The sequence below is a fragment of the Lygodium microphyllum genome, chromosome 15, assembly GCF_053477565.2.
Source record: "Lygodium microphyllum isolate KBCC chromosome 15, Lygodium_microphyllum_v1.1.10, whole genome shotgun sequence".
NCBI lineage: Eukaryota > Viridiplantae > Streptophyta > Polypodiopsida > Schizaeales > Lygodiaceae > Lygodium > Lygodium microphyllum.
In genome coordinates this window covers 44,446,023-44,590,201 of record NC_141149.1, presented here as the reverse complement: position 1 = coordinate 44,590,201, position 144,179 = coordinate 44,446,023, and the positions used below count along the sequence as shown (strand labels likewise).

The 144,179-nt window shown below is 41.4% G+C and overlaps 2 protein-coding genes across 4 annotated transcripts; both read left to right on the top strand.

The window, feature by feature from the left end:
* The first annotated feature begins 52,619 nt into the window (after positions 1-52,619).
* LOC148024471 (putative E3 ubiquitin ligase SUD1) lies at positions 52,620-142,147 on the top strand. 3 transcript variants are annotated; one of them, XM_087694106.1, is made up of 10 exons: positions 52,620-53,080; positions 114,007-114,705; positions 114,797-115,552; positions 116,122-116,333; positions 116,416-116,763; positions 116,907-117,067; positions 117,136-117,299; positions 117,565-117,711; positions 139,319-139,391; positions 141,350-141,522. In XM_087694106.1, the coding sequence occupies exons 1-10, from the start codon at positions 52,811-52,813 to the stop codon at positions 141,382-141,384; spliced, it is 2,865 nt and encodes a 954-aa protein (XP_087550232.1). In that variant the 5' UTR covers positions 52,620-52,810; the 3' UTR covers positions 141,385-141,522. The 3 variants fall into 3 exon arrangements, with proteins under 3 accessions (XP_087550232.1, XP_087550229.1, XP_087550231.1); XM_087694103.1 differs by lacking the exon at positions 139,319-139,391 and having other exon boundaries at positions 52,622-53,080; positions 141,350-142,147; XM_087694105.1 differs by lacking the exon at positions 139,319-139,391 and having other exon boundaries at positions 52,623-53,080; positions 116,910-117,067; positions 141,350-142,147.
* LOC148024472 (uncharacterized) lies at positions 129,328-130,326 on the top strand. The gene is made up of 3 exons (XM_087694102.1): positions 129,328-129,454; positions 129,573-129,770; positions 129,859-130,326. The coding sequence occupies exons 1-3, from the start codon at positions 129,347-129,349 to the stop codon at positions 130,324-130,326; spliced, it is 774 nt and encodes a 257-aa protein (XP_087550228.1). The 5' UTR covers positions 129,328-129,346.
* Positions 142,148-144,179: the final 2,032 nt, after the last annotated feature.

Below are 144,179 nucleotides of genomic sequence, written 5' to 3'. Positions count from 1 at the left end.
TGTTTTGATTCATGTGAGCATTGTCTTTATGGCAAGTAGACTAGGTCTACACATAAGAAGTCTGGTAGGCCATGTATGAGTGAGCCCTTGGCATTGGTACATTTGAATGTTTGTGGGCCCATGCCTTGTCAGTCTATGGGGTGGTACAAAGTATTTTGTTACTTTCATAGATGATTTTTCATGGAAAGTTTGGGCTTATCCCATTAAGTTGAAATCCGATGTCTTGGCTATGTTTCAGAGATGGCTTGCATTGGCTGAGAACCAGTCTGGGTATCGGCTAAAATGCCTAAGGACAGATAATGGGGGTGAGTATATCTCATGTGCTTTTGAGCAGTTATGTGATGAGAGGGGTATTAAGCGTCAATTGACCTCCCCCTACACCCCCCCCAGAATGGTTTGGCTGAGCGGATGAATAGAACCATCCAGGAGCATGTACGCATTATGCTTAGCCATGCAGGCCTACCACAGAGCTTTTGGGCTGAGGCAGTTAGTACAGATGTGCATATCATAAACAGATCACCTTCTAGTGGTTTGGATTTCCAGGTTGCCAAGGAGGTATGGATTGGAAAACCTCCCTCTTATGCGCATCTCCGTGTCTTTGGATGTGAGGCATTTTGCCATGTGCCCAGGCACAAGAGAAGTAAGCTGGATCCTAAGAGTGTCAAATGCATTTTCCTTGGTTATGGGGATGTAGGCGAGATGGGTTACCATCTCTGGGATCCGCAAGCACGGAAAGTCATCCACAATCATGGTGTAGTCTTCCATGAAGCCAAGATGCATCGGCAACTTGAGAGAGTTGTTGAGATCCGCAAGGTCATATTTCAGGAGGAGCCGAGAGCTCCCGCACAGCCGGTTGGACAGCCTACAACTGCAGCAGATGCTCATGGTCAGGGTCTTGGACAGGCAACTGGGTAGACAGCAAAGCCTGCCGTGAGACGATCTACTAGAGACAGATGTCCACTTCATAGATTTCAGCCCTCGATGCATTATGTCTTGGTTACAGATGCAGGAGAGCCTTTCACTTATGATGAGGCTATGCACAAGGGTGATAGTCATTCCTGGGAGAGGGCTATGCAGTCTAAGATAGACTCCTTGCATAAAAATGAGACTTGGGATTTGGTTTCCCTGCCTAAGGGCAAGAAGGCTTTGCCATGCAAGTGGGTGTACAAGCTGAAAAGTACCCCTGGATACCCCAAGCCGGCATAAAAGACTAGACTGGTAGCAAAGGGTTTTAAGCAAGAGCATGGTGTGGACTTTGATGACGTATTGTCTCCTGTGGTTAAGATGACCACCCTGCGCTTAGTCTTGGCTTTGGTTGCTTAGCTTGACTTGGATTTATGCCAGATGGATGTCAAGACGGCTTTCTTACATGGGGACTTGCATAATGAGATTTATATGGAGCAGCCTAAGGGCTTTGCAGAACCTGGCAGGGAGCACCTAGTGTGCAAATTGAAGAAAAGTCTTTATGGCTTGAAGCAGGCACCTAGGGAATGGTATCATAAGTTTGATGCCTTTATGCAGTCACAGGGCTATAGCAGGAGTGCTATGGATCCGTGTCCTTATACGAAGAAAGCCCGTGATGGTTCTTTATTGATTTTGGTACTTTATGTGGATGATATGCTGATAGCAGGGAAAGCTCATGATGAGCTAGATGCTCTTAAGGCTCAGCTCAAGAAGAGCTTTGAGATGAAAGATCTGGGACAAGCCTCTCACATACTTGGTATGCATATTAGACGCGACAGGCATCAAGGACTCCTCTACTTGTCACAGAGGGAGTACAGTCATAAAGTCCTTGAGCGCTTTCGCATGCAGGACGTAAAGCCTATTGGCTGTCCATTGCCTTCTTATATGAAGGTCTCATAGGCTGATTGTCCGCAAACAGATGAGCAGAGGGCCGAGATGGCCAAGATTCCCTATGCATCTGCAGTGGGCAGTCTCATGTATGCCATGATAGCCACTCGTCCAAATATTGCCTTTGCAGTTGGTGTTGTGGTACGCTATATGGCTACACCTGGCAAGAAGCATTGGGATGCCATGAAGGGTATCATGAGGTACCTGAAGGGCACTGCAGATATGTGCATATGCTATGGTAGCCAGGATATAGGAGTCATGGGGTACACTGACTCTGATTATGCAGGACATGCAAATAGTAGGAAGTCCACTTTCGGCTATGTATTCACCTATGCTGGAGGTGCTGTTTCTTGGATGTCCAGGGTGTAGAAATGCATAGCCCTTTCTACTACAGAGGCCAAGTATGTTGTAGCCACTAAGGCTTCCAAGGAGGCCTTTTGGTTAAGTCATTTGGTTGCTGACCTTGGTATTGATGCTACCCCTACACTGCATTCGGATTCTATGAGTGCTATTCAGTTAGCCAAGAATCCAGTCTTCCATGCGAAGACGAAACACATTGAGGTCAGGTATCACTTCATACGTGGGGTCGTTGAGGACAAGTCTGTTGATCTTGTCAAGATCTCGACTGACCAGAATCCTGCAGATCTGCTCACGAAAAGCCTCTCTACAGAGCACTTTGCCTTTCTCAGGAGGTTGATGGGCATGGGATGAGATGACGTCTTTCCTCATCCTATTGTACATGTGTACATATTGTGCTGTCTTTTTCTTTCTTTCTTTTTCTTTTCACTCCTCACTAGGGCAGATTCCCCTTTAAGTGGGAGGTTGTTGGGGGTAAAGGCGCCTCCACCTAGCCACCCGTGTATTACTACACTGACAGTCGCTGCCACTGCACACTGCAGGTGGCGGGCGCCCGTCACCATCACTTTATTCTTTATTCTTTTAGTGACAGTTTGAATAAAGGAAGGCCCGGTTACACATTGTGACTATTGGAGTTCCCATTTCTTGTCTCTCTCTTTCTTACTCTTACTCTCTCGCCATAGCTCTCGAGTGTAAGCTTCGATTCTTCTCACCTTTCACCCCAAACGTGAGCCTCCAACTAGGGTTGCTTTGGGGTTCAGGCCCCCAGATGCAAGCCTTTGGCCAGGGCTGCTTTGCAGGCCCTATCCCGACAAAAATTTGCCCTAAGGATCCTGATGCCCTAGAATCCCTACTGGTAAATTTACACGCGAATCCAATAACATTACCTTTGCATCATCTATCTACTACTGTAATGGAGTATCCAAGTTTGCTCCTACAATTGGGTCACCCTCGTCTCTCTCTTGGGAAGGTACTATGTAGTCGGGTCAAGGACCAAAAAGGCTTTCTTGCAACTGCTCGAACTCCTCATCTGAGATCTCATACTGTGGCACCACATCCTCAAACTACTCTTGGATGCTCACAATGGCAGAGTTGTCATCAACACTTGTGCCATCATATCGAGCCACCTCGTCAACATGTGCTGGGGCATCTTGTATATCAAAATCTATAAAATCATCAAGTGCATCACACACCATAATAGAGTATAGTTCTTCTTCTCTTAGCTCCAAAATTTCCAATACATCCTGCATGAATAGATATTCCACCCCCTCAATGGTGATAGCATGGAGGGAAGCGAGGGGTGGCTCATCGCTTGTCGGCGTCTCATCAAGGCAGGGAGGTGGATACACAATGGCTAAGATCTGTGTTGCCTCTACACTCAGATTGAGTGCGATCTTCTCAGGCTCCCTCTCGAAATACTCTAGCTATGGCCAAGAAGATGTGTCAATGTCTCCATCACTGTCCTCTTGCACCTCAATGCACAAAACATATATGGCAAATGCTACATCGCACTGTCGTGACATTGCACGTCCACCACTGCAAATCTAAGGGCGGAGTTTTTTGCTAAGAATTTGAAAACATTAGTCAATGTCATTAGGAATTTATTTTTCATTGAGTGTGTCTCTTGTAGGAACTTCAAAGCACACAAAGGAAGCATGACTAGTTTACTAGAATAGTCTAAATTCTCTAGTATCATGTTTAGATGACTTAATTCCCACTTTAGATGGATCCAAACATATTCTGTGACTTATTTTAAAGGAAATAAGTCGTCCAAGATGAAAGATGGAGAAAAATGATATGATTTACGAAAATCAATATTTTCGCCTATTTTTTATGGATTTTTGCAGTTATGCCCATGTAGGCTTGTCGACCAGATACGTTTCAATCGTTTTGAGTACCTGAAGAAAAACTATAAAAGGGAGGACAATGAGAGAAGGAGGGGCCATCATCAAATCAAGGGAGAGAGGGTAGAGGTTGATCTTGTATCCCTTGCCTTCTTCGAAGACCGTCATCGAATTTTGGAGAGAAGACCCCTCGCCTACATCGAAGTTTTCATCATCGCGAGTCGCTATGAAGATTGGGTTGAGTTCGAGCTTGATGCTCCTCACCTTCCTTGAAGATCTTTCCACGAATCATGACATTCTACCTTCTTCTCTTCTCTCTCAATTCGATATTTCGACTTTGTCTTTCCCAAAACTCTTGTGATCAAATCCGAAAGTGTTTTGTGTATCTTGCCTATAGCTTTACCTTCTTCTCTTCTCTCTCAATTCGAGATTTCAACTTTGTCTTTCCCAAAACTCTTGTGATCAAATCCGAAAGTCTTTTGTGTATCTTGCTTATAGCTTTATTCAAGAATTTGTTTTTCTCATGTAACTTGAATCTAAAATTTTTTGGATAATTATTTTATGTTGAATTCTCCCATCTCAAAGCGTCCCTGCGGTGAGCGACATTCACGAACACCCCCGCACAAAATCCTATGCAACAGTGCTCGATGAGATCCATCATGGCATGGTCTTGGGATGAGATTAACATTGCTCTGGCATGGAGATACTGCCCTACATGCACCAAGGCTCGATTTATCACCTTTGTATGGCTCGATCCAGCACGTAAACTATACAAGAAATCTATGGGGACCCACCTAAGAGCAGAGTTCAGAATAGAGAAAGTGAGAGGATTTGCCGCATCACAAAACAATGCCACTATACTAGAGCTAGGGTCTACGATGGAAAGCAAGCTCTCTAGACTCAAGGACACACAAAACCTAGGGTATATCTAGTTTTTTATGTGTGGGTAGTGTGTGGACCTAATCTGTGGCGAAGGTGGGAGTGGTAGCCATGGCACACAAAGAGAGAAGGAAGGAGAGCACGTGTAGGGAAGAAGAGAATCAAAGTGAAAATGACTTTGGAGTTATAGCTTTTATGTATCTAGGGTTTTAAATAAAGGTTCTTTTTAACCCTAAAGTTTCAAATTAAAACTCTTACCCTAGTTTCTTTATTTCAATACTTTAAAGTCACCATTAAAATTACTCATATAGACAAACATTTCGTTCTACATTATTATATCCTCAAATATACTTGGATCACTGAGTATATTCAAGTCCAACTAGAGAAAATATAGAAAACTTTTAAGAAAATAAATCTAAAAGACCTTCAAAATCCCTTTGGGTCCAATGGAATATTTAAATTTTAGGAAATGAGTAGAAGAGATGAACTACAATATATCATTTGCAAAGACAATATTGTATAGATTATAGAACTCCAGACTGCAATTTAATTATGATTTTAACAAGCACGGTTGACTAATTATAGTATGTATTATTGCACGCTTGGATCACAGTAAACTAAGATTATCAAAACTGAAAGTTTTCAAAAGTTTAAAAAAAGTTTTTATTCGTTCTTTATAAAGAAAATTTACAAGGATTCCACTATCTCAAGGATATGTGGAGAAGCACATTGTTTACATGTCATGGATTGCTCACTACGAATCCTGACTTTTCTATTATCTAACTTGAAATAGAATTTGTAGAGGGGCTCATTGGATATTAATTGGATTTCTTGTCTCAGAAAATAAATGGGCCAACGACTCTTTGTGTTGACCACAAAATGATTATGACCATTCCATAAGGTAACCACATCTATGAGAGCTATATGTGTCTCATCGCGAGTATCTTGATCCAAGTTGATCCATTGCCCTCGCAAAAGTTTCCATCTTCTATATCAAAAGTGAATGCATATAGTTTTTTTAGCTATGAAATACATGTAATAAAAACAAAAATAATGGTAAGTAAATGCCACTAACACAACAATTCATCTAAGCAAGACCCATGTCAATTAAATTAGGACATGCAAAGTAGTAAAAAAGATTTACTTGAATGTCAGATTAGATTGGTTGACCCTGCACTCAATCCTCTCATCAAAATGTGTTCTTTTGACTTACCAAGACTCACCCAATAGCTGACTCATCCATTCCTCCAATAGACACTTGTATTGATAAGTAATCTTTGTTTTCTTCAAAACGTCACATGAACCAAACAAATGTGCAAACAATGAGAATGGAATAAACAACTAAGATGCGCATCTTTGGAGCCTGTGGTGGGTTTCATAGCACTATTGATGTCAGATTTCATCCTGGACTTACATGATCTTGACAACTCAAAGATACCAATCAACCATTCACCACTAGATAGTGGCAGCAACAATGGGACATCCTACAATCTCTGGCTTTCTACTACATATGATCAATTATTAAAAAATATATTTTTAGTTGTAAGTTGACTTGCAAAGTTATTATCATAGGTCAAAGAATCTATGTCTTCATGCCAAACATGTATCTTGTCGCTCAAACATTCCACATTTTGCGAATCATGCAAAGATGATGGATATAGAGCTATCAATAAAACAATATTGAATTAGAACATTGCAAATATTTTTAAAAACAATTGTGATGCAAAAGAATAAATAATGATAAAGTTTAAAAACTTACTCTTTTGTTTAGCAATGTAGTTCTTGTCATGTACAGAGATTTATTTGTGTGTATAAACATGTTGGATCAACACTTCTATTGTTGTACTTGTTCCATTAAACACTTTTCTAAACTCTAAAATTCTACCTTTCCAATGTTTGCTGGGGTTTGCAACATCCTTTCGCTTGACCTTGAAGCTCCCTCGAGTACTTGGGTTGCATCAAAATCCAATCCAACTTATAATACTTAATCACAAATCCAATTATTGCCACTATCTTTCCTATTGAAGACCTCCATTGCAAGTATGTTATTGATGTTTTTCCTCTGTGAAGACATCTATAATAACCAAATAGAAAAGTTACCTATCAACATGTGTATAATTCGCAAATATTCTCTCCAAATGAAATGGAATTTAAATGGAGCAATTTTTTTTAAAAACATTGTACCTATAATTCTTTTCATAAAGAAGCCTAAAGATGTTGAACAAGAAGTTGACTTATAGCAAGACCATTGTTCCTTCATTGACAAATTCCTAGAGTACAAAAACAAAAGAAATATCGGGTCAAAGCATACATATAACTTACATAGGCTTTGTCCAAATGAGTTAAAACTTAACCATGGAGCAGCAGAAAAAAATGACAATATACATGTGGCTCTCTTTGCAAAGAAGCCCAAAGATGTTAAAGAAGTTGAGTTTTTAAAAAATCATTTGTTCTCCACCCTCGGAGACTCTTGGAGTAACAAAACAAAGGAAAGCTCAGTATGCATATAACTTGCATACATTTTGTCCAAACGAGATAATATTTAACTATGAAGCAGCGAAAAAACAAGATAATGTACCTGTAACTTTGTTTACAAATAAATCTAAGATATTGAAGAAGAAGTTGAGTGTTCAAAATATCATTGTTCTTGACCATAAGAGACTCCTAAAGTACCAAAACAAAAGAAATTACATATCAGAGAATGCACATAACTTCCATAAGTTTTGTCCAAACGAGGTAAAACTTTACCATAAAACATCCATGGAAGAGAATCATATACCTATAATGTTTTGTGAAGAAAATATTAGAGCTTTGGTAGAACAAGCTCTACTCTCATAAAACATGTGAAACTCACTCTATGTTTATATAGAGAAAATGAAATTTCACAGGGTTACAGATAGGGCAAGCAGTGTTGTAAATATCATCAGGAAAGAAGAAGTGGGGAAAGAGACATGATCAATTTGAGTTCCGCCTAAGAAAGAGAAGGAAACTGAAAAGGGGAGAAATGAAAAGTCAAACATTAAAAAAAATAAGAAAATGAAAATTCGAGTCATGAACTTCTAAGAAGTGACAACATCGTATTCTCCACATTTCCCCTTATTTTATTGTTGAGGGAAGATTTGGGCCAAGATATGGCTAGAAGATTCATGTTACAAGAATCTGGAATCCCAACTCTCTCATTGGTTAGGCCCATATTTATTTATTCACTCCTTAAGGGAAAAAAAACAGAGTCCATATTTCTCCTAGTGAAAGCACAAGAACAAAGCAAGAAGAGGCAATGTACCTACCACAAAGGCCCGAGGATGGATTCTTCGTCTCCTCTTCGTGACATCCCCTCTTTCTCCCTCATGCACTTCTCCCTCTTCTTCCTGTACGGTGGCGATGATGGCAAGAAACTCTCCTTCCCTCTCTTTCTCTCTTCCTCTCCCTCTCCCTCCCAAATCCACAATCTATCTTGCTATCTCTTTCACTCTCTCTCGAACTGTTTGCGGCAAAATGCCGCACTCGGGTTTTTGGCACTTTTTTTTCTCAGAGCGGCATTGTTATTTGCAACACAAATAGCGATGCCACTATTTTTCATTGAAAATGATTGTCACTATTTGCCCATTCCCTTGTAGTGTATTAATAATAAACACCATAAGCTTTGGGATCTCGGGGAGACTAATTGGGATAGAAGTAGATCATGCCATCTTGACCTTTATAGTCTCTACAAGAGGCTTCACTTATATAGTGGTTGTGTGCATGGTAGATTATAGATGCTAGATTTGAGCACTTCTTTAGAAGAATGCACGAGAGATGTGGTAGATGACTTACACACTTTTAACTATGTGTGCATTGCCACACACCTTGCCCACTTGCAAACCCTTACACTCTATTGGTATGATTATGAGTGTAAGGATAGGCACACATTCTTTCATGAGGGGTCTCTAAAGTTAATCCTCTCACACAATCCGAAAATGAGACAATAAGGAGTGTTGATAAAGTAGAAACTTTGACAATTTATGGCCAAAAAACACCAACATGCTCAATCCACAATCCAACTATGAAGTCTCTTATTACCACAAACACATTGAGATCACACAAAAATGTAGAGCATCTACAACCTTAAAAGAAATAAGCAAAAACCTTTGAGAAAACCTCACACAAAATCATCATACCTCATATTTTGGTTATGGTGATACATCGAGCTTTTTGTTTCAAGCTTGTAGAAGTTCAAAGAATACAAAAATTTCTCCAAAAGCTTGGGTTTGAGCCTCCTCTTCTCACCATAGTAAAGAAAACACTCGCAAGAGAAGGCCCCCCTTCTTAAATTCTTCTCCTTTTATAGTTAAATGTTTCCTACATACAAATATGACATGTGTAACAAACACTAAAGCTTTTTCTTTTTTGTTTAAGGCCTTTAAAGCCTGAGTGCTTTTCACCTTTTCATATTATTTTTTCTAAAAGGCCACCACCTTCTATTGCTAGATGCTTCCCACTAAACTATCATATGGTAACATAAAATGTAATAGTGTTTCTATTGCTTATTGCAACTTCATACATGCTTGGCTCAAGTTTCCTTTCTACTAGTTCATGAAGATTCAAACACACATGCTACAGATATCATGTATGCACACTGAAAAGATGGTGTCTTAGCCCAATAAACCTATACAACTCCCAGATGATCATGACAATCTATCACTATGTTTTCAGAATGCCCTCCACATCAGCAAGGAAGAAATCTACAAGCATAGTCCATTGCATCAACATCATCCATATTATCATCTTCTTCCCTTGCAACATCTCCATATTCATCCATCACTGTAGCTTAAGTGTCTAACAAACCTTCCACATAAATCATGGTAGCTATTCAACTTCTTCTCACCATTATAATAGTGGCCCCCTCCAGCACTTTGATAAACAACCACTTCAAACTATGTACAGCTACCTTAATCATGTTCTACTTGCTTGCTCCCCATACTATGTACAACTCTCACAATGATTTTCCCTTTGACCTTAGTAGTACCATTGCTTATAAGATACACCATATTAATTGATCATATATGAATACTTGTTTAAGGCTTTTCAATTCATGAGCTCTTTCCTCAATACTTCCATTGCACTTTCTTTTAAACTCCACCACCTTCTAACAAGCTAGTAGTGCCTCTTTGTTTCCTTCTCTAGCTTCTATGTAAGCTTCCACCTCAATTTATAACGAGATGATTGTGGACAATAAGCACAGGCTTCAGTGAAGCCACAAGTCTTCAACATCCATTTATTGAAAAATTTGTTGGCTCAGAAATGTAACATTGTATTTTCTTGCAAATAGCAAAAATTGTCAAGTAATAGAGAAGGATTTGGAATGTAAGGTTTCTCTTGCAAGTTCATAATATGATTGATAAATGGTTTATGAGGTCATCTAACACACATAAACAAACTCCACTTGTAATCCTTGATTTATCCACCAAAGTATCACCTTCATATATGTGTGTGATGCCTTCATATGTTGTCTAAAGTCATTGTATGGTGCACCATAATTGTTAAAATACTCATTTTTACATATCTCAACTCCATAGTTTTTGAAACTCCCCAATTGCTTGTTCAACCTCCCTGAAAGCATGTTGAACTTGCCTAGTTCTTGACATAATCTGCCTTTAAGAATATGGTCTCTTACAAAGCTTTCTTGGTTATCTTATATTCACCAACCTCGATTAGTGCACTCCTTCATGTCTTCAAAATGGATATGTTTTTTAAAGATGTACCTACTTTGATGCCATGCTATGTGTCCTATCTGAAAACATGCTTTGAAATTGAACTATGTGCTCAATCACACTTGATTGGAAAAGAAGTGCAAATCTGGAATCCATGCTATGCAATCATACAAACAATGTTATACAAAAAAATATGGATGCATTGAAAGAATTTGTGCCTAGCCTAGTCTATGAGTGCCCATGCAGTATGCAAGATGATGCAAACACAATTTCTTTACTATTCTTAACCTCACCTCTCAACTCTCAATAAAGAAGAAATTTTATACTTTTCTCCACCCACCCAAAATCTCAAAATCACTCAAGAAAATATGGTCCTCATGATGTTGACTAAGAAAACAACCCGTCTCACAATTGTAGGTATCCTTCACAACTCTCAAAACTCACCCAACCACCTCTCCCACTCATCCAATGGTTCTTATTTTGGTGATGAATATCCCAACTCTTATGCATGCAAAGAACTATGCATGCACAATGAAGGTGCTCTCTTAAGTGTACGTGCATCTGCTATTTACTATATGTAATTGCAGTGGGCATCATATTGTGCTAGTGCTCAGAAATGGTGCAAAGAGTGCATCAACCCAAGCTATGGTATCGAAGTAATTGATAAAATTAGGAGATGACCCTCGAGTGCAATGTATCCAACAAGTGCAGTATGAAGTGCTCGTAAACCCATACTTCTCGTGATATGCAAGAGTATCAGTGAGAAAATATACTTGTTTAAAGATATTCAGAAGCTACCATCAAATTCCTACTCCTATCTGTCCAAAAAAACATCAATCTAAACCAAGGCCATCAAGTTTTCAATCTCAATAAATCCAAAATAATGAAAAAAACAATTCCTAATCTAGACAAACACAAAAAATCCATCTACAAAACAATAAAATAAACACTCACACAAATGGCTAAGCTACAAAAAATCCTACATATCTAATGTTTCTCTAGGGGTTTTCACTTTATGCAAAAGCACTTGAAATATTTAGCCCTCCCCCTAGTTTACAAACATTTATGTGTAGCAGTTGCTTTCATAAAATGATGAAACATTTACAAGCCAATCAAAAATTGAGTCCAACGATCTATCCCTCAACTCCTCATCACACTCCAAAACTAAGAAAATCAATGTCTCATCTCTCTCAAGCAACTCCTCGATGAACACACAAATACCATTCATAAAATTCTCTTAAAAACCAACAAAGTTTCACATTCCAAAACTCTCAAAACTACCCATAATGTCAATGAAAAATATATCATCTACAATAATCCATATACCTCTCCCATCTACCCTAAGTGAAAGCATGACATTTCTAGGGTTTTTGAATAAGGTTTCAACCCTTTCTTTGTTGGCAAATTCAATTCCATTCACAAAGACATCCAAGAAATTAGAAAAATCATTAGAAAATGCTAGAAAAGGGTCTCCCATTACTACAAAACACCTAATCATAGTATTACTCATATCTAATTGAGTCATTTTCCGACTCTCAATGTTACAAGAACCAAACACATTAATACATGGAGTCATTTCAGGACATCCTTTCAAAATCCAAGTTCTTGTCATTGACACATAACTCCAACTCATCTATACCACAAATACAATGGTAAACCCTTTCAATGACATCCTCACACACAATCTCAGAAGGAATTTTCCAGAAGCTTCAACAGCATCACAAATATAAAGACTAGGCAACAAATTAGGGCCATAGACCTCATCCAAATACTCAAATTACTAGTCCTCTTCAACTTCCACCTCACAATTACCTTTCATCTCCTTTTCTCTAGTTTTAGATCTCTCTTTTCTCAATATTTCCATTCTTTTCATAGCCTTTCTCAAATTTCTTTTCATATTTTCATTAATGTCACTCTCAAGTTCCTCAAAACTTTAATTAGAATTTGAAGCCCTCTCCCTCAAGCGATGGCACCACATCAATGCACTCCTAAGTACCGAATTCATGCATAAACTTAAACTCAATAGATTGTAGACTCACCTTGCCAATATTACATTTCAGTATGCCCAACTCTAGTAGCAAATTCGGCTTGATGCCATCTACTTGGAAAAGCTTGTGACCGAGCTCATCTTTCACAAGGTCTCGCAATCTCTACTTTGGACGATCTATGGCGATAGCAACACCACCTCCAATAAACCTTACTACCTTCCTCATTTAGCCCTTAGCACCCCATCTCTGCACCAAGGCCAAATCCAGTAAGATGATGTACCCAACACCACAGAGGATAAAGGCAATGTCAATAAGTAATTCTCTGGGTCTGACTCTACTATGCATACCAGTGTTAAAGGCGATAGTAATATTGGCATTAAAGCTAGGGTCATCAACAATGCATTAATGAGCTGACGGGTGCAAGAGCAGTTATGATCATTGGCATGGCACATGCCAATTAGGGCCAAAAACATTTCAAAAAGGCACTTGTAAGAAAATGGTTAAGTGGATAATTAGAGGAAGTTTTGAAAGAAAAAACCCTCCAAATTTGGCTACCTAGATGTGATTAATGAGAGAATATATGATTCATTGAAGAGGTCGATCATTAAATATATTCATTCTTTAATGGGCGTTAAGGGTCACCTTTTCAGTCTTATTCTCTTAAAACTTGCAAAATTTTGTATTTTTGAATTTTTGCACCAAAAGACACTCGTTTGCTCCTTGACATTCATTTTTTGCACCTTTATTCTTTTTCCTTCTCTGCGACAATATTGCCCCATTAAGGGTTCTCCACCAAAATGTTTACCATTACCTCGTCTAGCAACACAAGCGCAGCCCCACCACGCAAGTATAAACTTACTATTCAACTAGATCTTGTTTTTTCATCTTAGAGAAGTATGCACCATCAAGCATTGTTGGAAGGACGAAGCTAATAGGTTACGATTACAAGAAAAAAAGCATGTAGACTTATGGGTGGATGGAAATATTTATCCACCGGACCCTTCTATAGGTAAACATCCTCATTTTTACAATATTCAAAACTTCATAAGGTACGTTGGAGATAGTTGTGATGTGATGCTTGGCTATTGTATGAGGTTATATTCTACATCTTATGCATTTAGAGAATAGATACACAAAATGAAGGAAGCATTAACATCGGCATAAAAAACTATTTCTAAGTTGGAGAACAAGAATGATGTTCTAGAAAATTCTAACAAGTCATTGCAAGAAAAATTACTACACTTGAAGGAAACTCCAATAGGATTTAGAGAGAGAAAAAGACCACTAAAAAATATAATGGGCTTGTGTAGTCGGGTGAAAAAAAGAAGATTAAATCTTGCAAAGAGATGTGTCTTTAATATTTTAGGCATTAATATTCGAGACAACAATGAGAGAATTAAGCTTATTAAAGAAACCATGACAAAGAAGGACATTTTTAGGATTCTAAAATCACCTGAAAATGTAGACTTGAGAGGCCAAACTCTAAAAGATTTAGTGAAAGATTCAAAATGAACAATTGAACCAAATGAAATAGTGGAGATGTGTGAAAGTATGGGTATCATACATAAAGGTTATCGTGCTCCCTCAAAATTTTGGTTTGCAAACCTTAGATGTCATATGATAAGTGCATTTGGTTTGCCTCAGCCTTTTTCAGCTTCAATGTTGAAATGGTTATTCTCTCATACATGTATTCTTGATATTATAAAGTCTCAAAGTGAAGGGAAAATGTTAATAGTCGATGGTGTTGGTAGTTTTAATGTTGAGTGGCATATGAGTGCTAACTTGAAAACTATCAAATGTATGCTTGGAGTAAGTAATGAGGCTAATGCAAAATATCTTTGTATTTATTGCATGGAGAGCTTGGGATCCAAAGAATGAAGCACTTTCCGCCTAGCAAGAAGAGTCTTGACTAGGAACTCCATATATTTGAGCAAGTTCAAAAATGTGGATGGCTTATAGGATCCTATTCTTTCAAACTCTTTAAGGAATGTTCATATTTTTACATTGCACACAGAGATTAGAATAATTGCTTAGGTTTCGTCTTGACTATGCATTTTGAATAAAACCAGTATCTTTGTCAAATGACTACATTGATAAATGTGAGCCGTTGCTCTCAAAAATGGGTTGTCATGGAGGTCAATTTCACCTGAGAAAGGATCCAATAGCCTCAAGGAAAATGAGAGATGTCTTAGCAGACGTCTCTATGGGGGGTGCAAAAGCTAGACAATTTCTAGGAAATCATACAGGTAAACAAATGAGTGCATTGTGGGAGTGCTAAAGAGAGTTGTGTGCAATCACAACAAATGTGGCTAGTACACCACGAGTGGCATTCCTACAAATGGAGGTTTGGAGACATATTGACATATTTTTAAAAGTACTTAGGGAACAAAAGATAACATCCAATTATTCGGAAGAGTACAAACGTTCAATTGTAAATCTTGTTCAAGCAATTAAGGAAGCTTGGTGAGAAAAGGATATTACTTTCTACTTGGTAAGATAGATATAAATTTGAGTCTTTGTATTTTCAAAGCAAGGCTTAATGATTCAAACTGATTTTTTCTTTTATGGGTTGTCACAACATATTCTTCTTATTCATGGGCCTTATTTTGTGGAAGAGCAAGGGCCCCTGGCAACTTACAGTGGCCAAGGTATGGAGAAATCTCACTACCAAGCACATACGTGTTTCTTTCAGAGCACTAGACATGGAAGAGGAGTAATTAAAACCAATGCCCTTGAGGATTTATTCAATTGGTTTTTTCTATGACAACTTTAAAGACTAAAGAACACAACAAATTACGATGGAACCTAGAATACCCATACTATTTTTAAAATATTGTATACATGGCTAGCCTTCAAGAGCCTTTACATCCTCATCCTCCTCATGCATTTCTTCTCTATAATGTAAAACCTATATTCTCTTGTATCTAGATATGGACTTGATATCTATTTTATTTGCTGCTAAAGCATAAGATGAGAATGTTAGGAAGTATCCAACCCTAGAGGCAAAGAAGCTAGAACCATAACCAGATATTCATATGGTTGTTGTCTTTTCTAGTAACATGACTTTGTGCGCATTGTACTACAAACCTGAGTACCCAAGGAGCCTTGTAAGTGCTTTGAAATAGACAATCAACCATGAGGCCTCCTCCAAGAAAGCGCGATGCAAAACCAATAGGACATTGGGATCAATCCTTGATATGTAATGCCGAATTGCAACATCCTTTAGGGAACTACCACCAATTCTTGATCGTTTGCCTCTTCCCAAGAAATTATCCTCATCTACAATCTCCAACTATAAAACTAAAAATCAAAATGAAAAAAATGAAAATATGTATGTGGCTTCACAAAAATAGAAGAAAGCATTACCGTTTAATTTTCATCACTCTCAAGTTTACTTGGATTCCATAAACTAATTGATGTATACTTGATATCCTTGAGTTTCTTAACATATTCTAATGCCTCCCTTCCAAAATTGGAGATTCCAACCTTCTCTTGAAATTGGTCAAACTCACTGTCAGCAGCCTGTAACTCTCTCTCAGCATCTCTTACCTTGCTTAAACATAGGAAAAATGAATCCGATGCATCTATAAACTTATCATCTAACACTTGAGTATCTAATTTTAGTAAGTCCTCCTTGGATTCATTGTCAACATCCACTATGCCTTCTGCATCCGCAGATGCCTCTGCAATAACTGCCAAGCAATAATCCTCCCTCAACTTGAAAAAGGATTTGTAGATCAGACAATAACATGTACTCTGTCTTTGATTGGGAAAGTTGGCAAGGATGAAACAATGAGGTTGGAAGGGGCATCAAATACTTCATCAACCTCTACATTGCTCCCTTTAATTACTATCTTTGCTTTGAATTGAGCAACGTCCAATTCTTTTGCAATTGATGCTTCCATCTGTGGGTCTACTTGCTCCTCAACATCCACATCATCTGCTAACTCTTTAAGAAGACAACAGCTAGATAATTTTGAGGTTTCCTTAAGCTTTTCATCAGATTTGATGGGGTACTTCACAAGAGCAAATACAATAAATGCAGTAGACTTAAGTATAAGCCTGCATTTTTTTGGGTGTAAAGAACATAACTCAAATGCATAGAATCTACCAAGAGAATGATAACCACATTTCTTGGTGAAGGAAGATTTCTCAGTGAGGCTGACCTCCCAATAGGAGTGTGAACATAATCCTTGGAATCCGATTGAACAATAGGATATGCCAACTCTGCAAAGACTTTCCTACAAAAGTCCTTTGAGTAGTTCACAACCTGATCAAGATCCCACTCTAGATTGAAAATCTCCCTAGCTGTTGCAAAGAAGGACAAGTCAATATTGTTTTCAATAAGGAAATCGAGAAATCTTTCTGAGGCTCTAACCTCCGTAATCTGAGTGAGGCCTAGGGTCCTCATAGAAGATTTTTCCTTTTTTGAAGCCTTCTTTGTAGTCATAACACATCACTGACACATGAGATGCAACTGAAACTTCTAAGGCAACTAATTCCTAAACAATGTGGATTTAAGCTTGTTTTTACCTTTCCCAATTGTGGAGGGTGACACGGGTGGGTTCTCACTTTACATTTTCAACTAGCATAAATACGAAGCCAAAGAAGTTCCTGCAAGAGGCCCAGAAACACTATTCATGTCGATCCTTACTTCAAGTTGATACAACACCGCTTCAAGATGATACAATGCAAAGGGATATTGACAGGACTTGGAATGTATTTTTATCACGCTATATTAGACAAACCTTGACATGGAGCAATTGTTGCATGTGAAAAGACAAATCACCATGCTATCATGCCATATCAGAAGCTACCGTACATGTTGAACACAAAGGAGCATGGGCAAGTCTGAGGATAGCACTATTGATGGAGAAGACTAGGTGGACAAGAAGAGGCAACGGGAGAAGACGGTGACGGCAAGAAGATTACGTAAACGGGAGGCGGAAACAACAACGGGAACGATGGGAGAAGACAAGAGAAGGATGGGAGGCAGACAGGAGGTCGGACAATGATGGTAGAAAATCGCAAAAAGAACTCAAAGTGAGACCTTGATTCATTATATAGTCTGTGTGGAATAGTCTCAAACCATTGGGAAACCCTAACTGGAGAACGAATAACAAAATGACAAGTGTCCAAAAGTGCCCATGTATGTATAAGGGCCTCCCATTTCTCACTAAGCACGTTTCACACTTTCCATCTTCCCTACTGTACATTCGACACTCTTGCCGTTTCTGTCCATCATTCATGTCGCACATGCAATACACTCACCATTTGTGGCATCTCTCCGACAAAGCTTATAAAGCGTGAGGTGTTCTCCCAAACTGCCTCGGAGGCCCTTTATCGCACCATAAAGAAATTGACCTTTTGACCTTCTGATAATATGATGCAAATACTAGCCCCGCATATTCCTCTAGCACAACCACTCATGCATATTGGATCCTTTTATATGTATAGAGACCACTAGATTAAGACTTAGTGGCTTGAAAGTGGCTAGATTGAAACCCATAATATTTGTGAGCTGAATTGGCATTCTTGGCTTGTGCATTGTAGTTGAGTGATATCACAACTGTGCCCTTCATTCTCCATCATAAGCCTTTTCCATATCTATGTGAATAGATCCATATTGGTACTTGTGAACATTTAAGAGAGAATATCAAGGATGGTGTCATCGATGTGCCTCCTGTGAATAAATCCATATCGATGCTTGTGAATATCTTGCCCAAGAAAAAACTTGATTCAATTAGCTAGGGTTTTAGCCATTACCTTGTAGGGTATGCTCAACATAATGAGAGGCCACCAATGGCATGGTCTCTATCATTCAACTACCTTGGGTATGAGTTGCCCCAAACTGATTGAGTGTATCACATAGGTCTTCATTGGAAAACTTAGTCATAGAGCCCAATACCCCAAACTAATTGAGCATATCACATAGGTCTTTGAGCAAACATCCCAAATAGCTAAGAAGAACTCCACCAGGGAAGACATCTGAAGGGGGAGCTCGACCTTTGTACATGGGCTTCATAGTGAGAAGCAAATCACCATGTGCATGGAGTAGATCACCATAGTGAAGAGCTCGACCTTTGTGCATGGACAAAGTAATAAAATATCACCATGTGGACATAATAGAGCAGCAAGTGCATAGTCATGACACCACTCAACAAGTGCACATACGGCGTGATTGATGCACAATGGACTTCTTCTCATTCCCTCTATCGCCTTGTATAATAATTTTTTATGTTATGATGTGATTGTGTTATTTCTGCATTAGGAGCAACATCTTATCGCATCGTATAAGCATTTTTTTGATACGGCACGATTGTGTTATTTCTGAATTAGAGAGCGTGATCTTATCGCACCATATTAGCATTTTTCTGATATAGCACGATAGTGTTAGTTAGACATTAGGAGCCTTATATCTGATCGTGCCATATTGTCAAATCTACCCTAGGTACTCCTGACCCTTAGCCTGCATAAATGATGGCTAGGACAAAGCAAATTGCAAGGAAGGTTTACCTAAAGAAACCTTCAGGGGAAGGTGAAGAGGAAATAGTCGAGGAGACACATGAAGATATTGTTTGCACTGCTACCCCTACTAGTGTTGGAGGTGAAGGTGAATCCTCAAAGAACTCCAAGTCACCTGGTGAGGTTCAACCTTCAAGTTCCCTTCTTAATCTGTTAGATTTCATGGATGCAGGAAGGAGAGCAACACGGAGTGAAGCAACATGCTTCCTCTCTCTTTCTTTTCATTATTCATTTAGCACACTCATAGTGCATATACAACCTAAGGTCATAAAGACCATTCACACTAGAAGTAGAACCGACTTATTTAATATACATAACTGATCTAGCCAGACTAGCTGTGTCGAACTCATGTCGGTCAAACACACATGTACGAGCTTGATATTTTAACACTCCCCCTCAAGCTCAAGACAACATATGTACTCCAAGCAGCTGTCTAAAACCACAAAACTTATCTTTACCCAAGGACTTGGTAAAGATATCCGCTACCTGTTCATCAGTCTTCACATGCATAAAATCAACTCATCCTATAAGAACCATCTCTCTGATGAAATGGCAGTGTACCTCTATGTGTTTCGTTCTGGCATGATAGACTGGATTCATAGCCAGGAGTACACTACTCAGATTATCACATAGTAACTTCACTGGAGCATCTACCTGTATGTCCAAATCAGCCATAAGCTTGAGCAGCCATGAAATCTCGCATGCTGCCAATGCAGCACCCCTGTACTCTGCCTCAATACTCGACAAAGCAACCGTAGGTTGCTTCTTGCTACTCCAGCTAATCATGCCGCTACCAAATCCAAATGCATATCCACTCGTAGATCTATGATCATATGAGCAACCTACCCAATCTGCATCCGTGTATCCAGTCAATATCAAGGGCTTATCTCTGACATAGAACAGCCCATACTCTACAGTGGACTTAACATATCTCATAATGCGTCTAACTGCATCCAAGTGCGGCTTTCTAGGCTTCTGCATAAACTGGCTTGAGCCCTACAGCATAGCTCAAGTCAGGCCTAGTGATGGTCAAGTAAATCAAGCTGCCAACCATCTGCCTGTACATAGTCACATCCTCTACTTCAGCCCCAATGTTCATGTCTAGCTTGACATTCTGATCAAGAGGTGTATCCAGCGGTTTGCATTTAGCAATGCCATACTTCTTCAGCATCTCTATGGCATAGTGCTTCTGCATCAGCCATAACCCATTGTCAGCTGGAATTACCTCAATGCCTAAGAAATACTTCAGTTCTCCCAGGTCTTTCATGTCAAATTCAAATTTCAACATCTTCATTACATGCTGTATGCCCAAGTCATCATCACCAATGATTATCAAATCATCAACATATATGACCAGCACTACTAAACCACTGTCAGTCTTCTTTGTAAATAGGCTATGATCAGCCCTGCCAACAGCAAAACCCAATCTCTGCAAGTAGTTACTGATCCTAGCATGCCAGGCTCTCGGAGCTTGTTTCAGCCAAGTGCAATGCCTTTTTCAGCCTCCTGCATACATAATACTGAAAATCAGGGTGAACATACCCTTCCGGCTAAACCATATAGACATCCTCTGCTAGGTCACCGTTAAGAAATGCATTCTTAACATCCATCTGCTGCAATTTCTAGCCTTTAGCAGCAGCCAAGGCAATCACAGTGTGTATAGTTGCCATCATGGCAACAGGACTGAATGTTTCCTCATAATCAAGTCCATACTATTGGGCATACCCCTTTGTGACCAGCCTGGCTTTGTATCTCTCCACACTGCCATCTGACTTGCATTTGATTTTGTAGACCCATTTGCAGCCAATGGTCTTTTTCCCTTCAGGCAGTGGTACTTAATCCCATGTTTTATTTTCAGCCAAGGCATTCATTTCTTCATCCATGGCTACACACCAATTCTCATCTTTCACTGCTTCACCATATGTACTTGGTTCTTTGACCTCCATCACTTTTGTCATGTACGCATAATGCTTTGCAGAGTAGCCACTGTATGTCAACCTGTCAACAGGGTATCTGACCCTCTGCGAGCGTCTAAGCTGTGGTGCACTACTCGATTCCCCTCTCTCATGAGGCAGAATATACCTGCTCTGCCTTGTGCCAGGCGTATAGACAATCGGAATACCAAGTTTGCTGTCTAAAGTATCACTAGACTCATAGCCAGAAGTCATTCTGCCAGGTGTCATCATCCCAGATGCATCCTCAATAACTTTCTCTTTTCCTTTGCTATCCAAGACGTCATGTCTCCCCCTCACTGACGTACGGGTGTTAGTGGACGGCGAGCTCCTCAATCTCCCTGTCCATGGGGATACTGTCTGACTACGAGGTCCTGTCATAGCAGTGCGCTGCTGTAAATCAATTGTAGAGGCATGAGTGGAGGGCATATCCGCTGGCACTGCAACTGGTGATACATACCAAGAACCCATCTCATCAAAGATAACATCCTTGCTTACCAAAGTCTCCCTAGTAGAGGGATCATAGCATCTGTATGCTTTCTTCTCCTGCGAATATCCAATGAAAACACACTTATGTGCTTTGGGATCCAACTTCTTCCTTTTCTCATCTGGAATATGCACATAAGTAAGACAGCCAAAGACTTTCATGTGACTTACATCTGGCTTATAGCCATACAACTTCTCAAACAGTGTCATCTCATGAATACCTGCAGTGGAAGTCCTGTTCAAAATGTATACGGCTGTCATAACAGCCTCTGCCCAATAGTAAAGTGGCATATGCTTTTCATTCATCATAGCCCTAGCAGCTTCCATCAGAATTCTATTCTTCCTTTCAGCTACTCCGTTTTGCTGCGGAGTGTAGCTACACGTGAGCTGCCTACGAATGCCATTTTCAGCCAAGAAATCATCAAATTCATTTTATACATACTCCCCACCACTATCATATCTCAAGCAAGAGATGTAGCATTCAAACTCCTTCTCAACCTGTGCTTTAAATTGCTAAAAAACAGCAAAGACCTCATCTTTTGTTTTCAATATGTAAAGCCAGGTATAGCGACTATAGTCGTCAATGAAGGATACATAATATCTAGAACCTCCCATAGATACATTACGAGCTGGCCCCCAAACATCAGAGTGCACTAAATGCAATGGACGTGTACTCTGTCGTACATGCCTGACAAATGGCAATCATGACTGCTTATCAAACTGGCAAGCCTCGCATACATGACCAATATCTAAATATTGGAACTTCGGTAAACCTGTAACCAGCTGTTTCTTTTGCATAATTTGCAGCCTTTGCTAATTGACATGCCCCACTCTCTTGTGCCATATTTCCAAATCCCTAACAGTGCCAGAACCATGGGCAAACATAGCCGAATTCAACTCTGGCAAAGAAGCATCAAGAGTAAACATTCTGCCATTCTTGTGACCACGAGCTATCAACTTGCAGCCATTGCCAAACTCTTCAATAAAGCAACCATGCTTATTGAATCTAACCTGCAAGTTTTGCTCCGTCATCTGACCAACAGATAACAAGTTCTTCGTAATTGAAGGGACATGCAATACATCATGCAAATTTTTCTTTCTGCCATTATGGACCACAAGAGGCACTTTGCCTTTATCCTCAATGCTATGCTGCGTGTCATCACCTGTGCATACATAGCCATGCTTTTGAGCCACCATATCCGTGAACCAATCACCGTGAGGGGTCATGTGATTCGACGCCCCCGAGTCAATGTACCGCACTGCATCATCAGATGATTTTTCAGCAACCTTATCTTTGACATACTGCATGGCAAACAGTCTATCACCAGAGTCATCTGCCTGACTGGACATAGCATAATGTCCATGCTGCTTGCCCTTCTGGTTTCCCTACTTCTTCCAGCAGTCCTTTGCAATATGCCCATACTTTCTGCAGTAGTGACAATCCTTATCTTTATTTGGATTGTCTGACTGATGCTGCTGCTGCCATGAGCCTCGAATGTTTCCACCACCTCTTGCATTTGATGATTGCTGATTGCTATTACTATAGGATGCATTCTGCTGGCCTCCTCTGCCAGATCCATAGCCTCTACCACGGCTACCATGACCACGCTGATTCGAGTAAAAAACTGCATCCTTATTCTTTGAGCTGCTTGACCCTGTAGCTAAGCCAAGCTTCACCTCTTCATGAATCAATAATGCAACCAGCTCATTAAAGTCAGGCATCTCAGCCCGCACAGATACTGAAGTGTCAAAAGACTTGTACTCCGGACCTAAGCCATTTAAGGTCACTGCAACCATATCCTCATCTTCAACCTGTCAGCCAACAAATGCCAGCTGATCTGCTATGGTCTTAACCTCTGTGACATAATCTTGTATGGATCTGTTCTTCCTCTCCATGTTATTGAATTTCTACTTCAGTTGTATCTTCCTTGCACTTGTAGTTGTGCCATAGTATTTGACCAATATATTCCATGCATCTGCTGGGGATTTACAGTTCATGATCTGCATCACCATAGCATTCGAGATACATAATGGCAACCAATGTAAAACCCTGCGAGCTCTTTCCGTCCAAGCTCGATGCGCTCGTCTTTGATCAGCTGTAGGATTCCTATCTGGAACTTCAGGTTCAGCCTCAACACCTGTCACTAAATCCCAATATCCTTTGCCTATCAAAAAGTTCTCCACGCGGAACTTCCATATTGCATAATTGTTGCTATCAATATTTTCTCCCACAATCTGGGTTACATTATCAGTTCTATCAGCATTTCCCATGTTGTAGACCTTGCCTGACTACCTACAAACCAAGATCTTCTTAACAGTTCAACTTCAGCCCAAAAATGTTTATGATAGTTTTCTGCAATTAATTGCAGTAAAAAACCAAGGTATTTCAGTCCACTGACAGTCCAAAACAACTCACACCACGTGGCTTAACCTGTGAGTAAAGCAGTCAATGCAAATACTATGTATTCACTTCGGTTCGAACTCCTGCAACCTCACTGCCAGGGTACATATATGCAGTCATAAAACTGTAATTCTGTGAGTGACCAGCAGTGATTTCAAGCCCAAAACTGAGTGATATACATGACATACATGTCCAAAACCTTCATAGACATCTGCTAGTACATGTAGCAATCTGAGCATAACCAATGGGGCACAAATCAGTGCATAGATAGCAGGTATAAGTATCGAGCGTTCTGCTTACAAATTGCAATTAGCAACTTCTCAGTAAACCAAAGTCAATCCAGCTCCAAAACAGCCTCAAATCATGTCAGACATTCACTTTGAAGTGTTAGGTTCAATACATGAGCATTCGGGTAACTATAGGCATCCTGTCTTCATGAATCCAATTCATAGATTGCATTTACTGCTTGCAACCACTGAGACAATGTCACTGCAGTAATCACCAGCCTTAGACTTCAACTTCCATGATCCTTTGATGCTCAACCCAATCCATAAACCTCCAGCATACATATCCTATGTCATACATATGATAAATCCCAGCCAAGTGTCAAGTAATGCTTCAATGAAAGCTAATGCTTGCTGCCCACTGTTTTGAGACAGGTTTCCAGCCTATTTACACTTCCAGATCTGAGTATTTTCTTCAAGGAATTTCAGCTCAAAGGCATGAGAACTGATACATATGTCTTCCAGAGTGCTCCTAGGCTCCAATGAGGTCCATAAAGCATGTCAGAGAGCTTCAAGGCTCTTCCAAAGTGTTGCATATGCTGTATACACTTTGTATACAGCAGTTCAACCTTCTGTCCCAGGTCTGTGTACTCTGATTTTAGCTCATAACAAAGCTCCAACACAAGCAATGGCTTCTTGTAACCTTGAACTACCTTCCAATGTATGCTCACAAGCATTTGATGACTTCTTATATAGTGCTCATGTCAATTTTGCTTCAGCAGGAGTCATGCCTTCATTAGGTGCAAACACACAAGTCTGTCAGGAGTATACAGCAGCACCATTTGATGATAATGATCATGATAGGGCCCACACTAATACTCAATCAAGCCTTGGAAGACTCCTCAGCAAGCTATAACTCCTCCTTCAAGCAATAGGAATCCAATGCTCAACAGTGCATACCTCTGTGTGACCATTGATGGAAATGACGGTCAGTCCTCTTCTTTTTCCAGCCCTTCAAGTCAGTCTTCAAGTCTTCTTCTTCAATGCGTTCCACTAGTGAGCCCATTCATGGCTCTGATACCATGTTAGATTTCATGGATGTAGGAAGGAGAGCAACACGGAGTGAAGCAACATGCTTCCTCTCTCTTTCTTCTCATTATTCATTTAGCACACTCATAGTGCATATACAACCTAAGGTCATAAAGACCATTCACACTAGAAGTAGAACCGACTTATTTAATATACCTAACTGATCTAGCCAGACTAGCTATGTCCAACTCATGTCGGTCAAACACACATAGCTTGATATTTTAACATTAATCTTACCTAAGAAACCCCTTTGAAGACAAAGAGAAAATCTAAATGGTTCTACATGCAAAGATGTTTTGGAGAGATCATGAAAGCTCAAAAGACCACTGGCCATCTCATTCCTAAGGCTCCTTTTTTCACAGTGGTTAAGGAGATATCTGGCATGTTGTCTTCAGTTGCTTCTGTGTGGAGGGCCTCAATAAGAAATGGTAGTTGTCTACCCTACTCTGCTTATAGGAGGCAGTGGAGAATTTTCTAATTGATTTTTCAAACAATGCATAAATTGCAACTGCTCATGCACATCGAATTACATTGATGAATAAGGACTTTAGTATGGTTAGTAGACTTAGGTATAGGGCTAACAAAGTTTTGAAGCCACTGCCAACTACTGATCAAAAGGCATTTAAAATCATCAATATTCCACCTAAGGTGTCTAGAAAATGGAAGGAGCCAAAGGAGCCATCGACGCCCAAGGTTGAGGATGTTACTCACTTGTATCCTACAAGGGTTGCAAGTGAGCAGGAGGGGCTGTCTTGGAGGAGAAGAGGAAAGAGATGATAGAGAATGAAGATGTGATCTGGCAAAGAAAGATCTAGTCTCTTGGCCCTGTGAACTATGAGAGGATGGGCAAAGTGTATGATCAAATGGTCGTAAATGTTTCTATTAATCCTGAAAAAGAAGAGTACATCAGCATATCTCCTGAAGATAAGGCCCTTTTCAAGAAAAAGGATTGTCAACTAATAGATTCAATAGTTTTATGTTGTTTGAGGTAAGGTATTCTGCTTCTCTTTGTTTATATTGAATTTTTTCAAGGGTCCTTACATTGCATTTGTTCTCTTATTCATTCTTTACTTTGTATACAGGTCATATATTGCTTCTCTTAGCAATGATATTGCTAAGAGTATATTTGTTGTTGATCCACTTCTCTCTATGGGTTTGTTATCAAAATCCAGTTCAAATATTACAAATTTTTTAAAGCACTTTGATAGTGTCACAAACCATCATATATTTTTTCCATATGTTGAAACGTACATCCCTTCAACGTTCTATCTCTTGGTGATTTGTCTTTAGGGTTTTTACTCACCAGTGTTTTGGTTCCCAAAGAGCACCAGAGTCTAATCTATATCAACATTCCTACAAGAGAGGGTATCTTTATGATTTCTCTTTTAGGAATTCACAGCCAATCAATGATGTATTATCAATGGACACTCTTTATTTTGTCTTTTATTGGTTAAAGTTTATACTATTTGCTAATAAGGTAATATTTACAATGCTACTAAACTTGTTACTACCCACTTGGACACCAACTTTGAATTGTTGATCCTCAAAGGCCTTTCAAGTTTCTCCTTCAAGAGGTCCCATTGCAAAACAACATATATAGTTGTGGGTAGAGAGTAATTTCAAATGCTTCGAGGACAATAGATGCAAAGTTATTGAATGTAGAAGGGGTGAATGTAAGTATCCTATGTCTTGTCCTTTTTATTTTGAAAGTCTCTTCTAATTCAAATAGCTTATAAACTTTGTTGCGGTGCAAAGTCTACCTTGAGTCAAACATGTGGTGGATATGGGAGAGGTGTATCAAACTAGTTTGGATAGGTCAATTACTCCAATGGACCCCAACTCCCCTCTCCCACCTAAAACTTCCAAGGAACAGGCAATAACAAAGGGCAAAGGCAAGAATAATACAACCACCAAAAAGAAGAAGCCCTTAAGGTTGAAAAGGAAGGGGTTCTAAAAAGAAGGGGATGCCTGAGCCTTCTCCATTGAAAATTTAATCCATGTCCTCTAAATCCCTAGGAGAAAAGAGTACCTGAGAAAATAAAGTTCTTTGAGCAACCAAAGAAAACACCTACTAAGAGGAAACTAGTGATGATGCATGAAAGAGATGAAGATGAAGCAACTATTCCAAAGAAGGAGAAAAGTCTTGAGAGTGGAGAAGTTGAAGATCAGAGAGAAGCTCAGCCTGAGAGTGGAGAAGTTGTAGACCAAGGAGAAGCCAAAGAATAGCCTAAGGGTGGAGAAGCTGAAGATCAAAGAGAAGCTAAAGAATAGCATGTTTTTCTATTTGTACATCAGTAAAATTTCCATTGTATATTTGTAGTACAATATTCTAACCCATGATGTAATGAAATCTTCTTTTGGTCTTACCCATGTAAGATGATTTTTTGTTCTTAGAATCACAAAGAATTGTAAAGTTCATGCCAAGCATTTCTTGTAAAATTTTCCTACAATTTTGTAACCCATGATATAATGAAATTATTTTGTTCCACAAAAGATGATTTGTTATTTATAGAATCACTACAAACTTTATGCCAAGAGTTCCTTTATAATACTTATCAGTATATATAATTCCATATTTCTGGCAGCAACATCTGTGAGCAAAAGAAAAAATCAAAATTATTTATATGTGCATATAATTCATGGTCCAAAAGTCACGACACTAGGAGGCAAACAGCTCATACAAGACAAAGAGCGCTCAGCTCTTTTTCCAATTATAGCACCATTTACCTTGAACTTATATATAGGAGTAACATTGTCTAGAAACTCCAAGGTGTCTCTTACATCCTTAAGACTCTACTTTGAAGTAACATTCACCTCCTTTACTTCTTGTGCAGTAACTTACATTGTAAGTTTCAATGTCTATCAATCTCTGAATCTAAAGGAACCTAGGCACCCACTCTAAGTTTGTATCTTCTGTAATCAAAACCTATGACAAGGGATTGTCAAGTTATATTATAGGATAAACCCAATGACTGAGGGTATATATTGCACCTCATAAAGTCACCTTTGTGGTTAGATTCCTTGGCTTTCCAAGACAGACCTAGAATTTTGTCCAAATCTTCCTTTGAAAAGTTTTTGTTTAGCCATGAATCCTTCGTCCTTTGTAAACATGTTATTTTGAAGCAAAGCTACAAAAACATGCAAGGGTAAAAACCACGATAAGCGTACTCTTCTTGAGTTCCTTCTAGGAGTCATAGCCTTTTGAATATCTTGAGCAATTTTAAGTTTAAAACCCTCCATTTTTGCTTCATCATTCCAAAGATGATCGTCTTTAGGGCAAGGGAAGAATTTCTTAAGGGTTCATGTTGTGGGTGCACAACTTGTGTCTCCTCAAAGCATGCTAGAGATTGCATCTAGTCCAATAGGCATGGTCTTCTAGCTTTTCATTTTCACTCTAACGGCCTCGTATCTATTGCCTAAGAATGCCAATTTGTTGGCCCAATCCTTTATAAGTCAAGCATTTTGCATCCAAGGAGAACTAGGCAATACTTTGCAATCTACACCTTTCATAACCATTAATTAAACTATGAAGTTTACCCCTATGATCTTATCAAACTAGTCATTCAACCTTCTTGGTGGTTGGACATTGTATCCATTGATCACCATGAGGTTAAAGTATATATTTTTGATCGGTGGTCTTGGTAACTGCAAATCTTCAAGGCATCCATACACACTTACTCTTGAGAAAACCACATATTGCACATAATACACAAAAATTATACTTTCATTAAAAAAATCACAGTTTGATCAGCATAAATAATGTTTGAAAATTCATTATGAATAACATGGAATGTTTGCTAAGGCTCTCTACAGGTTGCTACTCAAAACTTGTTGATGGAAAGATACCTACAACCAATAATCCACTATTTAGCATTTGCTTCAAACAAAACAATATATTCACATATATTTTGCAACTCAAACTTACAATGTGCTTGCTGAGAAAAACATTTCGGTGGAGCCAAGTACTTATCTCTAGCCATGTAAACATGTTGCACCAAAGTAAACCAGCCTTGAGGCATAGTTTTGAAAGCAATGATGCATCCCTTCCAGTGATATTTGATATACTCCCGTTTCGTTCTTTTCACCATTTGAGAGCCCCTGAAATATGGTAGCATTGTAACCCAATCATTTATTGTAAATGTTTTGGGCTCCCATTTTCCATTTGTGCTTTTTCTATAGATGGTGCAAGAGTTTATGGAATGAGAAGGATGCCTTATGGATGCCATGTAAAAGACAACGAGCATGCAGACACTGTGCAGAGAAAGAAACCTAAAGAGAGAGGTCAAGGATCTAAGGGCAAACCTCAAGGTGACAAATTAAAAATACTATGAACACCAAGAAGAACTTTGAAAATTCTTTTGATTTTCAAAATAGTCTAAATTAATTTAACTCTGTCATGTCTTTGTCAGATGTTTTGTCAACTTTTATTAGTTAATAGGGCCTTTGGGACTACCAAAACTTGTCAAGATTTGAAGAATTTGGGTAAATAGGAGGGAAGAACCACAAAATGGACTCTACTATCTCAAAAGTGGAGGCAAGAATACCATATTTTTGTCCACGTAGCAAAATCTCATTGGTCCTTTCCTTAATCCACTAATTAACATAATGCATTTTTTGAAGCATTTTGGCCCTAATGGGACAGAGAGAATATCCTAGGTGATAGTAAGCTATTTAATGGAGAGACCTACCCAAGCAAGAGGATAGAGAGATCAAGGATTTGAAGGCTTCACTGCCAAATTTTTCATGCGTCCCTTTGACCAATCCTTTGGTTGGTATCCTAAGTGCTACAATAATAGTCTAGTTGTCTCTTTTGCATGTTCTCAGTCACGACTTCTAGCAATAGTACTACCCTCATCTTTGTACCATTGGTTTTCTCTGAGTCTATGAGATTTTATTGCCCCTCTTGAATATTTTGTCACTATCATTTCAGCCTCTATTGAGACTATTATACTGGTTTCATAGAGTAATATACATTTGCCAATTTCATTGGTTGAGTATTTTGGTATTTGTTTCGTTGTTCTGACTATGTCGAGCTCTATACACATGATGCTAGCTACAGAGTAAGATGTCAATGTCCACCTATGTTGGCTTTGAGTAAAACCACACTCTACCTTGTAGCAGTGATGCTTGGACTTGATTACACTCACCACCTATAGACTATAAGTGTGCAGGTATTGTATACAAGTAAATGTAGGTGGCTAGGCATAGCGGCCTTTAACCCCCAACAATTATGATATGAGGAGTAAAATCCTATCATGTCTCACCTAAATTAGTAACAAGTAAATGCATATTATTAACCACATGATCAATTCAACAAGATTTTTAATGATTCCACATTACACAAAATAATTACTTGGATCTAGAAAATCAAAAATCTCATGGTGCATTACATAATGTATTAATCCTCATGCACACTTTCACAATATAGTTAATCACTTGAGAAGCCCTAACTATACAATGCATGAAGAGATGCACCTTAAGTCCCATATGAACAAGCCATACCTAATAGGTTTGTTTCCTTGATGTGGACTTGAGGCAAAATGAAGGAGGCTATCATGACTAGATAGATGGGGAGTCAAACATGGCCAAGGTAAGGGCTCAAAAAATAGTTGTCGCACGTCTACTTGAAGAAACACCCATTCAAAAGGGACATGTTGTAAAAAGCACATGCAACCACAGTTCTAGCTAGAATCTTCCTCCATTAATATTGATATGGCACAAGTGAAAGAGCTATTTGATGTAATTTACAATTGAGCACATTCATTTTGCTAATAAGAGGACTATAAAGACTAGTTAGCTATAGTTGAGGTTAAACCAAAAGTAGACAAACAAGCACCTCTCTTTCATATAGTTGGAATGGTAGCTATTCTGCCTTTTGTATCAACCCAACATATATAAATCTTTGCTAGTGCATGACTCGGTAAGTTACTCATGAATATATGTGTGCTCCCTATGTCCTATCCTAGAATGGCATTGCAAGGTGCATGAATAGGTCCATTCAAGAGAGGGTCTATAGTATGCTTACTCATGCTAGCTTACACTATATAATTTGGCCTAAGCTAGTTCCTACCATAGTTCACTTAATTAATATATCCCCATGTACTACTCTTGGTGGTAGAATTATAGAGGCATATGGTCTAGTAAACCTCCTTCATATGCACATTTGAGTGTCTTTGTATGTGAGTCATTCGACCATATTTCCAAAGACAATCACAACAAGTTAGATCCAAAGTTTGTCAAATGCATCTTTCTTGGATACAGTGATATAGGTGAGATAGGTTATCGTCTTTGGGATCCAAAGGCTAGGAAAGTTATATGTAGCCCTAATAATAAAATGCATAAGAAACTTGAGCACATGATTGAGGTGTGCGGGATGATCACTCAGAGAAGGAATCTTTGGTATTGTATAGCCATTCCCCATTATTATTGATGCTCTAATGGCCCAAGATCCTCCTATTATGCAAGATCGTGTTAATGATGGATAGAGAGAATAAGATGCATCGACTTCATATCCAGTTTTATGATGCTCTATTAGAGCTTCATGTTCTCCTAATCATTATAAGCCCTCTATACATTATGTCACGATGAGACTCTAATGAGACCCTTACTTATGCGAAGGCTATGTGTAGAGGTGATAGTTCTTCTTAGGAGAGGACTATGCAGTCCAAGTTTGACTTATTATAGAAGAACCATATTTGGAACTTTATTTCCTTGCCTAGTTGAAAACATGCATTGCCATGCAAGGGGATGTATAAGTTGAAGAGCATATAAGGCCCCTTTAGTTGCAAAGGATTTTAAATAAGAAAAGGGAGTTGACTTTGATGAGATTGTCTCTCCTGTGGTGGTCAAGACGACTACTTTTTCCTTGGTTTGGCCTTGGTTTTACAATTAAATCTAAACTTGTATCAGATGGATGTTAGGATGGATTTTCTACTACATGGAGAGTTACATGAGGACGTTTAGATGTAGTAGTCTAAGGGCTTTGTAAAAAAGGGTAGGGAACACTTAGTATGAAAGTTGATGAAGATTCTCTATGGACTTAAATAGGTGGATGCCTCCTAGTATTTTATGTAAGCAGAAGATTTTCCCATGCAAAGAAGAACTACTTAGTCATGAAAAGAGAGTGTCTTGGCATGATCTATTCCATCAAGATTTTTTAGCATTATTTTCTCAGATATGCTTTTATTTTTCATGTGGATTGTTCATCTTTAGCTTATTTGGTTAAGTAGTAGAATGTCACTTGGTCACTAGCCAGATGGATTCTGATGTTATAAGAGTTTGAATACAAGGTGATACATTGCACTGGAACCCAACATGTAAATATTTGCTTACTACCATGCCTTGATTCTAGAGAATCCCCAACTAGTGTCGAATATGAATTTTGAATGCCCACCTATTTGTAGTAGCAATGGATGTACCATAGCCTAAGCCACATATTCATCCTTCGACATGGTATAAAGAAATGATGATGTTCGTAGAGACCATAGTGTTTCTACCCCATCTCTAGAAGAATCAACAAAAATGAGTAGCTCCTCAAAGCTTGCATTTTGAGGCCATAATGGGCCAATTTTATTATTGCACCCTCTCTAGTGCTAAAAGAGTAGTCCTTCCAATGGAGCACCCTATAGTTTTGGAGAAAGATCACCAAGGGATTTTAGGAAACTACTTTGCTACTAAGGTGACAATGTGCAAAATCTGGTAAGCTGGCTTCTAGTGCCTCACCATGCATGGTGATCCGTGCTAGTGGATCCACTACTGTGACTCCTCCTAAAGGTTGGGTTATTCTGGCACCAGAGACCACTTGATGCTCCCTCCAATCCTATCTTTGGAGCTCTTCCAAAAATAGGGTCTGGACTTTATTTGTTCGATCTTACTATTGTCTACGAATACAAAAAACAAGTAGATCTTGATAGCAACTAATTATTACATGAAATTGATAGAAGCATGGGCACTACCAGCAGACAATACTGCCAAACCGTTTGCTAAATGCTTATTCAATGATATCTTCACCCAATATGGCATCCCTATTGAATTGTTTAATGAGAGAGGTACACATTTTGTTAATCAGATCATCAAAGAACTCACATAATGTTTCCCTATTGTACATTAAAATTCCTCCCCTTATTATCCACAAGCCAATGACTTTAGCAGAATCAACCAACAAGGTACTATGTAAAATTTTAACCAAGTTGGTAGATCATAACAAAAGATAGGATACCAAGCTTTTGATAGCACTATGGTCCTTTCATACTTTCTTCAAGGCTACTACCAGAGTACCAAGCTTTTGATAACACTATGGTCCTTTCATACTTTCTTCAAAAGATAGGATACCAAGCTTTTGATAACACTATGGTCCTTTCATACTTTCTTCAAGGCTACTACTAGAATGACTCCTTACAAATTAATATTTTCCCAAGCCATTGTACAACTAGACGAATATTGTATCCATAGTGCTTACATTTTATTAAAAGTCCAAGCTTGACAAAAGCATCAAGTGGATAGGATTACCAAGAAACCACTTTTCTAGAAGGACCAACTTATCCTAAGTTTCAAGATGAATTGGTAAGTTTTTGGGCAAGCTCAAATTCAAATAGAGTAGTCATTTTTTTTATCTTTCATAATTTTGAAACTAACATTTTCTATCTAACTAATTTATAAGGTAAGCTCCTACCATTTTGAAACTAACATTTTCTATCCAACTAATTTATAAGGTAAGCTGCTACCAAAACCTATCAATGGATTCTAGCGATGTCATTACTATACTTCAGGCTTCTAGTGCCCATTCCCCATTGAACCAAATTTCCTTACCACTCCTTTGTGATTGGATTTCAGATATTGTTCCCCATTGGTTGTCTGCTTGGACTTGGATCTAGAAGTTTCCAATCATGATGGTGTGGCATTCATTTATGAACTCCGCCCATTTATTGATTCCCTCGAAGGTGGCACGATATCTCAAAAAACCCCATTTTCGTCATGCTCTATTATGGCTTTTTTTTCTAATGTGATGTTCATGCATTTGCCATAGTCTCTCTTCACATTAACTCAATGGCCTTTTAAGAAAGATGACCCTTTTAGTACCCTTATTTATCATCTAACACTTATGCTCATCACCTTGTGTTCTGAATCTACTTTCACTTCTTTTGCACCCTCTATGTATTTCCCTTCTTGGTTCCTAATTTGATGGCTACTTTCCAACTTATATGTGAGGAAGTTTTCCCTCCTAGCCTTGCTGATGCATAGCCTTGGATTGACTCCCTACAACTTATGAACTTCATGAAGCTACCATGGAGCACTATCGTAGTTCACCCCAACATGCAATCCATCCTAGAGCAACTTCTCTAAGGCTCACTAAGGGTCATAAATATACCATGTTCACCAAATGAGTGTAGAAGAAGTTGTGTGTGCCCAACCATGGTGACCCTAACCCACAAATGCTCTCCATCTTGACTATTGAAGAAGTCGTTGGTCCCATTCTGAACAAGGAGTACAAGCAAAGTGTTAACCCTAGTGTAAGACAAAGAAAAAGAAAGCAAAGTACAAGACAAAGAAAAAGCAAGCAAAAGAAAATTCAATCAAATTCACAAATGCGGAGAAAAGTGGAAAAAGGCAGCTTGATAGAAGCATAAGAGGAGAAAAGGCCAAAAGTGCAATGGCAACCTTAAAAGTCAAGGCAAAGGCGAGGCAAAGTCAAAGACACATTTTAAAATGTAAAGGCACCCCCAAATTTTTGTAAAAAAATGCCAGGCTCCCTCGTGTGCAAGTTGTAAAGAGTAGACGGGCATAGGTGAAGGCATAATGTAAATAGAAGGGAATAGGAAAAGAGGACCTTGGCAAGATGGCCAATCATACAAAAAAGGGGATGGGTGCCCAAAGGGATAAGGGCATGTATAAAAGCCAAAAAGTGAATAGAGAAGCTCATTCTTGGTGTGTGGAAAAAGTGGCTCTCCTCCTCTTTTTCTTCTCTTCTCCTTTCTTGCTTGTACTCATGCTTGAGAGAGGGAGTGTGAGAGTGTAAGGAAGTGAGTGTGTGAGGATGAGGGACCATGGTGGAGAAGCTCTCCATATTCTCCTATCTTCTTGTTTTCTCTTATCTTCTCTTCTCTTGCGCACACGGCTATGGAGCATGGATGTTGAAGAAGGTGGAGAATTGAGGTTGCTTGAGATTGGGCATTGAGGTAAGCTCACTACACTCGTAGGCTTGAGAGCACATACGGCTATGTGAGAGGTAGCCATTGGCATTCAGCTTGAAATGCTTGAGCAATAAGTGGTCTGTAGGTCTTGGTAGTCAAGTGAAAGCTTCCACATTTTGGTTCCATTGCCACAACCTACTGATTCAAGACTTGAGTGCTTGTACGCTCCGAATCGAGCATTGGAGGGTTTTCCCCAATCGGTACTTGAGGTAGATAGGTAGGAAGAAACAGAGTTTGATCTTCATTGCAAGTAAGTGTTTTGGATTTTTGAAGTTTGGATAAGTTGGTTTAATTAGCATTAGCATTTTCTTGTGATTTGTAGGCATTTAGGTAGAAAAAATGGGGAAAAAGAAAGAAAACCACAATAGGGTTTTGTGTAATAGTACGCCTAAATTGAAGCAAAACGGTATTGAAATCCAGGAAAGGAGAGGAAAATTTATCCAAGGAGAGTTGGAGAGGGGGTCTAAAACCTTGAAAAAGGGGGAAGAGAGCTCATTTTTTGTTTCAGGGCTGAGAGAGAGAGAGAGAGAGAGAGAGAGAGAGAGAGAGAGAGAGCTAGAGCTCCAAGTCAAAGACAAGATCGAGCACACCGATTTGGATGTTTTTGACTATCCTACGTACACACAAACCTTCTTTAGCACTTAATCATTGATTTTGGAAGTCCTCACAACTTAGCATCAACTATAAATATCAAATGAATCAAAATTTGGCCTTGTAATTTGTCTTTGCTGCCAAAATTAGATACACATCACAGAGTCCAATTCACTGAATTGGACCACTCGGACTCAGATAGTTCGATTTGGCCCACTTGAACGCCTACAATTCCTCGTTCGATATTGGATATTGCTAGCCAGTTTGAGTTGGGCAGACTTGGAATCGAATAGCCAGACTTGGATGATTAGACTCAAACCCCACCTAATCGGGACAACCATCCGACTTGGACAATCAACTCGGACTCAGCCAATCTAATTTACTCAGTCAAAATCGGACCATCTGATTTTCTCACTCAGACTCGAACCATCTAATTTGCTCACTCTCACTGACCCAGAATCGGACATTCCGATTCTAGAAATTGGACATCTGATAATCAGACACACTAACTAGAACTCAAGAACTGCTCAATCTAGCACATCCCAAGCTAGGTAGAACTCCACCTGAAGCAACGCAACACCCGAGTAGGCATCCAAACACATCGCACAACTCATAGAGCCTTTGAAATTCAAAGATCGCAACTCGATTGCCTAGGAAGTGACTAGAACAATGCCTCTCAGACCGCCTATTCGAAACATCCTAAAGGACCCAAACAAACCTGTTAGAGTGACCATCACCTAAGGGAGAGGACTAGAAATTTGTGTTGCATCACATTATTTTTGTCACAGTCACCCATTGCATGAATAATCACTTGAAGTGCACTGAGAAAGCAAAAAGCCTGATTTCGCACTGCACATGAAAAGAAGCACCCCACAAACACTTGAGCGCACTTAAATTTGAGGATTGGCTAAACTAACAAGGAACTCACATTAGAGAATTTTAGTAGTAAAAAATGGGCCCTCTAAGAAAATACAACCTTGAACTTTCTCTTTAGAAAAATAGCACATTTTCTCATTTTTGGGCCAAAAAGTATCCCCATTTGTACCAAATGGTTGAGATATCGAATCAGCTTCTTCCCTCAGGTGAAAGCAACATCATTAAATTCCTCAAATTCAAAAATTTCAAAAAGTGAGAATTTCTTCTAAAGTCTTTCCCACTTTTGTAGCAATGGTGCAGAATCCACCACACGTAGGTGCAATGGCGAATACAAACTCACAGAATCCACCATACATAGGTGCAATGGTGAACACAAACATGCAGCAACCTCCTCTCAACACCAATGCCAAGTATCACCTCCACATAGACGTAGAGAATGTTTATGCCCCATTACAAAAAAGGAGGGGAGGATATTACATCTCAAAAACAGTGAAGATACAACTATGTGAGGGAGGAGCAAGGCATGTTGACCTTTGGTGTGATGGTTTCTTTTATCCCAAAGATCCTCACACTATTAGCACCCCACCCTTTTCAAATCTGACTACCCTTCTTAGGTTTGTCGGAGATGGCCAGAATGGCCTTCTTGGCTATTGCAAAGCTATCTCTACAACACATGTAGTGGAGAGTGCAATGATGCACACCAAGAGTTGAACCATCAATAACTCTAAGGCAAAATGCAACCTCCAAGAAGAAAATATCAAAGCCCAGCAACAAGAGATAGAAAGGCTCAACAAGCAGCTGCAAATTTTGAGACAGAAGCAAACATTGCTTGGCCCTTGACAAAGGAAATGAGAACTAAAGAACATAGAGGATTTGAAGGTGGGCTATGGAGGTATGAAGAAATGAATAAGGGCTATCAAGTTAGGAATCTCTTGTCTTACGACTCTATGCTTTTTTGTTATTATGTCTCCTTGCTTTACATTTTCCCTCTTGTTTAGGGATGTGCTACAACCAAACAAGGAAAATTGTAACCCCAATGTCAACCTTGCAAAGCAACTTAAGCCACTTGTTAGCTCAAAGATTCAGAAGAACTCATATAGGAGAAGAAGTTTAAGGTAGTGCAAAGGCAAGTTGTTGAGTGATTTGTGAGTCGAAACACATTTTCTGTGGAGGGTATATAAAACACCATGGATGAGAGTGGTATAAGTCGCAACGACTATGGTTTCTTACAAAAAGAGGTTACAAGTTCATTTAAATCACAAGGTATTAAGCCAAAGCTCCTACCCACAACTGTAGCAATATGGAGACTTTGGAAATATCTTAAAGCAGGAGGAGTATGTTGGAAAGCCATATCACATCAATGGAGAGTTTCAAGCAAAACAAGGTCTGGTTGTCTATGACAAGTACAACAATATCTTCATGGATTTGGAGATACTACAGGTCCAAATGGTTAAGTTTTACAACATCTCACATGTAGAGACAAATGGCATATTGAACTTTACATTAATGATGGATGAGTATCAAATTCTAAAAGACGTTAAGATGGAGAGGGTAGCCATTACATTGATGGACAAGGCAATGGCAAACATGCCAAGGGATGATCCCCGTTACTTCAGTGTACAGTCTGAAATGAATTTATGGTGGCTTGGGACATTTCTGGTTGTGTCAAAGAATTATGAAGCATTGGAATGGGTCTTTCAGAAGATCCACTACCAAATGTTATTAATGCTCAAATGAAAAGACAAAAGATACTACTAGTTCCATACAGGGGTAACTTTCAAGTTACTTGGCATCTTGCATCAAACTTGAAGACTTTAAAGTGCTTATATAATTGTAACAAAGGCCCATTCACCCTTCCTTGCATGTATTTCATGGAGGATGCAAAAACACTTTATCAAAAGTGGAGGAAGAAGGCACCTAATCATCATGAGTTTGACAAAGATTTCAAACCAATCTTTGATATACCTCTATCGAATGCACATATATGTACAATACATACACTTTGTTGGGTGATTCATAAGCTTGTCAACCTGTACATTGGATTTTCTTGGAAGATCAGGAACCACACAGAACAAAAGAAGGGGATTGCTGCTCTTGAGATGTTATTGGTAGACATGAAGCTTCATGGAGGAGAGGTACAAATCGTGTATGATCAAAAAAAGTCAAACAACGAAATAGACATACCAAGAAAAGCTTCTCTAGAGGTGTGAAGGCAAGATGATTCCTCTCGAGACCCATCAACAATAGGTGACAAAAGCTTACCAAATGTGGAAAGTAGTACAAAAGGACGCATGTAAGTAGAATTGAATTTGAGTAATGGAGAAGGCTGCACAACACAGTAAGGGATCATGAACCTCTTTCAAGACATGCAAAGGCAGAAGTGTGGCGTGCTATGGATATCATATTCCAGATGTTGGATAAGGAGTCATGGACAAATACAGACAAGAAGACGTTTTAGATTACTCTAGATCTATTCAAGAAAGAGTTCCTAAAAGCATGGGAAGACATCAAATTCACACACTACATGGTAAGACAAATCTTTGGTTTCATACATGTTTGTATAAAATTGTTTGTGTCTACTAAACATTGTTAACCATTTATTTGCAGCACATCATATACAATCATATGCCATATTTCATTGAAAAGTATGGAGATCCAAGTATTTGGAGCACACAAAGCATGGAAAAGTCCCTTTACATTGCATGCAATGCTTATTTCAGGCATACCCAACATGGTGGAGGTAGTAGAAAAGCCAATAGTCTTTGCGAGCTATTCCAATGAGAGGAATTAAAATCATCATGCATTGCACAAGTAGTACGAGATGCTAGGATAAAGAAACACGAGAAGATCGAAGCATTCAGAAATTCAAATGCACTTGAAGGACTTGCAAAATGGAGACAAGGTCGACAATATCACAATCGTCGTTGGGTTAGAATACAATAGAAGACCTCTCCAATTGATGATACACTGTAAACTTGATAACTATGATCACCCCAATGTATAATACATGCTTTTGAATAATAATACATTTGATGTTTTAGAGTCATTGTCTACTACTTTTGTTATCAATGAGCTGATTCTCTCCCCCTCCCACTCCGCCTCCCCCTCTGTTGACTCTCCTGGTGCCGTGGTGGAGGGGGTCATGTTTGGCACTCCCTCTGGTGTAGCCTCCATGTCATCCCATGCTACCTATTCCAGTTGTTCTCTCCGCTCCCTCTCGGCTGCCCTTCTTGTGCGTACAAACTCCTCCACCTCTACTTAGTCTATTTCAAATCGCCGCATAGCCTCTGCATGCCTTATAGTAACAACACGATTTAGTTCTTCTTGTTGTACAAGGCCCTTCAGTTGCTAGCACTTGTTAACTTCTCATAGCGCTACCTCCTCGGCCCATTGATTGTCAATGCTAGCCAGTATACTCTATTGAGTGACTAGGGTATACGGGTGACAGCCGAGTCACTATAACAGTGCAATGGAATGTCATGAAAACAAAGCAACTCGTGCACCTTACCTATCAATGCACATTGCATACATATAAATAAACATGATTAAGTCACTCTACTTACGTTAGGAATATCAAGAATTTGCCTGCATAAAAGTGAGGCATTCAAAGCGGTTCTCCATCCATAAGAGAACGCATCTGATTGGACGGGCACCACGACCTGCTATATTTACATCTCGTCTGCCAGCCCCCCTCCAACACTAGATGCTCGTACATCCTTTTTTTTGCACAACTACAAAGACACCTTGATGTTACAACAAATGTGTTGAACTTGCATAGAATGAAATAACTAAATATAATGTTGAGGTTACTCACTGTCTAACTCGACCATGGAATCCACTGGATCTCCCCGAATTTGCCAAAAATATTGTATTCGTCTCGAGTGAGTACAACAACAAGCTCTAATGCTCACTAAGTTAACACGGAAAAACAATTATTGCCAGCATGCTCACTTAAGGCTTCTTAAAGATATTCTTTAATAGTCACAACATACATTTGATTATAGGCCATACAGATGATTTTAGCGTCATCCAGCTCAATAGGCCTGAACCAATCAAGCTGCCAAATGAACACTTATGCATCTTCATGCAATGCAATGAAGAACAAAGGGTCAAGAACAAAAACTTGTCTTTGATATTCCTCTACTAGAGACGCCAAATTGAACCTATACATAATAACAATTGGGCAAGTAAGACTCAAGCACTTAATCAAATACTTATTAAATAGAAGACAATTGAATAGAATACTTACAACATTGCCGCATGCACTAGTGTTCCGTGTCATCCGGCTTTCAAAATGCCGCATGCACTACACGTCGTGTAGATCCATCGATAAAACCTCTCTAGCTGCCAGAATGGTAAAGCCACAATTTATAGAAGAAGAAGAAGTGGATATTAGCATATTCTCGTAATCCTAGAGGCCGGCCTCCACCTCCACTTGAGCATGCTAATGATTCACTCCTCATTAATATCTTGGCACTCTTCAGAGAGGCTAGCTCCTAAGTCTTATGGCTGTGGATCATGGGCTTCAACTCGGCCACGGACTAGGCTTGGAGCTCTGGCTGCTGCTAGGGCTCCAATTGTGGCTACGGCTGGGGCTCGGGCTCCGGCTTGGCCATGGGCTGGGACTGGGGCTCCTAAGGTTAGGGCTCCAGCTCTGACTCTCGGCCATGGGTTGGGGCTTCGGCTTGGCTGGGGCTCTTGGGGTTGGGACTCTTGGGGCTGGGACTGGGGCTCCTAGGGTTAGGGCTCCAGCTCCAACTCTCGGCCATGGGTGGGGGCTCCGGCTCGGCTGGGGCTCTTGGGACTGGGGCTACTCTTGCAAAACTTCCTCACCAAAATCTACGATTCATGCCCTCTCTGCGACCTTGAGAGGGTGGGAAACTTGATATGGTTCTGCATTATGGCACCTTGGATGGACAGGAGGGATCGCAAGGATGTTATGCATGCAAGGGTCACGAATGGGAAGCAACTGATCATATCTGTAGTGGAGCCTTGTGTTAGTGTCAAAGTCTCTTGCCATCACAGTAACCATGTGTGCATGTGCAATAAGTGTGTAGGAATCCTCCATGAATTCAATCAATAAATCTTCACAAATCCCTTGGAGGGAAAGGAGGGCAGAGATGGTCCACCACATCCCTATTCTATGACGTTCGCAGATCTCTCTGACAACTCTCTCGAAAGGGAGCCTCAAGTTTGCACGCTCCATGTGGCACAAAATGCACCTAAGCTCGGGATCAAGAACTCTATGCGCATTGTATCTTTGTCTCCTAGACTGAACCTATAATGTAGCATCACCTTGGTCTGATGCGAGGATTTGTTGTGGTTGGCCTTTTTGTCGTGGCATCTACAAACATATGACAAGTCCTTGGGCCTTGCATCAAACCAAGAAGGGAGGTCATCATGGGGAGAGGGGGGGTGCGATCAACAGATTGAGGAGCCTCTCTCGTAGCATGATGGCCTAGGAAGGGAGGTCATCATGGGGAGAGGGGGGCATGGTCAATGGATTGAGGGGCCTCTCTCGCACCACGATGGTCTAGGAGGGAAGGTCATCACGGGGCAAGGGGGGCATAGTCGATGGATTGAGGGGCATCTCTCACAGTGTGATGGCCCAAGAAGGGAGGTCATCACGAGGTGAGGGGGGCAAGGTCAATGGATTGAGGGGCCTCTCTCGTATTGTGATGCCCCACGAGGGGAGGTCATCATCACGGGCCAAGGGGGGTGCGGTCGACGGATTGAGGGGCCTCTCTCGCACCATGATGGCCCAAGAAGGGAGGTCATCGTGGGGCGAGGGGGGCGTGGTCGACGGATTGAGGGGCTTCTCTTGCACTGTGATGACCCAAGAAGGGAGGTCATCACGAGGCGAGGGGGGGTGAGGGGTTGACGGATTGAGGGGCCTCTCTCCCATTGTGATGGCTCAAGAAGAGAGGAAGAGATTCAAAGAGTAATCGAATCCTACTCCAAAAAGAAGACAACTAGGCTTGGAAGGTGAGAGGCTTAACATACCTTGGTGGATGAGAAGCTTTGTGTTCTGACAATGAGCAACTCAAAGATGCAGGGACGAAGTGGTAGGGGACCAAGCGAGCAAAAGAAACATGAAGAGGCAGGGGAACGAGGTGAGAAAAACGAACAGGAAGAGGCAAGGAACAGGCGACAATACAAAGAAGTAACTTACCTTGTGCCCAGGTTGAACCTCTATGACATTAGGATTCCTTGATTCTCTTTAGAAGGGGAAAGGGAAAGTTTGTTCATCATGACCACATCCTCAGCTTCAAATTGATTAGCAAATTTGGTGTCCATTTCTTGCGTTTTGTCTACAAACTCATCCTATTATGTGCTTGGTTCCGAGCCTATTATGTACATTCCATATAGGGTCTGATTCCTATTATGTGCTTGGTTCTGAGCCTACATGCATGTTTAGTATGTGTTGCTACTAAGAGTCTTGCCATGGACCTTCCTCATGGCACTTTGTAAAAATTTTTCCCCTTTTAATCAAATTCTATTTCTCTCAAAAAAAAAAAAAAGGAACGAGCTTCCACGGAGGCTGTGGCCCGTAACAAACTTGATGAGAGTCACTTCAAGTGGCATTAAATGTGAATAGTACAGACACACTTCCTAGCAAATCAGTCTCGTGAGTCGTGTTCCTCCGTCGTAGAGTTTTTTTTAAGGGTTGTAGAGCCCTTCTAGAGGCATTTTGACCTTCGAGAAAAGGCTAATATTTTTAAAATATTGTTATCGAAGGGCAAGTAAAAAAAATTGCCCTTCCTAGAGAAGGGCATGATTTTACAAACCTTGCTATAAAAGGGTAGCTATGGCATGTGTGCTTGGTCACTGTTGCAAGCACGGTTGATTGTGAGAGAGGTTTCTCCAAAACGAATCATATCAAGTCCAATGATCACAATAGATTGTCACTCGAGAGGTTTCTCCAAAACGAATCATATCGAGCCCATTGGCCCAAATTTCCTTTTTTTCTATTCTTCTTGAGTTTTTTTTCTTTGGTTCCTATTTTTTTGATTCTTTTACTAATCTTTGGTTCCTATTTTCTTGAGCCCCTTTTTTAGGAGGTGTGATCAAGTGATGGCTTGAAGTTTGCTATTCAACATCGTTCTTCTTGCGGATGATGAGATTGCCCAGGAGCTTCCAAAGTACAAGATTTTTGAATTTTCTTGCAGAGTAGGTGCTGCGCTTAGAGCACATGAGCTCTCTTATATTTTTATGGAATATTTTCCATTAGCGCAGGTGCTAGCACTCTATGCGTTTGAGGACTACGAACGTGGGTTCAAAAGTCCTGACCATGGCAAGTGTTGTTGTGTTGGATGGAGTGACTTATGTCCATCCAGGGCTTTGGTCATCAGATAGAGCAAGTGCAAAAAAGCTTAGAAGGGATTTGGAGAAGATCCCCTCGTGTGGCATAGTGTGCTTAGACAGTTGTCCCCTGCATTCAAAGAAATGTCGACTTATTTAGTACAAGTACGAGTTTTTGTGTTTTTTGCACCTTCAGCTTCGAGATGATGCAGAAGCACAAGCTCTGTCCACCTCTGAGGGTGCTCAGTTGGCAAAGGATGGGGATTATGATGAAGAGATACCCATCGACTTAGAGGAAGAGCAAGCCTTGGCAAGTAAGCGACCCTATGGTGCCGGATTCGATGTGGATGCCCCAAGGAAGGGTAAAGGAAAATGTCTGAATTACATCATCTTTGTATTCCTCAGAGGCAAGTGCTGTTAAACACATGAAAACAATAGCATTACCAATTGTAAAAGAAAGATGACACAAAGAACTAATTCTTAACAAAAGGGTTGTGTGTTATAAAAAACCCATCCCTTAAGAAGGGTTATGTATTACAAGGTACAGCTTGTTACATCATGTCAATTACACCATCTCTGCACTCGAAAATACACCAAAACAATAATGCAACTAATTGTAGAGAGGAAATTGACATGAATGATCCATAAATTATCAAAGGCTTTGTGTGTTACAAAAGATCCATTCTATAACAAAAGGTGTGTTACAAAAGATCCCTTAACAGAAGGGTTGTGTGTTACATGGTACATCTTGCAAGAGAAGCGCAAATTATAAGGTTGCGTGTTACAAGAGCGGCTTAGGTTGGTAGTAATAAGCTTTGGACTAAACTCTGCCTTGAAGGTCCTTGCACATCATCTGTGATTCCCTTCTTTTCAATACATGCTTTCTATTGTGTATGAAGTAAAAGTCTTCTAGTAGCATATTGGGTGCCTCATCGTTGATGTCTTTGCGAAGCTCGACCAAAGCACATTCCTCTCGTATGCTTATAATGGTCAATAGATATGAGGCCTCATTTACCACCTCAATGTCTATAACTTGGTTGGCTTGTAGGCTTGCAGCCTCCTGGTCCATTGTCACAAGCACTCCATCAATATAGTGCTCCCGACAATACTAGAACGATAGTACAAAAGTCTAGGTTGTGATCATGTACTTTGCCACAACTGTATCAAGGACAATGCGACAATGTACATGTTCCACCTGTTTCATGAACCATTGGCTCCACAGTATCTTTGCCAATAATTCGTTGTCCATTCACATGCAAACTAGCATTGTCTTGGTAACGTTAACATCAAACTCTCAGAACAGTTCCACAAAAATGTTGACAGGCATAGAATTAGATTCCAAGACGGAAACTTGGGCACATAAACACATTCTTGTGTGATGGAATGTCTTCAAAAACTTCAAATGAAATCATTGATTGCACTTTAGAGTAGGCATCTACATTTCTTCCTGTAGATAGAATAAAGGCATCTTCTATGTAGTATAATTTGGCAAGGAGAGTTGTATCACTCTTCATAACAAGTATTTTCATAAAAAACTTGATTTTGGTCATTCCCACAACTGAGAATGAGCTTCAAATTTTGAGTTTTCTCAGTAGAAGAATTATACTTCAATGTGTCCATAGACACAAGAAGATTAGTGTTTATCAACACTGAATGAGTATCAAAAAGATACTATCTTGTTCTTGAATCTCCAAGTTGAATCTTGATGTTGGAGCACTTACTTGCTAATTTGTTATGATTTCCTTGTTGATTTGAATGGGAAATTGAGTAGATCAGAGTGAATCGGAATTGTAGAGGGTTGGTTGAGCCCAAAGGAGTGAGAAATTGAAGAGTTTTATGAGCTCTAGTGAAAATGAGCTATGGCTTCCTTTAGGGTTTCAGTAGGTCAACTGGTTTCTTGATTGCAGCAACTACAATAGATTGTTTGGCCTCAAAATTTACTAGGAGGAAGCTCATGTGATGGGCTTTAAATGCTCTATAGGCAGAGGGTGAATCACAAATGGAGACGTAGATCTAGCCGTATGATAGCACGTGGGCACAACCAGGATAGTGACCACGAATTTTGCCAATGCTGAAGTTGTAGACCGCCAATGTCTGTGTTTGAAGTGCCAGAGGAAGTGCCTGAGCAGAGGAAGATATTTCCAAAAGGAATCACTAGAAGATATGGCCAGTAGAGAGGGATCTAGAAACTCCAAGGTGGGTAGGTGCAGTCTGGCTATGGCTGCCACAAGGTGGAAGATGAAGATGGAGTCATGAGTTGGAAAGATGATCAGAGATGAAGAGATATTAGAGAAGTAGTGTATGGAGCTATGCCATGCTCAGTTGAGTTTTTGATATCATGTCAAAAACATGGATCTAGAACATAGCAAGAGCTATGGAGGATGGAATATAAACACACAACTCATGGTGACATAGACTTAGATAGACTAATTGTTACTCAAGTGAATTAAGTTCCAAGAAGATGGAAGCTTGGACTTATAAATGCATTCTTGTGTAAGATGGACAATGGCACTGACAATGACTCAAATTAATAGACCGATTACTTGAAATGAGTGTCAATAAGTACATGCCTTTATAGCTTTTGGATAGTACCACTGTACCTCATTGTGCTTATGGGATTTTTTAATCTCTTCCTAGAGCATACATCATATGTCTATCTTCCATACAAAGCCACTTATGGGCAAGCCTCTTTTGGGCACACATCCAGCCTCTATGAGCATACATATCAAGTCATACATCATTTCCCTTTCTCAACGAAAACTCACCCAACCACCTCTCCCATTCATCTAGCGGTTCTTATTTTGGTGATGAATATCCCGACTCTCGTGTGTGTAAAGATTTGTGTGTGCACAATGAAGGTGCTCTCTCAAGTGCACATGCATCTAAGATTTACTGCATATAGTTGCAACAAGCATCATGTGGTGGTAGTGCTCAATGATGGTGCAAAGAGTGCATCAACCCAACCCATGGCATGGAAGTAATTGATAAAATCAAGAGATGGCCCCCAAGTACAGTGTATCTAACAAGTGCAACGTAAACTGCTCGCGAACCTATATTCCCATGATCTGCAAGAGTATTGGCAAGAAAATATACATGTTTCATGAAGTTTAGAAGCTACCATCAAAATCCTACTCCAATTTGTTTAAAAAAATGCCAATCTCGACCAAGGCCATTAAGTTTTCAAGCTCAACAAGTGCAAAATAATTACAAAAACAATTCTTGATCTAGAAAAACACAAAAAACTAGCTACGAAACAACAAAACAAACAATCACACAAACGACTAAGCTAGAAAAAATCCTACCTATCTAATGTTTCTCTAGGTTTTTTCAATTTATGTGAAAAGCACTTAACAACGCCTAAAGAGAGAGAACTTTGGGCACTCAAATACATTGCCAAGCAAAAACTCTCTTCAAATGCCTTATGAGAAAGAAGAAGCAATAGTATCCAACAAAAAATGAGGTAGAAACATATGAGATATTTCTAGGAGGGGATAATAAAAGAGCATGGAGAATGTTTCACGAGAGTAGCCCCCTATACAACTTACATCACTTGATGCTTGGCTCCCTTATGGGAGATAATTGTATGATGTACCAAGATAAACACCCATACTACCTCCACATGCTCGTGTGGCAACATAGTGGTCCTTCTTCACTAATAAGATGGTTTGGGAGGTGATCTATAGACTATAGAATGGATAGATATAGTATGAGGATGGTCTAGTTATAGAGTACTTCTCACATGCACGTAACACATTGGCATCCATATTGGCATATATGTTCAATAGAGAAATATTGAGGGGTTCCCTAAAATATAGTTAGACCACACTATAGTCCTACGCTTTATGAGAACTATAGGACTCTCATAATCGACCATAGATTGGCTAAGCTATACAAATTGATATTGAAGCATGATCTCAATGCATGGACTAAGATGTTGGGCATGGGAGCAAAGGGGAAAGTTGATTTTAGATGAGGGAGACACAAAATTGGACCATATCCTCACGCTCAGAGCAATCATTGAGGATCGTGTTGGGGGTAAAGGCACATGTGCCTACATTGCCCTATATTTACTTCACACATTGTGACCACACACATGTACCTGAAATGCCTAAGATTTGATAATAGGAGTGAATATATATCACATGCCTTTGATGAGTTTTGTGATGATCGAGGCATTAAGTTCTTATTGAATGCCCCTTATACCCTGTCCCAGAATGGTATATGCACATGCATGAATACAACCATTTAGGAGAGAGTCCATAGTATGCTCAATCATGGAGGCTTACTCCATACAATTTGGGCTAAGGCAATTACTATTGCAGTTCATTTGATTAATAGATCCCCATGCACTACTCTTGGTGGTAGAGCTACATAGGAGATATGGTATGGTACCTCCTTCATATGTACATTTGAGAGTCTTTGGATGTGAGGCATGCTACCATATTTCCAAAGACAAGCACAACAAGTTGGATTCGAAGTTTGTCACATGTATATTTCTTAGATATGGTGATGCATGTGAGATCGGCTATCATCTTTGGGATCCATAGGCTATGAAAATTATCTAGAGCCATGATGTTATATTCCATGAGGATGAATTGCATAAGAATCTTGACTATGTGATTGAGGTATGCATGGTAATCTTTCAAGAGGAATCTATTGTACTATATAATCAACCCCCATTAGATAGCCTAGAGTTGTTGTTGATGCTCCAATGACCCATGATTCGCATATTTCACAAGACCATATTAATGATGGATAGAGAGGATAGGATGCATTGGCTCCATAGCCACTCTTGTGATGCTCTACAAAAGCCTTGTGTCCCTTTGATGGTTATAAGCTCTCTATGTGTTATGTCATGGTGACAAACTATGATGAGTCCCTTACTTATGAGGAGGTGATGTGCATAGCTAATAGTACTTCTTGGGAGAGAACTATGTAGTCTGTGAGTTTGACTTATTATAGAAAGTGCAAGAGAAGAATCATGATTGTAACATTATGCCTAGTAAATCTAGTGTCAAGATTGAGGAAGAACCATACTTGGGACTTGGTTTCCTTGCCTAGTGAAAAACATGCATTGCCATGCAAATGGGATTATTAAATTAACTTACACAATGACAACAACAAAATGCATAATGCAACAATTCACATGCATGATGAATGCACAACACAACAACACACATGTCAATGAGGAATAGGAAGAGGATAGATTGGTGGACTCACCTTGACCTTGATGATTTCGAACAACAATGACGAACAACCATGAATGACAACGTCAAACTCAAAGTAGCCTTTATTGCCTTTTAGAGGCAAGATGACTGAACTTAGTGTGCTAGGTTAGTGTACAATGCACATGCACTATGTACAACTATGACTATGTGCAAGTGTAGTAGGATTTATATGTAATGTGATGTGTAGTTTTAAGTGCAATGTACTGTGGTGGACTATATACAAGTACAAGTACATGTGCGAGTGTGAGGGCAAGTGCAAAAGCACTCAAGCACACACGATTGCACACACGTTCATGGAAGTACACACAAGTGTGAGTGCACCTAAGTGTAAGTGTGTCTAAGTGCAAGTGCACCTAAGTCCACTCAAGTGCTCTTAAGCGCATGACAAGTATACGCAACTATGCTCAAGCATATACGATTGCATAATGATTGACTTAGTGTAGGCTTATGTGTATTAGGTTTAAGGTGTTTAGAGGTGATGGTACAAGTGCACATGTATTGAACATGTGCCTACCAATGCCAATGTGAGTATGTGCTAGTGTTAGTACAAGTGCATCTAAGTGCACTCAAGGGCACACAAGCGCAAGTTGAAGAGCACCCTTGGTCACCCTAAGATGCCATATAAGGCCCCTTTGGTTGCAAAGGATTTCAAATAGAAAAGAGACTTGACTTTGATAAGATCATTTCTCATGTGGTCAATATGACTACCCTTTGCTTGGTTTTGGCCTTCGTTTCAAAATTAGATCTGAACATGTATCAAACGGATGTTAGAACAACTTTGCTACATGGGAACCTGCATGAGGAATTTATATACATCAGTCTAAGGGCTTTATTAAAAAGGGTAGGAAATACCTAGTGTGCGAGGTGAGGAAGAGTCTCTATTGACTTAAGTAGGCACCTAGGGAATTGTATCATAAGTTTGATGCACTTATGCCTTCACAGTCTTACTCTCGCAACACTATGGATCAATGTCTCTACATGAAGAAGACCCATGATAGTAGTACTATTATTTTTATGCTCTATGTTTGTGATATGTCAATTGTTGGGAGTGCTCAATCATGATGAACTAGATGCTTTGAAGACTCGATCTAAGAGGAGCTTTGAGATAAAGGACATGGGACGTGCTTCTCATATACTTGGTATGTGTATTACATGCAATTACTATGACTCTTCTACTTGTCATGCAAAAGGAATACATCCACATGATACTTGATTGGTTCCATGTGCAAGGTGGTAAGCCCATTAGCATCCCTTTACCTTTCCACGTGAATGTTAGTTAGGAAGATTGTCCCTTGTCAAATGATGGGAGGGCCAATATGGCCATTATTTTATATGTATCCATAGTGGGTAGCTTGATGTATGCCATGATAATCACCACTAGACTTGACATAGCATTTGTAGTGGAAGTTGTGGCTCATTATATAGCAACACCTAGTTGCCGAAATTGGAATCATGTGAAGGGTATCATGAGATATCTTAAGGGCACTACAAAATTGTGCTTTTGCTATGGTAGCCAATATACTACAATTGTGGGCTATACTAGCTCAAATTATGCAAGACATGAACATAGTAGGAAGTCCATCTCTAGCTATGTCTTCACCTTTGTTAGAGGTGTTGTTTCTAGGATGTTTAGGGTTTAGGGTGTAGAAATGTAGTGTCCTATCTACTACTGAGGCATAATATATTGTAGCCAATGAGGCTTGCTTGTGTTTTTCTCACTCTCATTTATGCTCACCCTTTCATTTAGCCAGGGTATTAATGATGGTTAGTATGTACACTATGCCTATCTTCACAAGATAACTTCCACACTCTGCAACTTCCCCCATGTCTTGGGAGGTCCTTTCCATCTGCAGCTCTAACATATCCTGTTCTTGTAATATCTCCTTAGATGTATCAAAGAAGGACAAATGGGAGGAGGCTATTCAAGCATTAAAGTCCCCTAGTAGGATGATATCTCTCTCCCTAAAGAACTCCCAAAATATCCTCACCCAAAGCTACATATGTTGATTGCCCCATAGATAGGGAGCACTAGGACATCATCCCTTTCTAAATAGGATTGCCACTCCTTTTAAACCTTACCTATTGTGGTTTGTACATGTATCCTTCTTGTATGTTGACTCCCATCTATAGCATGCTACTTGCAAGAGTGTAGTATATGCCTCTAGTGTGTCTTTGAGTAGAATACTATACCTCTCCCCATAAATGTCTCCTCAAATGCTCTCATATCCAATTGGTAAGGCTACATTGCAGTTCCAAGCTGATGAGGTTGGTCCCATAGGCCCCGCACCATCATTTGGTATGTCTCTCTGTGATTATCACTCTTCCTCTATTGTAGAAGGCCAACTTGCCCTCCTCCCTAGCTATCTCAATTTTTAGCTTGCACTCCCTCATGTGGGCTAGTTGGGTTAGTGGAAGGCCATCTCCTAAAAATATATTGATATCTTTTAATGCTCGGCATTGGGTTAGGAAGTCTCTCCTAACCTCCATGGTGGGGAAGTGGAGGATGAGGGTGTTCTCTTTCAAGCTCTCCCCTTCTTTAACTAACATGGTCTCCTTACTCTCCAAGCAAATATATATAAGTCTTTCTTAATGTTCATGAAGGTGTATAACTCCTTGGTGTCTTCTTCCACTCTCTCATGTATTTTTAGCCTAGGACTCTTGAGATAGAGGGCGTATCTCATATTTTAAGTTGTTTGAAAGTGATTTTTGTATTTTTTAAGTGTCATGATCATGCTATGATTGCTATATAAGCTTGGCAACTTAGAACTTGGCTCCACCATGTTCGAGTTTGCTACTAGGCTTGCAACCCTCTCATGAATTAGTAGGTTTATATGCTTTGGGGTTTGCATTGGATTACAAACTATAAACCCTTTCCAACCATCAAGGAAAGCATTGTTCAAAAAGGTTTGCTTCCAACTTCACACATTCAAGACTTTTCATTGGCCAACACAGCATTTTAGGCTCTCAAAACTATAACTATTCCTTACATCTAGATTGGTCTTTATGTGCTCCCCACCACTCCGAGAGAACTGGTTGTGAACCTTGGGCCTTGTAGAGAGTCTAGACACATTCTTATATATCAGGTTGGTTTTTGCGTTTGAAAACTCTGAAATAAAAGATAGTATAGAGATATATATGCACTCGCTCTCCCTTAGAAGAATGCCATTATGAAGGCTTGAGTGCATGTCTCTTCATTAGCTGCAATTCATTTTACATTAATCATCCGTTCCTCGAGAATCGAGAATCGAGAACGCGGGACCGTAAAATCCAAGTAGGACCTGGGCTGCGTGATCAGGGAATCGGATCGCCTCGAGTAGGGCGGGGCTGCATATCTGATATGCAGGCGCCGCGCGTCGATTCGGCTGCGGCAGCGTCACTGGGAGACAGCAAACGGTGGCAGGAGCAGGAACAACAGAAAGATGATGGCGGAGAAGAAGAACAAGAGGAAGAAGAGGAGGAGGCGGAGGAGGAGGAAGATGTTTGCAGGATATGCCGTACCTCTGGAGATGACCTATACTACCCGTGTGCCTGCAGTGGAAGTATCAAATACGTGCATCAAGATTGTCTGCTTCAATGGTTGAGCCACAGTAACGCCAGGCAATGTGAGGTACTGCTCGTCAAGTCAGGCGAATTTCAAATTCATAAAAATAGATAAATCAATAAACAGTTGAGGAAGTATACTGTCTTCAGAAGAGCAAAGTGACCTATAAGGCCTAAAATGTCATATACATCATCTCCACACGAGAGAGAAATGAAGTGAAATGACATATTTCAACTTCATAAAAATAGACAAATCAATTAACAGTTGAGGAAGTATAATGTCTTTAGAAGGCCAAAGTGACCCATAAGGCCCAAAATATCATACACATCATCTCCACAAGAGAGAGAAATGAAATGAAAGGATATATTAATGTCTACAATAGGCCAAATTGACCTATGAGACCATGATTTATAACCATTTGTGTGATGATACAACTATTTGAAAAGAACAATGTATATAAATGAAAAGTAGAAGAAAACTAAAAGCTATAGGCTAATGATAAAAGGAGAAACCCTACTTGATACAATCTAGAGCGATAAGACTTGATGTACAAAAGTTAAGACTAGGAGTATCACGGAGGTACATAGGGCTTAGATCTAGCCTGAGCAATGATCTCGTGTATTCATATGTGAATGTGTTGCTGATATATGTGTTGGAGTCTAGGATGTTTGGATCGGACCAATTGGATGGCTTGATCAATCAATGGACCTTGTGTGGATGGAGATTGTAGTAGTGTGGTGCTAGGGTCTCCTTGATGATCCTCCCATTTGTAGACTGAGATTGGGATTGCTCTGAGGTCTTGTGGATCTCCCTTGTGAAGAAATCTGTAAGCTACCTTTGGATAGGTCCTCAGTGTCTTGGGGCTATACTTCCAAGGAGCGTCTCTCTAAGTAGTCATATATCAAGGAAAGCTATCAAACTGAAAATAAGATGCTTGGGGACTTGGGAGAAATTGGCTCAAGTAGGTGGTGGATCACTAAAGGCATGGTGTAGTTTGGATTCTTTTTCTTTGTGAAGCTCAACTAGGTAGAATCTGAGATAATGCTAGTTTAGTATTCTCATCATGGGCTCATTGTTGACGTTGGAAACACATAGCAAATGGGCCAAGACTCTATCACGAGCTAGTATTCCACACCACCAGCCCACACCAATGTGGTGTGCAAGTGAAGCTACTCAAGGTTTCAAGTCTAAGAGTGTGTTGCATGATAATGTGCACAAATGGGTGATGGGTTCCTTTTGTAGAATATAGTTCCCCAAGTGCGAAGGCTACGAACATGTTCGCATTACAGAACCACTCCTAGCCTTAAATGCTTGGAGCACATTCACACTAATCAGAGGCTCATCTTGTGGGGACTGTGGTCTATAAGCTTCCTTCAGAGTTTGATGGAGTAGCCAAATCTTTCCAGGTCTAGATCTTATCAATGTTTGCATATATGTTCTCGATGCTAATTGAGTATGAGACATCATTGCGTTTACAGGGGCGGTTTTCATCTCTACATGTTGCCTATGATGAGGCATTTGTAGCTTCAGAGAGGGGTGATAGGAAGAAGTTGTCGAAGGCCTAGTGTCATCATTGTGGTCGCATGTGGAGCCTAAGGAGGAGGGTTGGGAACATGGTAGGTAGAGGAGGGAGATATGTGGGTGGGAGTGACTCATGGAGTGAGTGACAACACATCATAGATGGAGGATGAAAATCCCTGAGTTTGAGAGGTTGATGGATGGGGTGGTGAATGTCCAAGGATAGTGAGGGGGATGCCCATCATAACCATCCTAGGATAGGGAGATGTCCTCACTTGCGGGTATGTGTAAGGTAGAGTGTTGAAAGGTGGAATTTTGCTAACAATGTACCAGGGTGTAGAGTGGTATTTACTTGTGGATAGCTAACATGTGGTGATGAAAAAGAAAAGGTTATAGGGGCTGAAATAGATGATCCAAATCCTAGTGTGTTGGATGTGAATATGGAGTGTAATCCTAAATTATTAAAAGTAGAAGAATGAAAATCTACGTGAAGATGAAGGGATGAAAGGAGTTTGAGAAAAATAACTACTAATATCGTGCTCAAATGAAACAGAAGTGTCGGATACATTAGTAGAAGTACGTTTGCTTTGAGAGTCTCCTTGATTTACATTTACATGTTGAAGCCCGTCATTATTTGGGTCCTATATACCAAAAGGAAACCTAGGGGAGATTTTGATTCAAATACCTCAAAAGGGTTAGATGAACTTGTCATTGGGCGTGGTTGTGATGAAGAAGATGGATCACCATTTATCCCAAATGTTGTATGTTCTCCTTGAACAGAGATGTGGCCAGTCTCATGCATAGTCATCTCTTGCTTGTGAGCCTCAGTTTGAGTTAGATAGGGACATTAGAAGCTTTAGCACTTAGTCTATAATGTGTTTTGACGGAGGAGGTAGCTCTGTTTAGAGCATGCATTTTTTTTTCATTTGGTTTTAGGTGTGTTCACATTGATCGAGTTATTTTCCAGCCTGTGCATTTTTTTTTTCAATGGATCTTGATTGCATTCACATTGGTTGGGATGAGGTGACCAGCTAATCTAGTAGGTGATAAAAATTTCTTAATTATTTTGTTTAGGTTGCCTAGCTTTTTTGTCCCCTGTTTGACTAGGTTTGCTAGTTTGCTGCCCCTCTTGCTATTTATAGCAAGGTGATTTGGTGGCACTAGGCAGCTATCATTCAAAGGGTTTTTGTTATAGATTTCAGCACACTTCGACTTTAGGGGCTTTCTTTCATCTATTGGTGTTGCCTCCTAGTATCAGCTTGATCTAGTGTCCTCACTAATGCCTTGGGTTGTGTGTAGAGATTGATCAGTTCTCTTTGTATTCAACATTCTTTAGAGTTTAATGCAAATTTTCTTTTGTCCTTCTCTTCTTTCATTGTGGTCTTTTTGTCACGAGAATGTGAGATTTTGATGCTTTGCTTAGCATTTGATCAGTATTGATCAAATGTGCAAATGTGAGGTGCAAGTTAGTTATTTCACAATGATGGGCCAAGGACCTTGAGAGATCAGTGGGTGTCAAAGGCAAAAGTTGTAATAAGTATCCTCGATAGGTATTGGGTGGTACCTAGTGATGGATTTTGGCCTAGAAGATTTTATTAGCCATTAATGTCAATGGTGACATCAGGAACTGGGCATTAATTAATTAATTAATGCTAGTTTAGGGGCTAATAAATACTCAAGAATACTTGGATGACAAATTGGCTTAGGTGTTTAATTGTTGGTTGGTATAGTTAATTTTTAAAGTAGGAAGAATTAATATTTAAATTGATTTTGAGAATTAATATTTGGAAAATTAATTTAATTGGACTGAAAATTGCTGGAAAATGCAATTATAAGGCTTCCACTTGGTAACTTGCCCATGCAAGTGAGGGAAAGGGTATTAAAGGCTGGTGGAGCCTTATTCTAGCATTGTGGAGGTTGGAAGAGGAAGAGAGAGAGCTGTTGCTGCAATTTTCTAGCCATTGGTGATCATGTTGAGCTTAAACACGCTTTACATTTGATTAGCATTTTTAAACAGCCCCAAAACATGCTTAATTAATGAAAAACACAAATTTGGTGCTTGGTTGGAGAGAGTTTTAGTGGTCCCCCAAAACTCTAATTGTTTGGGGCATCCTTCAATAATCTATATAGTATAAATAGATAGGCTGCCCACCATTAAGTGTCATCCTTTTGTGTAGGTTTCTCACTCTTGTGCAGATTTCAGCCATCAGCCACCTACCATTTGTTGTCTAACCATCATCGACTGCAGCCCATCACTACCTAGCCCTACGTGGCCTGTTTTCAGCCATCATCTTGTTGTTTGGATGTTTCCATTTGCTGTGTCATCATAGCACCTGGTCAACCTGTGTTTTGAGCATTTGGTGTCAGGTGATAGGTTGCAGCCATCTCTCCTACTAGGCGATTGCTGCAATACTTGCGTTTTTTGTTGTCCAGCAGGCCTTCTATATTAGCAAACATCTCTCTTGTTGTTGCCTGATAGTTCTCTGTCTCGGGTGATTAGTTTTCAGCCTTCCTTTGGTGGTACACTGCTGCATTTACTAGATTTCAGCCTCCAACTATTGTGTTTTGGTGATCAGCTTGTTGCCCTTCATTATTCAGCACTCTCTCATCTCTGATTGGTGGTTACTGCACTTAAGATCCGTGTTCGGTGGACGTCTCTCTCCGACACTGTATTGCTTTGATCTTGGGCATTTTCTACACTCTTACATTCATTTACAACATTCATTCACTTCTGAATTTCTTCTCTTTGTGCTTGTCTCTGTGTTTGAGTTTTGAGTTTTTGCGTTTTGCATTTAGGGTTTGAGTTTTACTTGTCTTTGTCTGAGTCTTTGTGTTTTAGTCTTGGTTGTACATGCTGTGTTTCCTCAATGCAAACCCTGCATATCTTCACATGGTATCATAGCCGGTGCTCTTTAAAGAGCATCGTACGATGATTGTGGAGGCTAGTCTTTGTGCAAGACTCACATTCAACTCGAATTTGACTTGTAATGTCTTAGGCACCTTTTTCTTCGGAGCTTATGACGCCCTATTAGGCTTCCCTATCATTGGAGGCTCTAAGAAGGCATTATGGTCTCAAGGAGGAGGTAGACACACTTCACCTTTACCATATTCTTCTTCTCTTTTTGGTCATCTTACAGATGAAGAGTTTGAGGAGTATTTGCACATCATGTATAGTTCAGTTTACACTCCTCCTACGAGTGCTACTGTTCCATTTGGACCGATTGGTGAGACTGGCCATCTCTCTGATCTTGGAGAGACCACGACATTCAACGCCTCACGATCCATCTCTTTATCTTAGCTAGGTCTTATGTCAGGTTTGTACAACCCTTTTGAGTTGTATGAGCCAAATCTCTCTTGTTTCTACTTTTGGTGTGCAGGAGCTGGATGGTTTTCAATATGTTAACTTTAATAGAGGAGGCTCTCAAAGCAGATACCCTTAATCAAGTATGTCTTTAACATCTGTTTCATTTGAGCAAGTAAGCCACACTTCTCAACTCCCTCCCATCCCATCACTATCTTCTACACATTTTGATCTACTCACATCTTCGTTTTAACATCTTGAATTGCATTTCACTTTCGCGCAAAGCATACTAGGGTTGTCAAAGTGAAGCAATGCAGAAGCGAATGACCGTGACACAGAGAGAGAGAGAGAGAGAGAGAGAGAGAGAGAGAGAGAGAGAGAGAGAGAGAGAGAGAGAGAGAGAGAGAGAGAGAGAGAGAGAGTGTGTGTGTGTGTGTGAAACACAAAAAATCTGTAGTGAAGGATACTGGATTATATACAGGTGCAGAGAAAATATCTGCTTATGTCTCCACCTCGAGGATCTCGATCTCCGTCAGCCCCGAAAGCAATGTCCGCAATTAGTAGACTGAAACCTGTCAGAGACAATGTGTAGATTGCCGAAAACTCAGCCTATTTATAGGTTGTAAATAAATCAATAAATGATCAGGTCGGTTGCATTAAATACAGCCAACTGCAATTGGACTATTCGATTGCTACCACGTGGCATTGCTGACGTGGCCGCGTCTAGGAAATGACTCTCAACACCCGCTCTCAGATCTTGGACAAGGCAGCAGACGGAGGTATGTGGAGTGTCGGTGAAGTAATGCCTGGGGAAGTGCCTTCATAAACAAATTTGCAAGATTGTCTTCGGTCTTACAATATTCCACATCGATGGTCTCATCCAGAAGCTTCTCCTTGATGAAGTGATACTGAATCTCTATGTGCTTTGTCAGGGGATGGAATACGGGATTTCGTGCCAAGGCAATGCAACTCTCATTGTCTCACCGCAAGATAGTAGGACGAGTCTAGGGTCAGCCAAGCTCCTCCAACAACCGTTGAAGCCACATAGTCTCACAGGTGGTAGAAGACGCAGTCCGATACTTTGCCTCAGTCGAAGATAGGGCTACCGTGGGCTGCTTCTTGCTACTAGCACCCAAGGTAAAACAATAACCTGTAGTAGACCACCTTTGATCCACATCACCAACCCAATTTGAATCACTCCAACCTGCAAGAACAAGATCAGAAGCACATGTACCTACTGGATAGGAAATCTTGAGGTTGGAGGTCCCCCTCAGAAACCGAAGTATCCTCTGAGTAGCCTACCAATGCACCTACTGAGGTGCACTCATGAACCCAGCCAAAAGACCTACAACAAAACATAGATCAACCTGTATGTTGAGGAGCCAAATGAATGATCCAATTAGTTGACAGTAGCGGGTAGCATTTGCCAAAGGAGAATTTGCATGTAAAGTGGCCTTCCAGTTCGGATCCATAGGAGTAGAAATGGACCGACAATCCTCCATCTCAAGAGTCACCAAGAGCTCCTGTACATATCTTTGCTAAGAGATGAAAATCCCCTTCTGAGATTGATAAATCTCGTGGCCTAAAAAGAAATGGAGAAGTCCTAAATCCGTCATCTCGAACTTCTGATGTAGGGTTGCCTTCGTCTCTTCGACCTTGTGGACATGATCACTTGTAACAATCAAGTCATCAACATACAAAACAAACAACACACGACCACCCTCGGAAGTGTGCACATAAAGCTGCGGATTGGCCTTGGAGCGCCGATATCCCAACTTGGCCTGGAGAAATGAATCAATCTTGTCGTCCCAAGCACATGGAGCCTGCTTTAGACCATATAAGGCCGCCTTCAACTTGTAAATCTTTCCATCTAAGGAACCAAAGCTAGAAGGCTGGTCTGCATAGATCTTCTACTTCAAATCACCATTCAAGAAGGCCAACTTCACATGCAATTGAAAGACAGGCCATCTCCTATGACCAGCCAAGGCAAGAACAGCATGAATAGTCGCCATGCGAGCAGTGGGGGCAAAAGTATCATGAAAATGAACACCTAGGCGCTGTGCAAAACCTTTAGCAATAAGGCGAGCCTTGTACTTGTCCAAAGAGCCATTACTATGATACTTGGTGTTGAAGACCCATTTGACACCAATCACCTTCTTATGAGAGGGATGAGGCACAAGGTAGTACCAAGTGCCATTCCACTCAATAGCTTCCAACTTGGCTTCCATCGCTTTGCGCCAATGATTAGATTGTAAAGCCTCCTTCATTGATGTAGGCTCTCTATCTTGCATAATATGTGACGTTAAAGGCTTTCTCCAACTTCAAGGATTGGTTGCTTTTTGAGGAGAACCGATCAGGGCAAAAGCTGAAGACCTTACAATCGGATAAGGGCAAAGAATTTGTTTCTAATGAGTTTGCTCTGTTTTGTGCAAATCGTGGCATACATCAAGAGTTTGCCAATACAAACACCCCTCAAGAGAATGGCATTTTGGAGGGGAAGAATCGCAGTGTGATCGAGACGGCCCATAATATGATGGAGCATCGTCACACACCTCAATGTCTATGGGTTGAGGCTATGGCTGCTTCAATTCACATCGTTAATCGTTCCCCTACTTCCGCTGTTGTAGGTATGACTCCTTTTGAGGCGTACTTTGGATCCAAGCCCGATGTTTCTTATTTCAGGGTTTTTGGGGGTGATGCTTATGTTCACTTCCAGAAGCCATAGCGTGACAAATTTGAAGCGACTTCTAGAAGACAAGTGTTTTTTACTTTATCTGTAGGATTTTACTACTGGATAGGTAAAACATCTGGGTTTCATTATCTAGAGACTTTGGGTTAAATTTATTTTTGGATTACTTTCTTTGGTGTAAATATGACTTTTTGTCCAATGCATTTTTTAGGGCTTTTGGGTACGCCCCGTTGCATTCCCGATTACTGTGATCATCTACAATGAGCATGAAATGCAAACTCCCTTGAGATTCTGTCCTCATCGGTCCACAGATCGGTGAAAACAAGCTCCAAGGGTGTTGAAGACCGCTCGAAGCCTTGTTGGGAACAACATCACAAGTCTGCTTCCCACGGATGCAGGCGGCACAAGGCTGCTGACTCACCACAATATCTGGCAAACCTCGAGCAAGCTGGTCCTTAGATGCCTTTTGAAGGTATTCATAATTGAGGTAACCAAACCGAGTATACTAAAGCTCGGATGGAGTTTGGGAGGTAAGAAGAAGAGAAGTCAAGGATGAAGAGACTACAAGTTGTAGACTCCATTCTCCTCATAACTTGAAAAAAGAATCGCTCTTGATCCTCGATCAAGAATCCAAAAAGAATCCACATTGAATTCGAACAAGAGGTCGAAGGCACAAATCTTGTGCACCGAGAGAAGATGATACCCCAATGTCGGCACATAAAGTACCTCAGATGCATGGGCATCACCATGTGTGAAGAAAACTGCTAGGGTTTGCACTGAGGACACACAGAGTGTACAACCACGACAAAAACCCAAAGAGACAGACACAGACACAGACACAGAGGGCAAAACTCAAACCCTTAACGCAAAACTCAAAAACTCAAACACGGAAACTCAAACACAAACAGAAGAAGGGAGAGAGAGAACACAACTATGAAGTGAATGAATGTTGTAAATGAATGTAATAGTGTACAGTGTGCTCAAGGGCAGAGCAATGTCGGAGTGTGACGTCCACCAGAGATGGATCACTCTAAACGCAAAGCTCAAAACTCAAACCCTAAATGCAAAACTCAAATCTCAAACACAAACAGAAGAAGGGAGAGACAGAACACAACTCTGAAGTGAATGAATGCTGTAAATGAATGTAAGAGTGTACAGTGTGCTCAAGGGTAGAGCAATGTCGGAGTGTGACGTCCACCGGAGACGGATCCCAAGTCTATGACCACCGGTCGGAGTGTGAAGGGAGAGGAAACTGCAAAATGTTGACACCAGGGGCTGCCAGAGACAGAGGTGACAGCTGCAGAGTGGGGAGATAACACCAAGCGGCTCTAGAAGGATGCAAACGTAGGCTGTAGGATGTCACCTGATGTTGGAGATGGCAGCTGGAAGCCAAACACAGCCTGGGAGATGGCGCCTGATAGTGGGCGACAGCTGGAAGAAGGCGCCAGGGCACTGCGATGCTGGAGGGAGAGGTGGCAGCAGTCGCGAGGGCTGGACAGCCATGTTGAGGTGGCTGATGGCTGAAATCTGCACGTGGAGTGAGAAACCTGCATAGACGGAATGAGACTAAATGGGAGCAGCCTGTGTGGTGCCCCAAAAATTAGGGTTTCCACTAAACTCTCTCGAACCGCTCCCTGTTTTAGGGTTTCCATTGAACTCTCTCGAACTGCTCCCCATTTTAGGGTTTCCATTGAACTCTCTCGAACCGCTCCCCATTTTAGGGTTTTTACTCTAAAAGAGCATTTTTTAGTGTGTTTTGGGGCTGTTTAAGAGGCTAATCAGCAAGTAATGCATGTTTTAGCTCAACACCACGCCCATCTAGAAGACCATGAGAAGGTCGTAAATGAGTAAACGTGCTGAAGGAGTCATGTGCGTAGAGGTACCACTGTCAACAATTTACCCCCGAGTAAATGGGGCCATCAACGTAGCATCAGAAGCTCGCAGGGTCGAATCCTCAACCACCTCCAAATGGAGGAAAGCAGCTGATAAGGGAGTAGCCACTATTTCGGAATCCCTTGATGATTTCTCCTTCTCCTTCTTCTCCTTGTCAGGACAATCCTTCTTCTAATGACCTGTTTTGCCACAAATGTGACAAGCAGACTCCTTGTCTTTGTCCTTCTTAGATTTGTCTTCCTTCTTCTTCTTTTGGTCCTTCCCCTTCTTTTGAGAGGATTGACCAACCAAAGCTTCAGATTTTGAAGCATTGGTTCCTTTCAGTTGCTCCTCTTGGTCCAAGACCATAGGAACCAACTCTTCCCACCGAAGAGTCTCAGACCGCCTTGAAGCAATCAAGGCGAAATAAAACCATTGAAGTGAGGCGGTAACTGTGAAAGAAGAGTTATCGCCATGTCTTCAAAAGTGATCACCTTCCTTGCGTTTTGAACCTGTATCTGAAGCTGCCTTAGCTTGTTGATATGCTCTCGCATGGATGATGACTTGTTGACACTCATAGTCCTCATTTACACTTCCAAAGAAACGCACTTCATGATGGTCATCCGATTATATATCTGATCCAACTCCAGCCATATCTCCCTAGCCATCGTCAAATGCTCTATGTGACAGATAACAACTGTAGTACATGAGAGAGATAAAAATGAGCGAATGCATGCATTAAGTTTATCCCAATGTGTCTGAGCTTTTTCCAACTCCACCTTCTCACACTGGAAGAGAATCTGGACTCGTCTCGCGAAGAAGGACGATTGATAGCCTCCGTGACAAGCTCCGCCGAATCATAGGACTCCAATATGGCAAGCATCATGACCCGCCAGATGTAGTAGTTCTCACCATCAAGCTTTTGATTTGAAGGAAGAGCTAGTAGGACGGGCACCTTCGGGTCCATGATCTCTTGAAACTCTGTCTCGGTCTCAGAAGACACCTTCACCTACAATGTTTGCACAAAAGACCAAAATCAGCCCCCTCTGATTGTGAAAATATAGCCGGCTAGGGCTGAGGGTCACTCGCCTTGTTCCTTCTTCATGCGCCGGAGGCGATGGAAAGGTAGAAAATCTGCACTTGAAGGCAAAAAACGCAGCCTTCTTCCTTCTCTAACAGCAAAGACAGCAGTAGCTTCAGCAAATCTTGTCTTTTCTTGCATGCCCATGCTCGCCTTAGCCTTGTTCTGATGCGCAGCCCACTTGCTTGCACTTGAATGTTGAAAACACAGCCTTGTGTCGTGCTGAAAACTCCTCTTCAGATAGGTCCACCCTAGGTTAGTCCTTCAATGCTCCGATACCATGTTAGAGTGAAGCAATGTGGAAGCGAATGACCGTGACAGAGTGTGAAGAGAGAGAGAGAGAGAGAGAGAGAGAGAGAGAGAGAGAGAGTGAAACGCAGAAAATTTGCAGTGAATAATGCTGTATAAGGATGTAGAATTATACATGGGTGTAGAGAAAATATACATGGGTGCAAAGAAAATATGTGCGTATGTCTCCACCTCGAGGATCTCGATCTCCGTCAGCCCCGAGAGCAATCTCCACAATCAGTAGACTGAAATTTGTCAGAGACAATGTGTAGATTGCTGAAAAATCAGACTATTTATAGGCTGTAAATAAATCAATAAATGATTAGGTCGGTTTAATGCAGCTGACTGTAGTCGGACTATCTGGCTGCTGCCACGTGGCATTGCTGATGTGGCCACGTCCAGGAAATGACTCTCAAAAAGGGGTTGGGGATCTTTCATCTCCGCTCCTAGCACATTCTCTTTTCCATCCCACCATCTATCAACCCTCCCCTCCAATTACTCCACCTCTTGGTGCATCATTCGGGGAAATGCCACCTTTAACACTGTACCTTCCACATACCCCCACTTTACCACATCCTTCCCATTTGGAATGGTTGTGACGGGCATCCCCCTCATTACCCCCACACACTCACAAACCCCCCACACGACCTTTTAGACGCAAGGATCTCTATTCTCTGCTTATGGATTGTCGTTCCACATTCCTTGGGTCACTCCTACATAGGGATTTCCATCCTTTGCTCCCCATGTCCCTATCCCTTCACCATGGGCTCCTTGGGTGGTTACCATGCCCCTCCCTAGTTCGCCCATTCCCACATTTGGATCCACTATGGACACTTCTTGTATACATGGTAGACACCCTGGGATTCCTTCCCAAGTGTACTCCGCTTCCCTACCCTATCCCTTGTATTCACTCTATTCCCATTATATACCTTCTTCATCTTCTAGTACTACCACTCTTTTTGCAACGGCCAAAAATGCCTTCACAGATAAGACTTGTTTTAATGGGTTGAATTTCATTGCTTGGTCAAACTTTATGCAACAAGTGCTTGAATCTCAGGGATTTTGGGACCTCGTTATTGGTACCGGACCCTTGGTTAGCTCACCTTGATCACATCCGTTCATGGAGAGCCTATAATGCCACAACCAATGTCACAAGACTGTGACAACTAGTACCTTTTTGTTGATTTCTTTATTACATACTTTATTTGGTTTTTCTTTTTGGAAGGATCCCTGTTGAAATCTAAACGCTTGAGTTGCATGGCCAGTATGTGAAATAGACAGGAATGTCTAGTGAGTCAAGACTGGACAGTTAAGGTCCAGTACAAGTCTGGAAGAGACTGATGGCACTGTAGATTGACAAGCTTGGAAGAGACTTGTGAAAGTGTATATGGACAAGTGTGTTGAAGAACTAGCCTGGAAGAGACTAGTTCAAAGTGAAGATGGATAAATCTTCAAGAGATTAGTCCATGTGGGGTCATCAGTGGAAATTCACTTTCAGTTGAGCTACATTACAGATTTGGATGTAGCCATAGTCTGCAAAGATGGTCAGAAGACTAGTGGGGATGCAATGGAAGCAACTCCTAAAATTTAGGTAGTTACTATTTTTGGACCCCAGAATCTGTTCGCGTCATTATCTTCGTTTTTGTACGAGGATTAATCCTCTGGTCTGTGCCGAGGTCAAATTTTGAACCGAGGATGGAGAATTTTAGACCAAAAGGTTTAAACAGGAAAATTGTTACATGTATGCCATGTGCCACAATTTGGGCATAAATTCCCCAAAGAGAGAGAGAGGGCAGCACAAAAACGAGTTTCAATGCATGGGGGGCTCATTTTTGTGAAAGGGAGATGGATTGCTGCAGATGGAGAGCCCTTGAGAGCTGGTCTACCTTGTCTATGATGCACAAGAGGTTGAGCTTGCTTCCTACTCTCTCTTTCTCTCCCTGACAGTACAGGTATGCAGAATCAAGGGCCTTTCTTCTGATTCAGGTACAGCTGTGTGGAATATGCTGTTTTTGCATGAGGCAAGAGCCTCCTTTCTCGAGGAACAGGAGCAGTTGTATGCTGTCCCAGCAGGGACAGGTGAGGGTGGTAATCTCACCAAGTAAGTGTCTGAAACAACACTGAATCAGTACTGTTTTTGGACTGTTCAGAGGGTATTTCAGAGCCCAATTGATGTCAGAATCAATGGGCACTTGGCCTAGATGATGCAGGACAGTGCAGGGAACAATATGAGCTGAAAACAGGTCTCAGAACAGGTCTGAACCAGTAATTACAGTGGGCAGAACAGTGCAGGGAACAGTATGTGTTGTAAACAGGTCTCAGAACAGGTCTGAACCAGTAATTACAGCAGACTGAAATGGTCAATTTTGCACTCCAACCAGAAGTTTCAGACTTGGGCAGAGTTTCCTCTCCTGGTCAACTTGATTTGGGTCAGTAATTGTACTGTTATGCTGTCAGATTTTACCCAGAATAGGTGAAAGACAGCCCATTGTACTTTCTCTCTTTAAAAATAAAGAAATACCGCAAGGGGCGCCTGACTTAGGGGCCAACAGGGTGTCTGTGTGGCAACAGGAGCATTCTAGCTTCCTGTATTTCTTCTTGATTCTGTGTCTTTAAGTTCAGGTAAAGTGGGCGATTGTTAATTGGGTGAAAGCATTTATATATTTTGGTTGTACACTACCGCCCTTCCTAGTGAACAGGCCGGTTACAACCAATGTTGAGTTAATGCAGGGGTTGCTTGGTGAATTCTACTCTTATAGTATCTTTCCCTCACATTTGAGTGTTGGAGCCATCTTACTGACCGTTATGTGGCACAAGATTGCGCTCAATGTATCAATCTCGATTTTGAGCTTCTAGAGTTTTCCATTAAGGAAGGGGATGATTTGATAGTCAAGTTGGTGGTTACTCGTTGAGTTTGCCACTACTGGCTCCCCGAAGTCAGTTTACATTCTTCTTAAACAAGTTGATTGACAAATAGTTCCATTTTATCGAGCATATTATCTCACTACCTACATTGCCAACCTTCTACGAGATTGAGTATCAATTCTTGCGTTATGTGATGTTGCATGATCAAGTCCACAAAAAGTCCTCCACAGATATCCATTCAGAGGGGCGAGGGTTGGTTCTCTCTTCTTTAGGAGGGAAAACCAATAGCAGCAAGAACTCACAAGATGCGAAGGCAAGCCAAAACAAGGGTGACACCACTTCGTCCAACGGAAACAAAGAAACATGATCTCGCTGGTAATATATTCCTAAGAAAAATAGGGTTTGCATGCATTGCGAGAGGTCGGGTCATGTGGATGAGGAGCATCGTACTCATGTCCAAGGTCTTCTCCTAGAAAACCACATCAAATTGCTGCGACACACCGGTTGGCCAGTCCTGTGGGGCTATGCCTCACGTTGCGCCATCTATTCCATTTGCCCTAGTGGCTATTGGATATGTGGCACATGGATAGCCTTAGCAGCCTATCTCGTCACTACTTTTGAAGGATTGGCTGATTGGTTTGCTAGTGGCTCACCTATTACACTTTACGCATCCATTCTAGGGCATCCACTGCACCTTCTAGGACCACTTCTGTGCCTCCCCATATGTGATGGTGGCCACACACTTAGCCTTTCTCTTTTTAGACTTTTTCTACACACTTACATACTCATTGCATCGCACTTAGCTTTGCTTTTATTTTCAGTTTTGTTTTTTGGAGCATCTCACTACTCACATCTATGCTTGCAGATTTTGATCTCTTTTGCAAGGTTTTGTATTTTAGTGTAGGGCTAACATTTAGTCCTTTTTGAGCTGGAGACAAGAGATGCACATTATTCCTTCCATGGTTTCATCTACTTGGAGTTTTGCACTTCTACCAGCTTGGAGGCTTCCCTTCTTGTTGCGGAATCATGCAACATCTCTCTTGATGTTATCTTAGCGGTGACTTCTATCCTTGCCCTTCCAGTAGAGATGATTCATTATTTTCATTTAAGATTGACATCATCAGGCTTCTCTTTCGTCTTCGACATCGATATCCATGCTGAGAGGGGGTTTCTACCTTTCTTGATATTCTATAGGTTTCTGTACTTTGTCTTCAACCTCAGCTTTCCTCCCCTTTGTTGTACCTTTCTCTATGCACTACATGATTTCATCATCTTTGTATTAGGGTGCTTGGGCAAGTGAACAATTTTCCCATGAGGAATATTGTCCAAGTGGCACCTGTTGCATGAGCATTCTTTAACATGTAGCATACTATGCATCCTATTGTGCAGAGCACCACTAGACAGATCCTAAGCAGTTTCCACTGGCGGATTACACCACCATCCTTCTTCCCATGATACTTCATTACCCTTTCCCTCGTCATCGACACGCTTGAGTGGTTGGGTAAGCTTGTATTGTTTTGTGATGTGTTAGGTGTACCATCCCAACTCTCGTCTTTTGGGTCACAGTTACTTAATTGGCTGCCATTCCTAAAAAAAACTTTCAATCACCACCACAAAAAAAAAAAAAAAACCTTCAATGTGGTTCCATTCTCCTTTGTAGGGCTTGGTAGGCCACTGGGTAGTTGATGAGCACCCTTTGTCTAATGCCTTGTTCTCTTTGGGGTGACTACTTGGAGTCCTTTGGTAAGATAATCATTGCCTCTATCGTCTTGGTAGGTCATTGTGCAGTTGATGTGCACTCTTTGTTCGATGCCCTGGCTGCTTTGGGATGGGACTCTTTCCATTACCACCCCTAAAATTAACTTTCCATCACCACCACAAGAAAAAAAAAAGTTCAATGTGGTTCCATTCTCCTTTGTAGGGCTTGGTAGGCCACTGGGCAGTCAACGAGGACCCTTTGTCTGATGTCCTGTTCTCTTTGGGGTGACTACTTGGCGTCCCTTGGTAAGATAATCATTGCGTCCATAGTCTTGGTAGGCCACTCTGCAGCTGATGTGCACTCTTTGTCTGATGCCTTGGCTGCTTTGGGGTGGGACTCTTTGGGGTAAATATTACCAGCCTTTCCTTTTCGGCTCAGTTTTGGGCTTGAGAGGGGGTGTTGGGCTAAAACACACTTTACATTTGATTAGAATTTTTAAACAGCCCCAAAACATGCTTGATTAATGAAAGACACAAATTTGGTGCACGATTCAAGACAGTTTTAGTGGTCCCCCAAAATCCTAAATATTTGGGACACCCTTCGACATCTATAAATAGACAAGCTGCCCACCATTTAGTCTCATCCTTCGGTGCAGGTTTCTCACTCTACCATGCAGATTTCAGCCATCAGCCACCTACCATCTGTTGTCCAGCCATCACTAACTGCAGCCCATCACTATCCAGCCCTGGGTGGCTTGTTTTCAGTTATCGCCCTGTTGTTTGGAGGACTTCGTCTTTTACGTCATCATAGCACTTGCTCAGCCTGCGTTTTTAGCATCTGATGCTAGGCCACAAGCTGCTGCCATCTCTCCTACTAGGCAATTGCTGCAGTACTTGCAGTTTTTGCTGTCCAATAGGCCTTGTACATTAGCAAACACCTCTCCTGTTGTCACCTGACAGTTCTATGCCTTTGTGATCAGTTTTCAGCCTTTATCTGGCTAGATACAAACAACAACTCGAGGTCTCAAAGGCAAGTGGAGAGCTCTAGGGATAAGAAAACCTAAGTCAAAGAGAAGACATATACTTGTATACTTGTTTGGGAAGAAGGTTCAGTTATCAATCAATGTAAGTGACCTATAGAACTTGCATCATGTATAGTGTTTGAACCCTTGACATATGCCTTAGTGAAAGGAAGGGAGTGTTAAGTAAATTTTGCATAGTATCACTCTTAGATTGTTAAGGGGAGGGTGAATATGTGGTTGGAACTTGCATTCATTTACAACATTCATTCACTTTAGAGTTTCTTCTCTCTGTGTTTGTCTTTGTGTTTGAGTTTTGTGATTTGCATTTTGCGTTTAGGGTTTGAGTTTTGCTTGTCGTTGTTTGAGTCTTTGTGTTTCAATCTTGGTCGTACATGCTATGTTTCCTTAGTGCAAACCCTAGCATATCTTCACAGATCAAACCAGCCATTGAAGGCTATTAAAGAGCTGCTCCCAACTAATCTAGAGGCCATTGGAGGTACATGACAACCCTTATAGGTTGTTACAGGCAAGTGAACAATTTTTGGGCCCACAAGAGCAAGCAACTGCATGTAGGGCTCTTGTTGATGGTAGGCTGCAGTAAATCAACTATTCATAGTAGGGCAGCATTAAATGTTAGCCAATTTTGGTCATGAAACTTTGAAAAATCTCTCTCTCTCTCTCTCTCTCTCTCTCTCCCTCCCTCCAAGAGTTCTACAGACCCTCGGCCACCCCCTCTATAGCGAGGATTGCAGCCAACCAACTAGTGGCCCCACCCTGAGGAGTCACCTTGGATAGAGCTACAGAGAGAGTCAGAGCTCGCTATCCACACCCAGTAGGCCCATGCCCCCGCAGGAGACACCACCTACAGATACAATGGATACTACAGCACCACCGAGGAACCATATCCCGCCGCTTCAGCCGCTCCATGCTAGATAGGCCCATGCGGGACATCTTAAGATGACCCGCTCCATGAGCAGTTCCACATTGCACTTGAAGTGCATCTAGATTGTATCGAGTTTGTATACCATTTTGTACCTACTTACCTAGTTCACCACAACACCAGATAGTAGCTTTACTGGGACTTGGAAAACTTCCCAGACATTTTATATGTAACCTTTTGGTCTCATAGGCCAACTTGGCCTTTTGTAGATGTTAATATAACTTTCTTTCTTTCTTTCTCTCTCTCTCTCTAACTTCCTCTCTATTCTCTTAGCCAATTCACAACTTTCGTCAAGAGATCTTAGCCAAATTTAGTCCCAAGAGGGTGCAATTGAAGAGGTAGATCTCATGCCAGTCAAACTTTTAACTAAGAGATTGTTGGATAATTTGGTCAACGAACGAAGTAACGCAGCATTGGCCACTTCAATCTTGGCAGGTTTAGGAATCCTAGCTGAAAATTAACTGAATGATTGTGACCCAGCCCCAAAAAACGTTTTCTTAGTTTGTAAATTTATTTTTAAAATTAAATAATTCTGAAAATTAATTTTAGCCCTTCTAATTGTGCCCAAAACTAAATGTGCCTATCCATAATTAAATTGGCTAGGCCATTTGCAATTTGGAGTGGTCCCTAACTTGTGTTGACCCTTAGACCCGCATTAATTAATTAATTAATGCTAGTCCCTAGTGTCACCACTAACACTTACTGGCCAAACAATTGTCCTAGAGTCAAAACTAATACCAATGGACCACCAAAGCCGAGTTGGCATAACTTATCACAATTTTTGCCTTTGACATCCATTGCATCCTTGGGGTCCTTGGCTCGTTACAATGAAATAACTGCCATGTGGATCACATGTGCTAAACGACATTGCACATTTGATTAGTAGAAAGATTAAAGTATCCCAAAATTTCATGTCCTCGTGATACCCAATCCATTAGTCAATAAAGTTAAAGAAATACCGAAATGGGCACTAGTTTTCGGGCCAATTGGGTGTCTACTGTCCAAGATTATTAAGGTAAAGTGTGCATTTCAGTATATGCTTATTTATTGTTTGTTTTAATTAAGTGCTTGATCAGGAATTAGCACCCCATTTGAGAAGGAAGGCTAATTTTATCTACTGTTGTAGTCTCTTTAGGGCATGTCACCAACTCCGGGAGGGTCTCTTGTTGGCTAGAAATGGCTTGTCAACTGTTATAGGAGCTATGGCAGCCTTCTCTTCGTCTCTCTCAGCTTGCACAAGGTTGGAATGACTCTCTCTCTCTCTCTCTCTCTCCACTACCCTCAAAAATGTCTTTCCCACTTGCACGGGCAAGTTTTGCCAAGTGGCAACCTTTCAAAGTCATTATTCAACATTATCTAAATTATTAAAATAAATTTGCTTTAAAGATTTTAAAAATTAATTTAATAGTTATGTCAGTTCCCAAAAAATTAGTGTGACTAGCCAACAATTATTTTGGCTAGGCTAATTCATCTCCCAAGTATTCTTTAGTCTTCTTTAGCCCCTAGATTGGCATTAAATACCATTAAATGCCAAATCCCTAGTGTCACCAATTGATACTTTTGACTAGTAAAACGTCTTAGGCTAATTTCTAGCACCAGATACCACCTATATTTGTGCAACATTACTTAGGACAACTTTTGCCTTTTGCAATCCACTGATTTCCTTGGTCCTTGGCTCATAAATATGAAATAATTTTAGTTGCATTTCATATGTGTAACATATACTTAAACATTTGATTAAAAATTAATCCAAATGTTAAGTCAAGCAATCAAAATTCTATGTCTCATGACAGTGAAAGTTTAAAGTGCCTTTGTAGGCGCATAATTCAGCATACGATTTGTAGACAAGGAGTCTGTCGTGAGCTGAGCTGAGAGTGCAGATTCAAAGAGTTGAGAGCAGTAGAGAGTGAGAGAGTGAGCACGACACTTGATGTTCGGTACAATGACTAGTGTACCACATTTTAGGTTTTGAATATATAAAGTAGAAAGTGTAAGGGTGCGCTCACACCCGAACACAATAAAAGGCACGATGACCCTTTATTCCCAACAACCTCCCACCTAAAGGCAACGTGCCTGAAGGAAAGAATTAGCTAAGTCTGTGTATGTACAAGCTGAAAGACACATATACTATCCAACACCCATCATCGGGTGGCAATGAGCAAATTGCTCGGTTGGGAGACCTTTCGTGAGAAGGTCTGCAGGATTGCCATCTATATGTACCTTGACAAGCTCAATGCCTTTGCTGTCAAGTACATCCCTAATGAAGTGATACTTCACTTGTATGTGCTTTATCTTTGCATGAAAGACAAGATTCCGTGCTAGCATGATAGCACTTTTACTGTCATAGTGGAGGATAGGAACCTTTGTAATCCCAAGCTCTCTTACCAAACGTGAGAGCCATAAAGCCTCTTTGCATGCCTCTGTGGCAACCACATATTTTGCCTTTGTAGTAGACAGTGCAACACACTTTTGTAGCCTAGATATCCAAGAGATTGCTCCTCTTGTGAACATAAACACATATATTGAAGTAGATTTCCTGTAGTTAGGATGGCCAGCATAGTCTGCATTCGTGAAACCAACAACAGATGACTTCTGCTTACCAAAGTAGATACACAAATCATTTGTGCCCTTAAGGTATCTCATGATACCCTTCATTGCTTCTCAATGCTTTTTGCCAGGATAAGCCGTGTATCTGCTAACCACTCCCACCGCAAATGCAATGTCAGGACGTGTAGCAACCATAGCATACATCAAGCTACCAACAACTGAAGCATAGGGTATCTTGGCCATTTCAGCCTTCCCATCATCTGATGTAGGGCTGCGTGCACTAAGTTCCACATATGGAGGCAATGGTATACTGATAGCTTTCCTCCCCTTCCATATTGAAACGTTGCAGAACTTTGGTAATATACTCCTGCTGTGACAGATAAAGAAGACCCTTTGATTTGTCTCTGAGTATACGCATGGCAAGAATGTGATTTGCCTCACCGAGATCTTTCATATCAAAGCTTTTGTGTAGACTTTGCTTCAAGGAGTCCAAGGCATGAACATCTTTGCCTGCAATTAGCATGTCATCCACATACAATATGAAGAGAATAAGGCTGCCATTCGTTGCCTACTTAGTATATAAGCAGTGATCAACTTGAGAACGATGAAATCCCTGAGATTGCATGAATGTATCAAATTTGTGATACCATTCGCGTGGTGCCTGCTTCAGCCCATAGAGACTTTTGTTGAGTTTACATACCATGTGCTCTTTTCCCTTTGCAACAAAACCATCAAGTTGTTGCATATAGATCTCCTCATGGAGATCACCATGTAAGAAGGCGGTTTTTACATCCATCTATATGTGTTCCATGTGCTTAGATGCAACCAAGCCCAAGATGGTTCTCAAAGTAGTCATTTTGACTATAGGAGAAAAGATTTCATCAAAATCAATTCCATGTTCTTGCTTGTACCCTTTAGTAACCAAGCGTGCCTTGTACTTGGGCAAAGAACTAGAAGTGACTTTCATTTTGTAAACCCATTTGCAAGGTAGCACTTTTTGTCCTTTTGACAAAAGTACCAAATCCCAAGTGCCATTCTTCATGAGAGTTTCCGTCTCTGATAGCATTGCTCTTTGCCATTTCTTACCATCTTGTCTGTCCATTGCTTCCTGGAAGCATGACGGTTCACCACAATCTGTTAACATGACATAATCAGCCACATAGTTTACTCCAGGAACAAATCTACTTGGCTGTTTTTGCACTCTGGTGGACCTACGGACCCAATGGTCAATATTTGCTGGCTCTTCAGCCTGTAAATCTGCATTAACAGCTTGCTGTTCTGCAGGTACAACTTGCTACATAACTGGTTCAGGTTGTTCCAGGTGCACATGTTCTTACTGAATTTGTGGGACATCATGGCTGATCATTTACAGCATCATTCCCTGCATTTTCAGGGACATTTTCAGCAGGTATTTGCTGCTGTCTAATGGACATTCTTTGCTGTCCTATTGGTACATCCTCCCGGAATACAAGCCTTCTGACTTCCTTTGTTTTTTCGAGCTGTTTGTGCATGCAATCTTCCGGGAAGATAGCATCATTACTGCGTACTACTTTTTTTTTTTTGGGGATCCCATAATCTATACCCCATTTCACCTTCATCACCATATCCTAGGAAAATACATTTACAAGACTTTGGCTCAAGTTTGCTGCGTTCTTCCTTATGTATGTGCACAAATGCCTCGTAGCCAAATACTTTCAAGTGTGTATATGAAGGTGGCTTGCCTGACCACGCTTCTTGGGGAACCAAACCACCACCCCCCCCTACACACACACACACAAAGACCTGTTTGGTGACCGATTAATCAAGTGTATGGCTGTCATAACAGCCTCTGCCCAAAAACCATGGGATAGCATTATACAGACTTTGTCTTGAATGGTCCGATTCATACGCTCTGCAACACCATTTTGGGGCTGATTGTGAGGAGCAGTAAGCTTGGTCTTAATTCCTTGGCTGTCACAAAAGTCTTGAAAGGCTTTGGACACATATTCCCCACCATTGTCAGAGTGAAGGCATTTTAATGTCTTGCTGGTTTGATTTTCAGCAAGTGCTAGGAATTTTTTAAATTAATCCAAGGCCTCGTCTTTGCGACAGATTGGATAAACCCAAACTTTGTGTGTGGCATCATTAACAAAAGTAATAAAATACTTCTTCCCCCCTAAAGATAACCCTGACATTTGACATACATCTGAATGTACTAACTCTAAGGGTGAAGACTTTAGCGAGAAATAGGTTTTTTGTGTGACGTTTGAGCATGTTTACCATAGATGCAATGATCACATTATTCAAAATCAGCATACCTCAAACATGGTAAATAACCCAAATGAGAGAGCACTTTCATTTCAGATTGACTCATGTGTCCCAACCGGCTATGCCACAAAGAAACACTTGGCTGCTCAGTTATGGCGACAACATGGTCACACACACTAGATACATGTAAAGGATACAGAGTATCACTTTTGGATCCCTTGGCAACAATGCGAGAGCCTTTATATATTTTCCATTTGCTATCCCCAAAGACGGTGTGATAGCCTTCATCATCTAGTTGCCCTGTGCTGATCAAGCGTTGAGTGACATGTCTCAACTCACATTATGCAAAACAAACATGGAGCCATGCTGAAATTCCATTTTCACAGTGCCAACACTTGCAATTTTACATGCATAGTTATCCCCCAAGTGGACAACACCACGTATTGCACCATTGTAGTCAGAGAACCACTCATGATGTGGTGTGACATGAAAGGATGCACATGAATCAAGTATCCAAGTGTGAATGTCATCCTCAGAATCTGCAATCAATGCATGTGTATCCAAAGAAGAAGCTAGGAGTACATCACCATCACTCTCATTATCATGAGTGACTACATTAACCTCTTCTATTTTCACATTGCTCTTTTTGGCATGCTGGCTGTTATTGTTTTCAGCCTTGTTGGCTTCATTGTTTTTGTTTTTACCCTTCTCTTTCTTCAGTTGATAGCAATCCCTTTTGTAGTGCCCCTTTTTGCCACAATGATGGCACTCCACATTTTTTCCACGAGACTTATTGAGTGCTCGGTTTTCAGAACTGCTCTTATGTTGAAATCTACCTCTAGTGTGTAATGCATTTGAGGACTTGTTTGCTGAGTTGTTCTGCCTATTGAGTTCTTCCATCAACAAAGAACTCTCCACATCAGAGTATAACAGCTGAGCATTCAAATTACTCAAAGCTGTCTTGAAAGTATCCCAACTTTTAGGTAGGGTACATAGCAAGAAGGTAGCTTTGAACTCTTCATCAATATGAAAATCCAAAGCAATCGACTGACTGAAAATTGAGTTAAACTCATTTAAGTGTACAGACATGGTTGTACCCTCTTTCATGCGAAAGTCCATTAGTTTTTTCAGCCAATAAACCTTGTTGATTGCACTTTTCTGAGTATACAATTCTTCAAGCCTTTGCTACATTGCATATGCTGAATTCAGCTTCTCAATGTTGAAGAGCAAGTTGTCTAACACTAAGAGCTCGATGGTAGAGCGAGCAAGCTCGTCCAAGTCATCCCACTCGTCTTGTTCCATGTTTGTTGGTTTGATTCCCTTTGTTTTGATGGGCTTTACATGTTTCTTTTGCACCAAGACATTATAGCATTGTTTCTACTAGATTGCAAAATTATGGGCACCCTCAAGCTTCTTGATGTGCAAAAGATTAATGTTGTCACTGTTTCCAGCCATAATTAGCAGTCCCAAATTGACTAACCAGTCACCAAAGGCAAGTCCAGATATGACACAAGTGACCACAATGCACAAGAGTACCAACCAGCAATGAAAATCCCAAGATTACAGAAATTTTCAGATCTGCAAATGAATTTGCAATGATAAAAAATGTCGTTTGTTGCACTCCTCAAGCAATTTCTGACACAAATAGAAACGAAGCCACCAGTTATATGTGAAATCCCCAAAATTTCACTGCAATTTCTGCTCCAAAAGCATTCCCGAGCACAAATTTGGCAATTTGGGTCAAAAGCCCCAATTTTTTAGGATAATCTGTTCAAAATTGCATCGATTCAAGTACTGAGTGCATATATTGGGAAATTCTTGCACAAACTAATGAAATTCTGCAAAAGCCCCAAATTTCTAGGGTCCAGTGTGCACAAACTTCACTGAAATTGAAGAAATTCCACTGAAATGTGAAAAGTCCCAAAATTTCATGGGCGAATGTACTGATTTTGCAATTTTTGAGTCAAATTGTCCACTTCTGCAATAAAGTTCCCAAATCCAAGAAAAGCTCCAATTTTCTTGGGGAAATTTTGGCTTTGTGCCTTTGCATGTGAACACCCAAAGAAGAAGAAGAAAAAAAGATATTTCCAAAAAAAAGGGACGTTGACCTCTGCCCATTGTCGCTTGGCCTCGCGTGCCATGTTCGTGGCGACTGGTCCTGATCGCTGGTCTGCGTCAGCCTGTTGACTGCCGTCTCATTGATAGCCTGAACCAGGTTGCGTGTTGCCTGGCTGGTCGCGTGGTACTGTTTGGCCTGGTCAACCTTGCGTGTCGCCTAGCTAGTTGCATGCACAGTTCTTGGTTCATCCAGTCACAAGTCGCCTGCAGCGTGTCGTCTGTAGCGTGTGGCCTGAGCTTGGTCGCCTCAAACATGTCTTCTGCAACCTGCGACCTGCCAACTGCCGTTGCACATTTGGGACCTGAAGCTCCTGCTTGCCTGCGTCTCATGCTCACCTGACGCCCGTCACTGGCTTAGGGAAGCGTGCACAACCTGTGTGCTCTGATACCAATTTGTAGACAAGAAGTCTATCGTGAGCTGAGCTGAGCTGAGAGTGCAAATGCGAAAAGTTGAGAGCAATAGAGAGTGAGAGAGTGAGCACGACACTTGATGTTCGGTACAATGACTAGTGTACCACATTTTAGGTTTTGAATATATAAAGTACAAAGTGTAAGGGTGCGTTCACGCCCGAACACAATAAAAGGCGCTGTGACCCTTTATTCCCAACACGATTGGCACACTAAAGACCCTCAAGCCAAAATTTGTGTGGCAGCCCCTTAGATTGCAGCATGTATCTAGTAATCTCCACGAGTTTCTGAGTTTTCCTTTCAACCACTGCATTCTGTTGAGAGTTCATCCTCACAGTGGCTTTATGTGTGTGTGAGAGTGCGCAACAGAAAAGAATCACGAACATGGAGAGAAAAGGAGAGGATAAGTGTCATGAGGACATGTATTTTTGAAACCTCACTTAACGTGTGGATTAATTTTTTAATCACATGATTAAGTAAATGACATGCGGGGTGTAGCTGGGCTTAGAGTAAGTTTACAAGCTAGTAAGTTTACTATTTTGCTTTTGATGCATCTGGCAGTGCAATTGAGGACGATTGCAATGGTTTTAAGGGGGAGGTCTATCATGAGGATGTTAGAGTGAAGCAATGCGGAAGCGAATTACCATGACAAAGAGTGAACAGAGAGAGGAGAGAGAGAGAGAAAGAGACAGTGAAACGTAGAAAATCTTCAGTAAAGAATGTTGTATAAGGATGCAGAACTATACACGGGTGCAGAGAGAATATTTGCGTATGTCTCCGCCTTGAGGACCTCGATCTCCATCAGCCCTGAGTGCTGTCTCCGTCACCAGTACGCTGAAATATGTCAGATACAAGTGAGGAAGTTTGCTAGAAACTCAGCCTTAAAAAGGCTGAAAAGAATGCCTCCAAAATGCCCAAAATAGGTAGGTCGGCTGCATTTAATGCAGCCAACCGCAGTTTGACAGTCCGACTGCTGCACGTGGCAAGAGATGACTCTCAACACCCCCTCTTAGATCCTGGACAAGGCAGCAGACTGAGGGATTTGGAATGTCGATGAAGTAAAGCCTGGGGAAGTGCCTTCCTAAACAAGTCTACAAGATTGTCTTTAGTCTTACAGTATGCCACATCAATGGTGGCATCCAAAAGCTTCTCCCTAATGAAGTGATACTGGATCTCTATGTGCATCGTCTCGGCATGGAATACAGGATTCCGTGCCAAGGCAATGCAACTCTCATTGTTGCACTGCAAGATAGTAGGACGAGTCTGGGGGCAGCCAAGCTTCTCCAACAACCGCCGAAGCCACAGAGCCTCACATGTGGTAGAAGACGCAGCCCGATACTCTACCGCCTTAGTCAAAGATAGGGCTACCGTGGGCTGCTTCTTGCTACTCCAAGCGATAGCACCAACACCCAAGGTAAAACAATAATCTGTAGTAGACCACTTGTGATTTACATCGCCAACCCAATTTGAATCACTCCAACGTGCAAGAATAAGTTCAAAAGCACCTATACTTGCTGGATAATGAATCCCTAAGTTGGAGGTCCCCCTTTGATACCGTAGTATCCTCTGAGCAGCCTGCCAATGCACCTGCTCAGGCGCACTCATGAACTCGGCCGAGAGACCGACAACAAAACATAGATCAACTCGTGTGTTGAGGAGCCAAATCAACGAGCCAATCAGCTGATGGTAGCGAGTAGCATCCTCCAAAGGAGAATTTGCGTATGAAGTGGCATTCTAGTTCGGATCCATAGGAGTAGAAATGGACCAACAATCCTCCATCTCAAAAGTCACTAACATATTTTTGCTGAGAGATGAAAATCCCCCTTTGAGACTGATAAATCTCATGGCCAAAAAAGAAATGGAGAAGTTCTAAATTCGTCATCTCGAACTTCTAGTGTGGGGCTGCCTTTGTTTCTTCGACCTTTCTGGGTATGAGCACGTGCAATAATCAAGTCATCAACATACAAAACAAACGACACACGACCTCTCTCGGAAGTGTGCACATAAAGTTGCGGATCGGCCCTAGAATGCCGATATCCCAACTTGGCTTGGAGAAACGAGTCAATCTTCTCATTCCAAGCATGCGGAGCCTGCTTCAAGCCATACAAGGCCTTCTTTAACCTGTAAACCTGCCCATGTGAGGAACCAAAGCCAAGAGATTGCTCTACATAGAGCTCCTCCTTCAGATCACCATTCAAGGAGGTCAACTTCACATCCAATTGAAAAACAGGCCATCTCCTATGACCAGGCAAGGCAAGAACAACACGAATAGTTGCCATGTGAGCTATAGGGGCAAAAGTATCATGGAAGTCAACACCTGGGCGCTTTGCAAAACCTTTAGCAACAAAGCGAGCCTTGTGCTTGTCTAAAGAGCCATCACTATGGTACTTGGTCTTGAAGACCCATTTGACAGCAATCACCTTCTTATGAGAGGGACAAGGTACAAGGAACCAAGTGCCATTTTGCTCAATAGCCTCCAACTCGGCTTCCATTGCCTTCCGGCAATGATCAGACTATAAAGCCTCCTTCACTGATGTAGGCTCTCTATCCTGCATAACACTGGAAATCGAACAGTAGTTAGAACAAACAAGCTTCGTAGAATGTGCCTCGTGCCTCCATGACCTCCGCGGTCCATCCTATGAGTCCAACTCCTCAAGGATCCTCTCGATCCCTGAATCAAGGAGTGTGTCATGGGCCCAATGAGGAGAAGGCCGGATCTCTCCTCGGCGCTCCCATCTATTGAAGACTCGGATATATCCATCGGTAGGATCTCCATTGGGGTGGCCGCTGGAAGAGAAGACTTGGGATTTGAAAAAGAATCTCCATCGAGAGGCTCTGGCTCCAAAGGAACTGACTCGAGAATCCAACTCTCCTTGGGATCTCCAAGTACGGGGTGCTCCTCACCCCGCTCTGTAGCCGGAACTTCCACGAACTGCACATCTCGGCTCGTGTAGACATCTCGCTTTACGGGATCATACAAACTATAACCTTGGGATTGGGAGTTGTAGCCAACAAAGACCTGCCATCGGCAAGTCACCTCAAACTTGTCACGTTACGTCTTCGGGATGTGCAAATAGGCGTCACACCCAAAGATCCTGAAATAAGAGACATCAGGCTTAGTCCCAAAGTAAGCCTCAAAAGGTGTCATCCTGTCAACGGCCGAAGTGGAAGATTAATTTAGGATGTGGACTGCTGTAGCCACTGCATCGGCCTAACAGAAACTGAGGTGTCTATCGGTGCTCCATCATGGTGCGCGACATCTCCATCACACTTCAGTTCTTCCACTCCAAAATGCCATTCTGCTGAGGAGTGTTGGTATTAGCAGACTCTTGGTGAATGCTTCTATTTGCCCAAAAACGAGCAAACTCATTAGAAACAAATTCACCACCCTTGTCTGATCACAAGGTCTTCAATCGCTAGCCCGATCGGCTCTCCTCAAAGAGAAGCCAACCTTGAAGTGAGAGAAAGCCTCCGACTTCGGCGTCAAGTAGGCCCATGTCATCTTGCTGCAGTTATCTATGATCAATATGAAGCACAAGCTCCCCTTCAGGAACTCATTTCTCATAGGGCCACAAAGATCCGTAGATACAAGCTCCATAGATGAAGGAGACCGTCTCGAAGCTTTGTTGGTAATCGCATCCCTATGTTGCTTCCCATGAATGCAGGAGACACACGGTTGTTGGCTCACCACTATATCCGGCAAACCTCAAACAAGCGATCCTCGCAACGCCTTCTGAAGATACCATAGTTCAGGTGGTCAAACTGAGCATGCCTCTATATCCGGCAAACCTCAAACAAGCGATCCTCACAACGCCTTCTGAAGATACTCATAGTTCAGGTGGTCAAACTGAGCATGCCATAGCTCGGACTGAGTTTGAGAGGTAAGAAGAAGAGAGGTAAGAGTGGAAGAAGACTTCAGTTTGTAGATTCCATTCTCCTCATATCCTGAAGAGAGAACCTTCCTCGATCCATGATCAAGAACTTGAACAACATCATTGTCAAACTCCACCAAGAGACCAAGAGAACAAATCTTATGGACCGAAAGCAATTGATATCCTAAACCTGGCACATGCAACACCTCGGAAGTGTGGGTACCACCATGTCCATCTGGAATCAACTGCATCTCATCATGTGCTGCAATAGACATAGAAGAGTTGTCTCCTATGAGAATTTGTCCAAGCGAGGATCGCAAATGGACAACACCAACTGTCGAAGGAGTCATGTGCCATGAGGCATCATTGTCCACGATCCACTCTCGAGCGTGGGGAGCTGTCATTGCAGTATGAGAAGTCTTCGGTGTAGAGTTTGCAATGATCGCTAAGTGTAGGAAAGCAGCTGATGAGAGTGCAGGCACCGCTCCAGAATCCTTTGTCTCCTTCTTGTCCTTGTCGGGGCAATCCTTCTTCCAATGGCCGGTCTTAACACAAATATGGCATGCGGATTCTTTGTCCTTCTTGGATTTGTTGTCCTCCTTCTTCTTCTTTTGGTCCTTTCCCTTCTTTTGAGAGGCTTGACCAATCAATGCCTTCGATTTGGAAGCATTCTGTCCCTTCAATTGTTGCTCTTGGTCCAAGACCCTAGGAACCAACTCTTCCCATCAAAGAGTCAACTCCCACCCTAAAGCAATAAGAGCGGAATAAAAAGTATTGAATCGTGGCGGCAACTGGGACAATAGAGTGATCGCCATGTCTTCGGAGGAAATGAGCTTCCGCGCATTTTGAACCTACATCTGAAGCTGCCGAAGCTTGTTGATGTGTCCCCGAAGCAAAGAAGACTTATTCATGGAAAAGGTCCACATCTGCACCTCTAAAGAAACCCTCTTCGTAAGGGTCATCCGATTATACATCTGGTCAAGTTCGAGCCATATCTCCCGAGCCACAGACAAGTGCTCTATATGGGCTATCATAGCTGTTATACAAGATAGAAACAGAAAGAACGAATCCTGGCATTCAGTTTGTCCCAATGAGACTCCGCATGAGTAGAGTTTGGACTCATCTCTGACCGAGGGCCGGTTGATCTCCTCCATCACAAGCTCCGCCAAATCATAAGACTCCAAAATGGCAAACATCATCACATGCCATATGCCATAATTGTCACCATCGAGCTTTTGATCTGATGGAAGAGCTGGTCAGACAGACACCTTCCGGTCCATGATCGCCTGGAACTCCACGTCAGTCTCTGTAGACATCTTCACTTGCAATGCCTGTACAAACGCAAAAGAAACCCCCTCTGACTGTGTAAACACAGCTTGCTAGGGCTCTTGTCTCAGCGTCCCGAACCTCCTTTAGCGGCCGCTAGAGGCGATGAAAAGGTAAAATTTGCACTTGGAAGGCCAAAAACATAGTCTTCTTCCTTCTCTAATAGCAGAAAAACAGCATCAACTTCAGCAAATCTTCTCTTTCCTCACACGCCCATGCTCGCCTCAGCCTCGTTCTGATGCGTAGCCACCTGCTCACACTTGAACGCTGAAAATGCAACGTTGTGTTGCGCTGAAAACTCCTCTTCAGATAAGTCTACCCAGTCCTTCAATACTCTGATACCATATTAGAGTGAAGCAATGCGGAAGCGAATGACCATGACGAACAGTGAACAGAGAGAGAAGAAAGAGAGAGAAAGAGATAGTGAAATTTAGAAAATTTGCAGTGAAGAATGCTGTATAAGGGTGCAGAATTATACATGGATGCAGAGAGAATATCTGTGTATGTCTCCATTTTAAGGACCTCGATCTCCATCAGTCTCGAGTGCAGTCTCTGTCATCAGTAGGCTGAAATTTGTCAGATACAAGTGAGGAAGTTTGCTAGAAACTCAACCTTAAAAAGGTTGAAAAGAATGCTTGAAAAATGCCCAATATAGGCAGGTCGGCTGCATTTAGTGCAGCCGACTGCAATCGGATAGTTTGACTGCTGTCACGTGGCCAACTGCCACGTGGCAAGAAAGGCCTCTCAATAGAGAACATGTATTTTTGAAACCTCACTTAACATGTGGATTAATTTTTAATCACATGGTAAAGTAGACATATATTTTTGAAACCTTACTTAATATGTGGATTAATTTTTTAATCACATGGTTAAATAAATGTTGCATATGTGAGGTGTAACTGGGGTTAGAGTAAATTTACGAGCTAGGGACTCCAGGAAATGATGGGATGTCAAAGGCAAAAGTTGCTATAAGTTATGTTGCATAGGTATTTGGTGGTATTTGATGCCCGTTGTATTGGCCTAGGTCATTCATTTGGCCATAATTGTCTGTTAATGACACTAGAGAAGTGGCGTTTAATGGTACCTAACGCCAATCTGATGGTCAAAGATGGCGTAGAGATACTTGGGAATGGAAGTTGCTTAGCCAATTTAATTATTAACCAATTAGATTAAATTTTTGGGGAGCAAAATAATTACTAGATCAATTTTCAATGAATTTGGGGAATTTCCCATCTCCATCAAAGTGGGTGAAGGCCAATTGACTGCCTGAATCAAGGGACAAATCAGATTGAAGACTTGCTGGTCATTTTGGACAACAAGGGGAGTTGGAATATTGAAAGGGATTGAGAAAATCCCATTGTACATCAACTTCTTCTTCAATTAAGTTAAAGAAATACCAAAAGGGGCGTGAGTCTTGGGGCCAACAGGGTGTCCATTGTCCAAGATTGTGAGTTGATTTGCATTTCTTAGTTTTGTAATAAATGTTGCTGTTGTTTAGTTGTAATAAGGGAATTACCACCCATCCACAAAAGGAAGGCCGGTTTCATGGTTCCGTTGCCGGGATACCATCAATTCCTTTGAATTGGTGGGCTTATGGCACTTGATTACAGCTTTGAAGTATTGCATTCGTGTTCAAATTTGTTACATCAATAAATGTAACTTATTGGGAAACAAACGCGAGAGATGATCGTCCGGGGGCCTTGGGCGCCTGTACGGGTTAAGGGGAGCTTAGGAAGTTAGTGAGTCATAAAAACTAGTATAACTCACCAGGTAATGACAACAGACAGAAACGACACGTCGGATCTGGCTTCAGCATCTTCCTGAGCGTGGTTGGGTGGTGAAGGGGGGTCTCTTGTGCTTCTTGGGTGTGGTCACAAGAAAACAGTCACGTAATATTGGTATCAGAGCTATGCGATCTGAAGCGAAGCCATGCCAACTACCACTTCGGCCACGTCCCGCCGCGTTGCACAACGAACAGAAAGCCTTAATCCACGATTCTTGTGATTCGAGACAGGCGTCGATATTGAGGGCAAGTCGCGATTCGAATACGGGCGACGTGGCTGGTGTTTAGGGGTCTAGGCCACCCCGTAATTCGTCTGGGCCGGCGCCTGCCGACTCCAAGCGACCCGTAATCCGTCTGGGCTGTCGCCCGACTTCAGGTGACCTCGTAACATGTGGCCAGTGGCGTCCTTCCGTTTCGGCAGTAAATCTTTTTCCACATCCAGCGTGACAGGGCAGCCCAACTTTCCTGCTCAACAAGAAAGCACAAAAACTCCACCTCATCTTCCACGGCCCGATTACTATCACACTGCTCGACAAAAATCAGGCGGATGAAATACAGGGAAGTGTCCCATCATTTGTTTCCAAATTTCTTACAATTTCTTTCCAATTGCAATTCTAGTATATAGATGAAGGGGAAAGAGAGAGAGGGAGTAACTGAAGGCTTTAGTTCCAGGGACCACCCTATGGTGGATCCCCATGAATCTGAAATGCAAGAAGAACCCTGGGAAGAATTTTTTGCTACATGAGAGCAATTTGATGATCTAACTGCTTGTGTGCAAGCACAGGGGGGTTCAAATGGAGTTGCTAACTCAAGCACTCAACGAAATAAAATCCCAATTAGCCTTATTATTAGAAAGGTAGAGACCTCAGATATTCCATCTTCATTGAAAGATCTAGATGTGACTATGCGAGATCCTAGGGAACCCCACCAAAAACTGAGGGATAACCCAGTGTTAAAAGATATGAAACCCCCTCAGTTTTATGGGGAGGAAAAAGATAGAAACAAAGACACTATCTTTAACTTCCTTGTAAAATGGGAGGATTTGCACAAATTAAAGAATACTCCACCACATCTTCAAGCATTGGAGGCCAATTTAACCTTGGGGCCAAAGGCATACAAATGGTGGAGAACTTTAAAGGAGGCAAATAAAATACCTGAAACTTGGGCTCAATTTGAATCGGTCTTTTTGAAAGAATTCCTTCTTGAAAATGAAATGGAAAGAAATTGGAAAGAGTGGGATTTTGTCAGACAAAAGGGAAGACCTTTGCCGACATATCTTGAGGAATATCGTGAGATAATCCTCAAATTGGAAGGAATAGATGAATTTCAAAAGACAAGAGGATTCATAAGGGGACTAGATAAGGCCTGTAAAAAGGAAGTGAAAAGGAGTTCACCTAAGACGCTTGAAGAGGCAATTAAATTTGCATTAATCAATGAAGATAATACGCATCCAGGTGCACTCACTAGTCTCACCAACACAGAGTCCAAGACTAAGTTGAGGCCTCAAAATTTGTAAGCAAATCCAAAAGGAAAATGCCATTATTTAAGGGTAAGAAACAACCCTTTGAAAAGAAACAATATGTACGGCCGAAGCTAAGTCAAGATGACTTTGATAAAGCCAAAAAAGAAAGACTGTGTTTCAATTGCCTATCTCCTAACCATGATGCTTGGAATTGCCCTCAAAGGAAAAAGAGGAAAGATAAAGGAAAGGATAAAGACAAGGACAAGGGAAAAGAGAAACAAATCCATGTAGTGCAGACCTTGGAATTAAAGGGGCATGAAAAGTGTAAATCTTTAGAGATCTTACACAAGGATGTACAACATAGGTGTTGTATGTCAACTTCTATGTGGCAACCTACCTTCGGGCCACATGATTTAGTTAGAGTGCATGGATCGATAGGTGAAAAAAGGGTTAGAGTCATGATTAATGACTCTGCCACCCACAACTTCATAAGTTATGCATTTGTCAAAAAGTTGAAACTTCCCCAACAAAAGAGTGACGATCAATATGTTGTTTGCATGATGCAAGGTCAGGATAACAAAATATGGGATACACTGGTATCCAATTTGGAGATCGAGATCCAAGGATATAAAAATAAGCTTGATTTCCAGATTATGAATATGGAAAGAGCTGATATTGCTTTAGGGAGGGAGTGGCTATGGGGATTGGAACCATCCTTAAAGGGCAGTTATCATAATAATACACTGGAATTTGAAAGGGATGGTAAGACTTTTGTGATTCAAGGTGAACATGAAGTATTTGATAACCCTTTGATATGTTCCTTTGAAGTTCAGAAGCTGATAAAGAAGAAAGCTTGTGAGGTATATATGTTATGGTCCCTTCCTGTACAGGACACTTTTACTTCTTGTAATATAAAGCAACAATTTTCTTATACTTGTGAGTTGAATGTAAATAATGTATTAAGTGGTTTGTTAGATGAATTTAAAGACGTGTTTCCATTTGACTTACCTAGTGGCCTTCCACCAGATAGGGGTGATGTAAATCACCCAATTGACATAGATAGGGATACACGCCTTGTTTCTAAACCACCTTACAGGCTATGTGAAACACAACACCAAGAAGTTGAAAGACAAATCAAGGATTACCTTGATAAGGGGTTTATACAACCCAATAATTCACCTTGCACCTTGGGCTTTGCCAATTTTATTGATGAAGAAAAAAGATGGTTCTATGCGACTTTGTGTTGATTATAGAACACTTAATAAGATAACGGTGAAGAATAAATTTCCTATGTCCAGAATGGAAGATCTCTTTGATCAATTACAAGGGGCAAAATTCTTCACAAAGATTGACTTAAGAATACGCTATCGCCAAGTAAGAATTAAGGCCCAGGGGCCAGGATGTTCCTAAGATGGTATTTCGTACTAGATACGGGCATTATGATTTTTTGGTGATGGCTTTTGGTCTCACAAATGCACCAGCTATTTTTATGAAGCTGATGAATAGTGTGTTACGGCCCTATCTAGGACACTTTGTAGTAGTCTTCTTGGATGATATCTTGATCTTTAGTAAATCAAGAGAAAAACATTTGGAATCCTTACAGTTAGTATTCCAATTGTTAAGAACCCATTCCCTTTATGCGAAGAAAACTAAATGTGAATTCTTTGCACAAGAAGTTAAATACTTGGGGCATATTATCTCAAAAGAGGAAATCAAGATGGATCTAGAAAAAGTAAGGGCAATTATTGAATGGCCATCTTCAAGGAACCTGGAAGAGCTGCAGATCTTCCTAGGTTTATCTGGATTTTATCGTAGATTCATTCGAGATTATGCCAAGATAGTTGTTCCAATGATGGACCAACTTAAAGGGAAAGGGAAGAGCTTTAATTGGGGAACATACCAAAATGAAAGTTTTCAAAAACTTAAGGTAGCTATTGCTACAACTCCAGTATTATTAATTGTGGATCCCAATAAACCATTTGTGGTTGAAGCTGATGCTAGTGATAGGGCAGTAGGCGCGGTCCTATTACAAGAGGGTCGACCGGTTAATTTTGAAAGCAATAAATTAGACCGTGCAAAACAGAATTATTCCGTTTATGAGAGGGAGTTGTATGCAATAATACATGCAATGAAGAAATGGAGGCACTATTTGTACGGTGCCAAACTTTTGATCTTGTCGGATCATGAAAGCATTAAGTGGCTTAATGACCAACTGGATCTACAAGGGCATAAAGCCAGATGGGCCGAACTCCTTCAAGAGTTTGACTATGAGATAAGGTATAGAAAAGGAAAGTACAATATAGTGGCTGATGCACTCAGCAGAATGCCCATCATAAATGAATTGAGTTTTACTCAGTTCACTTCCGATTTGCTTGAATCCTTAAAAGGGAAATGCCAGGTTGATCCGGCATATTCCAACATATGGAAAGCAATAGGAAATGGGGATCCAAAAGGAAGGGCCTCCATTGAGGAAGGAACATCTGAGGATGTTTAATAAGGAAATGGAGCATCAGGGGTTGCTCAAATGGGATTCAAGTGGAAGAATTTTACCATTGATAATGGTTATTTACTCTATAAGGGTAGGGTGAGCCAGCAGCCATGCATCTCCTGCATTCGTGGGAAACAGCATAGGGATGCGATTCCCAATAAAGCTTCGCGGCGGTCTACTTCACCGATGGAGCTTGTATCTACAGATCTTTGTGGCCCTATGAGGAACGAGTCCTTGAGAGGAAGCTCGTACTTCATGTTGATCGTAGATGACTACAACAGGATGACATGGGCCTACTTCTTGGCGTTGAAGTTGGAGGCTTTCTTCCACTTCAAGGATTGGCTTCTCTTTGAGGAGAACCGATCCGGCCAGCGATTGAAGACCTTGCGATTTGACAAGGGTGGTGAATTTGTTTCTAATGAGTTTACTCGTTTTTGTGCAGATAAAGGCATTCACCAGGAGTTTGCTAACACCAACACTCCTCAAGAAAATGACATTCTTGAACGGAAGAACCGAAGTGTGATCGAGATGGCGTGGACCATGATGGAGCACCGACAGACACCTCAGTTTCTGTGGGCCGAGGCTGTGGCTACTACAGTCCACATCCTTAACCGATCCCCCACTTCGGCCGTTGATGGGATGTCCCCTTTTGAGGCTTACTTTGGGACTAAGCCCGATGTTTCTTATTTTAGGGTTTTTGGGTGTGATGCCTATGTTCACATTCCCAAGGCTCATCGTGATAAATTTGAAGCAGCTTCCCGAAGACAGGTGTTTGTTGGCTATAGCTCTCAGTCCCAAGGCTATCGTTTGTATGATCCCGTCAAGCGAGATGTGTACACCAGTCGAGATGTGCGGTTCGTGGAGGTTCCGGCCATAGCAGCGGGTGAGGAGTATTCCGTTCATGGAGATTCAGGGGAGAGTTGGGCTCCCGAGACAGTTCCTTTGGAGCTTGCGCCTTTTGATTCCGATTCTGTTTCCGATACAGAGTCTACTGTTCCACTGGTCACCCCAAGGAGTTACCACCGGTGGATATCCCAGAGTCTTCAGCTGATGGAGAGAGACGAGGAGAGATCCGGCCTCCTCCTCGTTGGGCCCGTGACACACTGCGATTCAGGGATCGAGGGGGTCCCTGAGGAGTGGGGACCGCAGGATGGTCCGCGGCGGTCACGGAGGCACCAGGCACATTCTACGGAGCTTGTTTGCTCTAACTATTGTTTAATGACCCGTGTTTTGCAAGATCAAGAGCCCACCTCCGTGAAGGAAGCTTTACAGTCCGCACCATGGAAGAAAGCTATGGAAGCCGATTGGAGGCTATTGAGAGGAATGACACTTGGTATCTCATGCCTCGGAATAAGAAGGTGATTGGCGTCAAATGGGTCTTCAAGACCAAGTATCTTAGCGATGGTTCTTTGGACAAGCACAAGGCTTGCCTTGTTGCTAAAGGTTTTCCACAGCGCCCAGGGATTGATTGTCATGACACTTTTGCCCCCACTGCTCGTATGGTGACTATTCGAGCTATTCTTGCCTTGGCTGGCCATAGGAGATGGCTTGTCTACCAGTTGGATGTGAAGTCGGCCTTCCTCAATGGTGATTTGAAGGAGGAGATCTATGTCGAGCAGCCTCCTGGCTTTGGATCTTCAGATGGGAAAGTCTACAAATTAAAGAAGGCTTTGTATGGCCTCAAGCAGGCTCCGCATGCATGGAACGAGAAGATTGATTCGTTCCTTCAGTCACAGTTGGGATATCGGCGCTCCAAGGCCGATCCGCAGCTTTATATACACACTTCCGAGGCTGGTTGTGTGCTTTTTGTGTTGTATGTTGACGATTTGATTGTCACAGATGATCATGCACAGAAGGTCACAGAGACGAAGGCAGCTTTACATCAGACGTTCGAGATGACGGATTTGGGTCTACTCCACTTCTTCTTGGGCCATGAGATTTATCAGTCTCAGAGGGGGATTTTTATCTCTCAGCAAAGATATATACAGGAGCTCTTGGTTTCTTTTGCGATGGAGGATTGTCGGACTATTTCTACTCCTATGGATCTGAATTGGAAGGCCACTTCACATTCAGCTTCTCCCTTGGTAGATGCTTCCCGCTACCGTCAGCTGATTGGATCATTGATTTGACTCCTCAACGCTCATGTTGATCTTTGTTTTGCTGTTGGTCTCTTGGCGGGGTTCATGAGTGAACCTCAGACGGTGCATTGGCAGGCTGCCCAGCGGATACTTCGGTATTTGAGGGGGACATCTAACTTAGGGATTCATTATCCAGCAGGCACAGGTGGTTCAGATCTTGTACTTGCAGGTTGGAGTGACTCGGATTGGGCTGGTGATGTGGACCACAGGCGGTCTACAACATGTTACTGTTTTACCTTGGGTGCAGGTGTCATCTCATGGAGTAGCAAGAAGCAGCCCACGGTAGCTCTTTCGTCTACTGAGGCGGAGTATCGGGCCGCGTCTTCCACTACATGTGAGGTTTTGTGGCTTCGGAGATTGTTGGAGGAGCTTGGCTGCCCCCAGACTCGTCCTACTTTGCTGCAATGCGACAATGAGAGTTGCATTGCCTTGGCACAGAATCCTGTTTTCCATGCCCGGACGAAGCACATAGAGATCCAGTACCACTTCATCAGAGAGAAGCTTCTGGATGAGACCATAGCTGTGGAGTACTGCAAGATGGAGGACAATCTTGTAGATTTGTTTACGAAGGCGCTTCCCCAGGCTCTACTTCGGAGACATGCCAGATCCCTCAGGCTTTTGCCCCGCCCAGGCTCTGAGAGGGGGTGTTAGCGATGTCAGATTCTGGTCTCGGACTGACCAGTCTGACTGCCACGTGGCAGTCTGACTGTACTGCACCAGTCGGTTGCATTTAATGCAGCCGACCTGCCTATTTCTGGAGCCTATTTTCTGGCTATTTATAGCCGATGTCTAGCATTGCTTCTCCCACTTCTGATCGCAGGTTTCAGGTTGGAGATTCGTGCAGATTATGTCTCTGTTTGCAGATTTCAGGCTGGAGATTGTGCAGACTGCAGCGGACTTCGAGGTGAACAGCAGGTTGCATCGTCGAGGTGGAGACACGCAGTCCCGCGCACTGCGCCCGTGTACATATCTGCATATCTTTGTATACAGCACACTTTATACAACAGATCTTCATCTTCCACTGTCTCTTTCTCTCTCTTCTCTCTGCGTTCTCTCTCTCTCAGTCTTGGTCCCACGCTTCCGCATTGCCGCACTCTGACAGGACTATGGTGAGTAGGGATGTGATATTTGATGAGGTTGTGGCCTTCGAACCTCCGATTAATGGTTCTTCTATTGCAAGTGGTTCTTCACCATTGATTGACCCCCCCTTGAGACGTCCCCCCAAGATCCAACTTGCACACGAGACACGACACAAGCCAAACTCACCATAAAAGGGATTGGACATCAGACTCATCTCCTAGCCATTGAGCCAAACCGGCTCACCTCGTACGACACTTCATTGCAACAATGAGAGTTGCAATGGCACAGAACCTAGTATTTTATGCTAGAACGAAGCACATTGAGATTCGTTACCATTTCATTTAGGAGAAGACCTTGGATGAGACCATTGATGTGTTTTACTACAAGATGGAGGATAATCTCGTTTATTTGTTTATGAAGGTGCTTCCTCGGCTTCTTCTCCTACAACACTCTAGATCCTCAAGTGTTATGCCGTGCCCAATATCTAAGAGTGGATGTTAGAGATTAGTCATCCCCTAGACCAGCATTTCTCAAGTTACCATTGGTGCAGTCAGTTCTCTCAGAGGTACTCTTGGAGGGCATTATTCATTATTCCTGCTAGTTTGTGGGCATTCATAGCAATTGTAGTGTATGACATCTTTTTGGGCAAGCGACTATGCCACATCGCAGGCAAGTTGGTCAGCGCATATTAATTGTTGTCGGCTGGTTGCTGATCAGGTCAGCCAGTTTTTTGCTGGCTGATTACATTATTTTATTGTATTTGTTTTCTCCTATTTAGGCCTACTTGATAGCTTGCCCCAGTCACTTACTTTTTAGGTGCTGATGAGAGAGATATGGCTTGAGAAAATACATTAACAGTCCATGCATATCTACCCTCTTCATTTCAGCATTTCATCGACTACAAATTTCTACATTCTTCTGTCTCTTTTATCTCTTCCTTTCTCTTGTGTTCATTTTATTTCAGTCTTGTCCATACACTTCCACATTTGTTGCACTTTGATAATTTACTTGGCTTGGTATAACCCTTAGCCAAATAGTCTTGAACTTGCCTAGCTATCTCATCCTTCTCTTTTGGGCTAAATTTATAAGGTTGCCAAGAGACGGGATGGCTACCGAGCAAAGTTTCAATACAATGGTCTAAGGTTCCACGAGATGGCAGAAGTTCGTCAGGTAACTCGGACGGAAAAACATCAGCATATTCATGCGATATTGGATCCAAATACTTAAGATTTTTATTAAAAGTTTCAATACGATAGTTTAAGGTTCCATGAGATGGCGGAAGTTCATCAGGTAACTCGGACGAAAAAACATCAGCATATTTATGTGATATCGGATCCAAATACTTAAGATTTTTATTAAAAGAAATCAAAATACATTGATTATTAGATGATTGAACTTTTTCAACAAAACAAATGTAAATAGCAATAGTTGGATTGGAAAAACATTGAGAAAACTCCATTGCTGAAATCGTATGTACATTATTGTATGTGATCCAAGAGGATAAACAACCTTTGATCACATGGAAATGACCATCAAACTGAAAAGAAAATACACAATTTTTATAATTGATATATAAGGAGGAATATTTTTTAAAGAACCATGGTGTGCCACAAATAACATCCACATGGTCAAGGCTCATAAGTGGGAAATCCATGATTTGATGGTACTCTTAGATCGAAAGAGCCAAGTTTGACACTAGTTAATCCCAACGATCCATGTAGGGCCGTCCACATATCAGACACGATAAACTTGGTTACTGGGTATTGTGCGGAGTCACAAACTTTGCATTAAGCAAGAAGAATTAAAATTATGAGTAGAACCATTATCGAATAAAACTATAACATCTTGGTCATTTATACACCTTGTGATCTTAAAAGATCATGCGGATAAAAAACAATTTAATTAATGGAACTGGTATCGCCATTACTAGTATTAACAAAACATTCTTCGAATAAAATTTCAAAAGAAATACATGGAGTCTCAAGAGTATTTATCGAAGGCTTGGAAGTAGAATTCACTCTTTTATTTTGGGGACACTCGTGATCGTTGTAAGAATGACTTGTCTGATGGCAAATGAAATGATGACCCTTTGAGTGATCCTTGCTATGAGTGACCTTACGCTTGTTGTCTTTTTCCTTGTGCAACTCCGAAGTTGGTTGATGAGTTGTTGTTGGGGTAGATAATTTCTTTGACCTAAAGTTTGAGATAGCTTGATGGAAAACCCTAGTCAACTAGTTGCCCCTACTTGCAGCCAAAGTATTGTCAAAATTCTTTACATACCTATAGATGTCCTCGAGCGAGTGAATAGGATTGCGGAGCACCTAATTTTGATAGTTCGGCAGCAATCCAAAAAGGTATTGCATGTAGAGCAGTGCTCGAGGATCATCCAAGGCCTTCGTCTTATGCAATAAATCTTTAAATTCTTGCGAGTATATATCCAAGCTTTTCTTTTCCATATCAAGCTCAAATAATTTTTGAAAAATTTCAATCCGATCATCAGCCATAAAATGTTTTTGAAAAATGAATTGAAAATTAGTCTAAGTTGTTGGCTTAGAACGTAAGCTCGCCTACCAAGCGTACACCTTACCCTGTAATACGATTTATATTTTGCGATGCTGTGAGCATCATCAAACTGATACAAATCAAAACACACTGTTCATTTGGCTAGCCATGAGTCGATGTTTGTCTCATCACATTCCCTCTTTTGCCCTTCAAAAGGGATTAGGTTGGAATTGAAGAGGCAACATCCTCATGGCTATGGGCACAAACATAAAGTGGGGAGTGCGGAGCTTGGCTAATTGGCAAAGCATTTCCTTCACTTGAGCATGGAGAAGCACCACAATGGACGAATCTCCTTTGGACTTGAAGGAAGAAGCTTCAGGATGTTGCTTGTGTGTGTGTTTGGATTTGGGATAAGCCGGATTGAGCATCCTCTATGTGCTGAGATTCAACGGGAACGAGCGTGACAAAGGAAGATATACCATGAGAAGACATGGTATTAAAGGAGAGGTTTTCAAAGGAGAGTTATTTTGCAGTTCAAGGAGTGCAAGAGAGGGGAGTAGAAGAAATAGAAAGTTTTGTAGTTAATGTAGAATTGGAGCCATTTTTTCTTTTTTCTCCAAGGTGACGGCCAAAAAAAGATGGGACGGGCAGGTTCAAATAGAGGTGGAGGTAAAGAGAATAGAGAGGTGCCTTAAGACTTTCGTTTTAAAGGAAGACTTTTAGTCTTTCCAATAAAGCATAGGCCAACACATAATCCCCATCGATTATTAGGACATGTATCTGCCACGTCATTCACACATGTAAACATTCATGCCATTAGAGTCCATTAGTGAGACGGTGAGGACTGATAGGATTCTTCTATATCATTCTCTAACCTACACACTCTCTTTCTCTCCACTGCAATCGCTTGCAAACGATAGTTCAACGGAATAGGACAGAAGAGAACTTGTACTTTCTCTCATCCCGTTTACAATGTTTACTCTCTCTCTCTATGAAGGTTGGTTTCAGAAGATGCCAATGCTTATACATTTGATGTGGTGGTATCATTATTGTTGCAAGAAGAGCAATCAAGATTGAATCACTTCAATCTAAGTATGGATAATGAAGCATTTACAACTAGCAACTGTAACAAAAGGAAGTCATGGCAGTCCTCAAACTCTAGAGGAAAATGCAAAATAGCTTCTTCTATGGACTCCTTAAGCCCCAAGGATGATGGTGCTAAGAAAAAGAGGTGCAATTATTGCAAAAAGAAGGGAAAGATATTCACCCCCCTGTTGGTGCAAGGGTCTGAATGCAAAAGCTGCTTTGGTTCTCCACCACGGCAATAAAAGTCTTGAAGCAAGAGAAGACTTTAGACTTAGACTTCAACCCATATACCTGAGTGAATTGGGATTTTTCATCAATAGATGTGACAAAACGTAGGAATCTGCCAATGGATTTAGTTTGCATAGGACCACAAACATCATTGTGAAGGAGATGCAAAATAGATGGAGAATGAACATGAGAATCCTTAGGAAAGGAGAATCAATGCATCTTACCAAGTAAACAATTTTCACAAAGGTGATTTGATGGCAAGTGAATTTGTGGAAGGTCTCTAACCATATCCTCTTATTGGAGCTTCATCTCAATGCTCGATAGTTAATGTGACCAAGCCTCTGATGCCATAAATATATATCATGAAAGGATTCCTTTGTAAATAAGGCACGATCAATAGGATTTTCAGCAAGCTGCTAATCATATGTATCAAGATGATAGAGACCTTTAGTGAGGGTGCTTGTCAAGACAATGGTAGAAGAAACTTGATCATCATATATTGAACATTGATAGCCATTAAAAATGATGTGAAACCTTTGAAGTTGCAATGGATGAGATGGAAATAAGATTCTTCTTGATGTCCAGTACATAGAGAACATTATGTAATGTCAAAGGAGTGCCCAAAATAGAAACAACTTGCACATGACCAATGCCTTTAATTTCATAAGAGGCATTGTTAGCACACGATTCTATCCCCCTTAGGTACATGAGAGAGAGAGAGAGACAATGCTCAGCAAGAGGTGATATGCTTAGACACATCATTGTTGGAATGCCAAGTAGAAGCCGCATCACTTAAAGCGAGTATAGTTCGTGGTCTCATGTTTGAGAGCAAGATCGGACTCCTCCTTCAATGCAATGCGCTTATGACATTCAATGATGTTGTTCCCTATCTTCTGACAATAATTACACCACTTGGGTTTGCTGATTGTACCATTTGAAGGGTTGGAAGAGGATGGACCGGCATGGAACGATGTCTTTGATGGAAAAGGATTGGAAGTAGAAGGATGATGAGTATGAAAGTTTGTTGATTTTGGACTAGCAACCTTATTTTTTACTTTTAGTTTGCTTTTCCACGATGATGAGTGGAAAAGGCCTATTTGATTGCCATGGTAGCATTACTGTTGACACAACTTTGTTCTTCTTGCAACAAAAAGAAACACAAGTTGGTCAAAATTGTAGTTAACTTGGTTGCCCATAGTTATCAATTGTAGGGTGATAGCAAAAACCTTGATATGACTTTAGTTAAGAGTGATGGAAACAAGCTGATTATCTAGGACCTCTTTGTGAATGTATAATAATTGTTCAATAAGATCTTTGATGCCGGTGAGATAGGCAACCATGTTACCTGTTGCTTCCATGTGAATATCTTCTAGTTGCTTATGTAGATAAGCAACGTGCTCTTCATTTTGCACTTGATACGTTGATGCGAGCTTATCCCATGCATCCTTGGCTATCTAATGTGTGGAATGATGGCTTTCTTCATGGATAAAGCAGTTAGGGCATGCACTTGGGTGTCATGGCCATCCTATCAAATCTACTCTTGAGTGGGAGGTGATGTGGAAGAGAGAGAGGATTCGGCATCATGAGAGCCAGCTCTCAATGTGGAGGCGGGAGGGGGTATTGGTGTCGGAGAGGCCGGCCTTTGCGTAGTGCCATTGACAATATGGTATAAATTCTTTGCGACAAGAGCATACCGCATCATGTAAGCCCACATTGGGTAATCGGTGTCATAGAGCTTGTCGTTGGCACCAACCATACCCAATAAATCATTATTATTGCTGGTCATGAGTGGAAATCAGCAATAACATAATGATTTCCAAGTGAAGAGAGAGAAAATAAATGCCCGACTAATAATAAACCACTGATAGAAGAGATGCTAGTTGCTTCAATGGAGTCAAGTAATGTGAAGAATAATAATTTTTTCTTGTTGTTTTCTCTGTTGAGGAGAGAGAAAAATCGGAGATTAGTGGCTGAAATGCTCCGGTAATGTGATCAATAGCAGAATTTGATGAGAATTTGCTAATAAATGTACTGAAATAATAGATTTTGTTTGCAATGTCTAGAGAAAACAGGACAACAGCCAGATAGTATGATTTTTGAGCACCATGAAAGCTGATGCAAGGGCAATGACTTGTGGGGCAGTTGACCAAGTGAGAGGAGCTCAATGGCAATGGCTGATGATGGACGTCATGAGTGATGGCAATGGCGATCTTTTATACTCTTAATAGCATTGCTCTATAGACTTTACACACTTATTCTATCATTTTTAGTCCAAAATACCCAGTATGTTTTTTTTTTTGGGTACTAATATCGTACCGTACCTTGTAAAATCTTAAGGTATCATTTAGTACCGTATTTTATTGTACCATATGGTATCATACCTTTCATTTGTGACAACTATGATGTGAAGTCATTGCATGATTGGTTGACAGAGAATGAAAGATAATGAATGAATTAATTGATGCACAAAATGATAACTTAATCACAAAATGAGAGTCGATGTATTAATGAGTGAGAGAGATTACAATGCTCAAGGTGATCACAATGAGAAATGGTACACTTATGTGCTAATGAGGCACAAGGTGTCTTTTTATAACAAAAATGAAAGCCCTAACAACTTAATTGGCATAGGAAACCCTAATCCTAGTGTCCTAAGCCTAAGAGGCAACAACTGCATTTAATGGCAGTTTAAAAGCCTAGGGAGCTTGGATCATGGATTAAAGGGCATCAATGCATAGCTCATGAGATGATTGTAGTTATGTATTGATTATGTTGGCTAGAAATTTTCAACAAGTGTTTGGCGGTAGCATAGTTAAGCAATATTGGTTGATGTTGTTTCACTATGATGCTTAATGGAAATTCTAGCGTATATTTTGCTTTTGGCATGGTGTAGTGCATCGAGGGCGATTGCAAGAATTTCAAGGGAAAGGTCAATTATGGGAACATGAAATTTTGATGTTTTGCTTAGCATTTCTCTTAGACATTAATTAAGTTGTGCACATGTAAAATGTAAGTCAATTAAGTAACAATGCAATAAGTTATATGTCAGACATAATAACCTTCAGCCGGGCAAGTAGCCCAAGACGGCCATTATGTCTTGGACAAGGGCAAGAAGTGCCAAGGTGCGAAGCTCAGGGGATACCCTTAGATTTCTTGCTAAATTGGGCAGGACTTGTCTATTTGGGAACACTGATCGAGTGCACCATGAAAACAGGCCCTAGAGACCCGATTAGAAGGTGGGAAGAGGTTATATTTGGTTGGGAGGTGAGTAAGACACACAAGAATTTTTCTTCTCTCTCTCACATTTGGTATCAGAGCTTGCGGGTTTCCAAAAAAAAAGAAGATTTGGGGTTTTTTGTTACGGCCACACAGGTGAGATCGTGCTGGAGTCGCGAGAGCGCACAGGAGTGGACAGCGTGAAGGCATCTCTGCAACACACCATAGAAGACAACGCAGCGTGAAAAGCCTCTTTCTCTGCAGGTGGCCGCACCCACCATAAGGCCCAGCGGCAGCCTAGCGAGCTAATCATGTGAGCCAGTGGTGACCAATAGCACCACCAAGGCCAAGGCACACTTTATCACACGAGTGCTCTCTCTCTTTTACTTGAGAGAATGACCATCTCCCTTTCACCTTTTATCCTTGGTAAATTCCTTGTGGCACTCTGCATGTGGGATAGAATCCCCTTTTCACCAAGCTTGTGAGCCCTCCATCCCCTTGTAAAAGAAAAGTATTTTCTCCTATTTCTGAGCACATTTTCTGAGATCTATAACCTCTTGGTACGACATCCAAATTGCAAACCAATTTCATGAGCTTTGAGAATGATTTGAAGACAAGCTTCTGACGTATTATCATGGCCAATTGAGCTTGGGAGCACTTCTGAAATTTTGCGCCAAAGTGACCTCTTGAGGTGGGAATAAATTGGGATTTTTGGGCTTAAACGGACTTTGATTTAAGCGCTGTCAATTCCTGTGGTTTTCTTGCATGGATGAGTATCAAATTTCAGCATATTTGACCTCTGGTTTTGAGTGGCAAGGATTGGCGAGGACATTTCAAATTGCTTTCGTGGTGCCAGATACGCATTATCTCTACCTTTTGGGGCTTAAAATTCACTACTTTGAGTGCGTCTATGTATGCTTGAGAGTGTGGATTCTGTGCATTTGGATGTTTATGCATGGTTTCAAAGAGGATTTGGTGACTTATTCAGCTTTGGACTTTTGTTCCAAATGTACAAAGAGTTTTGCTTTTGACATGTATGCTTCTTGTGGATAGTACTTGTGCCGAAACATAGCTATTTTCTAAAAGTACATTGTATTTACTTTTGCCTTGCTTTTGTTGGTTTGAATTATCAAAAAAAAAAAAACATCAATTAATCAATCGTGTCAGGCACTGAAGATATGCCTATGAACGACATTGATGTAGAGGAAGAACCTCATGCATGATGACGAGTTGCCCTCTTCATCTAATGATGTGCATAATTGTATTTCTAGTTTAGCAGGCACTATGCAAGTTTTGCTTGAACAAATGCAAATTTTAACTCGAAATGCTTTGGATATAGGCAAGAGACCTTTAGATGAGAGTTTACCTGATGCATGTATGCCTGACACACAAGTTTACCTGATGCATGTATGCAGATGCGGTGGATTAGTGGCTTTCTAAATGGGAGCAATGTTTTAACTTATGCCATATTCATGAGGATGCTTTAAAAATACAACAAGCTACATATAATCTCATGGATGGTGCTCATCGTTGGTGGCGGAAAATTGAGCAGGATCATGCAGAATTGTCTACTTGGATTGCGTTTAAGACATTGTTTTATAATAATTTTGTCCCTCTAGATGAGTGGACAAGGGCTGTAGATGCGTGGTTCTTCTCAGAAGAGCTACTCTATCCAAGAATATGCAGACAAGTATAGAGAGATTCTGTTAAAGGTCCTTGAACATATTCTTGACTTTTTGCAAGTGCATAAATTTGTCATGGGCTTAAAAGAAACCTTAAGGCCACTTGTCAGGAAGGAGAGATGTAAAACCTTGAATGAGGCAGTGGAGCTTGCATTGGTCCTTGAAGATGGGAAGGCCTGGAGATTTCCTTGGACTAGAGGTGCACGCCTTGTCTTTACTCTTGCAGTTGCATCTAGTGCTCCTCGTGCGAAGGACATTAGAGAGGTGCATATGATCAAGACTGTGTCAAGTACCAAGAGGAAGGTATCTGCTATGGCTGAGAGAGCCTACAATAAATCCATGCTCACTCCACAGCAAAGGGAGAAAGCAATGAGAGGACTTTGTTACGGATGCCTGGGGCAGCATAAATTTAAGGCTTGTCCCAAGAAGGCAAGAGTCAGTGCTCAAATGGTGCTTAATCCAATGCAGGATGTGGATAAGGCGAGAGATGACCTAAAAGAGTCATCTCCACATGATTCTAGTTATCATGAACGGATCCTAGCCATCACAATAACAAAGAAGGTACCAATTGTGCGAGATGCAGTGTTATCGCTTGAGGCCCAAAAGGGGTATCAGTTTGCTGACATTGAGCTCATTGTAATGAAAGGCATAGTGGGAGGATGCCCTGTGGGTATTTTATTTGATACGGGCTCTTCACATAATGTTATTAGCTCTAATCTTGTCAAGAAGCTGAAGCTCAAGACTACCCCTTCAGAATATAGTTATTCGGTAGAGCTAATTGACGGGATGGGTACAAAGACATGGGATCAACGAGTTGTTGACCTCCCTGTACATATCCAGTCCTATGAGGACAGATTGGATTTTGAAATTACATGGCTTGACACGGCTTGCGAGATTCGACCTAGTGTTGAGCAAGGAGTGGCATGCAAAGAAGAGACCTGTCATTGACTTCTCTTCTCATATTTATCAATTTGAGTACGAGGGCTGACGATTGTTGATTCGTGGAGAATCAGATCTCCAAGAAGCGAAGATTCTCTTGATGACCAAGGCGCTCAAGATTGATTGTAAGTCTCTTTACTTTTATTATATTTTAAATATTTCTAAATGTGTGTCAAAGGATGACACGGATAAAGGTGAAAGTTCCACAAGTATCCCTTTTATCTTATCAAGTAAAACAAGAGCCCAATTTTCTGATGTATTTAAATCTGAACTACCTCTTGGCTTACCTCCTCGTAGGAACGTGGAGCATAGGATTGAGCTCGTCCCAGGAGCTAATCTAGTTGCTAGACCCCTGTTCAGGATGAGTCTGCAAGGGGAGAATGAAGTCTGTAAGGTGGTGGATGAGTACTTAAGCGAAGGATTGCTTAGACCTAGCTTTTCACCCTTTTCAGCCCCTGTTTTACTTGTAAAAAGGAAAGATGGTTCTTTTTGAATGTGTGTAGACTACAGGGCTTTAAATAAAATAACTGTCAAGCATAGATATCCTATGCCTCGTATTGATGATCTCTTGGATGCTCTAGGTGGTGTTTCTATCTTTAGTAAGATTGATTTAAAAAGTGGTTATCACCAGATTAGAGTAAGAGATGAAGATATTTTTAAAACTGCTTTTAGAATAAGATTTGGTCAATATGAGTATTTGATTATGCCTTTCGGTTTAACAAATGCTCCTACTACTTTTATGATGTTAATGAATGATTTACTAAGACCATACATGGGCAAGTTCGTTGTGGATTTTATTGATGATGTGCTTGTGTATAGTAAGAGTATCCATGAACATGAGTCACATTTGGTGACAGTCTTTGAAACTTTGCAGGAAGCAAAACTCTATGCTAACCTAGACAAGATGATTCTATGTTTAGCAGAGATAGAGTATTTAGGTCATATTGTATCTGCTGATGGGATCAAGATGGACCCCAAGAAGGTTGTTGTGATACTTAGCTGATCGACACCCCAAAATGAAACAGCTCTTTGTTCCTTTTTGGGATTGTCAGGATTCTATAGGAGATTATATACGTATACTCGTATATAGGTGCTCATATGACAGATTTGTTGCAAGATATGGTGCCCTATGTGTGGACATCAGTGCAACAAGCAAGTTTTGAGGCTATGAAAGAAGTAGTTTGTACTGCCCCTGTTCTCAAGATAGTTGATCCTGAGAAACCATTTGTTTTAGAAACAGATGCAAGTAGCATCGTGATAGGTGCAGTCCTTAGCCAAGAAGGCAGGCCTATAGCTTTTGAAAGCAAGAAGCTTTCCCCAAGCGAACGGAATTGGCCAGTTCATAAACAAGAGCTTTATGCTATTGTTCATTGCCTTAAAGTTTGACGGCACTATTTATATGGTGTAGATTTTAAAGTTTATACAGATCACCATACCCTTAAGTATTTTTGTAGTCAACTAGATCTTTGAGGGCGCCAAGCTTGATGGGCTGAAATGATGCAAAATTTCATATGGAAATTCTATACAAGAAGGGTAAGGATAATGTTGTTGCTGATGCATTATCTCGTATAATGTATCAAATGAGCTTTACGATTTTAGAAAGCTCATTGCTTCAAGAAATAAAGGAAAGCACAGTTAGAGGACTCTTATATGGCAAAAATTTATCAGGCCATAGAACGAGACTCTTTGATTAGGGATGGACCAGATACTTCTGTTTCATTACCTACTGTTATTTCTGATAAGGCAAGTTCATTTAAGAACCTTTCAATTGAGAATGGGTATCTTAAATGAAAAGGCAAGATCCGTGTTCCTAGTGCACGGGAACTACGAAAGAAAGTTTTGTTTGATAACCATGATGTGCCTTGTGTAGGACATCTTGGTATTGATAAGTTCATACAGCTTGTTAGAAGGACATTTTGGTGGCCAAAGTTGGCCAAGGATGTTTGCTAATATGTCCAACAATGCTTTCAATGTCAAGTTAATAAAGCAGAAAGGGTGAAGCCACCGGGTTTGCTAATGCCATTACATTTTCCAGAATCTGATTGGAAAAGTATTTTCATGGATTTCTTTGTTGGCTTACCTAGAACCCAGAGATAAAAAGACACTATCCTAGTGATAGTGGATCGCTTCAGTAAAATGGCTCATTTTATAGCCACTTGTGAAAGTGTGGAAGCTCCACAAGTCGTAGATTTGTTTATTGATCATGTGTTTAGGTTGCATGGTCCACCTACGTCCATTGTGTCTGATAGGAATGTCAGGTTTACTGGTCATTTTTGGCGTCATGTCTTTGGTCGTTTAAATGTGTCTTTAAATATGTCAAGTGGTGATCACCCATAAACAAATGACCAAACAGAAAGAGTCAATCAGATACTAGAAGACATGCTGAGAGCATATGTATCTGATAAACAAAGAGATTGGGATACGCATTTGTCTTTGTTAGAATTTGTGTACAATAACATACCTCATAAGGCGATAGGTTTGTCTTCTTTTGAAATAAATTATGGAATGAATCCAAGTTTTCCTAGTACAGTAAGGTCAGATGAGAAATGCCTAGCTTCGGCAGAATTTTTTATTGACATACAGGCTAATATTAAAATTGCTCAAGCCAAGTTACAGCAAGCTGTTGATAGGGCTAAGCATTTTGCAGATAAGAAAAGGTCAAGTAGGATCTTTGAATTAGGAGAAAACGCTTTTCTCCAAGTACTAGCCAAGGCGTCTAGTTTGTCGATTGGCAAATGTCCAAAGTTATCTCCAAGATATTGTGGACCGTGGAAAATTATTTAGAAGCTAAGTGATGTAGCTTACCGATTGGAACTTCCTCCTGCATGCCGTGTTCATCTAGTGTTTCATGTTAGCAAATTAAGAAAGTATATCTCACGTGATGATAATCTAATTGATGGTATGATATTGACTGTGGACTAGACAAGATACTAGGTCGGAGAGAGAAACGATTGCGTAATCGTACTCTCCATGAGTATCTAGCTGCCTGGAAGGGTCTACCAGTTTTACTGATGCTACATGGGAATCAGAAGCTCTGATTTGATGACATTTCCCATCACTAATCATTGAGGACAATGATTTTTTTTTGAAAGGGGGAGAGAGTGTCTGACATAATAACCTTTGGCCGGGCAAGTAGACCAAGACGGCCATTAATTAGTGTGTCCCGGGCAAGAGCAAGAAGTGCCAAAGTCTGAAGCTCGGGGGATACCCTCAGATTTCTTGCTAAATTGGGCAGGACTTGTCTATTTGGGAACAGCTGTCGGGTGCACTATGAAAAGAGGCCCTAGAGACACGATTAGAAGGTGGGAAGAGGGTATATTTGGTTGGGAGGTGAGTAAGACACACAAGAAATTTTCTTCTCTCTCTCACATTATATTGGTTATATACTGGGTAGTGCTTGGTGACAATTTGTGCCTAGGCTAGTTAGCTATTAAATATTAGTCATGACATGAGCTAGGCATTAATTAATTAATTAATGCCAATTCAAGGGCTAGTTAATACTGCAGACCACTTGAGTGTTGGGAATATAGGGCCATTGTGCCTTTTATATATGCACGGGTGTGAATACACCCTTAGCACATTTGTACTTTCATATATATCTATTTAAAACCTAAAGAGGTACACTAGTCATTGTACCCAAGAACATCGTGCATCTCTATCTCTGACTCTCACTCGTTGCTCTTGCTCACGTTTTGCTCTCTACCTAACATTTTTCATCACCGGACATTGCATCGCCACTGCGCATCGCTCACATCAAGTGTCGTGCTCACTCTCTCACTCTCTATTGCTCTCAACTCCTCTCATATGCATTCTCAGCTTAGCTAACAATAGACTGTTTGTCTACAAACTGGTATGAGAGCACAGGTTGTGTTGAATGCTCCAGCAGTTGTGTAGGAGTCAGATGTTTAGTAGACAGAGTTGGAGGTACAATGGGCTGCAAAATGTGTAGCAACCATAGCATACATCAAACTGCCAACAGCTGAAGTATATGGTATCTTGGCCATTTCAGCCTTCTCATCATTAGATGTAGGGCTGTCCTCTGCACTGAGTTTCACATATGGAGGCAATGGAACCCCAATTGTTCCCCCCCCTCCATATTGAAACACTGCTAAACCTTGGAGATATACTCCTGCTGAGATAGATAGAGTAATCCTTTTGAGTTATCTCTGAGTGTTCGTATGCCAAGAATGTGATTTGCATCACCAAGATCAGAGTAGAAAGGCAAATCTGATAGCAAGGGACGCAGTAAATCACGTGGTAAGGATGTTGAATGCCATCATTGTGGCAAGAAGGGTCACTTTAAACATGACTGCTACAAATGGAAGAAAGAGAAAGGAAAGGGCAAGAAGACAGATGATAGCAAGGAGTCAGCCTGAGAAGAGCAGTGTCAAAATTGAAGAGGTAAATGTAGTCACTCATGACAGTGACACTGGGAATGATGTACTCTTTGTCCCTTCATACTTTAGTACACATGTTTTACTTGCAGATACGGATGATGACATGCACACTTGGATTCTAGATTCAGGTGTTTCCTTTGATGTCACCCCTCATCGTGAGTGGTTTTCTGACTATACAGGGGGTTGACATGGTGTTGTCCATCTTGGGGAGAACTATGCATGTGACAGTGCAGGTATTGGCAGTGTGCAATTGCAGTTTCAACATGGTTCTGTCTTCACACTTCAGCATGTACGGCATGTATCTCAGCTCAAGAAGAGCTTGATTAGCACAGGACAGCCCACCTTTGGTGATGGGAAATGGAAGATCTGTAAGGGATCTAGAGTGATTGCTAGAGGTTGTAAAAGTGATACCTTGTATCCTCTCCATGTATCTAGTGTGCGTGACGATGTTGCCGTGATCGAGCAGCCAAGTGTTTCTTTGTGGCATGGCCGGTTGGGACACATGAGTCAAACTGAAATGAAAGTGCTTTCTCGTTTGGGTTACTTGCCTTGTCTTCGCGATGCTGATTTTGAGCATTGTGTTTATGGTAAACATGCACAGACATCTCATAAGAAGTCTCTTTCGTTGAAATCTTCTCCTCTAGAGTTAGTATTCCGATGTATGTCAGATGCCAGGGTTATCTTTAGGGGAAAAGAAATACTTTGTCACCTTTGTCGATGATGCTATACGGAAGGTATGGGTTTACCCTATTCGTAGCAAGAAGAAAGTGCTTGACAAGTTTCAAAAATTCTTGGCATTGCTTGAAAATCAGACTGATAAGACACTTAAGTGTCTTCGCTCTGACAATGGTGGGGAATATGTGTCCAAGGCCTTTCAGGCATTTTGTGACCTCAAAGGGATAAAGAGGGAGCTCACTGCCCCTCATAATCCACCCCAAAATGGAGTTGTAGAGCGTATGAATCGGACCATTCAAGACAAGGTCCACACGATGCTGTCACATACTACTTTACCTCATGGTTTTTGGGGAGGGGCTGTTATGAGAGCCGTACACTTGATTAATCGGTCACCAAACAAGTCTTTGGGAGGAGGGGGGGGAGTTCCCCAAGAAGCATGGTCGGCCAAGCCACCTTCGTAAGCACACTTGAAAGTATTTGGCTGTGAAGCATTTGTGCACATATGTAAGGAAGAACACAGCAAACTTGAGCCAAAGTCCTATACATGTATTTTTCTAGGATATGGTGATGAAGGTGAAATGGGGTATAGATTATGGGATCCCGAGAAAACAAAAATAGTACGCATCAATGATGTTAGGTCCATAGGGTTGTATTCCGGGAAGAAATATCTTTTGGACAGCAAAATGTGTCTGCTATACAGCAGCAAATACCTGCTGTAAATGAACCTGCAAATGCAGAAAATAATGTTGGAAATGATTAGCCAGCCATTGCCCATAATGATAAGCCATTGGATGCGCAGGAACAACCGCGATAACAAGCTGTTAATACTAATTTGCAGACTGAAATGCCAGGACAGCATGCTGAAAATGGAAATTTGCAGAAACAGTCAGCAAACAATGACCATTGGGATAGGAGATCGTCTAGGGCTACTAGACAACTTGACAGATTTGTTCCTGGTGCAAACAATGTGGCTGATTATGTCATGTTGACAGACTGTGGTGAACGGTCTTGCTTCAAGGAAGCAATGGTATAAAGCCATGTTGTTAGAGATGGAATCTCTTGAAAAAAATGACACTTGGGACTTGGTGCAATTGCCTAAGGGGCAGAAATCACTTCCATGCAAATGGGTTTACAAGATGAAGGTCACTTCTAGCTCCTCACTAAAGTACAAAGCAAGATTGGTTGCGAAGGGATACAAGCAGGAACATGGAATTGACTTTGATGAGATTTTCTCTCCTGTAGTCAAGATGACTACATTGAGAACCATTTTGGGCATGGTTGCATTTGAGGATATGGAGCTTATATAGATGGATGTAAAGACTACATTCTTACATAGTGATCTTCATGAAGACATATGTATGTAGCGGCGTGAAGGGTTTGTGGCAAAAGGGAAAGAGAAGATGGTATGTAAACTCAAAAGGAGTTTGTATGGGTTGAAACAAGCACCAAGAGAATGGTATCATAAGTTTGATACATTTATGCAGTCTTAAGGTTTTCATAGAAGTCAAGTGGAACACTGCTTGTACACCAAGAAGGCAGCAAATAGCAGCCTGATTATCTTGGTTCTGTATGTTGATGACATGCTGATTGGCTGGCAGGGATACTTATGCCTTGGACTCACTGAAACAAAGTCTTTATGGCAGCTTTGACATGAAGGGTCTTGGTGATGCAAATCACATTCTTGGTATGTGAATACCTAGAGATAGATCAAAAGGCTTACTCTATCCATCTCAGCAGGAGTATATCTCCAAGGTTTTGCGGCGTTTCAATATGGAGGGGGGGAAAACAATTGGGGTTCCATTGCCTCCATATGTGAAACTCAGTGCAGAGGACAGCCATGCATCTGATGATGAGAAGGCTGAAATGGCCAAGATACCATATGCTTCAGCTGTTGGCAGTTTGATGTATGTTATGGTTGCGACACGTCCTAATATTGCCTTTGTAGTGGGAGTGGTTAGCAGATACATAGCAAACCCTAGTAAAAAGCATTGGGAAGTAGTGAAAGGTATTATGAGATACCTCAAAGGCACAAAGTATTTGTGCATCTGCTTTGGAAAGTAGAAGGCATCTGTCGTTGGCTTTATTGATGCAGATTATGCTGGTCATGCGGACTGCAGAAAGTCCACTTCTGGGTATGTGTTTTTCCCCCCTCCATATTGAAACGCTGCAAAACCTTGGAGATATACTCCTACTGAGATGGATAGAGTAAGCCTTTTGATCTATCTCTAGGTATTCACATACCAAGAATGTGATTTGCATCACCAAGATCCTTCATGTCAAAGCTGCCATGAATACTTTGCTTCAGTGATTCCAAGGCATGAGTATCCCTACTAGCAAATAATCAGGCTGACTTCATGTCAAAGTTGCCATGACGACTTTGCTTCAATGATTCCAAGGCATGAGTATACCTACCAACAATCAGCATGTCATCTACATACAAAACCAAGATGATCAGGCTACCATCTGCTGCCTTCTTGGTGTACAAGCAGTGATCCACTTGACTTCTATGAAAGCCTTGGGACTGCATGAATGTATCAAACCTATGATACCATTCTCTTGGTGCTTGTTTCAGCCCATACAAACTACTTTTGAGTTTATATACCATCTCTTCTTTCCCTTGTTTAACAAACCCTTCAGGTTGTTGCATATATATGTCCTTATGCAGATCACCATGTAAAAATGCAGTCTTTACATCCATCTGTATAAGCTCCATATCCTCAACTGCAACCAAGCCCAAAATGGTTCTCAATGTAGTCATCTTTGACTACAGGAGAGAAAATCTCATCAAAGTCAATTCCATGCTTCTGCTTGTACCCTTTTGCAACCAATCTTGCTTTGTACTTTGGTGAGGAACCAGAAGTGACCTTCATCTTGTAAACCCATTTGAATGGAAGTGTTTTCTGCCCCTTGGGCAACTGCACCAAGTCCCAAGTGTCATTTTTTTAAAGAGATTCCATCTTTGATAACAGGGCTTTATACCATTTCTTGCTCTCTTGTCTATCCATTGCTTCCTTGAAGCAGGATGGTTCACCACAGTCTGTCAACATGACATAATTAGCTACATTGTTTGCACCAGGAACAAATCTGTCAGGTTGTCTAGTAGCCCTAGACGATCTCTTAACCCAATGGCCATTGTTTGCTAGCTGTTCTTGCAAATTTCCATTTTCAGCATGCTGTCCTGGCATTTCAGCCTGCAAATCAGTATTAACACCTTGCTGGCCTGGCTGTTCCTACATATGTAGTAGCTCATTATCATGGGTAATTGCTGGCTGATCATTTCCAGCATCATTTCCTTCATTTATAGGTTCATTTAAAGCAGGTATTCGCTGCTGTACAGCAAGCACATTTTCCTGTCCAAAAGGTATATCTTCCCGGAATACAGTCCTACGGACCTCCTCAATCTTTTCGGGCTGTTTGTGCATGTGATCTTCCCGGAAGATAACGTCATTGTTGCGCACTACTTTCCTTTTCTCGGGATCCCACAATTTATACCCTATTTCACCCTTGTCACCATATCCTAGGAAAATGCATTTAGAGGACTTTGGCTCAAGTTTACTGCGTTTTTCTTTACGAATATGCACAAAAGCCTCAGCCAAACACTTTCAGTTGAGCATATGAAGGTGGCTTGCGTGACCACGCTTCTTGGGGAACCCAAAAACACCACCCCCCCCCCCCACCCCACAAAAGACCTGTTTGGTGACGGATTAATTAAGTGAAGTTGTCATAACCGCCTCTCGCCAAAAACCATGGGGTAATGCAGTATGAGAAAGCATCGTACGGACCTTATCCTGTATGGTCCGATTCATACGTTCTGCAACTCCATTTTGGGGCAGATTATGAGGGCAGTGAGCTCCCTCTTTATACCTTTGCTCTCACAAAATCCCTAAAAGGCCTTGGACACATATTTCCCACCATTATCAGAGGGAAGATACTTAAGTGTCTCATTTGTCTGATTTTTAGCCAATGCCAAGAAATTTTTAAACTTGTCAAGCACTTCATCCTTGCTACGGATAGGGTAAACCCATACTTTCCTTGTAGCATCATCGACGAAGGTGACAAAATATTCCTTTCCCCCTAAAGATAATCCTGGCATTTGACATACATCCGAATGTACTAACTCTAGTGGAAAATATTTCAAAGAAATAGACTTTTTATGAGATGTCTGTGCATGTTTGCCATAAATACAATGATCACAATGCTCAAAATCAGCATAACGAAGACAAGGCAAGTAACCCAAAGGAGAAAGCACTTTTATTTATGTTTGACTCATGTGTCCCAACCGGCCATGCCACAAAGAAAGACTTGGCTGCTTGGTCACGGCAATAACATGGTCACGTACACTATATACATGAAGTGGATACAAAGTATCACTCTTACAACCTTTGGCAATTACTCTTGATTCCTTACAGATCTTGCATTTTCCATTAGTAAAGGTGGTATGAAAACCATCATCATCTAGCTGCCCTGTGTTAATCAAGCTCTTCTTGAGCTGAGGTACATGCTGTATATGCTGAAGTGTAAAGACAGAGCCATGCTGAAACTGTAACGGCACACTGCCAATACCTGCAATTTGACATGCATAGTTCTCTCCAAGATGGACAACACGATGTCGACCCCTTGTATAGACAGAGAACCACTCACGATGAGGGGTGACATGAAAGGAAGCACTTGAATCGAGAATCTAGGTATGCATGTCATCATCTGTATCTGCAAGTAAAGCATGTGCACCAAAGTGTGAAGAGACAAAGAGTATGCCCCTCCCACTATCACTGTCATGAGTGACTACATTCACCTCTTCAATTTTTACACTGCTCTTCTTAGGTTGGCTATCCTTCTTTTCTTTCTTGCTATCATCTGTCTTCTTGCCTTTTCCTTTCTCTTTCTTCCATTTGTAGCAATCACGTTTAAAGTGACCCTTCTTGCCACAATGATGACATTCAACATCTTTGCCACGTGATTTACTACATCCCTTGCTATCATATTTGGTCTTTTGCTGTGATTTGTCCCTAGTATGCAAAGCACTGGAAGACTTACTAGATGCATTGTTCTGCCGATTCATCTCTTCCATAAGTAGAGCACTCTCTACATCAGCATACAAAAGGATCACATTAGAATTGCTCAGAGCAGTCCCAAGGTCCAATATGCATCAATGCCGAGAAATTGGATAAATTTCAGCCCAATTTGTGCATGTACATGAAAAGCCCCAAATGTTGGGGACAAAATGTCACAAATTCTTGCAATTTCTGAGACAGATATCACTGTTGCATCTTGCTCGCACCAAATCTGGACAAATCCCCAAATTTTCCAAGTCCTGTGTGCAGTAATTTCAGTGAAATTGAAAGAATTTTACTAAAATGTGAAAATCCCCAAATTTCCCGGGCAAATGTGCACCGACTTTGCAATTTCTGAGTCAGATTGTCCAATTTTGCGTTAAGATTCCCAAATTCGGGAAAACCCCCAAATTTCTGGACCTAAACTTGCACAAATTTGCAGATTGTGCTTGTGCGCACGAACACGCGAAGGAGAGAAGGCAAATTCAAGGAGATTTTGAAGAAATAGAATATCTCCCTTGTTTTTTGCTTGAAATATGTGATGGGGTCCGGTCTGTTGACCCCATTCGACTGTCCTGCCTCACCCGCACGACCTGTCCTGACGACTGCTGCCCGCCGACTGCTGCACGCGCTATATGCTGGACCTGTCCGTCGGCTGCCTGCTGTGGCGTGGTTGTCGCCTTGTCACCTGCAATCCTGTGGTTGTCTCCAGCCTGTCAGGCTTGCAAACCAGACTGTCCGTCGAACATTCCACCTGGGCTGCGACCTGTCCCTTCTGACTGACGTTGACCCGTTAGTTTTGTTCGCACGCTAGCAGGCGCCCGCTGGTCTTTCGCCTGACTGCTCTTTGCACTTGTCAACTGTCGACTTCTGCTTGTCGAGTCCACCTGAGACTCCTGCAACACCTGCCGTCTGCTTCGTCTCGAGAAGCGTGCACTCCTTGCTGCTCTGATTCGAGTTTGTAGTGACAGGTCCGGCACGGAGATCTAGACAGCCAGTCGTTACGCGCAATGAGAGACAGAGAGAGTGAGATAGAGCAGAGTAGAGAGTGAACACGTTGGTAGGTACAATGATGAGTTTGTACCTTTAGGTTTTTAGATAGATATATATGTGTAAGTACAAGTGCTAAGGGTGTGTTCACACCCGAGCACATTTAAAGGCACGAAGGCCTTTATTCCCGACAGCTTGATCTTTCTCCTTTGAAATGTATGTGAGGGATCATGGAATTATACTTGGAAGAATGCATGGGGCTTCTTTCCCAAAAGGTGGATCTATGCAAGCTGATCAAAATTGCAGCTTTTCCTAGTCATGTTTGTGGTCAGATTTGCAATGAATGCCAACAGTTGAAGCTGTGTGCAGCCAGCTAATTAGATGCTAGTCTTGTATGTTATCCACCTCCCATTTTCCACATGGCATTGTTGATATTGGTTTGTTTGTTTTTCTCAAGGCTAGCTCTCCAGGCTTCCTGTCATTTTGGCCATTCATATCCATTTTAGAACACGTTATTTACTTGGTAGCATGGAAGGGCTGATTGTAACACATATACATAACTGCAGGGCCCAGGCAGGCAGACATAGCCACGATGTAGAGGGTGTTCACAAGGAGGCCCCAAGCAGCATGTGTGAGAAAAGATGGACTTATCAAGGTGTGTGATAAAAAGCATGAGATGCCAGATGTTGCAAGGTTCTTGTCTGAATGAGTATCTTGATCAAACTCCGATCTCCAATTTCTGGCCTGCCATACTGTATGCTGATAATGTGGGCTCAGTTTTTGTGCACTCCACCAATGAAAGGGAACATAGAAGGTAAAAGGGGTCCTAAAGGTCATTGCCCTAAAAGGCTGCTATATTTGGGGCAAGAAATTGAAGGAAGGAGAGCTGAAGGAGACTGGAGGAGGGAGATAACGGAAAAAGGATTGAAAGGTATGGTGAGGGAGGTTGTAGATGCCGAGAGGTGAAAAGCATGGGAGCTAGAAGAATGTTTTGCTATATTGAGGGTTGAGGTATGTTTGCTGAATCTGGCTGGAAAATCAAGTCAGTTCAATAGTTCAGATCTACTGGACATGCTTCCCACATGTCTTTCTTTGGTCAAAATGTCTCTTTTTTCAATTTGTACAAATGTGCCTTCCTGCAATGTGATGTTTAATAGATGAGAAATGTCTCTTAAACCACCTGTGGTTGAAATGTTGGATAGAACTTGTAATGTGATGTTTAACAAATAAGAGAGGTCTGGTTGAGAAGATTTTCATTACTCGAGAGAGTTCATACAAATTTGAGATGAGCAAGTTTCTCCATTAGAGTGGATCTGTTATTAGAGTATAGTCTTTAGGATCTGAATCCTTACTTCAGTCGCGTAATTAAGATTCCTTCTGCATGTGATGCTGTCTGGTGCAGAATGACTTTCTTTTGCCTGTCTATATCTGAAGATGCATAATCAAGTGAGAAGTATGAGTAATACTGCTGTTTGTTTTGCAGGTTTGTAAGCATCCATTTGGGTTCTCACCAGTATATGCTGAGAATGCACCGAGCAGGTTACCATTCCAGGAGTTTCTTGTAGGATTAGCCATAAAGGCTAGTCAAGGGATGCACTTTGTTGTACGACTAGCCTTTGTGCTATCAGTATGGCTAGTATTCATACCGTTTACAACATTTTGGATCTGGCAGCTGACATTTGTCAGAACAATATCAAAAGCACAGGAAACATTTGTCAGCCGGCTAACTCCAGTGTTGCTCTTCACAGATTGTCTTCATGGTTTTTTACTATCCGCAGGCATTGTATTCATTTTTCTTGGGGCGACTTCATTGAGAGAATACCTTCGGCATTTGCGAGAGTTAGCTGGGCCAGATGTGGACAGAGAAGATGGTGCTAGAGCTGGAAGGAGACAGGGGCAAGGGCCTATCAGAGATAGGATTGATGGTGCTGCCCCAGCACCAATGGTTGATGGAAATAGAGAGGGTGCTGGGCAGGGCTTAGCTGCAGGTGCTGGACAGATAATTAGGAGAAATGCAGAGAATGTGGCTGCACGCCTTGAAATGCAAGCTGCTCGTCTTGAAGCTCATGTCGAGCAAATGTTTGATGGAGCTGATGATGTGGATGGGGCTGAAGATGTCCCTTTCGATGAGTTGGTTGGAATGCAAGGCCCAGTTTTCCACTTGTTGGAGAATGCAATTACAGTGAGTACTTTATGGTCTCCTTCTTTGTTGTTAACCTCCTGTTTTGGTACAAGGAGAAATTGCCCACTATTGACTTGTCATTCTCTTGCAGGTATTAGCAAGCAATGCCATTTTTCTGGCCCTTGTTGCGTTCCTCCCTTTCACATTAGGACGCATCACACTTTCTCTTGCGTCTCGCTTGATCATTATTTGGAATTTGGGCAGTTTGGACACTAGTTTTGCAGGAATCACTAGTGTACTAAAACTGGATGAGCCACCCACTTTCCAAAATATATCGGTGGGGTTTTTAGATGTGCCAACCATCATATCTGATGTTACTGTCATGGGCAATGCTACCTTTGCAGAAACCCTCAGCGATGTCAGCATAGGGCAGTTGGCAGCCACCTCAGTATTCAAAACATCTGGAAATTTTGTAAATGCATTGGGAGTCTCTGATGCTGCAACTGTTGCAGTTGGTTATGGTGTTATTTTGATGGCTGTTGCCTTCCACCTTGGTATTAGAGGCTTTGTAAAATATTTCAGAGGAGAGCCACTTACACTTGGCAGAATTCATGGCATTATCTCCATTGCAGAAGCTGTTCCTACTGTTGGCAGACAAATCATGGCTGGGTTGAGACACATGTTGACAATGTTTAAAGTGGCTTTCCTCTTATTAATTGAACTTGGAGTTTTTCCTCTGTTATGTGGGTGGTGGCTAGATATATGCACACTCAGGATGCTGGGAGGAACTGTGGCAAATCGTGTCACCTTTTTCTGGTTGTCACCTCTCACAAGCTCTCTTCTGCATTGGCTAGTGGGTATTGTTTACATGCTTCACATCAGCATATTTGTTAGCTTGCTGCGGGAGGTAAAATCTGATTTTCTACATATTTTCTTTCTTTTTAGTACATTTGCTAAGCCATAGAATACAAGTTCCAAGTCAATGCACTTTGCCCCATTCTTTGATCTGAAATGTGCGGTGTCATCTGTAAATACTGGACAGACATCCTTGTGCAATCATGTCTATTATGACCATAAGCATGCAGCTCTTCAATCCGTGCCATCTTTTTTATGTTTGAGTTGCTAATGACTGATAGGTTAGCACTAGAGGTCAGAGATTGTTTGACGAGTTGATTCTAGAGCAACATGGTGTAGAAACATCTGTCTCTAGCTGGTTCATTTTTTGCATGTTAGGTTAATTTCTGGACCATTACAATTCCTCTCTTTCAAGGATTTATCTCACAATTGTTTTGAAATCTCTGCTGGAAGAGAGAATTTATGGTAGTTGCAGTGATTTGAGCTATGCTTGTTGGTACTAGGTTCCAAGTGCCTGACATCTTGATTGAAATCATCCACTCAAATGTCCCATGATGCTAGCCTTACGTTGTTAAGTTGTTGAAAGCTTGAACTAGTAAGTTTACATTGAAATGGTTTCAGGTTCTTCGTCCAGGAGTGTTGTATTTCTTACGTGATCCAGCAGATCCTAATTATAACCCTTTTAATGATCTCATTGAAGATCCCATCCACAAGCATGTTCGTCGCGTTCTTCTCTCAGTGGTTGTGTATGGGAGCCTCATCGTGATGCTGATATTTTTACCAGTGAGATTTGCCTTGTCAGTTGCTCCCTCAGTGTTTCCTCTTGATATCAGGTGGTACTTTGTTGATCTGATTGTCTAGTTGTGGAGAAAGCTTTTATTGAGAGTTTTTAGTAACTAACCATATGCCATGCAGAATATCTGATCCCTTCACTGAAATACCAGCAGATATGCTCTTGTTTCACATCTGTATTCCTTTTGCTATTGAGCATTTCAGACCAAAGGCAACAGTCAAAGCTGTTCTTTATTATTGGTTCTCAAGTATTGGTTGGGCTTTGGGGCTTGTAGAGTTCCTACTTCCTGGGGGAGAAGTGGTGAATGGCCAAGGTAGGGTTGCAGCAGCCCAGGAAAATCCTCAGGTTGAAGGGCAAGGCATTAATCAAGCTGGATTAATGCCCTTTCCTGCTGCTGGCGCTCTTGTTGATGCATCCAATAATCTAGTTGCTAGTGAGATTGAACGTGATTACCAGCCCCATTCACAAGAGTCAGTCTCTTTCACTCACTGTGTCATTTGTCAAAGAAGCTGATGTAGAGGTTTGAAGGGCTTTATTGACAATAACCTGTAAACAAGATGGACTTGCTAAATAAGCTAAAGGCACTGATAGCTTATATATTACTTTTTAAAAGCAGGTACAGTTTTGTTCTGCGCATTGTGTTGCTGCTATTTGGGGCATGGCTTACACTTTTGTTATTCAATATAAGCATGGTGCTTTTGCCTGTATCACTTGGTCGAGCTATATTCTCATCCATATCTGGTCTTCCGGTTACTTATGGTGTAAAATGCAATGGTATGTGAACTTTGCTTTGTCCTTTGAGTCACTATGCAGTGCATAACCTTACATTTTGCAACTCCCAGATCTCTATGCTTTCAACATCGGCTGCTATGTTATTTGGGCGATAGCAGCAGCAATTGGATATGCAATGGATTATCTTAAAACACATGATGTTCGAGTTCTTGTTATGCAAGTTGTAAAATGGTCAGCAATAGTGACAAAAAGCTCCATGCTACTATCATTCTGGGTAAGCATTTAGGTGACCTGCTGGGTTTGCATTCCTGTTGAAAATATTGATTGAGTGTTAATCAGGACGTGGATTTATGGGTCTTCAGTGTGCTGATTGCTGATTCATTAGCAATAGAATCTGGAATCGTGGTTATCCCAAAAGAATTATTACACCCGTTTTTACTTGCTTTGTTTTATGCCTTGATGATAGACTGTAACAGTTTTGGTAATTTGAAAAGAATCACAACTCCCATTTTGACTTGCTTTGTTTGAATGTGGTGCAGGTTGTTGTGATACCTCTCTTAATAGGACTCCTATTTGAGCTTTTGGTGGTAATACCCCTACGAGTGCCTGTGGATGAAAGCCCTGTTTTTCTACTCTATCAGGATTGGGCACTAGGTTTGGTGTTTCTCAAGATTTGGACAAGACTGGTCTCTCTCTCTCTCTCTCTCTCTCTCTCCCACCCCCCCCCCCCCCCCCCCCCCCCCGCCCCCCCAAAAAAAAAAAAAAAGGAAAAGAAAAAACCGCAGGAAGGATTTTAAGTTAAAGAAGGAATAGTTGCAAAGGGCCTTCTGGTCACCTAGGCAGTGTCAAAGACAGGTACAAAACAACACTAGAAGCTGCAAGGCTGCAATGACAGGAAAAGAAGATCACAAAGTCGGTACAGTTGGCAGTGGAATGGATGATCTCCACCCACAAACCAGCCACCACTTTGCAGACCACAATAGTAGTTATCATGGGACCCACTTGCCACAATAATAGTGCTTGAACATGGCCCACATGACCATGAATACTTGAGGCTGAATAATAAAATGAAGGCATTATGTGTCTGGAGCAACAAAAGCAAAGTAATGCAGGGAACTAAAAGAGATGGGGATGCTTATGTGAGAGAAGTGTGGAGCAATGGAAACAAAGTAGTGGAGCACTAACCCTTCTTCTACATGCGACCCCTCCCTGAAGTAGCCAAGGCACTCGAATGAGTGCTGCTAGAACGAGATAGCAACCTCCCCCGTAATCTTCAGGCAGATTCATGCTCAAGTACCATTGATGTCATGTGTTTGAAATTGACGAGAGTATTAGTTGTTTGAGCTATTAAGGTGTTTGCCACACCATCAAACTCTAGTGGCAATTTGTAGAGAATAACCCCTACTAAATGATATTTTGGTAGAGCAGACTGCATGTTGTGAAACTGATCAGGGGTTTGTGTCACCTGGAGAATGAATGGGTGAATCATAACAGTTGCCTTATATTGAATGTTCTGCAAGTGGGCATAGAGGGTAACAACCCTTATAGTTGACAAAACCTTGTACATAAGCTGGAGCTTTTGCTACACTAGGGGAGATGTCCCAGAAGAGCTGACTGCTAGTAGGACCTCCTTTGAGATACATCAAAGAAGCACGAAGTATGATTTGGCATTGTTGTTGTCCAAATCTAGGACTTTTCTCATAATTTTCTTTGTCCAAGTTAGATAGAGGAAAAGATCGTTGGGGATGCAAGGCAAAACTCGAAACAATATACTAGAGATGCTTTACCACAAATCACGCTTTCATCATCGCCCTCCACGTCAGATGGTCATGGCCATTTAAGCTTGTTATTAGTGCTAACAACACAGACTAGCCATTGATAGATGATATGCATAGAAGATAAGTAAAAGTGTTAGAGAGAATACTTGGGGCTGTTCAATAGTTCAACTGATAGATACTAGCTCAAATGAAAGATGAGAGAGGAATAGGATGTGAAGTGACTGTAGTGAATAGAGGCATGACAACTGACACATTTGTAGGCCATCTCGTGGGCTTCACATTGATACCCTTTGATCCATGTTCCAAGCTTCCTAGGTATCTAAAGTGTTATTAAAGCAGTTGTTAGCCCCTAGTGCTAGGACCCTATTGACACTAGGGTTAAGGCTTCTATGACAATTAAGCCTTAAGGTGTTTTAGGACTAGGTTTTCCTATGAAAGGACACATTTTGCAACCCTAGCACATTACAGGTGGCATTATTCATTGTGGTCATTCAAGCCTTGTACTCTCATTCATTCATTAGTACATTGGCTTCTATTTTGTAATTGAGTATCGTTGTGCATTAATTAATTCTCTCATTATTTGTTGTGCAATTACTCCACACTTGGGCCAACACTGTGAACCTTTCCTTTGATGTGTAAATCAAGCTATAAGAAAACACAAAAGGGTGGAATGCATAGAATCAAAGTTGAAGCTTGCAGAATAAACTCAAAATGATTGCAGCGATGATAGAAATGGCTGCTGAAAATGACAAAACGACTACAATTGTGTGAAAACGAGGGATGTGCCAGATCAAGTGCAGGATAGAGTTGTAAAAAAGCAGGTTAGACATCTGCCCAACAGCTGAAAATTGCTGCCCAGCTACTATTAGATGATGCACCCAGGCCAACTGAATGCGAACGACAACAAAACACAAGCTTGTAACAGTTGAGGAAGTTGGATTAGACTTGAAACAACAGCCAACAAAAGGAAACAACACTAAACCAATATGCTTGGGCTCTGACACCATGTTAGAGAATTGTGGAGCAATGGAAGCAAAGTAATGAGGCTGCTGTATACATAGAGAACTGAACAAGAGAACAAGGACACATCAACAAAAATAATGAGCTTGGGAAGTGCAATGCATATACCAAAGGACAAGAGTGTGTACAACCATACAGGTTGTGGGTTGTCAAAGTGCAACGAATGTGGAAGTGTATGACCAGGCTGAATGAAAGAAGTGAAAACACACACACATAGAGCACTGAAGGCTGTAGAGTATTAATGCTGAATGTTGAAGGTAGATATATACAATGGGCTGTTGAAGTATCACCGGTCAGAGCTCTCTCTCACTTGCAAGAAACTGAAGTGAATGGGACTAGTTGGCAAGCTTGCCTATATAGGCATAAATTAATACATGAAAATGATTAGGTTGGCCAGTTAAATCAGGATGAACAACCTTTCTCAGTCATAGAGGCACACATGCATGCATTCCAATGCTGCCATGCAAACCCTAATCCTTGCTAGTTATTGAAACCAGTCTTCCTTCTCAGCAAGGGTGGTAGATGACTTGATTTAACTCAAATTATAGCAAGCATCGAATACACAAAAATGATGATGATCAGGCAATGCAAAGGGGAGGTACAAAGTAGAAGGCCGATGTCAAAGACAAATGTGGAAATCTGGAGAATACTAAGAAAGCGTAGGAACTCTCTCTTAATCATGGATGTCAATGTCGAAGGAGGAAGAGGAACCTAATTCAGTCTTTATGTGGTGCCAAGAACCATGATAAATCTAATGACGAAGATAGACATGACACCCCTTAGCCGGAATAGCCAAAGGAGAATCAACCATTTGGATATATAAACACATAGTTGTCAGGTACGAAAGGTACGATACGGTACGGCACGATAAAATATGGTACTAATTGGTACCTTATGATTTTTTAAGGTACGGTACGATATTAGTACGAAAAAAAATTAAGATGATTTTTAAATAGCAAAAATCATAAATCATTAAATGATAGATCATAGAATACATGTTTAAATTGGAAATAGCCATTTCATTACAGAATAAGATGAATACATGAGGGTGACCATTGTGGTCGCATGGGCTACGCAAAACATGCGATACAACTATAGTCTAGTATATCTTATACAAAAAAAAAAGAGACCTATGTCATATGAATCTATGATGAGGCATCACTATCATCATCATCATCATCATCAGAACCATCTGAGTGCTCCTCAAGAGAGTCTGAAGATGACTCCTCAGCATCCGATGATGAGACACACTTATACTCATCCTCACTGATGAGGTTACCATCATCATCAAATGATGGCTCCCTAGGTGGCAGCTGTGTAGGCAAGGGGGAGATGTCATCATGAGGCACAGGATGTGAGCTACTAGAGCCTTGCCTTACATATGTCTGCAAGCCACTCGAACCACCCCTCGATGATGGAGGGCGTCGAATGACCATGCCCTTGCTACCACCTACTCGAACTCTCGCCCACAAGCACGCTGACTGCGAGTGTCACAAGTATCTGTTGCTATAAGCTCTCTATAGAGCTCTGTAAAAATCATCTCCTCCGCCTCGTCCACCTCCTTATGTATACTTGGAAGAGTGTCACCTGTCAACTTGAATGTATCAACATTCACCTACACAATGCAGTGATGCACGTAAGATTGATCATTGTAAATGCTAAAGTCTAAATTGTAAAGTATAAAGTTTAAACCTCAAAGTTCAAAGTTTAAAAGTTAAAACAATAAATTTTAAATGTTATGGTTAAGTGTTTAAACTTTACCTGCTTCGGACTACCCATGCTTATCATAGCCCTTATCATGCATAAGTTAGTGCGGCAATAGACTAGCCGCTTTAACTGTTGTGTGCTAAGCCGATTACGAATCTTTGTGTGAATGAGAGAATAGGCACTCCAGTTTTTCTCACATGCACCCGAAGAGCAATCTTGGGCAAGGACCCTCATGGCTAAGGGTTGAAGGGTCTCTAGTGCGTATCCAAAGTTTTGCCATCAAAATAAAGGCTTCACAAGCGACTCTCTCCTCCAACAAGTGGGAGAAGCAAAGGCCACATGCCCTCTCTGATCTGTATAGCATCCTAGCTCCTCTAGCACTGCATTGTGGTCATCCACAAGGACCACACAAGTCAAATAAGCAAGCTACATAGTTGCCTTCGTACGTTGTACAGACAGGTTCGTACAGTATGAACCGTACGGTACATATCCGTACGAATTCGTATGACTTTTTGGGCCACGTTGCCTGTCGTGTCATCAATCCCGCGTCACGTTTTCTATGCCCCTACTTTTACTCCACTTGCTTGTGTGGCACTTTTTGGGGGGTGGGAAGCCTTGGATACCTCACTCCACCCCCTTTTCCAACCATACATCCCCCTTCCTAGCCCTCATTGGATTCCTTCTAGTTGGCAGCTCTCTCTTTGACCGTTGACCCCTCTTTGATTGTTTGAACTTTGACCCTTCTCTCATCTACAAAAGGTGCTCCTCTCCTCCATGCTTCCACACCAATTCAGTAAGCACTTGTGACTGACCATTCTCATCTTCCTCTCTTAGATCTTGATTCTTGAATGTGTTTGGAATAAAGGGCCATCGTGCCTTTTATATGTGCACGGGTGTGAACACACCCTTAGCGCATTGTACTTTCATATATATATCTATCTAAAACCTAAAGTGGTACACTCGTTATTCTACCGAAAAAACGTGTTCACTCTCTACTCTGCTTACTCGCACTCTCTCTGTCTCCCTCACTGAGTGTAAGGTCTGTCTACCTCTATCTCCGTGCCTAATCGATTCCTTCAAACTGGTATCAGAGCCATCAGGTTTTGCACGCTTCTCAAGATATGAAGCATGAGCTACGGTTGAGGCGTTTGTACCTCTTGAAGTTCGAGCAGGACAGGCGAGCAGGACAGGCGAGCAGGTCGTGAGGCGACTGACGGGAGCTGTAGCCTGAATCAGGCAGTATTCTGTCACACGCAATAGGTCGTAACATACAGAAGACTCCAGTGTGGAGAGTGTGCACTTGGCCCCCATCGTGGAGTGGCGGGAAATATAGTTGTGTGGCCCCCAGCGTGGAGTGACGGGCGACAACCAGTCGAGCAGGTCTGCAATATCGGAGCGTGGCGGATTGACGACCAGCAGTTGCGACCAGGCCAGCACAACCATCAACGCGTGACGCAGCCGGCGCCTGACGAGGTTGCAGTTGACGGGATTGGAGGCCTGTTGCACGGCGACTACGCGAACGGGGCGGGGGGGGGGGGGCTGCTGCACGAGTGACGAACGTCACGCAGCCGCACGGACAAGCACAGAAAATTTCAGTCTCATTTACTTCCCGTTACCGGGTGTTCGCGCGCACAAGCATAGAAGGCAAATCTTGGCCAGAAATTTGGGGCTTTTCCCAGTTTTGGGAAATTTGATGCAGGACAAGCAAATCTGTCTTAGAAATTGCAGGAATTTGTGACATTTTGTCCCCAACATTTGGGGCTTTTAATGTACATGTGCAATTTGGGCTGAAATTAACTCAATTTCTCGACATTGAGGCACATTGGACCCCGTGCAATTTGGGGCTTTTGCGATTTGGGCAAAATTTGTGCAGCATTTGGTCATTTTATGTACATGTAGGTTGGATTCCGTGCAATTTGGACATCAACACTTGGTGAAATTTGGGGGTTTTGCTGAATTTGCTTTATTTTGGCAAAATTGGACAGTCCTATGCATGACAGAGGAAATGCAGATGTGTGTTTGACGGTTTTGAGCACAAAATTTTGAGGCTTTTGACCGTCGTGTCAAATTTTATGCCTGTGGGTACACGTACAACAGAAATTGCAGCTGAAATTTTGGGATTTCTCATGTAATGTGATGCACATGCCCTTTGGAACAGCTGTAATCAGTTGGATAATGCTGTAGCACTTGGTTTGGTGCTTCTGAAAACTGAATTACAGATCTGAAATCTGTACTTCTGCGTGGTCATTTATTGCTGATTGGTACTTGTTTGTACCTTGGTCACTCGGGTGACAATTTGGGCCTACATTTACTGGTTTTTTGGTCACTTTTGAGCTGAAAACCATGGCTGGCAGCAATAATTTGATGCATATAAAGAAGGTTGAAGGCGCACATAATTTTGCAGTGTGGCAAAAACAGTGCTACGATATCCTGTTACAAAAGAAGCAGGCAAAACCGATCAAAACTAAAGGGGCAAAGCCTGCGGATATGGATCATGACGATTGGGATGAGTTGAATGAGCTTGCACGCTCAACCATAGAGCTATCGATTTCTGATGCCTTGCTCTTCAACATTGAAGGTTTGGATTCTGCATATGCTATATGGATTAGACTGGAAGAACTGTATGCAGAGAAGAGCGCTGCAAGTAAAGTGTATTGGCTGAAAAAGCTTATGGATTTGCGTATGAAAGAAGGCTCAGCAATGTCTACTCACTTGAGTGAGTTTAACTCCATTTTCAGCTAGCTGGTTGCTTTAAAGTTTATGATTGATGAGGAATTTAAGGCTACTTTCTTGCTTTGCACTCTACCAGAGAGTTGGGATACATTCAGGACTGCTATGAGTAATTCTAATATGATCCTTTTGTATGCTGATGTAGAGAGTGCTCTACTTATGGAAGAGATTAATCGGCAGAACAATGCATCGAGTAAGTCTTCCAGTGCTTTGCGTACTAGGGGCAAATCACAGCAAAAGGGCCAATATGATGGCAAGGGACGCAGTAAATCACATGGCAAAGATGTTGAATTTCATCATTGTGGCAAGAAGGGTCACTTTAAACGTGACTGCTACAAATGGAAGAAAGAGAAAGGAAAATGCAAGAAGACAGATGATTGCAAGGAAGAGCAAAAGGACAGTCAGTCTAAGAAGAGCAGTGTAAAAATTGAAGAGGTGAATGTAGTCACTCATGACAGTGACAGTAAGAGTGATGTACTCTTTGTCTCTTCACATTTTGGTACACATGCTCTACTTGCAGATATAGATGATGACATGCATACCTAAATTCTTGATTCAAGCGCTTCCTTTCATGTCACCCCTCATCGTGAGTGGTTTTCCGCATATACAGGGGGTCGACATGGTGTTATCCATCTTGGGGACAACTATGTATGTGAGATTGCAGGTATTGGCAGTGTGCAGTTACAGTTTCAGCATGGCTCTGTCTTTACACTTCAACATGTACGGGATGTACCTCAGCTCAAGAAGAGCTTGATCAACACAGGGCAGCTCGATGATGATGGTTTTCATATCACCTTTGGTGATGGAAAATGGAAGATCTGTAAGCGATCTAGGGTTATTGCTTGAGGTTGCAAGAGTGATACGTTGTATCCACTTCATGTATCTAGTGTGCGTGACCATGTTGTTGCCGTGACCGAGCAGCCAAGTCTTTCTTTGTGGCATGGCCGGTTGGGACACATGAGTCAAACAAGAATGAAAGTGCTTTCTCATTTGGGTTACTTGCCTTGTCTTCGTTATACTGATTTTGAGCACTGTGATCATTGTATTTATGGCAAACATGCATAGACTTCTCACAAAAAGTCTCTTTCTTTGAAATCTTCTTCTCTAGAGTTAGTACATTCGGATATATGTCAAATGCTAGGATTATCTTTAGGGGAAAAGAAATATTGTCACCTTTGTCAATGATGCTACACGGAAAGTATGGGTTTACCCTATTCGTAGCAAGGATGAAGTGCTTGACAAGTTTAAAAAATTCTTAGCATTGGCTAAAAATCAGACAGATAAGACATTTAAGTGTCTTCGCTTTGACAATGGTGGGGAATATGTGTCCAAAGCCTTTCAGGCATTTTGTGACAACAAAGGGATAAAGAGGGAGCTCATTGCCCCTCATAATCCACCCCAAAATGGAGTTGCAGAGCGTATGAATCAGACCATACAGGATAAGGTCCGTACGATGCTGTCTCATGTTGCATTACCCCATGGTTTTTGGACAGAGGCTGTTATGATAGCCGTTCACTTGATTAATCGGTCACCAAACAGGTCTTTGGGAGGGGGAGCTCCTCAAGAAGCGTGGTCATGCAAGCCACCTTCATATGTTTATCTGAAAGTGTTTGGCTGCGAGGCTTTTGTGCACATTTGTAAAGAAAAACGCAGCAAACTTGAGCCAAAGTCCTGTAAATGCATTTTCCTAGGATATGGTGATGAGGGTGAAATGGGGTATAAATTATGGGATCCCGAGAAAAGGAAAATAGTACGCAGCGATGACGTTATCTTCCGGGAAGATTGCATGCACAAACAACTCGAAAAGATTGAGGAGGTCCGTAGGGTTGTATTCCGGGAAGAAATACCTTTTGGACAGCAAAATGTGCCCGCTGTACAGCAGCAAATACCTGCTGTAAATGAACCTATAAATGCAGGAAATGATCATCCAGCTATTGCCCATGAAAATGAGCCATTACATGTGCAGGAACAGCCAGGACAGCAAGCTGTTAATGTTGATTTGCAGCCTGAAATGTTAGGACAGCATGCTGAAAATGGAAATTTGCAGGAACAGCCAGCAAACAATGACCATTGGGTTAGGAGATCGTCTAGGGCTACTAGACAACCTGACAAATTTGTTCCTGGTGCAATTAATGTGACTGAGTATGTCATGTTGACAGACTGTGGTGAACCGTCTTGCTTCAAGGAAGCAGTGGACTGACAGGACAGCTAGAAATGGTATAAAGCCATGCTGTCAGAGATGGAATCTCTTGAAAAAAATGGCACTTGGGACTTGGTGCAGTTGCCTAAAGGGCAGAAAACCCTTCTATGCAAATGGGTTTACAAAATGAAAGTCACTTCTGGTTCCTCACCAAAGTACGAAGCAAGATTGGTTGCAAAGGGGCACAAACAGGAGCATGGAATTGACTTTGATGAGATTTTCTCTCCTGTAGTCAAGATGACTACATTGAGAACCATTTTGGGCTTGGTTGCAGTTGAGGATATGGAACTCATACAAATGGATGTAAAGACTGCATTTTTACATGGTGATCTGCATGAAGACATATATATACAGCAACCTGAAGGGTTTGTTGACAATGGAAATAACAAATCGTATATAAACTCAAAAGAAGTTTGTATGGGCTGAAACAAGCACCAAGAGAAAGGTATCATAAGTTTGATACATTCATGCAGTCCCAAGGTTTTCATAGAAGTCAAGTAGATCAGTGCTTGTACACCAAGAAGGCAGTAGATGGCAGCTTGATTATCTTGGTTCTGTATGTTGATGACATGTTGATTGCTGACAGGGATACTCATGCCTTCGATTCGTTGAAGCAAAGTCTTCATGGCAGCTTTGACATGAAGAATCTTGGTGGTGCAAATCACATTCTTGGAATGTGAATAGTCAGAGATAGATCGAAAGGCTTGCTCTATCTATCTCAGCAGGAGTATATCTCCAAAGTTTTGCAGTGTTTCAATATGGAGGGGAGGAAAACAATTGGGGTTCCATTGCCTCCATATGTGAAACTTAGTGCAAAGGACAGCCCTACATCTGATGATGAGAAGGTTGAAACGGCTAAGATACCATATGCTTTAGCTGTTGGCAGTTTGATGTATGCTATGGTTGCTACACGTCCTGACATTGCGTTTGCAGTGGGAGTGGTTAGCAGATACATGGCAACCCCTGGCAAGAAGCATTGGGATGTAGTGAAAGGTATTATGAGATACCTCAAAGGTACAAAGGAGTTGTGCATCTGCTTTGGAAAGCAGAAAGCATCTGTTGTTGGCTTTACAGATGCAGACTATGTTGGTCATGCGGACTGCAGGAAGTTCACTTCTGGGTATGCGTTTACTTTCACAGGAGGAGCGGTCTCTTGGATCTCCAAGCTACCAAAGTGTGTTGCATTGTCTTCTACAGAGACAAAGTATGTAGCTGCCACTGAGGCATGCAAGGAGGCTTTATGGCTTTTACGTCTGGTAGGAGAGCTTGGCATCACAGAGTTACCTGTTCTCCATTGTGATAGTCAGAGTGCTATCATGCTAGCACGGAATCATGTCTTTCATGCAAAGACAAAGCACATACAGGTGAAGTATCACTTCATTAGAGATATACTTGATAGCAAGAGCATTGAGCTTGTCAAAGTGCATATAGATGATAATCGTGCAGACCTTCTCACGAAGGGTCTTCCAGCTGAGTGGTTTGCTCATTGCCGACATATGATTGGAGTTGGATAGATATACATATTTCAGCTTTGTACATACTTAGACTTAGCTGATTCTTTTCTCCTCTTAAGGCACATTGCTTTTAGGTGGGAGGTTGTTGGGAATAAAGGGCCATCGTGCCTTTTATATGTGCACGGGTGTGAACACACCCTTAGCACATTGTACTTTCATACATATATCTATCTAAAACCTAAAGTGGTATACTCGTCATTGTACCGAAAAAACGTGTTCACTCTCTACTCTGCTCACTCGCACTCTCTGTCTCCCTCACTGAGCATAAGGTTTGTCTACCTCTATCTCCGTGCCTAATTAATTCCTTCAGAATGGACTTGTGATTTGTCATTCTCGAATCTCATCTCCCATCCCCTCTTTCCCCCACCCTATCGAAGCATTTGCCATTCTCAAATCTCATCCCCCATCCCCTCTATCCCGCACCCTATCAAAGCATTTGCCATTCTCATCTCCCATCCTCGCTCACTAACTCTTGCTCTTTCAACTTTACCCCAACTCTCCGGCCTCTCAAGTCTCCCTCTCAACTTTCAAGAGTCGAGACTCAAGCATCTCTCTCTCTCTCTCTCTCTCTCTCGGGCCTCTTTATTTGTCATCGGCACCATGATTCGTGAGAAGCACGAGGCCTTCAATTTGTATGCGATCCATATGGAGAGGGACTCAAAGAAGTCCAACTCCCACCATTGGACATGCAAGTATTGTGGGAAGTGCTATACAAGTGGTACTCGGCTTCTTCAACATCTTTCCAAGATAGGGGGCAAGTTGCTCCATGCAAGGAGATCCCTCAAAACATTGCGGAGGAGATTCTCGCCAAGATGAGAGAGGGATCCACAAGAGGAAGAGGAAGTGGCTTATCGGCACTAACTCCTATGCCTACTAACGAGGAAGCATTCAATGTGAGCGTATCTTCAACCAATGCGGCAGAGGCCTCTACCATTGGTGGTGGGAGCTCCACATCCGTATTCGGCTCCGGTAAAAGACAAAGATTGGAGGCTCATGCGGTGCCAGAGAGACAGTCGTCTCTCTCTCAAGCTCTTGGCCATGTGTCCGGATCGGTTGCCTTTCTTAGAGAAAGGCAACGACTTGCGGACATTGAAATTGCACGCAAGGTGATTGAGTGCAATCTTGCATTCAATGTCCTAAAACAAAAGCAATGGAAGAAGATGGTAAAAACCATTGCCAATGTGGGTCCATGTGAAGGATGGACCAGTGTCACATACAATGATATGAGGACGCGAAAGATTGATGAAGAGAAGGAGAGGATTGATAGAGCCCTTGATTCTATTCGGCCCGCATGGATAAAATATGGTTGATCCATTCTCACCGACAGATGGAGTGATCGTAAGAAACGGGGCATCATCAACATACTTGTCTCATGTCCACTCGGCACTTACTTTTTGTAGGCCATAGATACTGGCAAAAGAGGGGGAGAAAAACAACGGTCGCATTCATCTACCGCCACATTCGACGAGCTATCATTGAGGTATACATTGCAATTTGCGTTTTAAATTTGTTTCACTTTCTTTCATTATGATAATATCATGATTCATAATTGAAATTTGATTTATACATAACTTGTAATTTGTAAATTGTGGTTGTAGGTGGGCCCTTCAAATGTGGTGCAATATGTTACCGACAATGCATCGAATTGTCGGTGCATGGGCCGTTTTCTTGAGGCCGAGTTCACTCTATGTGCAAGTCATTGTTTGAACTTGCTTATGGAGGACATTGGGAAGCTCAAGTGGGTGAAGAGGGTGCTTTGCAAAGCTACATCAATTGTCACATTCTTCATGGTAAAGGTAAAGGTGCTTGCGATGTCTCGTGAGCATAGCACACTGGAGTTGAAGAAGCCTTCAACTCACTTTGCTTACATGTGGTTATTGCTAGAGTGCTTTTATGGGGTGCAGTCCAATACTGGTGTCCACTCTATGGAATGAGTGGAATGAGCATGAGATAGAGGAGGCCAAAGCCATGCAACGCTTGTGCCTTAATGAGCAATTTTGGCAAAAAGTCTATGCCGTTGTCATTGTCGTGACTCCCTTTTATAGGGTGTTATGCATGAGTGATTGCGAGGGGTCTAGCATGGGCCTTCTCGTTCACTTCTTTAGAGCGGCATTGGCGGAGGCACGTGCTTATACAGTGATCACAGAGACAGAGCGTGCACATCTTTTAGAGATAACAGAGAGGAGATGGACGTGGATGCATAAGCCCATCCATGGTTTTGCAGCATTGGTACATCCGGCCTATAAGTCACCAGTAGTCATGGATGATAGAGAGTTCCGTTCAGACCAGCTTGCCAAGGTTGTCAGGTACGAAAGGTACGATACAGTACGGTACGATAAAATACGGTACTAATTGGTATCTTATGATTTTATAAGGTACAGTACGATGTTAGTACGAAAAATAAAAAACAAAAACTTGGTTATTTTGGATTATAGATAATAGAATACATGTTTAGAGCTAAAATAGCAATGTCACTTGAGTTAGTAGGATAAATACATGAGGATAACACGGAAAAACCTCATGCACAACATGCGCAATGCACTACTAGAAGACAGATGGGAGTGTATATGTAATACAATAAAGAACAAAGCAAAGTTTAGGGTGGATGGACAAACAGGTTACAGGGTCTTCATTCTTTTGTTTGTCACAGAGAGAGAGAGAGAGAGAGAGAGAGAGAGAGAGAGAGAGAGAGGAGGGGGGGGAGGGATGCTCTTGGAAATGAATACTCATCTTGGAAGTTGTGTGTGTGTGTGTGTGAGAGAGAGAGAGAGAGAGAGAGAGAGAGAGAGAGAGAGTGTGTGTGTGTGTGTGTGTGTGTGTGTGAGACTTGGAATTATGATAATAAACATAAGGCTTAGGAGTTGGAATATATTGTATGGTCTAGTCTTCAAAGGCCAAAAATAGCATTTTTTTTGGTACGAAATGGTACAGATACGAACCGTACGGAACGAACTAGTTCGTATGAAGTACGAATGCAACTATGGCAGTTGTAAGGAATCCAGTTTTTCATGATTGTACTAAGCATATTGAGATGCACTATCATTATGTCAGATAGAGGCTCCATGTAGGGGAGATTGACTTGGTTTATGTCCCTTCATAGGACAACTTGGTAGATGTGTTTACAAAATCTCTTTCTAGAGAGAAGTTCGAAGCCTTTCGTAAGGCTCTTAGCTTGATACCATTTGGGGATTGATCTACCTATTCTCTATATACGTTCACCTCATTCACTCAAGGGGGTGTTTGCTACACTTATCGTGTTCCTCCTATGTTTTGGTGTGAACGCTCCCTTATCTCATAGGCACTTTTTACCTTCTAGGTAGAGAAGGATTTTTCCCCCGTGTGAACACTCATCAGTCGGTGTGGTACTTAGTATCTTAGGGATTGTACTTTCATTCATTCTCACATAGTGGATGTGACCTTCCAACACTCTCTTCTCTCTTGTTCATTGTGATGTGTGTGCGTGCGTGCGTGATGTTGAATCCTAACCTAACACAATCCTATTTCATGCCTCATGGACCCAGACTATAAAGTTGTTTCTATAGGTGATGCCCTTCAAGATGCCATTCGGTATAGGTGCCTTGTTGGCTCCTTGATCTGGCTTATTCATACTAGGCGACACATTTATTTTGTTGTGGTATCGTTGTCTTCATTCATAAAGACTCCTGTATAGGCTCATTGTAGAGTCACTTTGAATGTGTTGTGCTGCTTATAGGGAATGACATCCTACGTCTCCAGGTTTTACTTTCTCCCTTGACTCAAAATCCCTCTCATGGAGTAGTGAGAAGCAACCCACCATGGTATTATCTTCTATAGAGGCTAAATATCGCACCCTTCGTTCTACTGTATTGGAGGTAGTTTCGCTCCACCAGATGTTGGTGAAGATTGGCTTTCCACAAAAGAACCCACATAGCCACGTAGGGATAACTAGAGTGCCCTACCTTTGGCTAAGAACCTGGTGTTTTGTGCTCGCACGAAGCACATAGAGGTTCAATACCATTGTATTCAAGAGTGGATTGTGGATTTTGAGTTAGTGGGGGATCTACTTTCCCACGGAGGACAATGCAGTAATCTCTTCACAAAGTAGGCTTCCATGCTTCATCATATTAGATCTTTGGGTCTTTTGCCACTCAGAATCTGAGATTGGGTGTTAGCTTTTGTGTCTTATTTCAGTCTGTCATCTCCTAGTTGTGAGCTCCATCAAATTTTGATGGGGACATTGGAGCTCTGATTGTTTTCTATCCATTCTAGAGTGTACATTTTAGTGCATTACTCTTTTGCGTAGTTTTGTAGTGTATTCACACTAGTTGTCCTAGTTATCCAGCTTAGCATGTTTCTTTTTCAGCACTTAAAGGTTGGTTCCCATTGCTGATTTTGGGTGACCAGTTTGCAGCTTTGTATTCAGCATTTCCTCTGCTTGTTCATTGCTTGGATTCGGACGACCAGCATTTATGGTCTCATCAGTATGCAGTCGACCAGTATTTTCAGCTTTTGTCTATATATCGTTGCTTCCTTCAGTGACTGGTCATCATCGTTCTGCAGAATGCAGCACACTCAGACTTCTGGTGGCAATCCTCTGTCAACTGGTGCTTCTTGATTTGCTACCCTTATTGATACTTTGGGCTATGTGTAGGGACTGATTAGTCCACATTTTATTCAGTGTTCTCTTAAGAAAGCACATATTTTCTTCTTTTATTCTCTTCTTTCATTGCAGTCTTTCTCTTCCCTTCTCTCTCCATTTTCGTGTTCTCCCATTTGTTGGGTATAGAGCTCTCGTGTGACCAGCAAGCTATGATGGGTAGAACTCCATGTATATATATATATATATATATATATATATATATATATATATATATATATATATATAGAGAGAGAGAGAGAGAGAGAGAGAGAGAGAGAGAGAGAGAGTACTCTTGCACGTACATAATCTAAAAGAAATAGATTGATAATGATAGATGAGATATGTGGGACAAAAGTACGAGTGATAGAGCTTGAATATATAAGATGAGGTATCCACCTACACCTTTGACCCTTATTTGATGCTAATTGGTGTAAAAGGTGTTCACACACTAAACACACACTTTTACACACAATAATGTGTGTCCACACATGAGGATAAATAAATCTAACAAACCCCCTTTGGATCATGGGTGATTGAATCAAACCTTAATTTTTACTATGAATTAGGGTTTAGCAAAATAAATTCTTCAATTGCACCCTCCTAGACTGAATTTGATTGAGATATATTGAGGCAAGCTATGAAATGGTTGAGAGAATGTAGAGGAAGCTGTAGAGAGAGGAAACATTAGAGATTTGTTGCGAAAATTTGATAAAATCAGTTGCTGCTTTGCTGTAATTGACTAGTGACCAAAGTAGCCAGATCCACTATGGAGCCCAACAAGTTGTCGCTAGCTGCTGAGTACCCTTCTAAGGCTATCGCTTGATCTCCTAGGGGCTGAATAGGCTGTCATCTGCTGCAATTCGATGTTACCACTACAGAAAATGGTCTCAAAGATCAGTCGTCAACAGCCAAACTCTCCTTCACAACAGCTCACAATTGCCAAATCAGCTTCTTCCTCTCTTACCTAGCCCAAAATAGCTTTTCCACTCTTGGAGAGGCAAGTTTTGCCAAGTGACAGCCAGCTTCATCCATTTTCCAGTAAATTTTCAGCCCAATTAAAATTAATATTTAAAATTTGTACTAAAACAAAAACAATGCTATCCAATAATTAAATTGGTTAGGCAAATTTGACACTCAAGCTGTAATGAGCTTTTATTAGCTCTAGAACTAGCATTACGTAATCAATTAATGCCTAGCTCCTAATGTCACCATTGACATTAATGGCTAATAAATTGTCCTAGGCGAACAATTGTCACCAAGTACCACCTGGTACGTGACCCTTGACTAGTATAACTTATTACAACTTTTGATTCTAATGACTATTGACCTCTCAAGGTCCTTGGCTCAAGAATGTGAATAAACTTGCACATCACATGTGCATTTGACATTCGCACATTAATTAATAACTTAATCAAATGGTAAACAATGTATTGAAATTTCACGTCCTTGTGATGTTGGGACCTTATAGTAGTTAGTCAAAGTGGTATTGTAGCAAATATACCATTTTTGTAGCTACTTGTTTATGTAGGAACCGGTTAGGCACGGAGATCGAGACAGACTGTAGCTACGCGCATTGAGAGAGAGAGTGAGAGAGACCAGAGTAGAGAGTGAGCACGTTTTTAGGTACAATGACGAGTGTGTATCTTTAGGTTTTTTGATAGATATATGTATGTAAATACAAGTGCTAAGGATGTGTTCACATTCGAGCACATTTAAAAGGCACGAAGCGTTTATTCCCAAGAACCTCCCACCTAAAGGCAATGTGCCTTAAGAGGAGAAAAGAATCAGCTAAGTCTAAGTATGTACAAAGCTGAAATATATATATCTATCCAACTCCAATCATCTGTCGGCAATGAGCAAACCGCTCTGTTGGAAGACCCTTCGTGAGAAGGTTTGCACGATTATCATCTATATGCACTTTGACAAGCTCAATGCTCTTGCTATCAAGTATATCTCTAATGAAGTGATACTTCACCTGTATGTGCTTTGTCTTTGCATGAAAGACATGATTCTGTGCTAGCATGATAGCACTCTGACTATCACAATGGAGAATAGGTAACTCTGTGATGCCAAGCTCTCCTACCAGATGTAAAAGCCATAAAGCCTCCTTGTATGCCTCAGTGGCAGCTACATACTTTGTCTCTGTAGTAGACAATGCAACACACTTTTGTAGCTTGGAGATCCAAGAGACCGCTCCTCCTGTGAAAGTAAACACATACCCAGAAGTGGACTTCCTACAGTCCGCATGACCAACATCGTCTGCATCTGTAAAGCCAACAACAGATGCTTTCTGCTTTCCAAAGCAGATGCACAACTCCTTTGTGCCTTTGAGGTATCTCATAATACCTTTCACTGCATCCCAATGCTTCTTGCCAGGGGTTGCCATGTATCTGCTAACCACTCCCACTGCAAACGCAATGTCAGGACGTGTAGCAACCATAGCATACATCAAACTGCCAACAGCTAAAGCATATGGTATCTTAGCCGTTTCAACCTTCTCATCATCAGATGTAGGGCTGTCCTTTGCACTAAGTTTCACATATGGAGGCAATGGAACCCCAATTGTTTTCCTCCCCTCCATATTGAAACACTGCAAAACTTTGGAGATATACTCCTGCTGAGATAGATAGAGCAAGCCTTTCGATCTATCTCTGACTATTCACATTCCAAGAATGTGATTTGCACCACCAAGATTCTTCATGTCAAAGCTGCCATGAAGACTTTCCTTCAACGAATCGAAGGCATGAGTATCCCTGTCAGCAATCAACATGTCATCAACATACAGAACCAAGATAATCAAGCTGCCATCTACTGCCTTCTTGGTGTACAAGCACTGATCTACTTGACTTCTATGAAAACCTTGGGACTGCATGAATGTATCAAACTTATGATACCTTTCTCTTGGTGCTTGTTTCAGCCCATATAAACTCCTTTTGAGTTTACATACCAGTTTTTCCTTCCCTTGTTCAACAAACCCTTCAGGCTGCTGCATATATATGTCTTCATGCAGATCACCATGTAAAAACGCAGTCTTTACATCCATCTGTATGAGCTCCATATCCTCAACTGCAACCAAGCCCAAAATGGTTCTCAATGTAGTCATCTTGACTATAGGAGAGAAAATCTCATCAAAGTCATTTCTATGCCCTCGCTTGTACCCCTTTGCAACCAGTCTTGTTTTGTACTTTGGTGAGGAACCAGAAGTGACCTTCATCTTGTAAACCCATTTGTATGGAAGAGTTTTCTGCCCTTTAGGCAACTACACCAAGTCCCAAGTGCCATTTTTTTCAAGAGATTCCATCTCTAACAACATGGCTTTATGCCATTTCTTGTCGTCCTATCTGTTCATTGCTTCCTTGAAGTAAGACGGTTCACCATAGTCTGTCAACATGACATAATCAGCCACATTAATTGCACCAGGAACAAACCTGTCAAGTTGTCTAGTAGCCCTAGAAGATCTCCTAACCCAATTGTCATTGTTTGTTGGTTGTTCTTGCAAATTTCCATTTTCAGCATGCTGTCCTGGCATTTCAGCCTGCAAATCAGCATTAACAGCTTGTTGTCCTGGCTGTTCCATAAGCTTTTTCAGCCAATACACTTTGCTTGCAGCGCTCTTTTGTGCATACACTTCTTCCAGTCTAGTCCATATAGCATAAGCAGAATCCAAACCTTCAATGTTGAAGAGCAAGGCATTAGAAATTGATAGCTCTATGGTTGAGCGAGCAAGCTTATTTAACTCATCCCAATTGTCCTGATCCATGTCTGCGAGCTTTGCCCCTTTGGTTTTGGTCGGCTTTGCCTGCTTCTTTTGTAACAGGATATTGTAGCATTGCTTTTGCCAAACTGCAAAATTGTGTGTGCCTTCAAGCTTCTTTGTGTGCATCAGATTACTGCTATCATTGCTGCCAGCCATGATTTCCAGCCCAAATGTGACAAAAAAACCAGCAAATGCAAGCCCAAACTGTCATCCAAGTGACCAAGGTACAAAAAAGTACCAATCAGCAATAAATGACCACACAAAAGCACAGATTTCAGATCTGTAATTAAATGTTCAGAAGCAGCAAACCATGTGCTACAGCATTATCCAACTGATTACAGCTGTTGCAAGGGCATATACATCACATTACATGAGGAATCCCAAAATTTCAGCTGCAATTTCTGTTGTACATGTACCCACGGGTATAAAATTTGACACGAACGGTCAAAAGCCCCAAAATTTTGTGCTCAAAGCATCAAACACACATCTGCATTTCATACATAGGATAGGCCAATTTTGCCAAAATAGAGCAATTTCAGCAAAACCCCCAAATTTTACCAAGTGTTGATGTCCAAATTGCGTGGAATTCAACCTGCATGTACTTAAAATGACCAAGTGTTGCACAAATTTTGCCCAAACTGCAAAAGCCCCAAATTGCACGGGGTCCAATGTGCATCAATGTCGAGAAATTGGAGCCCAATTTGCACATGTACATTAAAAGCCCCAAATGTCGAGGACAAAATGTCACAAATTCCTGCAATTTTTGAGACATATCAGTGTTGCATCTTGCTCGCACCAAATCTGGACAAATCCCCAAATTTTCCAAGTCCTACGTGCACTAATTTTGGTGAAATTGAAAGAATTTCACTAAAATTGTAAAAGCCCTAAAGTTCCCGGGCAAATGTGCACCGACTTTGCAATTTCTGAGTCATATAGTCCAATTCTGTGTTGAGATCCCCATATCAGGAAAAGCCCCAATTTTTTGGCTCAATTTTACATAGATCTGCACAATGTGCTTGTGCGCCCGAACGCCCGGAGGAGAGGAGGCAAAAGTAAAATCAAATGGTTTTGGAAAAAACAAGGGGAGGAAAATTGCGGGTCAACGGGCCGTTCAGGTCCGTGACTTGTCGTGCGTGCAAAGTTGCCGCTGCCCACTGGTCGAGCTCGTCAGTGCCCCTCCGCTGGTCGCACGCCTGGTCCATGCCTGATCCAATCAACTGCTACTCCCACTGCCGCTTGGTCTCCAGCCTGTCGCCTGGTCTCCAGCCTGTCGCCTGGTCTCCAGCAATTGTCGAGGCTCGTTGCGCTTGACTGTCATCTGCTGCTGCCCACTACCTGCACATCACGTCAGTGACTCTCCTGCTTGCCTTTCCTGTTCGAACTCCGAGAGGCACGAATGTCTCAATCGTAGCTCTGATACCAATTTGTAGGAACCGGTTAGGCACGGAGATCGAGACAGACTGTAGCTACGCGCAATGAGAGACAAAGAGAGGGAGGGAGAGCAGAGTAGAGAGTGAGCATGTTTTCAGGTACAATGACGAGTGTGTAGCTTTAGGTTTTTAGATAGATATATATGGTAAGTACAAATGCTAAGGGTGTGTTCACACCTGAGCACATTTAAAAGGCAGGAGGCCTTTATTCCCAACAGTTTATGATAATTTGGCACCAAAGGTAAAGTAGAAAACTTATGGATGGAGGGCAATGCCACAAAGTTTGACACTTTTAGTGACACTCCAGAAAAGTTGAAAGCATTGACTTTCATTTTGTAGTTTGATGCAAGCTATTGTTAGGTAGCTCCATTGAGTTGTCAAAAATGTGGAAGGTTGCAATTTTTACAAGGTCTCAAATTTTCTTAAGTTTAGTGCTTTGTAGTGGTGGACTTTTCTATTGATGCAAGGTTGAGCATGATCAACTTTAATTTAAGCAAGTGTTTGCTTCAACTTGGTTGACAAGCACTTTTGAGATGGGCATTATGACTACTTGGCATAAATTTGATCCTTCACAGTATGCTACTTTGGAAGAGTACAAAAAGAAGTTTTAGGAAGAATTGTGAGTGGTTACTTCATACACTTTTGTGCCCTTTAGTTTTTTTGGAACTTGTGGTTTGTCTAAGGAAATGAGAGATGCTTGCATAAAGACAACTATTAGCAATATATCTGAGGTTAGGAGGCAGCATGTACAGTAGATGCTTTGCTGTGTGGGAAGTCTATTGGCTTTAAGAATGGTAAGGGAAATTCAGAGGCAAGGACAGCAAGGTTGGAGAGGCCGGATAATGCATCATTTGATACTAAAAAGAGGAGGAACATGTCATTGAAACCTTGGAAAATTGATGCCAAACACAAATAGTTGTTTGCTGCAAGTAAATGCTTTATAGGTGAATAGAAAGGGCATACGGCAAGGGATTGTCCTAATAGGAAACAATACCAAAAATTTGAGGATATGGCTGATCCGAAGGGCCACAGGCCTAGAATCTAGTACGGATTTTCAGGAAAGGAAGGTTAGAGGTAAAGTTTCCATGCACTACTAGGTGAAATTTCAGAATTATTCACCTATGTATGTGAAATGGATGGAGGAGAGTACCCTAGTAGAGCATCTACAACTGTTGTAGCTTTATCTCGATGCATTTCAGTTAGAGCCGACATTGAATTGTGCTCATTTAGGCTTAGCAGAGTAGAGAGTGTGGAATACTACCTAATTCTCTAGGGGAAGGTAGCACTTCCACTCCGGTAGGTTGTACTAGCTTGGACATTTAGTGGTCTTGGATGTACTTGGGTATCATTCAAGGTATTGTATGCTGGTATCTCGGCTTGGAGGATGACAATTCAATGCATTAGTCATTATAGTTTGTTCTGTAAATATGCAAATATGTATGGTTTTTTCTTGTACCAATCAGCTCACATCATCTTCCACTCAATGAAGCTTGTATTCTTAGCAGTCTGGGCTGATACACAGCTGCTGCCTTTGTGTAGATATCATCAAAGATTGTGGATCCATTTGGAATACAACAAACTCTTGGGGCCATTAGGGTTGTCAGGTGCAAAGGTACGATCAGTGTAGTTCTACAAAATACGGTACTAATTGGTACCTTAAGATTCTATAAGGTAGGGTATACTATTAGTATGGAAAAAAAATTGCCTTCGTTATTTTGGACTATAGATGATAGAGCACATGTTTAGAGCTAAAATAGCAATGTCACTTAAGTTAATAAGATGAATACACATGGGCAACAAGGCAAAACTTGATGCACGACACGCTAAAAGTAGACAGATGGGAGTATATACATGATACATCATGCATCATACAAAAAAGCAAAGTGTAGGGTGGATGGACAGAGAGGCTCTTCATTCTTGAGAGAGAGAGAGAGGCTTGGCATTTACGAAAAAAAAAAAGAGAGAGGCTTGGCAGTTTGGGGGGGAAGGGGGGAGAGAGACAAGGAGAGGGAGAGAGAGAGGCTTGGAATTGCGTATTCATCTTGGAAGTTGGGAGAGAGTGTGAGATTGGCTTGAAATTATGATAATAAACATAAGGCTTGGAAGTTGGAAGATATTGTATGGTCTAGTCCTCATGGGCAAAATGTAGTCTATCTTTTGGTACGAATTGGTATGGTATGAACCGTATGGAATGAACCAATCCATACATAGTATGAATGCAACTATGGGGGACCGTCATCAGTGTCTCTGACTCCTTTTCCAGCTTACCTCATCCCCGGTCCACCCAAGACATAGAGGTTTGAGGCCCACTGTATCATACCATACAGTTTGATAATTCATTCATTCATTCATTCATCACTCAAAGCTCTCTTCACCTTGAGTTCTACTGTTTCACTGTGTTTATGGAACGGTTTGATTTCTGTATCTCTGTTCAAGCAGTTCTTTACACCTTTGACCCTTATTAAACTCTAGGAGGTATAGAGTGCGTTCATACCTTTACACACACTAACACACTACAGAGACTGTTCTCACCTGGAGGTGATAAAAAACTAACACCAAATGTATCCACGCTGCCTCACCATGCCATTATGCTATATGCAGTCTTTGCATTCTCTCATACTCTGAATTCATGGAATTCTCTTGCTCTCCTATGTAGGACAGGTCAATCCCTGTTTAGTCACCACAATCAGTCCATGAGCAATCTTATGTGTACCACAAACCTCAAATCCTGATCTTGTGCCATATGACACTGAAGTTTATGCTTTTGCCTCAGAGAACCTCCAAACGCAAACTGCAAGCATAAGTTGGATTGAATGATTTACACCCATTTCCTTCTATTGCTTGCTTGCTTTCAGACCTCTTGTGGTGTGTGTCGTGGTGTGTTCTAGTAGGAGACAATATATAGACCCATATTCCAACACTTGCTTGGGCAAGGATGGAGATACTGGCTGGGATTTTCTGGGGCCCACTTTAGAGATTAGATTTAGACCCATACAAGTGGGTTTGGAGGTTCTCCTTTTTGGTGATGACCCTTCGGATGCTATTTAGGGCTCTTTGGGTCCTTTGTATAGCTGGCAATCAGCTGAACTTCATTTCTGAGTGCATTCACAAGTATCGTCACATCCACTGTCACTCATCAGATTCTTCTTTCACAGTTTTCTGATTGCATCACTTTGAAGGTTTCTTTCAGTGATAGAAACATTGCTTCTACCCAAAAAAAGGAGTTTATCTCGTAGTCTCTCTCATTCCTCTTAAGAAAAGCTCCTGCTTTTCATGTTTCTGCAGGAGTAAATGGCATATGATAAAGTTTGTTCTCGACCTGGGGAATGTTTGTGTAGTGCTTTCCATTTGGTTTCATTTTGCTCAAGGTTACAGACTATCCCCTCTAATTGATTTGATGCCTCGTATGTAGGCTTTGAGCTTTTTTGTTGTCAGAAAAAATAGGCAAAATATTGTGAAGTGACTTCAAGCTATGATGATGTTTTATAACAATGTTTTAGAAGAACCTTGCTACAGTAACTAGTCATTGTATATGCATTGCAACAGGTTTTACAAGAGTTCTTTTTGCAGGTAATGTTGGGCCAGGTTGCACCAATTGCAGATGAGAGCTGGCGCATTAAGTTTGAACAAGTGAAGGTTGATGGATTCACTAGGCTTCGGGGAATTTGGGTCATGCGTGAGATTGTTGCTCCTATCCTAGTCAGATTGCTCACAGCCCTGTGTGTTCCTTACGTTTTTGCTCGGGGATTGTTTCCAGTGCTGGGATATTCTCTCATTGTGAATTCTGCAGTTTATCGTTTTGCTTGGTTTGGGTGCCTCATGTTGGGCTTGCTATGGTATGGAATCAGATGGTTGAAGAAAGGTGTTTCAGACCTTCATAATTCAATCAGGGATGACAGGTATCTAGTTGGTAAGAGGCTACATAATTATGGCGAGGATAGCTGGGAGAATAGGTCTTTCTCTAGCAGCACCCTTGAAAGTGGAGATGCTGTGGATGAATGTTCTTTAGACAACTCCGAACCTTCCGCTTCAGGATTGAACAACTCAGAACAATCTGCTTCCATGGTCTATAGCACACCTGCTAGCACCACTGGATTAGGCGTATTGAATATACCACTGGAGAGCAAAGATGAAACCTACGGGTCAATTTCAACAGTTGATTCTGAAAGTCTCTTCTTTCAGGATATTCAAGAAGACATTGCTTGTAAGAATTGATTGTGGGTGGTGATTGATATTGCTTGATACCCTTTACAAGTTTTTAAGCACCCCAGGAATCATTCAGGTGCATGCATGTCCTTTTAAAGGGTCTGTACAATTGGGAAGTCACGAGTGTTGCAATATAAGTACCAGCAAGAGCTTTTGTTCCAACGTTGTGTGTCCTATTTGAAGGGCAGCATGTGGTCTTATCTTCGTTCTCTTTTGTCATTTTGCCATGGTCATAGGCAATGGTACTTGCAAGTAAAATTGTGTTTTCTTGACTCTACGTTGGAGATCCACTCGGGTTGGATGAAAAAATGGTGTGGTTTATGATAAGCATTCAGAACACAGACTATGGAAGTAGCTCAAAAGCAACTGATATTCTTGTATAACCATAATCACACTTCCATTTTCAAATGATATACTTGTACTAACTATAACTACACTTCCATTTCTCAAGTAATTAAAGTTGTGATTGTCACTTTTTTATATCAGATATAAAAATGATTTTATTACATCCCATGGGCACAAAGTGTCCCAAGGCAGAGTACAAAAATTCCAAAACAAGAAATATACAACAAAGGGAAGTCTACTACAAGGCTCTAGTGAAAGGCCAACAAGGAGCTGGAGTGCCAAACCATATGTGGTTGATGCTGAGGATGTGCTAGAATCCCATGTTCAGGCTGCTCCTTCTAGTGTTTGAACTGCTGTGTATCCTCTTATCTCATCTTCGGTCAGCTCTTGATCTTGGTCAAGAACCGACCAAAGATGAGATAGAAATGACTCCCTTATGCATTCTCATATCCATAGGTTAGCCCATGAACCAAGCAATCATTCGCCATGTGGCAATCATTAGGCTCTTGCAGAATGTATTTGTGTCTCATCAAGCTTTGCAAAATGAATACAAATGGTAGGAACTTTACCATGGTAGGCTCTTGTGTGCTAGTAACCTTAAAGTGGTATCTTCTTGGGTTTAAAACTTAGAAGTCAACTACAAAAGGTGGTGAAATATCATTTGTAAACGAATGCTCAATTTTTCCTAGTATCACTCTTAAACTTTCTCATTTGGATCCTCTTGCCTAAAGGGGTCCAATGTCTTTAAAGAGAGCTCTCCAAATCTACTTTATAGGGTTGCAAGTGTAGTCTTTTGATAGGCCATCTTGTACATGCCCAATACCTTCAACCATTCATCATGCATGTTATAAGGTTTGAGGTCTTAGTAGGAATTCTTGTTGCAATAAGTCAAACACTCCAATCTTCTATCAAGAGTGCCCTTTGAACTCTAATTCCAATCATCTTGCGTTTAACATCCTTTTGTATTGAAAAGGAAACACTCTCTCCATTGGTAACCACCACTACAAGAAGGATACTTGCTCTAGTAAAGAACCCAATCCATGCCTAAGAAGTATCTATCTCACACCTTCCTAAATGCTCTCCGTTTTGTCTTTTGCCCCTCGTATGTAGCAAAGCTTGTGCCTTTTGATTTAATAGCTCAAGAAAAATGAACAACTCCACCATTGTAAAAGTTATTTGTGAAGATAATGTCCTCTAAGGTAAGCATGTCCTCTTTAACGATATGGCATGCCTTCATCCCAAGAAAAATGAACAACTCCACCATTGTAAAAGTTATTTGTGAAGATAATGTCCTCTAAGGTAAGCATGTCCTCTTTAACGATATGGCATGCCTTCATCCCAAGTCTAACAATTGTAGAGAAGAGGCTACATCATCTTCTCTTCAATGATGGTTGGACCATTTTGGTGAAGTCATGGAGATATTGATCACCAAGCTCAGATGATAGTAGCTACAAATTTGGCCTCAAAACTACTCCCAAACTTTGTTGTTTGAAGTTTTTGAAAATTAAGTGCTAGGCTACTATGCTTCTCCATCAACAAAGGAGAAATGGTCTTTGGTCACCACAATAATAACTTCTCCCATGGCTCTTTATTGGAAGAAGACACCTATCAATTGGTTTCACCAACAATGCTATCCTTTGTCTAGCTCAAACTCCAAGCTACTTTAGCCCTCACTAGATTTCCATCTCCACTTAACCAAATGAAATACTTGATGAGGCACTTCACCCGGCCAATGCATGATCTGGAGGAATCCTAAAAAGAAGTAAAATACCACATGTTGGCAAGTAGAATGTGGTTTACCACCATCACCCTTCCTGTTAGAGAAAGTCTCACTATGCTTTATGTCAAT

Coding starts and splice junctions, on each gene's coding strand:
- LOC148024471 (XM_087694103.1), top strand. CDS start 52,811: ATGCAGGCGCCGCGCGTCGATTCGGCTGCGGCAGCGTCACTGGGAGAC. Junction 116,334..116,415: donor GTGTTTCCTCTTGATATCAG/GTGGTACTTTGT, acceptor TATGCCATGCAG/AATATCTGATCCCTTCACTG. Junction 117,712..141,349: donor TCAAGATTTGGACAAGACTG/GTCTCTCTCTCT, acceptor TTCTTTTTGCAG/GTAATGTTGGGCCAGGTTGC.
- LOC148024472 (XM_087694102.1), top strand. CDS start 129,347: ATGTCCACTCGGCACTTACTTTTTGTAGGCCATAGATACTGGCAAAAG. Junction 129,455..129,572: donor TTCGACGAGCTATCATTGAG/GTATACATTGCA, acceptor TTGTGGTTGTAG/GTGGGCCCTTCAAATGTGGT. Junction 129,771..129,858: donor TCACATTCTTCATGGTAAAG/GTAAAGGTGCTT, acceptor GGTTATTGCTAG/AGTGCTTTTATGGGGTGCAG.